The 144,179-nt window shown below is 37.3% G+C and overlaps 1 protein-coding gene across 5 annotated transcripts; it reads left to right on the forward strand.

Moving 5' to 3' along the window:
* Positions 1 to 17,944: 17,944 nt before the first annotated feature.
* Positions 17,945 to 72,620, forward strand: VGLL3 (vestigial like family member 3). Of its 5 annotated transcripts, none has more exons than XM_027584035.2 (4): positions 17,945 to 18,555; positions 31,783 to 32,065; positions 40,683 to 41,210; positions 59,984 to 66,163. In XM_027584035.2, the coding sequence occupies exons 1-4, from the start codon at positions 18,430 to 18,432 to the stop codon at positions 60,025 to 60,027; spliced, it is 981 nt and encodes a 326-aa protein (XP_027439836.1). In that variant the 5' UTR covers positions 17,945 to 18,429; the 3' UTR covers positions 60,028 to 66,163. The 5 variants fall into 5 exon arrangements, with proteins under 5 accessions (XP_027439836.1, XP_027439838.1, XP_027439837.1 ...); XM_027584037.2 differs by lacking the exon at positions 59,984 to 66,163 and adding an exon at positions 71,410 to 72,620 and having other exon boundaries at positions 18,406 to 18,555; XM_027584036.2 differs by having other exon boundaries at positions 18,406 to 18,555; positions 31,786 to 32,065.
* The last annotated feature ends 71,559 nt before the right edge of the window (positions 72,621 to 144,179 follow it).

Below are 144,179 nucleotides of genomic sequence, written 5' to 3' on the forward strand. Positions count from 1 at the left end.
CTCTCTCATAAATAAATACACACATTGTTTTTCTGCTCCTTTTTCTCTCATAATAGGACTATCAGACTCTTGGAGAAGAGTATAATCATCTGTTAGAACAGAGCCAAAATCCATTAGCATTAAAAACAATTATTTAGCTTGCCTTAAGGACAGACAGAACTTTGCCTTAAGAAACGTAAAGTTCATTCCTGGCCTAATTCCTATAACCGGGAAAGGGAGATGCTCCATTTTATCTGGGGAAGCAGGACCCCCAAAGGAGAGATTGAATGACTCCTGTCAATGTAATGCAATGTTCTGAATTTTCATATCAAAAACACAAGTTGAAGCTTTATATATTGTTACAAATTAAAGAAAGACTTAATTCACATTCCTTTTAAATTGTTTCATTCTGCTGTTTTCCTTTATTCCTCTTCTTTTCCCATCCTGTTGCATATTTATATTAAGTATATTCATGAAGCAGTTTAGAAAAAAATATTAAAATCCCAGGTCAAAAGGAAAAAATAAAGAAAGGCATTTACTGATTTCCTCTTCACTCCAAAAAGACGAAAGACTGTAGAATTTTTCAACAGCCACTATAAAATGTCCAATTGCTCACCCTGGTATGGAGGCAGCAAGCTAGGGCTGAAAGAATACTAGATTAGAAATATTGTACTATTTTTATGACTTGGTCAAGTTTCTCAGTTTCTTTGTTCTCAGGTCCTTCATCTGAAGATGAAAATGAAATAACTATACTGATGTTACAGTTATAACAATCTATGAACCTACGCCATTCCCAGCTTTTTCTTCCCCTTAAGCATTATAACAGTCTGACGATATATAAAAATCACTCCTATTTATTGACTTCAGACAACAAAAATGTTGTGCTAATGAGAGTTACACCTGTTCCCTTTACCCAGCCAACTACTCACATGCTTACACTTGGACAGAATTCTCTAATGTCAGGTAATCCCATACTAGGTACTTCACAGTAATGATGAAATAAGCAGTAACATACACACGCACACACACAGAAATTTACTTGCCTGCATTTTATGCATAGGATACAGTGTTTGCCGTTGGCCTCCTGCCACCTTCTTCTACCCTATCAAGGCTGCCTTCTTCTTATTTGTTCTTAAAAAGGTGTGGATGATTATAGATTTGCAGGATATTAGTATTATAGTGGTATGTGTATTTTAAAAGAGAACAAAGATGGAACTTTAACCTTGAAATGTCAACTATCAGCTACGGATAAAGGAGATTTCAGAAGCATCACTCTTTGCTACTTCTGAAGTCATTCAATGACAATTCTGTTGGCAGAAATATCAGTGTGTTAAATGTGACCCTTGCACAAAAAGAGAGCAGAACAGCGTCCAAAGGCAGCATGCAGAAGTCCAGGGGAACTATGTACTGAAAAAAAATATATATATATATATACTTCTACAAAATATGGAGGAAAAATTGATCCGTCAAAATTTTCATTATGGGGTTATTTGCTAAAAAACAAAAGAAGAGAAAAAAGAAACCAAGAAACTATAACAACCTCACAAAAATAGTTTGTCATTAGCTATTCAGGGAAGATAATTCAGTCCTTAAAGATTACGGTTATAAAAACCAAAGAGGAACATTTAAACATTTGTTTATATGTTTAAAAAGTAATTTTCAAAATCTGATCTATACCATCTAAAATAGCCCTTTCTAGAATGTGCAGAAGGAAGAGTTGTCTATTTCATTTTGTATACCCCAAATCCTTGGCATCTTAAACTGTATCTGGCACATAGTAGGTGCTCGATAAATATTGTGTGAATTAATTCATGAATACTTAAAGCAAATATTGGAAGAAAATATACCAATTAATGTGACAATGATTCTATGTTGTAATATTGAATTACAGGTACATTTTTCCTAATTTTCTGAACATTTTCCTCCCCTTTTCCACCATGCTATCCACATATGTATCCTATTGATATGCAGGAATACATATTTTTATTCTCTTTCTACCCCAGGACATGTCAATTTATGCTTACAGCTGGACAAAAGAGAGAACTCTATAAAGAAGAAGATTAGAAATAAACAGATTGCATTTTTTGAAAAACAAAATCAAGACATAATGTGGTATGTATTTTGTGTAGCTACAGTCCTGTCTACGTCCAGGGATAGCGACATAGCACAAAAATGACTTTTCTGCGTTTCAGTCATGAGCTAGTTTTTCCATTGTACATTTATTCCACAGCTAATAAAGCAGAGCAATTCTACTTGTTTTTAATGTTCTGCCAGTGAACATACTGCTAAGAACAATAAGTATGAAATAAATTCTCATATTTTTTCAGAGAGAATTAGTCTTTTACCATGAAGTTTCGCCAAGTCAGGCAAATGAAACCTAGACAATAAAGCTTCAATTAGACATGCTGCAGTACGGACTTACACACGGAGTCTCTGAGCAGATTACAGTTACAGAAATCAGCAGATACTATAACAATATGCATTAGCCTCTGATTTTAGTCTGGTTTTAGTAGTATGTGAGGTCCAGGACAGAACTGCACCGGGTTCAAACTCAAAATTGCAACCTGGTACGTAATTTGATGCATATATTTGCAGACGCTTTTCTATCCCAGACTTATTTATCCATCCATTCATTCAATCCACTACTTCAAGACATGCTTATTTAAGTTCCACCATTTATTAGTTGAGTTGCTTATTAGCTGAGTTAACTATTATTATTAGAATATCTTAAATGAGTTGCTAAATATTTTTGGCATCAGCCTCCTCATATGTAAAGTACAGATAATATTTGTAACTATCATACGGTAGTTGCTGGGATTAAGTTAACACATGCAGTGTTTGAAAAGTCCTGGCATATGATAAGACCTCAGTAAGTGATAGCTCCTTTTACTGAGTCTCATGCACTGTGCTAGAAATTGAAAGTATGGTGATGAAAAATTAGGATTAGTTCTGGTTCGTGGAAGCTTATAATCCAGTGGGTTTCATTACAAGACAATTCTATATGGACCTCTGGTGTTTCTGCATGTCTTGTGAGCAAAAGCACTGATAGCCTTTTGTTCTGATTCTATTTTCAAAGATGTTTATGTACAGAGCCACCTTGGAAGACAGAGATATGTCCCCGTCCAAAGCAGAGGGAGACGTTGTTGTCCATTATAAAAGAATTAATGCCTCTCTCTAGGACAAAGTGTGGGCAGGCTTGCTTGCAGCCAATTCTGAAAGACTGACATTTTCTAAATTTGGGATTCCTTTTCTGTAATGTAACCCATTACATGCGCATATGTCACCTGGACCTCATCATTCCTCCTTGTAGGAATTGAGACTCAGGCAAATGCTGATATTTTGGCTGCAGCTATTGCTGTGAATAATAAACTGTCCTTTGTTTCTGATCCAGGAGTCTTTTGCCTTCTGCTAGCATCCAAGCTAACTTGTTAACTTGCAAGTTGGATAAAATCTCAAATTCTTCACAATTCCTGACAATCATTAGGTGAATTATCAGAAATGTAAAGCATATCTGTCTAAACACAAAAATGCACATATACATATACAAACATATTCTTCTCATGTATATAGAAAAAATAAGGATAGCTAGATATTATAGCAACAGGAACATTATACCGTAGGATGTGGTGGTAGCAATATTCTACTCATTTATTAAATTGACACTAAAAACATTAGAATGGGAAGCAAACATGAGAATCACCTAATCAAAACTGCTGGCCAGTACTGAGAGGTCATGCTGATCTTGTCTACTACTTTTTCTCCAGGGCATGGTAGACTAAATGGGACAGTGTATGCACTCACCAAATATAAAGCTTAATAAGTGTATAAATAATTTATGAATACATTTGTTAATATATGTATATTCTTTACTGCTTGACAGTTTCTAAAATAGGATAGTACTTTTGCATAGGAAGTTCAGTCCTTTGCTAAACTCCTTTCTTTGGAAGTTCTTCCTTACTGTATTAATCAAGCTAGGAGAGAGTATGCTGTGATAACATAAAAACTACAAGGTATCTTTCAATATGGGTCAGGAAGCTTGCCTTCCTGGTGGCTTTCTCTTCTAAGTGATATCTCAGGAATGGGGGCTTTCCTATACTGTTACTCTATGCAGGAGTAAAATGAAAATGGCAGAATTGCCTCTGGTGTACTTAATTTGAACTAAAATTTGATTCTTTCAAAATTAATTCATTGATTCTAAGTCTTCCCTTAGAGCAAACCACAACAAATGTTTACTCTTTTCCACATGATATGATAGACATTCAAATATTTATTTCCCCTTAGTCTTTATTTTTCCTAGGCTAAATGGTCATAATTCCTATAATGAGGCCACACATGAAATCATTCTCAAATACCTTACCATGTTGATTATTTTCTATGATCAGCTCTTACATTGTCAATAACATTTAAAGAGAACCACTAAGAACTGAATATAGTACCTTCGATGTTGTCAGACAAACATAGATGAAGTGAGCCTAATTTCCCGTGATTTAAATTCTAGAGAGTCCAACACCTCTGGCCTTACATATTATCTCATGAGAATTATAGGACACCAGGAAGGACAATAGTTTTCAGTATTAACCAATGCTAGCCATACCTCATTCCATGTTAGCCTGTCACCTCTCCTCCAATTAGGCCAGTAGACTTCACACAGGCATTGCCTCAAGGGGGAGTGGCAACTATGGAAACTAGAGAAAAAATTCCTGGCTTTTAAGCTTTAAAAAAAAAAAAAAAAGCTGCACAAGAATACCTGAAGATCAAGTTTTTCCTGCCTTTGAAGAGATAATAATTCTCTGGGCTGGAAGAAATAGGCAAGAGTTACAGAGGAAGCTAGAGAGTTGGATACTGGGGGAGGCAGAGGAGAGCAGGTTTCTGTGCCCTGTCTTCTTCCTTCCACCCTCACCTTTCCAGTTGGTCCTGAAAAGGGAGGAGGAACAATAAAAGTCAGTCCTAAATGAAATTTGAAAGGATACAATACCTGTGTCTCTGCCCTTTGTCTGACATGCTGAGGGGCGGCAGCCTCCCAAGAATGTCACCATTGCATGGGAAATGGGTAGAGGCAGCTTTGTGGGGAGTCAAGACCAAGAACTGAAGAAACCATGGCCTCCCCTCCACAGCAGAGCCCCCTCTCCCCCCATAACCTCACACCATTTCGGGAGAAGGGGAAAATCTGAAATGTCCACTTTACCCTGAAATCATGAGTGTACCCAGAAAAAGTAGAGAAAACCTGTCAGTGACTGAGTTTACTGTATTTGACTGAGATTACCTTTTCTGCCTTTAGGAGGACTGAATGCTGTAACAGGGAATAAGTTGTGGCTTAGAAAAATACTATCAACTCTTTAGCATTTCCAAGGACACAACCTAAAAATATTCTGACAACTGCAGATGGTTTGCTTACCAATGGGAAAGGTACTGGATTTGGATTTGGAAGATCTAAGTGTAAATTGCCACCTCTATGTATTTGGCCCCTTTAGAGGTTCCCTCTTAGCAACAGTGTCATCATGAAAAAACACATTCTGACTTTCTCATAACAGAATGAGGATATTAAGTGAGCTAAATGCCTGCAAAATGGTTTTGTGATATTTAAATTGCCAAAAATATATCACCATTAGTCTATTTCTACCAGCTGGTTGTGGGTCTTAAAATTATGCTAGGTTAAATGTAAGTGGTTTGATGTAACATGTTGATATTGAGCATAGAGAGGCACTCTTGTTCAGTGCTCCTCAAATTTTAATGTGCGTAGGAATCACCTGGCAGATCTTATCAAAATATAGATTCAGATTCAGCCCCAGGTTTGGGCTGGGGCCTGAGATTTTCTACTTCTAACAAGCTTGTAGACAATTCCGCTGGACTATAGACCACACTTTGAGAAACAGTGCTGTAGTTAACGACCAGTTTTCCAACATTTCCCGAGCTCAAAACAACAATTAATATTCAATATTGCACCTCGCACTGCCTCAGAATAGCTCCCAGATTTCTTTATCTCTCCCATCTGTTCATATCAAGTTCTTCATATTCTCAGCATATCTGAAATTGATGATGTCATGACCTGATTATCAAATGCTCTGAAATTTCTTTTAGGTTTTTTTTTTTTTTTTTTTTTTTTTTTTTTTTTAGTATTTGTTATTATCCATAAAGAACATGGTGTGCTTCCAGGGAAAGTCTAAACAAATAGTTCAGTCCTTGAGAATTTATGAGATTTAATCCCACAAAGTTGGCAGCAGACATACCATTATTTCAGTTATTCACTTTTAAGAAATGAACAGAATTTATATTTGGATATTATAAGTAAGAAAATGAAACAAGTATTAATGCAATAAAGATACTGTTTTATTTTGTTTGCTTTTACTGTCTCTATCTTTTTGAGATTCCAGGAAGGTGGTGTATATGGGGGACAGGTTGTTGTCACCCATGCTTCTGTCCCTCTGGTGAACACCACTGCTGCTAGAGTACACAACATCATTGTAGACATTAGAAATGATATTATTTGTTCAACTGCTAAGAAAAAGTTGTAGACAAGAGACTGTGGCTTCCTAGGATAGAATAGGTAAAATCATCCAGAATTGCCAAAATTCCACTTTTTTCAACATCCCTTTTGAGATATGGTATGCACACTGGTTAAGAACTGGACTGTGGAACCAGATTACTTGGGTGAATAATGTTGAACAAATCACTGAACCACCTGATGCCTTGATTTCCTTTTTATTTTTTAAAGATTTTATTTATTTATTTGAGAGAGAGAGAATGAGAGACAGCACGAGAGGGAGGAAGGTCAGAGGGAGAAGCAGACCCCCCGCTGAGCAGGGAGCCTGATGCGGGACTCAATCCCAGGACTCCAGGACCATGACCTGAGCCGAAAGCAGTCGCTCAACCAACTGAGCCACCCAGGCGCCCTGATGCCTTGATTTCCTAATCTGTATAATAGAGATAATTATTGTATTTACCTCATGAAGCTTTTATGAGAATTAAATGAGTCAATATATATAAAGTGCCAGGCACATGGCAGGCACTATATAAAGGTTAACTATTGTTATCATTATTATTATCACTACTATTACTTTTGTTACTTTATTTCCTTATCCTGATCAAATTTCTGTTATGGTTGGATAACTTTAGGGATCCATCTCTACCCATACTACCAGGGTGGACTTGATTTTGTAATCTTTTTGGACACTAACCTATGAAGGATGAGTGGCTATAGTTTATTGTCCCTGGAGATGATATGAATCTCCTGAAATCTCAATGGATTTTGTGTTTTTCAGTTGTACTACAGTTATACTGTATTAAAGAAACTGCTCACATTAAAATCCTTAGAAAATTTTAAAAAAGTGTTTTCAAAACTATTGAAAATACTCATCACATCCAACATTTTGTCATTATTCGATAGGAAATAGAGACAGCATTTAAAGACATTATTGTCAAAGAAGGGACTGAAAATTAGGCTAGACAATAATTAAAGGTATATTTTCTGGGTAGAGTTCACATAAAATATTCTTAGCGCCCGTGTTCTTCCTATTTGGCATTGAAAGAGACCAAAACAAGAACATTATAGATTAACAATTCCACAACATTCATAGATCACAGAGTGAGTCGTTCAATTGAAATTAACTACTGCAGGCTTACACTGTACTTACTTTTGGTGCTGTGTGAGTCACCAAAGAAGTATCTAACTCTGCCATTTCCCCCATGGAATTTATTGTTTTATCTTTTCATAAGGGAGGCAATTATGGTAACTGAAATGATCAGGGCAAAATAAAGAATAACAATAATAATTACATACAATCAAGCCACAAAATATAAGTTGCAGATAGTACAAATTATAATGGTATAAAAGCAGTCAATTTTAAAATGTTAAGATATGCTTCCTAGAAGAGGTGCTACTTATAATGGGCCTTGGAAGTAAGTGGGATTTTGAATATACTCCAGGCATCTAAAGCCACCGAGATAATAATGTTAAGATAAGCTCTCCAATGATCTGTTTATATAATAAGGTTGAAATAGGCTGTTGGGATGCAAATAAATCACTTTCAGGATTTGGAGTAACATGCATACCTCATTTTTGCATCAAACACAGCGCATGAAAATTTGGCAAAACCAAACAAACAACAAAAAGTGGAGTAATTTTGTTTGTTTGTTTGTTTGTTTGTTTGTTTCATAAAGGTTATGGGCCTTCAAAGTGGTCCAAAAAGGTTTCCTTAAAGGCAATCTTTTGTGTTTATTAAACATAATTACTTACAAAACTTGTGATTTACTCTCAATGTGCCAGGTTGACACCTCTTGTACAAAGTGACAGCACAGCCTTGGTGCCATTGTGTGCCTGGTGATCATGTGAAGTTGTGTGGCATAGCTTTTCCCCTCTGCTTTCTCTCTTCAGAATGACAGCAACATGGGCCTTTGGCTTCATTAATCCTAAAATATTTAAATCAAATTATAAAACAATGTATTAAAAATGAGAAATAAATTCAAACCACATTGTTCTGACTGCTGTGATTTATTAGTCCAACTGGTCTTTGTCTGTGGCTAGTTAGCCCAGTGGGTTAGAACAGAGTGTTAATGATGCCAAGATCAAGGGTTTAATCCTCCATGGCTTACTTAGCTTTGTTCCTTCCATGGATAGAACTGTACCCACACCCAGGCCACACTTCATGGGATTGTATTCCACTTGTCAGAGGCTGACAGAGACAAGGTAGTTAAATTAGCCCAGATCTACCATGACTACCAGGAAAACCAGCAAAGAAACAGACAAAGAACTCAAGGTACACAATGAACTAACGGTCCGCCATTAGCTTCCATGAGGACAAATGATTCTATTTCATGATGCAATACGTACGCTTTGCTGATTTTTTAATACAGGCTAAAAAGTATCTTGATATCTCTTCATCTCTTCTCACTGTTTCCCAACTTAGATTCCTCAATTATTCAATCGCTATAAAATACACTAGATCAGGCGTACTCTGAAATCCTACAAGTCCAGGCAAAATTAATTAAAACAGAACAAAACAAACCTCTGCAAAGAGAGCATGTTGACTGTTTCAGGAATACGTTCTAAGTGGTATATAGAGGTACTAAGAGAGGGTCATGGCAAACCTCCCATGTCAGAACTTAGGAAGCAGGTGATGCCATTTGCTATGTGTCGCTGCCAGATCAACCGGAGATATTTAAAATCTCACTTTTTGTAAGCCAAACTATAAGGATTAGAAATAGCCTCATTATTAATTGCAAATAAGTGAAAATTTATCCTCAGAATCTTTTTTTTTAAGATTTTATTTATTTATTTGACAGAGATAGAGAGCACAAGTAGGCAGAGAGGCAGGCAGAGGGAGAGGGAGAAGCAGGCTCTCCACCGAGCAGGGAGCCCGATGCGGGACTCGATCCTGGGACTCCAGGATCATGACCTGAGCTGAAGGCAGTCGCTTAACCAACTGAGCCACCCAGGCACCCTATCCTCAGAATCTTTAAGTGAGGTCTTCAACCTATAACTAGCACTGTGTGCTCTAACCTAAAGATTATAAGATGAGTAAATACATCAGAGAACTTTACTAGATGTTGAAAACCATCAGGAAAAAAAAAAAAAGGTGCCACCTTGACTCAGATACAAATAATACCTGAGATACAAATAATACCTGTAAGAAGCACTAAGAAATTCTTACATAGATGTTTTTTAAAATACTCAACAAAGAGAACATGCTATTACGAGCTCACCCGTCAAATCTTACCAGGCTGAACGCAAATAAAATAATGCAAAACATAAGAGGCATGTGCCATGCATAACTTTCATGTGTCTTCTATCCTAGATTGTCCCTGAATTCACAGGACTGGATGGTTGTCTTGTGAGTGTTTAGATCAGAACTCTTAAAAAGACCCCCACATTATGGGTTTTTTTTTCTTAAGTTTTTAATTGTTCTATGATAGGTTTTGTTCTTGATTTTTGTCTGTTCTACAACTTGCCAAGGTAGCTTTGTGACAGGGAAAGTCATTAATATTTTGAAGTTCAGCATGGGTCAGGTTGTACCTTACAAGATTTATTTATTTATTTTTTATGATTTTATTTATTTACTTGAGAGAGAGAGAGAGACAGAGAGAGCACAAGCAGGGGGAGCAGCACAGGGAATGGGAGAAGCAGGCTCCCTGCTCAGGGATAGGGAGCCAGACACAGGGCTCGAACCCAGGACCCTGGGATCATGACCTGAGCTGAAGGCAGATGCTTAACTGACTGAGCCACCCAGGCAACCCCATATGAGTTTTATATACATTATTTATTCATCCTCAGAGAAGTCCTATGAATGTGGCTATCTTTACTAGATACGAGAAAACTGAAGTTCAGAGTTTTTTCTGAAGGCAATGTTTGTGCTCTTTTCAGTCTTCATGTGGATATCTGAGGGCCCAGTCGTGATCCTGAATTTTCTAGTCACTTCACAGCATGGCTAGCCTCTGCCCTCCTGGTAAGGAGGTCCTCTGCTGGTGACTTCTCCAATCCTCCTCTCCTACACAGCTCGCTGGCCTCTCTACCTGCCTACTCTGCTCACTCTACTCCATTGAAAGTCCTCATTTCCTGAAACCATGGCCATGTTTCTGGTAATTTCAAAAGCTATTCAATTTTTAATACATTATGAAGGAAGCAAAAAGAAAAAAAAATAACGAGAAAATTACTTTTGAGATAAAAGTTCTCAATTCTACCCAAAGAGAAAATTTGGAAGTTGCTCCTATAATCCCTTGAAATTAATTCTTCCATTGAACTTGGAAATTTTCAGGAGCTCCTTGTCCACTTCTTTCCAAACCAGTTCTTAAAGCTGGAAACCCAGGCTCAGCAGAAGTTTTAATTAAATTGACCCATTAGACAAATAATTGATCTAGGAAGTCTTCTCTGCGGCTTGTTAATTCTTTGGTGAACCAATCTTCTTAACTCCTTCACACATATATGTGAAGTTATATATATATAACTTAACTGTCCTGTCTACCTGCCAGTTATATATATATATGGTGTATATATATGTGTATATATATACACATATATATAATTATACATATATACATATACACATATGTTATATATACATACCTATATGTTATATATATGTATAACTGTTTAATTAGACTTAGTGTCCATTCATTATTAATTATTTTTTTTTGTAATGTTTTGGACTCAAACACTGCAGTCAAATCCTGGCTCAGCCACTCACAAACTAGGTGATATTTAAAATATTTAATTTTTCTGCTTTTCAGCTCTTCCATATCTAAAATGTTGATAAAAAACTACTGCATGGGATCATTGTGAGAATTAAATGAGTGAGTTAAAAGCAATTTTAACATACATGCCCAGCCCACTGCAGAGCCTCATAAGTGTGAGGTCCTTTTGTCACCATTTTCTCCATGGAAGTACAAAAGTCCTAAATACTTGATCTATATAAGCCTTTCCATTATCCTTCATCCTCTTATAAAAGCACATGCTTTAAATCATCTAACTAGTCTATAACCTACATTTCAAGTGATGAAAATTGACTTTTAAGCTAAGCCTATCCCTACACCTGTGACTATGTTGAACCCCAAAGGAAATTTTTATGAAATCATTACCTCATCCAATAAATATTTAATGAATAACTATTAGGTACTATGATGTAATAGTGAATAAAACATGTGTCTTATGCCTGTATGAATCATAATGGGGAGACAAGGGAAAAAATGTTGAGAAAAAGTCTATATTTCAAAAGGAAGGTGATAAACAAGCAGGTATTGGAGAGAACGGTGGGGATGGGATGGGGTGTACTTTAAATTGGGAAGTGTCTTTGAGAAAGCAAGTTTAAGCCAAGACCTAGATGGCAACTACACCAAGTGTAGGGGGAAAGAATTTTCCAAGTATATAGTGCATGCAAAGACAAAGGAGAGTTCATTGTACTGAAGCAAATGAATGGATGGCATGTGTTACAACGAAGTCTCAAAGTGGACAGGAGTAAACAGGTAGGAGGTTATATAGGTAAGTTGCCAGAAGAAGAGAGACAGGAGAAATGAGATAGAGAGAGACAGAGACAGAGAGACGGAGACAGAGAGAGGGAGGGAGATGGAGAGAATTTATATTAAAGAAGCACTATATTCATGATTCAACTGAGCGGACATTAATCTAGCCCAGAGTAAGATGGGGACACATGAATCTATTATTCCTTGAGTTGGTCTAAATTCTCACATGCCTCTCTCACATTATGTGTATATCTTGTGAATTTGAGTATGATTTTAGCATTTAAAAATTAGCATAATTCTTAAGAGACATGACTCCTTAAACATGGACCATACTTCATCTGGTGCTCAACCCAAGAAAAGTCTTTTCAGTGCGAGTTGAACTTACTGAGACTCAGTACATGTATAACCATTCTATTGTGGGATATTGAAGAAATTTTCAATAATAGTCTGGGCTGCATATGGTTTCATTTGCATTATTTATTGACTTTAGAGCTCCATATAAGACACATCTCCACTCCATTAGTCTTGGGTTCTGAGGAATGCTCTGGGTTGGAAGCTAATTTTTGTGAGTTATTTGCATATATAGGTGATTTGAAGATAGATGAGATCTCTCAAGATGAGAGGATAGAGTAAGATAAGAAAAAGGCCCAGGACAAAGCAAATATTGGTAGGGGAAACTGAGAAGGAACAGCCAAAGTGTAAGTAGACAGATTAAGACAGGGGGATGTCATGGAAGAATGTCAAGAGAAGAGAGAATTTTAAGGAGTAATTAATCCTTGATGTGAAAATTTATGAAGCATCAATTAAGATGCAGCTTAAAAATGAATTTTGAGCTTGTCAGCATGATCATTACTGGACTTTAATTAACTTTGGTGGGGTAATGAGATAGAAATCTGATTGCCAGTGGACTCAATAAGGGAACGGAAAGGGAGAACATGGAGAAAGTGAATTTGAGGGATTTGAGATTGGTGGAGGGGATAGGAGGTAAGAGTTGCAAGAGGACATGCGCAAGCATGCTAGAGGAACATGTAAAGTTGCTGGGCATCGAGGAAGGCCCATTTAAGGTAGGTGATCCTAAAGGACAACTGAATAAAGTGGCTTATTGCTTTACATGTGAGTTTTGACCTTCTGTTTTTATAACCATTCCCCTGGCATTACTGGCACCACCCTTAGACCCAGGGTACTCCCTATTGGCCCTCTTCCTAATTATGCCTCTCCTCATAGGAATCTGTAGGGCGAAGGTGACATGGTCACCAAAAGCCCTTCCTTCTGGTTCCTCCTTCCCCATTAAACTATTATATTAATTTCCAATTGCTGCTGTAACAAGTTGCCACAAACTCAGTGACTTAAAACTATGCAAATTTATTATCTTACAACTCTAGAAGTCAGAAGTCCAAAATGATGTCGGCAAGGCCGTGTTCCTTCTGGCAGTTTTAGGGCCCCTGTCTTGCCTTTTGCAGCTTCTAGAGGCTGCCTGTATTCCTTGGCTCATTACTCCCTTTCATTTTCACAGTTATCAATGGCCCATAGAATCTTTCTCACTTCAGATCCACGGGACACAGACTCTTCTGCCTTCTGACTCCTTCTTAAAAGGACCCTTGTGATTACACTGGGCCCACTCAGATAATCCAGGATAATTTTCCTGTCTTAAAATCTACTCATTGGTAGCCTTCATTCCATCAACAATCTTAGCTCCCTTTTGCTATGTGAAATAAGCATGTCCATAAATTCTAGGGATTAAAGTATAGCACCTCTGGGTGCTGGGGAAGGATTATTCTGCCTAGAACCACCCTGTTCCTGTACTTAACACCTGGGAAATCCTTGTGCAGATGACCCAAGCCTATTTCCTATGAGCCATGATTCCTAGAAGGGGATGCGTTATTTGGAGGCTCAGCTTAGGCCAGAGGGTGGGTTGAGAATCAGCTATTTGGTGGACGGAGAGGAGGGTTTAGATCCACAGGTTGAGGAATTCACGTGTGTGTTTTGCAGATTCTGTATGTTTTCTCGCCCTCGTTCCCCAAGTTAAAGACTAGTCTGGCTGTCATCACTCAAAAAAATAAAAGCTGCTTTCCTTTTTGCCTTATCTTATCCCAAGAGATATTGGGAAAAGCCACTTCATGTTACCCCTCTAAATAAAGCTGGTTTGGGGATTTCATGTCACCAAATTCCAGTTGTAAAATTGGGAACATTCTAGGAAATTTGGTGAGTGGGGCCAAAAATACAGTGACTATAAACCCCTGGCTCAGAAGCGTTGGGAACATTTAAGGTCATTTTGGTATTCTGTTGGAACTGCAGTGGCTGGAACAGAAAAGAGTAGGGGTTAAACACCGATGGGTCAGATCTAGTTCCACATCAGAACCGGACCAGAAGGGAAGCGGGACAGTTTGAGAGAAGGAAGAGAAAGGACAAAAGAGTAAAATTTCAGGAACTTTAGCTCGGAGTGCAAATAATCAAGTTCCATTTCATTACCATTTTATTCCAAGTAATTGTGAGACCTCCGCCTAATAGACGGGACAAGTACACCAGTGATCAGATCACATTCTCTGGTCTGTGTGACTCACTACTGTTAAATGCAATTGGCCTACATTTTTTCTTCCCCACCCCTTTCTGAAACTCCAAGATGACCAAAGGACGATCTAACCTGAAACCTCTTCTTTCTTTCACGTACGTATATGTTTAAAAGGATATATATGAATATGCATGCTTATATACACGTGCGTGTGTGTGTATAGAGAGGCCTGGATAGATACGGTACGTATACACGTAAATATACACGTGAGCTTGTTTATGTAGCCTTAGCGTGGGGTGATAGGGAGAGAATGGAACCAAGAATCGAGAGACTTGGGATTTTGGTTTTAGTGTGCCTCCAGTTCTGTAGGAGACATGAGTCAGACCACGTGTTTGCGTATCACGGAAAGATGTTTTAGACTAGATGATCTTTCTGATTCTTTTCTACTCTAAAACCCTGAACATCTACCTGGGAAGTCAGGTACGTTCCTGACAGGAATTATCTTATGTTCTATTAATGAGCAAACAAAGACTCCAGCCCTTGACAAGTTATCTTCCCTTTCTGTCCAGTCCATACTTCTTCTAGCTTCTAATTCTGGGCAGAATTTTTTCATTAGTCTCTCATTTTTTCCCCATCAGTACAATTTAGAAATGAAGGAAGGTATCAAAACAAAGATACTTCGTTATAGAAAGATTTTGCCAGCCACCTCCAGACTTTTGGGTCTGTGACTTATTAGTATCCAAGTACTACATGTTTGTCATATAATAAACATTTGCAACATACTAAAGGCCATATGGGGAACAAGGAAAATACAGAAATTGTAGGTATGGACATTTTGGATTTAGTTTTGGCTTTATTTTCTAAGTCAACCGATATAGACTGAACAGCTTCTAAATGTTAAATATACAAGATATAAATGCTCTCTGCAAGTCTAGTGCAGGAGATATATTGAACACATAATGATATTGAAAAAAAGAGCTACAGATACTTAAGTTATTTGAAGATACAGTTGGAAGTGTTAAGAGTTTAAAACAGGAGGCTTGCTCTAGAGGAAAGGGTGCCCTTGCAAACTAACTTTGTGGCCTAATGTAGGCACATTCCACTCCACATCTAAAAGTTTCTCATATCACAAGAGATCTTCTCATTCTAACATACAGTAGAGGGGCGCCTGGGTGGCTCAGTCATTAAGCGTCTGCCTTCGGCTCAGGTCATGATCCCAGGATCCTGGGATCGAGCCCCGCATCGGGCTCCTTGCTCCTCAGGAAGCCTGCTTCTCCCTTTCTCACTACCCCTGCTCGTGTTCCCTCTCTCTCTGTCTCTCTCTCTCTCTCTCTCTGTCAAATAAATAAATAAAATCTTTGGGGGAAAAAAATAACATACAGTAGAAATCCTGATATAGGATCTAAAACCATGTTCCATGTTCTAACCTTCACTGATGTGCTTGGACCCTCCATGAGTTTGTAAGCTCCTTGAAGAATTTTTTCTCCTTTTTAAAATACTTTATTCAATGAATGCTTATTAAGCCAGGCATTTATGAATGAGATTCACAGATAAAAAATCACAGTCCCTGTTCTCAAGTGGCCATGGTCATGTTGGGTCCTGTTGGGATCAAGTGGACTCAGGTTGGGGCTGTGGGAAAATATTAGTGCTATCATGACTGACGTCCCTATGGAACATCTATATGGAACCATCTAGATAGAGGTCCCTATGGAACATCTATATGGAACCATCTAGATAGAAGCCAAATAGGTGAATCTGGAACACAGGAAGGGATGACCAGAGGATGTCAGTGTGTGAAAAGACAATGATGACATTTCAAATAAGTTCATATATGTCTTATTGATAGGAATACTTCTTCATTACAAAAAACCCTTAATAAATATACTTTTAATATTCAATGGATGAAAGAATGAATGAGTGGATAGGAGTTGTTAGGAGTAGCAAAGAGTTCTTGTCAATATCTGTAGTTCATGTATTTGAGCGTATAAGTGTGTATATGTGTGAATATATATGTATTTATGTAAATGTGTCTGTTGTAGTTATATGCACACATACACATTCATATCAAGATTAGCATTATATTAATACTGTACATCTCTATGAGTCTGCTAGGGCTGCCATAACAAAACCACAGGACTGAGTGCCTTGAACAATAGAAATTTACTTTCTGACATCTTTGGAGGCTAAAAGTCCCATATGGGGTGCCTGGGTTGCTCAGATGGTTAAGCATCTGCCTTTGGCTCTGGTCACGATCCTGGGGTCCTGGGATTGAGCCCCACATGGGGATCCTTGCTCAGCGGAAAGCCTGCCTCTCCCCCTCCCCCTGCTTGTGCTCTCTGTCAAGTGAATGAATAAAATCTTAAAAAAATAAATAAATAAAAGTCCAATATCAGGTTGCCCTCAAGGTTAGTTTCTAGTTTCTTCCTGGCTTGCAGACTGCACTTTCTCACTGGCTGTCCCAAAGGCTTCCCTCTGTGCCAGCACAGACAGGGATCCCGTGTCACTTCCTCTTTTATAAGGACACCAGTCCTATATTAGGATCCCACTGTTAGGACCTCACTTAATCTTAATTCCCTCCTGATAGGCCCTGTCTCCAAACACAGTCACAGTGGGGGTTAGACTTCAAACATATGAATTTGGGGGGAACACAATTCAATCCATAACATCAGTGCATGTGACATCCAGATCGACTTTTCCTCAAAGGATAGTCTCTGTGAAAACAAAGAAACTGTTCTGTGTCATAAAAGAGAATCCCTAAACAGAAGGGGAGAGATATACTTGTTAAAGTTCAAAGAGTTTGCTTATTTATAAAGTAATTATAATTCTTTACTACTTTACCTGATTATACCAAAATACAGTTATATTCCTACAAAGAGGAGAGGATTATAAGCCACTTGCAAGTAGATAAACCTTTAATAGCTGAATAGGTTTAATCAGTTGTTATTGTCTATTACTCCATGGAAACCAGGCAAGAAGAGCCAGAAAAGGTTGACGTCCCACAACAATTTCATATCATGAAGGTGTAAACTTAAAGCGGAGATCACGGGTAGAAAACTGTGTTGCATTCTTGGCATGTGCGCACTTGTAATAAAGTTAACTTTCACTTATGGTTATATTTAACGTAAAGGCTAATCCCAGTTTATTTTGCTCCTGTTCTGTTTTACCTCTTTGCACACTTGGCCTTCGTTTAGCCCTGGCCTCTGCGTTGGTGTTCCCCCCCTAAAAGCTCCCTGGGGTTGGGCAGCCCCCGCCCTGACAGCCAGGTGACAGACGGGGTGGAAAGCCGGAGCTCCGAGGGCGCGGAGCCTCTCGCATACCGTTCCCCTCCCACCATCATCCCACTGCCGGAAGGCGGAGAGGGCTTCAAACTTCGCTCCAATCCGCAGCCGGCCCTCCCCGGGGTCCCCCGCTGGGCGACCCGCCCGCCGCGGATCGAGTTGGAGGAACTTTGCAGGAGCTCGGCGTCAGAGCCTGGAGCGGCGAAGTGCTCCCCCTCCTCCCCAGCACCCCCCTCCCTCTGCCCCCGCCTCCCGGTCCTCGCCCAGGCGCGAGCTCCGGTGATAGGACGAGCCCCGGGCGTGCATTGTGTATATGCAAACCAGAGCCCCGGCTCCCCAGGGCTGCCCAACCCGGCCGGGGCTGCGGCTGCGGCTGGCGCTGCGGTGGGCGCTGCTGTCCTCGCCGGAGCCGGGCACTGTCATGCCCCCGCCGCGCGGCGGGCCGCTGCGTCCCGGAGCCGCTATATAAGCGCAGGCAAGGGGACACTCGGAGGGGCTGAAGATGACGGTGCCCGCGCATGGGCCCCCACTGATTGCCAACCCCTCCCGAGCCCGCGCCTCGCGCGGAGCCCGCGGCCTCCGAGGACCCGCCTTCGCCGCAGTAGCAGCTGGAGCAGCGACAGAGGAGGCAGCTGCGGCGGTGGCGGCGGCGCCCGTCGCCCGAGCGCGTAGAGCGGCGGCGGCAGCTCGGGGGCCGCCGCTGCCCCGGCTGCCATGAGTTGTGCGGAGGTGATGTATCACCCCCAGCCGTATGGAGCGCCCCAGTATCTGCCCAACCCTGTGGCAGCTGCAACCTGCCCCACAGCCTACTACCACCCGGCGCCCCAACCTGGCCAGCAGGTGAGTCACCGACCGGGCAGCCCGCCGGGGGCGGGGGCGGGGGCGAGGGGCACCGAGAGTATCTGTCTGGGACTCGGGCGACGTCCCGCCGGGACGGGCGGCGCGGAGGATGCTCTGGGACCTGCGGGAGCGCCCTTGAGCAGAGAGGAGGAGAGGCTTCGGGAAGGGACAAGCAGCCTGGTGGACGGGTGGGGATTCGGTGTGAGGCATTACCTGGCTGGGGGCTTCATTGAGCTGTTGTCACCGGAGCTCAGAGCCTGCTTCTCATAGCCACCCTAGCTCTTTGGGCTCAGTTCTCTGACACTCACCAAGGGCATCTGTCTTAGGAGTATGTGAGTAAACTTCCTTTTAAATCAAATATTTTGTTTTCTTTGGAAAGGTGGAGTGTTTCAGGGTTCTCTTGATTAAGAGGATAAAATGTGTCACCGACATAGGGGAGGCTACCTGGACAGAGAGCTCATGGAATGACCTTTCTGGAACTTTTATGGAACAGAGGTGTAGTGTAACGTCTGTCAAATATTATTAGAACTTCTCTGTAGAGTCTGTCTTCTTATGACTGTGATTTAGAGGGCAGGAATTGATCCCAAACTTCCTCATTCATTTTTAATTCCATCAAAGCACAGAGATGTTATAGTTCAGCCTAGTGGAAGTGTTTCCCCGCTCAAGAGGTAACCTTGAATCACTGGATGTTGGGTCTTCATCAAGCTGAGAGTGACGGAGAATGCTGTGGATAAAAAGGGTTCTGGAACCAGGGAGATGATATAGTTCTTTTAGAAGGGAGAGTAGGGTGTGGGGAATTTGGCACTAGGTACCCCTGAACATTCCTCTCTGGACACCAGCAGAATGTGTGTCAGGCCTTAGTTAGTGCTACAGAGAACACATATATGAGTATGTGGCACTAACTTGTACCATATTTTATTGTGGTCTTAAGGGTTTGGCTCTCTATTATAATTTATATAATTAATTTTGATTTCTGTATTCCCTTTACCTGTTTCTTTGCTAGATTTGTAGGGCTACTCTTTGGAAAGAAATCGTAACTTCAGTTTAGAATTTAGGGACTGTAAAATTCAGCTGATTCTGGAGCACATGCCCCAGAGTTATCTGCAGAACAATATAAGCTTAACCAGACCAAGTAGGGCAAAGGAGAAAGGAACCCCATTTTATTGCTATCATTTAATTAATTAATTAATTTATTTATTCATTTAATATTCAGGAGCTTTAGCATTTGAAAACAAGATTACTTTTAGGAAAGAGAATGGGAAAGCATTTTGTAATTTGTGGTCAGTGGTGATAGATTTAAAACCTTTTGGTTATGCTGTTTGCTTTTCTGTGATTTTAAATATAAAAGATATAAGTAATGGAGAAAACCAATTGGTACAAATTAAGCAAGTGAGGCAAAGAGATACTGGATATCATTTTTATGTGTTTTATAAACACTCAGTCCCAGATGAACCACCCTATTTCCTCCCTTCCTTTCCTCCATCTCACAGATTGTGGAGGCTCTCAATTGTCAATTGGAATGTGGACAAGCAACAGACTCAGAATTACTAAGCATACAGGAAAGTATTTTTCCCCTTAAAAAATAACTTGAACTATAGATGTTATGAATAGGGTTTTGTTCTATAGAATTGTGAAAATAATTCCATTAATATATGAATCTGTGGTGGAGGTTAGGCTTATAATACTCTTGAACTAGAAAATAAAATTCAGTATCAGAAAAATTATAAATTACTGATCATAAAATTCAGTTTTCAGTAAGAAATAACTAGTACTCTAACTTGTGTGATAGTGCTGCAACTCAATCCCCAAATATCATTCTTTTGCTGAGACCATCAACAAACTGAAGAATGAGGTTTCTTTTTCACCTGAATTGTCCACATTGATGAGTTGCACATATTAGTAAATGTCACCTTCACTATACTATAGGGTTCCGTAGGTATCATTCAAGTAGATAATTGGCTGAGTGGACTTTAAGAACTTAGCTGAGAGGTGTGCTTGGAAATTTTCATGTTACTTTTACTAAAATGGCTTGTTGGAGGTTACTTTTTCTGCTGTTGTTAAGTAGGAAATTGACTATAACTGGCTAGCGAAATAAAGAGACTTGATAGTGTAACTACTGTTCTTTTACTGTCAGGAGTTTATTTTGATGACCTATATTTTCTATTGGAAAAAAGTAAATCAGGAAATTCTTATCAGGCTGACAGCATTTTTAGACTATGTGGTGCGTGGGTGAAGTGGGACTAATATTGACTTGGCTGGCCCTAATGCAGTCATCCGAGAATACATATTTTGGTTGTTTTTACATTCCATAAGGTTTTATCATTATTATCCATGAAGATTGTTTTCTCCATCCCTGGGAAGTGACCCCTAATAGCATCTTGCCTGGGATACAAAAATAAAGGCTACCACTCCTACTGCATTTGAAAAATTGATTTGTTGAGTAGAAAAAAAGAAATCAGAAAAAGTGATAGAGTTATAAAGTTACACGATCATTGATAAAATGTTAGGAAAATAAGTTTTTCAGCTTTGTATTGCTTCTGTAATCAGTTGTAGTGGGTATCTTTGAGCCCTCAAGTCCATATAGCTCAGAAGTCCTTGTAAGTTAGTATAGCATAATGGTCTATTATGATGGATTTTATCCAAAGGTGCATTTTTCCTCTTCATGTATGATCATACAGCTGAAAATTATTTTTGAAATAATAGAATATCAATCTCCAGGCATGTGTACTCTGCTTTATCCTTAAAAACACAGATGTGCACTTGAAATTTTAAGTTCAGATTTTCATCAAGCATATTATGCATTATACATGGGTAATAGGTTGGTGTCTTAAAAACGTAGTTAACTGCATATATATCGGGCGGCACTGTGGTGTGTTACGAATCAAAATAATTTGTAAATATGTCTGCAGAATAAATTTTATAATCCCTGACATTAATTCCTAGAAGTTGCTTAGCTGTGAGTAAATCTTCCAGTGTGCTTTGTCCAGCCAGGATTTGCTGGGAGATGCTAAGCTCCCTGGTCCTCATGCCCACGATCTCTTTAACATCTCCTCAAGAGAACTCTTGACTCAGTCTCTCAGCCCATGCTCCGGAGGCATGATGACACTGCAGAACGTGTCCAGAAAGGAATGTGCTTGCATTCTAACAGTGACAGTAGGAACTAAGAAAAACAAATTTCCAAATATGTGTCAGGAAAAATTGAGGGAAATGACATGAAATCATAGATTCCCTTCATACCTGGGGGACTTCTCATCTTCAATGTAGACAGTCTGTTATTGTCTAAATCTGCCTCCCCTCTCCATTTACTCATAATGTCAACACTAGAAAATTACGTAAAGCTTTCAGAATCGTGTCGTTTATAGATGAGGTGGTGAAAGCAGAAAAAAAAAAAAAAGATCTCCAGTTTTCTAATTGTGCATAGGGTCTTTTAACAATTACATTCCGGGTTTCATATAAGTTAGAGCATATTTACTCTGTCCTCTTCAAGGGGGACAGCTGGGTGAATCTGCCTGCATGCTTTCACCTAAAAGAATTAAGTGCTCCCAGGAGGCAGAACTCCAGTTATAAGTTTGTAAGGAGTTTGTTTGTTTGTTTTTTTCAAACTATTTCTCTGAACTTTGCCACCTTGGTTAGGTCATAAAACGCTCTCTAATAAACACCCTGAAAAAACATACTTCAACCCCTCCTTTTGCAATTGGGATAATGGATGCTCACAGGGCTGAAATGGCTAGCCAAAGATTTCAAAGCTAATTGGTGACAAAATTAGGACCACCAGAAGCCATGCTCCCCAACGTAGCATCTTTCCACCATGCCATGTAGTCTCCGAAGCTTTTTCCTTTTTTTTTTTCTTTTTGCTATTGCACAATAGGCTTATTTTTGTCTTTAGTGCTCCAAATCAACTTTTTGATAAAGAAGATTAATATGCAGTAGATTCTTTGGCCTTGGAGCTTGAAATTCTTTCCAAGTCCTTGGTAGTGTACTTTTTTAGTTTAGGCATTCCAAAGTCCTTTTGAAAGCATTTGTATTATGCTAATGACTTTTGCTATCCATTCTGCATCCTTCGTTGATGAGGCAGAATATCCACTTAGCAAATGAACGTTTATTTATTTTAAAATAATCTTCAGGAAGTGGTATTAACAGTCAGCTTTAAGTGCCTCATATATTACTGTTATTCCAATGTAAGTTTAGATTCATTAAACGGAAAGAACACAATTATATCTTAAATAGTCTCAATACACCGCCAACTTATTTAAGGTGGAGGATCCAATTTTCTTGCAACTGTAAGCCAGGACTTAAGTGGACTCATAAGAATTCATACAGGACTTCTTTGAGAAAGAACAGCCCCTATAATTCCACACTACACAAATTAACTTGACTGCAGAGACTTAGAAGCTTAAAGTGCCCCAGAGTTTTATGCTCCCAATAACTTTCCAGCCAGAAAATTCAAAGCTGAAGAAAAAAAAAATTAAACTTTAAAATAACTAAACTAAACTGTTGTCTCTGGCAGTCAACCAGAAGAGAGATTACAATAACGATAGAAAGGGAAGGCTTGGAATCAGTAAAATCATGCATGGTGGAGATATGTTCACCAGGAAACCAAATGCCAGGACAAGATGACATTCTTTGGAAAGGAAGGGGTGTTTTGGACAAATGCAAGGAAGTTCTAGTTCACCTCACACTTAATGAAGTCTCCCATCCCACGAAGTTGGGGATGGCAGGGACATATGCCACACCAAAGGAAATGAGGGTGTTCAGAGTGTTGAAGCTTGCCATTGTGCACAGTGACTCTTTGGGCTATTGCAACAAAGATGCTGAGCTAATCCCTTTGGATAGTATATATTTCTGTCTTGTTATCCTTCTGTGCAAAGGGTATGTTCAATGAGACTAAAAATATTATGCTCAGGATGCTCAGGGCAGATCCTAAAGCAAACTTGTGCATCAGACTTTCTGTCTGTCATTCTAAAACTTGGGTGGTGAAGTTGGATCCCATTCCCATAGGCCCTGTTTCCAGCTAGCTTTTTTTAAAAAAATCCCAAACTAATTCATCCGGTAATAGATAATAATTTAAGGTATTATCTCCAGAAAAATATTTTCATTTAAGAAACAAAAGCTGTCTGATACTTGAATTTCAGGTTCTGGCAGACACAGTGAAGGAAATAATTTTGGGCAAAACTCTGCCCCGAATCCTTCAAAAAGCACCTCTTTAAGCAGCTGGTTTTCTGCTTTAACTATTCATTTAGGAAGACCCGACAGTGCCTTGAACCAGTAGACCCAAACATCTGCTGCTAAAAATGAGTCATATATGCCATATTTATAGATACCTCAGTGGATACCAGATTTATGCCAGTAATTTAAAAGTGTGGTCTGACCTGGGGTAACCGAACTATTTTTCATTTGTCTTGTGCATTAGTAGAGGGGAAGAAAAAAGGAAGAAAAGAAAGGAAGAATGACCTAAAGTAAACAGGTGTCCTTTTCTCTTAGAACGCTAATGTTTTAGTCTGCCAAAACACTTGTCCTTGGCGGGTGGAGGGAAGGGCGGGGTGGTTGAAGGATGCATCCTTTCTTGTTACTATGAAGTTAGATAAAGGAGATACCAAAGGTAACTCTTAGGAATTGGGCTAGATGACCCGTGTCTAGGAATGAATTAGTCTTCGATGATCTGTAGGGTATTTTTGGCTGGTGTCCTGCAAAATCAGAAGAGGCGGCCAACGTAAGAAACAAAATTAAGTGTGAATTTGTCTAGCGCTCTAGCATGTTGCTTGTTAGGATATAGAGTTGGATGAGACCTCTGAGATAATCAAGTCTCAAAATTCCTCATTTTCAGAAGAGGAAGCTGAAGGCCAGATGGTTTGGTGACTTATGCAAACTCATGGACTCATTTTGGTCAAATCCTCATTCCTATTTCCATTCTCTTTCTATCGTGGTCCCTTCCCATCTGGATTTCTTTGGAAACAAGGAAACAATAATTTACCTAATGTTACCTTCTTGCTTTTCTTATTTTAAAATTTTTAAATATTAGCTCCTTGGAGAAATTGGACAATTAGCCCTATGGATAAACTGAGGTTCTCTTTATTTACCATTGCCCTTCCAACTAACTATGAGCAGCTTGAGTTTAACGATAGGCTATGACTTTCATCTTTGTGGCTCCATGTCTTTGCACAATTACTGATAGAAAAGAGGAATTAATTGGTGATTTGATGAATAACAGATGAATTTTTAAAAATGAAGTCATACCCTATGTCTAGTAATAGGATTATAAGGACATATCAGAAATTCACATCTTGGAAACTTGTTTCATTCAAAGTAGTCAGTTTGAGAGAGAACACATACCCTTATGATGTGATCATTGCTTAAAATATTTTGGGAATGCAAATTTTGAAATTCTCTCTAAGTATGTGGCACATTTTTTTGGAACATCTTCAAAACTGGAAAGTTTTCATCCTTGGAGGGGATGAGTTTGATTTTTGATAATGACCAGAATCATTGAGAGGCAAGTGTGCTCAAAAATAGCCGATTGAGTTAATATTATTTTTGGTTTGTTCCTCCCGACTGTTAAGAAAAATAAAAACAAAACAAAACAAACAAACACAGAATCTCAAGTTATGACTATGTCTCACAAAATTGGCTCTGCTCACATTTTCAAAATAGGATTTCCAGAAAAGTGGTAGGCGATTGTATTATGTATTTGACTTGCCAAGGGGACAATACCTTTTTAGATATAGACTTCAGTTTTATATACATGTATATCTACTTTAAAGAGCACTGCATGATTTAATAGCCGTAACTCTGATATATGTTTACATCTCTATTTTTTTAATGTTATAAGTAACTTTGACTCTCCTTAGTTATGGGATGCCATTTGATGCCTTGCTGATTGTGGGCTTCTTTTTATTTATTCAATTAAAATAAATATATAGAGACTCATTTCCTTTAGTCTGTTTTCTTGGCTCATGCTTTGTACTCAGACGGAAATAGGTTCTAATCCTGTCCCTGCCATTTACTAGTTCGATGATCCTAGCCAAGCAAATCAGTTTTTGCATATGTAAATTGGAAGCAATTATTTGGACAAAATGTTTGTGTGTGTGTGTTTGAGAGAGGGAAGCAAAATATGATATGTAAAAGGTCTGTGGCGTAGCTCTTCATCCTGACCCACCCTCCCTTAACCTGACTCCTCCTCCTTTTTCCAAACAAGCTAAGGATCAAAATTTCAAGTCTCTCTGAGATATTTTTAAAAATCTGTTACCAAGTAAATTCAGAAAAATATGACCAAGGAGCAGTCAGCTGCTCTTATGGACTTTACACTTTGAAACATAGGGAATTTGAAACATTTATTTACTCCAGGCTAGTGGTCCTTTCTTATAGGTGCCAACCATGTTTTTTGAACATAAAGGAATCATTGCGTTTAGAGAAGAGAGCCAGTAGAAATTGGGAAAAAGAAAAGAAAAAGAAAAAAGAACGAAAAAAAAAAAAGACAAAGCTATTTCCAAATATCCAATGTTTCATTAAAATACTTTTGTTTTTTTTAGGAAAAGAAGTTTCCACATATGCACAGTAATCATTTGGCATTTTGTAAGCTTAAGCCTTGGGGAGTTAGTGGTATTTGGCTCCTGACATGGAAGTCTCTCTTGTCAGACAAATCCTTTCCCCTGCACATTCCTGTGAGAGTTTGTTCCTGTCCTGCCTTGTGGCAGGCTGTGAGGTGGCTGGGTATGGTCTGCGTGCGCTGCCTGGGCCTACTCCTTCCTACGCTGCTTGAACCTCTTCTCGTGAGTTAGTTTTCACTTTGTGGCTACTAACTCAGTCATTGTTTCACCTAACACAGGGTCATTTCGCCTGGGGGAACATTGTCATTACTCTGAAATGGGGATGAGCAGGTTAATGGGCACTAAATAAACCCATTTGTAGGTGTTGAAGTCCCTTTTGATGATGTCTTTATTTTGGTTAACAATTCTTCAGTCTCCCAAGAAAAGCATGAACTTGTCTGAGATTTGGATATTTGTAGGAAGTGATTGTGCATCTTGAAAAAAAAATATGTTAACTAGATTGCCCTTTGACCTCAATTCAGGAAATCTAGGTTCTGATGATTTGAGATTTATTCTCAACATTTTGAATGTTATATATTATTCTCAAGAAAGAATGTAACACCAGGCAAGTTTTATTCCAAGGAGCAAACACCAAGTGAATACAGAATATGGCAAAAGTGCACAAGAATAATTTACTTAGTTAAAAATAGGCAAAGAATTGGGCACCTGGGTGGCTCAGTTGTTTAAGTGACTGCCTTCGGCTCAGGTCATGATCCTGGAGTCCTGGGATTGAGTCCCCCATCGAGTCCCGCATCGGGCTCCCTGCTCGGCGGGGAATCTGCTTCTTCTTCTGACCCTCCCCCCTCTCATGTTCTCTCTATTTCATTCTCTCTCTCAAATAAATAAATAAATAAATAAATCTTTAAAAAAAATAGGCAAAGAATTGATTTACACTTACCAAAGCACAGATATCGGAAAGTAGCTAAGGCTTAAGAATCTATGGAGGAGAATATTAAGATGGTGTGATTGTCAGTGTATGAATCAATTGCTGTTTAAATTCTGTTCCTGTTTTCTTTGTGCTCACACTTAATATTTTTTAAATGTATGCAAATTGTTCAACATCATTAGTCATTAGGGAAATGCAAATCAAAACCACAGTGAGGTACCACTTCATACCCACTAGAATGGCTATAGCTGTAATAATAATTCTTTTAAAATCCAGAAAATAATAAGTGTTATTTTTCTGCCAAGGGATGTGGACAAATTGGACACCAAGTACATTGCTGGTGGGAATCTAAAATGGTTCAGCTGCTGTGGAAACAGTTTGGCAGTTCCCTAATAAGTTAAGCTTAGTGTTACCATATGACCCAATGATCATACATGCCTACCCAAAAGATTTGAAAAGAGGTATGCAACCAAATGCATGTATACACATATTCATAACAGCACTATCTGCAGTAACCAGAAGGTGGATGTGAGTCAAATGTCCATCTGTGGATACATGGATAAACAAATTGTGGTATATACATATAATGGAATATTACTCAGCTATAAAAAGAACGAAGTATTGTTCAGTGTGAATGAACCTTGGAAACATGCTAAGAGAAAGAAGTCACATATGTATGATTCAATTTATAGGAAATATCCAGGATAGATAAATTCTTAGAGACAGAATGCGGATTGGTGGTTATCATGGACTGGTGGGGAGGAGTCAGAGAATAGGGAGTTAATACTTCATAGGTACAAAATTTCCCTTTGGGTTGACGAAATGTTTTGGACTAGATGGAGGTGGTACTTGCACAACATTCTCAATGTACTAAATGCCACAGAATCATTCACTTTCAAAAGGTTAATTTTATGTGAATTTCACCTCAATGAAAAAAAAGTTAAAAAAATTGGGATATCTATCAGGAGAGCAAAACTGAAAAAAGACATCCAGTACCAAGGCTTGAGAGGGATATGGAGCAACAGGAACTCTCGTAAACTGGCCGTCCATGTGTAAGTTGGTGAAAATTACTTGAGAAAACCGGCAATATCTGTTAGGACTGAACCACATCTGTACATACCCTATGACCCAGCAATCTTCTCTTCAATGTATACCCCAAAGAAATGCAGACGTATGTTCATTAAAAGACATACTCAATATTCATAGAAGTACTCTTTGTAATAACCCAAATCTGGAAACTGGCCAAATGCCTGTGAGTGGTAGAACAGATGAATGTAGTACTACACAGCAATGAGAAGGAACAGTCTAAAACTGCATGCGACAATATGCATGAATCTCATGAACACGATATTGAGTGAAAGAAGCCAGACACAAAAGGGTACATGCTGTAGGAGTCCATTTATATAAAGTACAAGATAGTTTTGGCTATCTACATTGATAGAAGTCTGGTTAGTGGTTGCTGTTGAGGAGGTAGTGGTCTTGAAGGAAGCAGTGAGGATATTCTAGTCCTTGGTCTGTTGCTAGTTTCATTGATGTACTCAGTTTATCAAGTTTATGAACTATACATTTATGATATGTAGCCTTTTCTGTTTATATTGTTCTTCAGTAAAAACATTAAAAATTAGGCAAATTCAATGCATTTTAGGAAGGTTTCAGGCCATCTGGATACCTTAGAATTCTTATTTTAACAAGTGGTATTGATGGTGAGGCTAATCGTGTGTGTTCACGCGTGCGCATGTGCATATGTGTGAGTGTGTGCATGTGTGTTCAATGTAAATATTTAAGTTGGTTCACTATAATTTGTGAAAATTGACTCACCTTTATCTGAAAAAAGTACAAGAGAATGATAGATATGCCTTATGTCCTGCCTATTGGTAGGTGTATCATAGGCTCTCTTTCCATTTTATTTATTTGATAGTCTCCAAGCAAATGTATAGAATTAATAGAAGACCTGTCTTAAAGAGCTGGGAGAGAAAAAACCAAAGCATATCTTATATTCATTCAAAAAGTTGTATTTAAATAGAGTCAATACATATATTTTTATAAAATCACCGGTGTTTGCCTATCAAAGGAAATAATATTATATATTTATGCATACACAGACATACATTACGTATGTATGAAATATAAAGGGTATAGGGAATAAATGCAACCATAAACAGAAGAATGATTTTTAGAAAATAGACTAATAAAAGGCATTTTGATACAATGGCAGATTTTGTTCACTTTTTCCCCATTTCATATAGAATTTTTCATTTGTAAATTTTAGATGATTTTTATCCAACCATTCAACACTTGGTAAAAAAGAGTAACATGAAATTTTACAGCATTTAGAAACTTGTGTGATCTTAAATAAATTGAAAATCTATAGGTTAAATTCAACTGCCGTTAATTAATAAATTAAGATATTTTAGTACTGCTATTATTGGTCCTAATGCTATCTTTATATTAGGATTTGCAGTTGTAAATCTTTTACATATATATAAAACTTTAAATTTATTTCATCTAACAATTATTTGCTAATTGGGATAAAATAAAACATTGCCTTTCTTTGGATAATTAGCACAGCCCAGGGCTCTTTCCTTTAAAGAATAAATGTTAAAATTAAACAAATGAAACAATTAGATGCTAAACCTGACTCTCACAAACTGATGCTGAACTAGACATTAACAGGAAAAAAAGATCAGTTTCAGAGATAGTAATGAACACCAGTGGACAGTGAAGTCACTCCCTAGATCAGTTTTAACAGCTTTCCTATATAAAAACAGTGCTTCTTTTTAATATACTGGAGTACTTGGCAGAGAGTGTGTGTGTGTATATGCTTCACGGCATAACTTCAGATAAATACACATGCACACAAAGAAATAGTACTGTGATTTGACTAATAAATTGTAATATTTGTTTATTTTTTAATGGCATTTAAAGTCAGGAGTAACTTTAGAGGCCATTTAGTTCAGTCCCCTTATTTTATACATAACCTTTGTTACCGTGGTGTTTTTACTATTGAAGTTAAATATAAACATGTTCAAACCTGTGCAAAACAGACTGTTAGAAATATAACCGCGCGGTCTTTACAATCGCCTATTCAGCTGCAAGGCATATTCACTCACAGGAATGAATTATCTACTCATCGGCAAGTGATAACCATATTGACACAGATTTTAAATATAAAGTAATACATATATTTATAAATAACAGCTCCTATATAATAACCAACAGCTCATAATATGCCTGAACATTTCAGGGCCCACCGCACTCAAGAACAATGTATTCATTGCTAGGGGGAAAATGTTCAATTTATTGAATGATGCATTTATAATTTAGGGCTATAGATTTTTGAAGCTAGTAATTGCATTAGAACCACGAGTTTGGGCTATGTGTTTTGATAACATTTGCAAAACTATGTGCTTACGAGTATTCTAGAATGATTTCTTTTTTTTGACTCACATTCATTTTCCAGCATGCATTTTTTTTCTGACATAAAAATGGCATACCAAAGAAACAGGTTTTGCAGGTATATGAATGAGAGAGCTCATTTCATCATTAGGATAATAAGTTTTACAACTATCTTTAGCATTATCTTATATATATAATTCACATTGAAGTTGTTGCTTACAAAAATCATATGTACTCAATGAAAAACATTTGGAAATATTGAAAAAGTGGGAATAACAACTACAAAACTTACCAGCCAGAAAACAATAACATACCATTTTGGTGATTCCCCCCCCCAACACTAGATACCCCTCCCCTGCCCTTCTACCACACACACATAAATATACCTGCATATTCTTACTATGCATTCTAGCTCCACCACTCTCATCCTCTGTGACCTTTGGCAAGTGACTTCACTTCTCTGTGCCTTTGTTTCTTCATCTTTAAAATATGGACCGTGATAATAACCATGATGTAGAATTATAACAACTAAGGGAGGTAATAAGTTCAGGTTTTATAAGAGTGCCTGGTGTAATATATATTGACCATTAAGCATATTGAGGATATGTTTTAAGCATATTTTAAAATTATCAAAACTCTCTTATCTTTATTTGCAAGCTGCCCTAGCCATTGGTAGCACCGGGTATTATTTTCAGTAAGCCAGAATATCATCTGTGCTCCCCCCCATGATAATGGGGGCAAGTGCAACATCTGCAAATATGTTCCATGCAAAATGGATCTTCACACAGACTTAGTTTGTCATTTTAGTTTGATTTTTGAGAAATGAGTTGGGCACATCTGCCAAATCCTTTTATAAGATGCTACGTTCCTGTTTTTATTTTAGTTTATTTCATTTAGGGAAAGCTCCTTTCTTCTCCACCCCTCCCCGTGGGCACCCCCTCCTGTCCCCCATTCCTCTGTGTCCCAAACTGTAATGTTGGCGTACATTGAAGCTTTAAAATAGAAAATTGGTGAAAAACCGGAAAGAATCTGTCCCGTTTTTAAAGCCATCCTCCTTTTGATATGTTTAGATTATGAAAAAGAGAAACCAAATAAACCTGTCTTTTACACTCTGAAAATATATTGTCTGGTAATGATAATTTACTTTTTTTTTTTTTTTTTGCCAAATTGGAAATAACAGACTTATTTTTTCAGGGTGGGGAGGAGAAGACTGGTTTGGGGAGGGGAAAGAGGGAGTACAGCAGACCAAGAATCAGTTTGCAAACATATGTTAATATTTAGATTTTTTTAAGTGAAAAGTTAAGTAGTGCATGCTTTCTTACAAACTGTCTTTGATACCGTGTTTTGTTTATTCCATCCCAGAAGAAGTTAGCGGTATACAGCAAGATGCAGGACTCTCTGGAAGTCACCCTTCCCAGCAAACAAGAGGAGGAGGAGGAGGAGGAGGAGGAGGAGGAGGAGGAGAAAGACCAGCCTGCCGAGATGGAGTACCTTAACTCTCGCTGTGTCCTTTTCACTTATTTCCAGGGAGACATTGGGTCAGTAGTGGATGAACACTTCTCAAGAGCTTTGGGCCAAGCCAGCACCCTCCATCCAGAATCTGCCATTTCAAAAAGCAAGATGGGGCTAACCCCCCTATGGCGAGGTAAGAATTCAAAAGCAGATGCTCTCCAGGGCACTGTCTCTGTTTCGCAACTGCCTGTACCAGGTTCCAGCTGGAGGCTTGCCCCCAGAGGACGGATATCCACTTGCTTTTTAATTTTTAAGGACAGCAAGGAATTTCTTTCAGACAAACAGCTGGATCAGTTTTGTCACATGTGGAATGCAGGGTTGGAAAGGATGCAGTCACACCCCTTAAATTCCTCATGGAAAGTAGTGATGCAACCGGCCTGAGTTTATAGTGGCAGGACCGAGCTGTGAAGCACCATTCCTTAAAGCCCCAGTGGCCCAATTTGGATCTTTAAATAGTAGGTGTGCCCGGGTCAGCTTTTAAAAATTAGCTCTTGCTCATTCCACTAGGTGCTATGTGGTGACATAGCAGAAATCTGAGTCTGACCCGGGAGTACAAACTTTGAAAGCCTTCCGTGTTCTCTTGATAGTTTTCTCGGTCCTGCTTTGTTGTGGTATGAACTCTTTCAGTTTACAATCCAGACATTATTGACTGTGTCTACATAGTTTAGACTATTGTTTTTACCTCGGTAAAAGTAAGGCAGTCGATTGGCCATCCACTTCTGTATTTCCTGCTCTATAGAGGTCACAGAGGTGTTTGAGTTTGATTCCTGGCTCACAGGAAATCACTGGGTGACATCTTAAATGGGCAAATTACAAGGTTAGGGGAAAATAAATATATCATTTCAATGATAGTTTTAGAGAATTGTGTTATGGGTGTTTCTTTTGAACTCAACTGGTTGGTTATAAGAAGCTTCTAGTAAAATCATTCTCAAAGTGTGGTTTCTGGTACCAGGAACAAGGGCATCACATGGAAGCTTGTTAGAAATGCAAATTCATGGGCCACGCCCCAGAACTACTGAATCAGAAACTTAAGGGTAGAGCAAATTGTCTTTTAACCAGCCCTCCCAGTGATTCAGATACAGGCTCAAGGTTGCCAGTCATTAATCTAGTGCTGTTAAAAGCAAAGATTGCAGGCGCCTAACTCGGACCCAGTAAATCAGAGTCTCCAAAGGGAAGCTCTGGGAATCACATCTTAACAAGTGCCCCAAGCAATCCTACGGTGAGGAAAGGCAGGCTACCTGTGGTAGGTCACCTATGGCACAGGGCAGGTAAGAGGTGATACATGGTCATTCCCTCCCAGTACCAGAGGAATGCTTCTGCTCTGTTGTGGGAGAGGTCATGGCTATATGAAATTGCTGGGCCTGACCTGATTGCCAGCCTGCCTTCCTGCCTTCCTTCTTTCTTCTTTTTAGTACATATGAACAACACTAAGACAGCAGTGACTCTAAAGAGGAAGATGGAATACAAACCCAAATGATGGAGACCTTGACAGAAATAATGGGGAAGCATAATTGCTTATTTGATTAGTAAACGTTACGGACTTCCCACAAAACTGAGAACTTAGTCCTTGGAAGCCTAAAATGATTGTGGAATCATTCTATTTGATAGCATGTGGTAAATACTTTTAATATGTGTTTAAGGTGAAAAATAGGAAAACTTCAGTATATTAGCTGGCTTTAATAAAGTAGTCTGATATATCAATAATAAATCATATCAAGATAATCTGTCCTAGGAGAGTATTAAATATAATGCCTACTTTTTTTTAGCATAGTGGCATATACAACCTAGTAATCATTTAATCTGGAATATAGAAACAAGAGCCCAAAATTATAGTTAGATGTGAGTGATTATCTATAGCATTATAACCAGGATAGCTGCAAGTGAGGTATTGTGTATATGCGAAAACTCTACAATCCAGCGTTTTTCCCTTTAACTGTGCAACTGAATAGAGATCTTTGGACTGATGTCCAGTGTCTGAGTAGAAAGGACAGATAATGGTAACGTTTTAGTAACTATTATTACAATTTTCTTGGGATTATCTGAAATTTGGCCTTCAAGTCTACCTCCTGTTTCATTCATAGACATAAGCAGCAAATATTAAGGTCCCACTATGTTCTAGGTAGTGGGACTATATCCGTGAACTTGAGAGTCTAAACCTCTACATTCATGAAACTTTTTAGTGGAAGAGACAGGTAAAAACTAAATAATGAAATGCTAGGTGTTGTTTTACTTTGGGTGATGATAGATGCTCTCTCTGAGTCTGTTACATGAGGCCACAGACCTGAAGGAAATAAGAGTGTTCCTCATCGTATGGACATCTAGGGGGAAGTTATTTGAGGCAGCGGGGACACCAAGTACAAAGGTCTTGTGGAAGGACTGAGCTTAGAGTGTTCAGTGAGAAGCAAGAGTAGTGCCATGAGCAGAATGAAAAGCAGAGTGCTAGGTAGAGACTAGGACTTTTAGCACTTTGTCAATTTAGTGTCTCAGGGTAATGCAGGCAAATGCAGCAGGCTCTTTAATTTTCATCTCTCCCTCTCTGACTAAGACTACATATATCGTATCTAGTTTTCTCACATCATTTTCCCTAATACTCAAGATAATGCATTTCTGTCTAGAAAATCAAGAATAAATATGAATTGAATGATGTGACTGAATTAGGTGAATCAAGTTCATACCATTCATTTATCCCAGATGAGAAAACAAAAAAGTTCTCAATATAGAATATATGAGCATTAACTGTGAAATCTTTGGTTATAGTTTCCTTATTTATAAAATAAGGGGGTTGAATTAAGTGACTGTTAAGATCTTTTCTCTGTAGAGTTCTGTGATTTCAAGTGTATTATTTACTTTCCATTTGTGATAAAACTTTGCCATAGTTGCGAATTAGTCGATTTTTGATAAACACACATAGCTTGGATGTGGTTGAAAGGAGATCTACCAAAATGTAATTAAAATTTTGGAAAATAACATCCTTAAGAGAGGTATAATAAATTGAGATTCCCATGTCTGGTGAAGAGAGTTACTGGTAATTTTGTATAATTGCCAAAGTAACGCAGATTTGGATAATGCAGTCATTGGATTCTGTTCATTTTAGGGTTCCAATATGGGCCTTACTATGTCTGACTACAACATGATCTTGGATTAAATGCTTAAATCTTTCTGAACTCATCTTCAACTATAATACGTGTTTATTGATATACACTTCCCAGGGTTATTGTAAAGATTCTGTGATAATGTGTATGAATGATTTGTGGCACAGGGCTTTATGCAAGGTGCTAAATGATCAGCTACATGCCTTCTCTCTCTTCCTTAAATAAGTTTCCACTCATTTGGCACATAGAAAACCAACCTTGGGTTTTTATCCAGAAACTTTGTTTTCTGGAAGTTTGTATATCTGGCAAAACCACAGTGTCTTGGACAAAGTAGCTACTCAATGATATTGACAATGTTGATGGCCATGGCAGTGATACTTTATGCAGGAGCTGCTAACCAGCTGTATTAAATAAAGGGTCTAATTTATGGCATGAAGTTTTTACAGGCTACACAAGTGCTACAGTGTTACAAAGGGATTTAAAACTGAGTTATGTTTGATTGCAGAATATATTTCCCCAGTAAATCTTTGGACAAAGATAGTGTGTCAGCTAATGATGGAATAGTGGTCATACTTTAAGTGTGTGTCTTGGTGGAGTTAGGAAAGTCCTCTTTAGGTGTTTGGCAGCTTTTAGGCAAACAATTGATAGGAAATATTTGTACTTTATTTGGCACAATATCACATCAATTACCTCTTGTCCCAGTATATATTCCTACAGGTATTGAATAGGGCTTCTCAGTTGAGAAAAAGTAATGAATCTGATTGCCCTCTTATAGAAACATTGGCTTCAAATAGAAACATTGGCTTCAAATAGGTCTATGCATTGATTTCAGTGCCCAAGTGTTATTACAAAAAGTGCGTGTGTGTGTGTGTGTGTGTGTGTGTGTGTGCACGTGTGTGTAGGGAAGTGGAGCAGTTGAGCTTTACCAAAATCAAAATATCACTAACTGAAAAACCTTGCTGAATGGTGAACTTGATATTTTGTTGTTGTTACAAAATAAGTAATTATTGCTTGATTTATTTATATAGTGTCTGCTTAGAGCAACTCATCCTCATTGCAAAGACCTCTCAAAATGAGCACTAACCTGAAACAATAAAAGAGGAGAAAGGGCGGGAGGGCCCGGCGCGAGAGCTGGGTGAGACTGGGAAGCACAGCTGTGCTGTATCCCCAGGAGGCACTGGAGGTCCTCGCTGCCGCTGCTGGCAAGTTCAGGACAAACACATGGAAGGAAACTGAGGCCTGACTTCTGTCATCATCCTGCCTCCTTGAAACTCCCATTTTAGTCACAGTGTCCATTGTGAGCAACTCTAGAACAAAGTAACTAGAGGACAAACTTTGGATATGATGGTAATGCCTGATTCCTAGGTGACAGAAAACATTGGAAACGTAGCCTTTCACCTCTGACCCAACAATTCGTTTTCATGGGAAACAGAATAAGAGGATGGGAATTAAATCACAGTAAGGACCCTTTGGGTTAAGAGTTGAGTTGCATTTTTTTTTCACTTAAGTTAATAAAAAGGCAAATGTTATTTTTTAATGTTGACGTGTTGTATCATTATTCTAAGAATATGTTTCCTGGAGATTTTAAAGATGACTGAAGATAGAGATTTTACAACATTCTATTGTACCATTTTCCTTTTAATATAGCTTTTATTTTTTTTCAAAATTAACTAGTAAAGTGTTTAATTTTTGAAATTAAATGTTAAATTTTCTCTGGCTTGAATTGTTTACCCTTAGAGGTTTTTTTTTCTTTTTTTTTTCAGAAATATTTAGAGCTAATACAAAAAGTATCCCATCTATTATGAAATTGAAAGACTAACTTGATGTTCCACGTTAAACTCTTCTGTGTCTTTAAAGTATATTTCTGTATAATTCACACAGCGAGATTACTGAGTATGCCTTGGGTGGATTGTATTAGGCAACATAACAATTTTGTCATTTTTGTTTTTTAGAAATAAGGATGTGTGTGTGTGTGTGTGTGTGTGTGTGTAACATTTTTTAATTCCCAAATGCAAATTGAACCAAAGTGTATTTAGATTTTTTGTATGTGTCATAGTGTCAGTGTTGGCTGACATCATCTGAATATTAAGTATCATTGAGTCCAAAGTCACCATGGAGTATTAACATCTGACAGTTCTGAATTGTCTCCACTAACCAGAAAAGTAATATTGCATGGAAATAGCTTGTGCACAAGTTTTTCATATGCTTTTTCATCAAACAAATGTGGCTGTGATTAAGTACTCGTAAGCAAAGAGTCATGTAATGAAAAAAATTTACATACATATGAAATAAGCACACTGATTCCCAGGCATGAAACAAAGTATATCATCTGTTTCTTTGTATTAAGATTTTTTTTTTTTAACAACCAAGATACCAAATAGTGGTTTTAAAGTGTAGACGGTCCCTAAACATATTTTCTCTTCAACATTGTTTCATTTACTTGTAAAATGCAACATTGTCTTTGAAAAGGGCTGCATAGATCTCTGCAGACTTTATATTAATCTCAGGAGACATAGGGACTGGGAAAATATTAAGTTGCTTCTAATTTTATTTTTCCCTGGGGCATTTTAAAGCTTTGTTCAGCCTTTATGGAGCACGTTTTTAAAAATAGATTTCCACTTTCATTGACAGTGTGTTCACTAATTACAATACAATAATTCATAAATAGGGTAATATTTTGGGTAAGGAATTTGTTCATTATTCACATTTGTGCATGCATATCCAAATGCCTAAGCATCTATAAAATAAAATTGGGTCCAAGTATGTATAAATGAAAGGAAGTAAAAAGAAAGCATCCGGGAAAATGATATAGACTCTCTAGTTTTGACATTTTAATGGGGAATTTTAATAAGGGGAACTCGGTATCTCTGGCTCGCACCTGTGGGTTGGGCTTAGCAGTTTTTATAACAGGATTCTGGCCCCTTCAGGAGAGGAAAGTTATGAGCAGAATGAAGGGTTTGGTACCAAAGATTGAATCTGTGGCAGCAAAGTGACAGATTCAGGGTGGCAAAGCTGCACCATATAAGGAGGCTCTGTAAACTTTTGCATGGGTTTTAATATTGACAGCTATCATTGTGGGTGTGACAGAATATTCTACAAATGGCCACCATTTAAGGCAAATTGAATTTTCTTCTCAGGGCTTACACAACTTTCTTTGCAGGTCATTAGCAGCCACTTTTCATATGTTAAGGGATACAATTCTGAAATAAAACAGACTGGCCCCAATGCCAGTAAGTTTGACTTTAAGTGTTATTTTCTGAGAGATGTGATGGTGACAAAGCAAAGTCATTCAATTAACAGTTTGCCCGGACTGTTTGAAGACTTGAAGAACAATGTGCGCTTCCATCCTTTGCCTCTTGGAGAATATCATTATTTTTTTTATTTCCCCAAGGGGTTTGAGAACCTTGGATATTCTGTGGGGTACAGACTTGAATGTGAGACACCAAATGGCTGTCTGTCCGCAGAATGAATGGGGTGAATGATGGTAGCCTTGGTGTAGGGCTGACAGGGAGGAGGGGGAGGGTCTGCAGTACTGGCGCAGCAGTCGTCTGGGAAGCTGGAGAAAGGAAACATTTGACCATGGTGATATCCTAATTATGTTAGTCAAATTACATATATGGTGGCTGGTTCAAGTTACAGAAGCTTTCCTCTGTGGTAAGAAAACTATGTCCTGGAAATTTATGAAGTGAGAACATAGATCTGTCAGATTTCTGAATACTTTTATTTCCGAGTACTTCTTGGGATATTCTTCATTCAATGAAAAGATCTAGCTAGGTTCCCCTGTATGAAAATAGTATCTTATTATCCATGCATGACTCATGGGCTAAGCAACCTTATCTTCATCTATAGATAGACATCATAGGCCACTTCACAGAATGATAGAAATATAGAGTCAGAAAATATTTGGAATTTTAATTCAGATACCTCATATGGTAGAAACTGAGCCATAGGGAGATCAACAGATCCATTTGAGGTCATGGAATCAGAGAAGGTAATTGGCAGGTGCTAGCTCTCTAGTTGAGCTCTCTAGACTCCCAGTCCTGAGCTTGCTCTTTTATAGCCCACAGTACACACAGGCCATAGCTGGAGTTGTGGATCTTTCCAGTCACAGATCTGACTATATCATTCCCTAGATTAAAACTCTTCAAAGCTCAGTGGCACCTCCTTAGGACAGTGCCCACATTCATTACATGGCTGGCCAGGCCCATTTCGGTCTTCCTTGGACCCAGTCTGAGTTTTTAGTCTAATTTTTTGCCACCTTCTGCCCACATAATTCTTTTTTGTTCCTCATATGCTACTTTGTGTGTGTGTGTGTGTGTGTGTGCGTGTGTGTGTAATTTTTGGCCTTTTTCACATACTTTTTTTATTTGCCTACACCACTCTTCCCAACCTCTTCACAAGGCTAGCCCTACCCAACTCTTGTAATTTATTTTTTTCTTAGGCTCCTTCTGTGCCCTCTCTCTGTGCTTCCCCTTATGGGAGCCCCTACCAGGTCACATTGCACATGTTTACTTATTTATCTGTCCCCTGCTAGACTGTGATGCCTTTGGTCATCCCTGACCTCCCTATCCTTGGCACATAGTAAGTCATCTGTAAATGTGTTATGATGATTGAGTGGAGAAATTTAACTGAACACAAGAGTTGGGGGGCTGGTTTCCCTCTTTATTTATCTATCTCTAAGTGTTATTTCTTTTATATTACCCTTCCGCCTAACCCCTCCTCACACCTATTACCCCTACTTGAATGTCCCCCACTCATGATCTCCACAGAATCCCCCTCGAGTTCTAGATGTTCTTGTCATGGTTGCAATTGTGCCCTCTTGTGGCACAGATATGAAGAGTGCCAGCCACTGAGGCAGGCTACCTGCTTTCAAAGCCCCATCTCCCACTTGCCAGCTGTGAAATCTTGGGCTTTTTCCCTGCCTCAATTTCCATATCTCTAGAATGGGGGTAATAACAATAACTACCTGAGTCGGCATGAGGATCCAATAAGGTCATCCATGAAAAGTCCCTGGACTAAGATTGGGCATTTTGTCACTGTTACTAAATATCAACACTTTTATTCTCAGTCCAGAGACTCCCAGACCTCTACAGAAAAAAAAAAAAAAATATATATATATATATATAAGCTTGAGCTATACTCTTCTTGATGGGAAGTGAGTGTTGATGAGCATAATTCACTGTGATCATATTTCCATTTATTACTTTCAGCATTAAAATTTTGTTTGAATGAAAATTGCATTTGCATTTATAAGAAGTTTGATAAACATCAGCATTTCCAACCTACCTGACTCACATCTAGGGCATAAGCTTTCTTTACCTGTGATGTATGTACCTGTGACCTCTGCTCAGACCTGATGGCAGCAAGCCACCCAGCAGGAAATGAAGCTTTTCAATCTCAGACTTGGCAAACCTCAGCCTAGACTGTGACTGCATAAGCTAAGCGAACGAGGGGTCGGGGGTGGGGGTGGGCACTCATTCAGCACCTTGAACCATGTGCATTGCCTTGGTATGGGATCTCAAAGACTTACCTGGAATCCATTTACCTCTGGGGAGGAAAGAGTGCATACTAATTAGCCTGCTTGTAAAATATGGGACAAGTAGAGGCAAGTCCATCCTAGAACTGAATCTTATGTAAATAATTTTTCTGTCTTCTCAGACAGCTCAGCTCTCTCAAGCCAGCGGAGTAGTTTCCCGACTTCCTTTTGGACCAGCTCTTACCAGCCCCCATCTGCACCCTGCTTGGGGGGTGTTCATCCTGACTTCCAGGTCACTGCACCCCCTGGCACCTTTCCCGGAGCCGACCCCAGCCCCTGGCCGGGACATGGACTGCATCAGACTGGCCCGGCCCCTCCCCCTCCCGCATCCGAGTCCTGGCACTACCCTTTGGCATCTCAGGTGAGCCCATCCTACAGCCACATGCATGACGTGTACATGCGGCACCACCACCCCCATGCCCACATGCACCACCGCCATCATCACCACCACCACCACCCTTCTGCTGGCTCTGCCCTGGATCCATCCTACGGGCCCCTGCTGATGCCGTCAGTGCGCACGGCCAGGATACCTGCTCCCCAGTGTGACATCACAAAGACAGATCCGACTACAGTCACCACTGCTACCTCAGCGTGGGCCGGAGCCTTTCATGGAACCGTGGACTTAGTGCCAAGTGTGGGGTTTGAAACAGGTGAGCTGGGAAATTTCCTCCTTTCCGTAAAAAGAAGGAAGAGTAAAGACATACATATAAAAATGCGGAGGATGTTTTTAAATACTTTGAAATATTTGTTCTTTTCTATGTAAAACTTAGCGTTGACAATACGTTTATAGAACTAAGCACTTTGCAATAATTCCGGCACTCCTACAGAAAATGGGTGACTAGCTTGAGGAAGGTGTCAGAACTTTTCTCCCATTTCTTAAACTAGTAATCTGTCCCTTTGAATGGGAATCTCTACCACCTCATGTTTACAAAGAATTAAACACATTCTTTAAATCTCCCCTGTCCCTGTGCTCTATACCATGTATAGCGCCGAATAGAATTCAGAAGTAGTGTGCTTCGGGAATTTTACCTTCTCTCCTTTTGTCAGGTCTTACTTAGGATTTATAAAACTTCTTTCTGGAATATAACCCATGGAATATAATCATGGTCTTTTGGAAAAGAATTAAGGAACATATTTTAAAGGAATAGATTTCCCTTGTCTTCCTTCCCTTCCCCTTCCCTTCCTTTACCTTCTCCCCCTCCCTCTCTTTCTCTCTCTCTCTGTTTTAAATGACATGAGACTTAAAAGACTACTCTAAAGTTTGTATTCAACAGATTTTGATAAAATTGGTAGGGTAAATGTTTCTTCACAGAGCATTCGGCTCCTCTCTGGAATTCACTAGTTCTGAAGGTCATGGTGTTAAATGTTTGATCTTGGTTTTTAGATCAGACTACTCATGTTAATAGTATTAATGGTTTGAGTTCACAAAAATCAGAGGCATCAGAGTCTCAAATACAAATCAAGTCATTGATTACATCCCCAGAGTTTACATGCCAAAGTCACCCACCTCCACCTCCAATCCCAGGTTCTTTTCCTGGAATACTTTGTGACATATTAGGGTTTTCTTCCCAGAAGTTTAAAGAAGCTCATTCTTTTCTTAATTTTTCTAGTTTTCCTTAGTTTTATTCTTAGTGTGCAAGGTCTTTCACCTGAATGCTCGTTCATAGTAGACGACTCCCCAGAGTAATCATTAGTTGCATTCACCCTGACATAAGTGAACATTCTTATTTTGGGTAATTGGTTCTCCGCTGAGCTTCCCAGTATTGCTTTTTGTTTAAACTCACCCGTTTCAGCATCTTATTAAGTCCCTGGGTTTAAGCTGCTTTTCTAAACAAACTATCGGGGTACTTGATTCTCTCTCTCTACGAGAAGAGAACATGATGGGGCTAATCACTACACACTTCCTTTCTTTGCCACATACTACGCATGATGAAGGCAGTTCTTACGTGGTTTGATGCCTGGGACCGGATGGGATTAGAGTCCCAGTTTGGTACCTGCCATCACGGGTGGCCAGTCTTTGGAAGCTCTTCCCTATCTCACTTCTGGGGTACCTGTGTGGCCAGAGCTAACAGCGCTCTTAGCAGGCTTAGGAAATATTCTCTCCTTTCTTAGTCAGTCAGGGCTAATATAACAGAATACCATACCCTGGGTGGCTTAAACGACACACATTTAGTTCTCACAGTGCTGGAGGCTGGAAAGTCCGAGAGCAAGGTGCCGACACATTCAGGGTCTGGTGAGGGTCAACTTGCTGCTTCATGGACACTGTCTTCTCAGTGTGTCCTCAGCTGGTGGAAGAGACAAGGGAATTCTCTGGGCTCTCTTTTATAAGGGCACTAATCCCACTGAAGAAGGCTCTGCTTTCATGACCTAATCACTTCCTTAAGCACGTCCTGCCTCCTCATACCATCACTTTGGAGGTTAACATTTAACATATGAACTTTGGGAGGGTCACAGACATTCGGTCTATATACTGTGCTTTCCGTAACGTAAAGGGGAAAAGGGACATGACTGCCTGTTGCTCTCTGCATCTACTTCTCTGTCATCTGCTACCTATTTTTGCACTCCTTCTTGTTTTTGGTGGGAGCTTTATTCACCTACTCATAGTTCAGAATTTTGACTTGAAATAATCTTCTCAGGAAGAAAAGGCATCCTGCTTTTTGGAAGTGGAGGAGAGAGGATTTTTGTTCTTTTTGAAAAACCTGCAGTGGACCCATGTGGGTCTAATATAAGTAGTTCTTAATACTCACTGAGCTGTGAATTAACATTTATTGAGTACCTACATATCAGGTATTGCCAGAGGCACTTTATTTATATTATTGCTTTTAATTCTTAAACTAAATCTGCGCTGGATGTACCTAGATTCATTAACAAGAAGGAAACAAAGCTCAGTTTTCCTATTTGAAAACTACTTTTTAAATCTAAAATGCCCAAGTTGGATTTGAACTAAAACCTACCCCAAATCTAAGAAGTTGCTGGGGTACCATCTCCCTGTAAATATAGGTAAATTTGACTATTAAGCCTATTAAATTAGACTGTTGATAATAAGGAATGAAGGTTTACCTATTGGAAATACATAGTGCTACTCTTTGTCAGTGTGGTTTAGGATGATGATAGATTCACCTCTGTCCCGTAGTTTTGATCCAACTGAGAAAACAAAGACTCAAGGAATAAAGCAGATAAAGCTCACATCATTGGCATAATCATTGATCAGGCTGAATTGGAGATCCTCGATTCGGTTTACTCCCACAATTGGACTTCTAGTATCTTCCCCTAAGGTTAGATTCTGGGAGATTCAACCCTAGAAGAAATCTAGCCTTCAGAGAAGATTTCCTTAGACCTCTTCCTTGTCACATAGTTTAAAGCCTCATTACTGTGAAAAGAGATTGATGGTTGCCCAGATTTGCCTTAAAAAGCACGGTCTGAGGCATGAACCTGGTGTGCCTACTTTGCAAAGGACAGAGGCAGGAGGAGCGTGCACCTCTCTGCATGGGTGCTGGCCCAAAAGAGAGACTGGGGGAGGGGCCGAGCCATATGTATTCCTTTTCTTCTCCTAAACTCAGAAGTCCTATCAAATGTCACATCTCTCTTTCTCTGGGAAGAGTTAGAGAGGAGTGTTTTAGGTCAGTTTCCCCCGGGAAACAGACTCTAAGATGCAGATTTGATTGTAGACAATTTATGGGGTAGAGTTCTCAGGGAAACATCTTTGCGCAATGAGAGAATTGGGCAAGAGAAGTCTCACTATGATTATGTTCAACTGAGCCTTAGTGGATTCTATAAGGAGCTCTGGAGTTGGGGTGGTACTTTTTAATTGTCCTACTTTAGGTCGCGGTGGATGGGCTTTTATACACCTGCATTGATCAGTTACTGGATGTGTTTCTCTGGAAAGGGGACTTGACATCAGGCAAGGTGACTTTATTCCGCTGAGGCAATTCCCAAGTCTCAACATGTAATGGGGAGGGATCTGATGGCCCACCGCAGTATCCACTGTAGGGAACTAAAAATAGTAGCTACCCTTCCACTTTTCTAACTACTTTAAAAGAACAGAAGTTTCTGTGTCATATGCTCAAGCCAGGAAGGTAGGATAGTTGAAAAGAATGTGAGCTGGGTTCCTCTGTATACAGGCTATGCAAAGTTGACAGACCAGGTAGTCCCAAAACAGTGGCTTAGCTCAGGACTCAGCATCAACACTGGTGGCTACTGAACAGTGGAGGGAAGAGCTTGTATTCAGGTGATACAGGTCTGAAACTGCTAGACGTGGAGATACCAAGGCCACCAAAATGTAGGTCATTTTCACATTCCATTAAGAGGCAAATAAATTAATCCAACCATGTTGAGAGCATTTTGGTGAAGGATATGACATTTTCATCAGTAGGGGAAAGGTTTAATAATTTTAGGTGCATTTTTTTCGCAGCCATGTAAAGAAATTAAGGAAATCTGGAAGGTTCAAAATGATATAATGCTTAGTGACAAAGAAAGTTTTAGAGTATCATGTATGGTATAATCCAAGAGTCAGCAAACGTTTTCTATAAAGGGCCTGATAGAAATATTCAGTGCTTTGCAGGATCACTATCTCTGTTGCCACTATTCAACTCTGCTTTTATAGAGTAGTGTTTATGGCCACAGACAAAACTTAGATAAATGAAGATGTCTGTGTCCCAATAAAACTTCACTGATGGACACTGAGATTTGAATTTTATTTATCATGAAATGCTTTTCATGTGTCATGAAATGCTACTCTTCTTTTTGTATTCCCTTCTTTCTCAGTCATGTAAAAATATAAATCCCATCCTTCTACTCTTAGCTCATGGGCTATATATAAACAAAAGTGAGCATGATTTGGCCTGTGGGCTAGAGTTTGCTGGCCTCTAGTACAGTTCCATATGTATCACTCTTATCTGTCTACACCCACACATATGCATGTGTGTGCCTGCACTCCCTCAATAAAAATTATCTGGAAGCGTATATCACAACTTTTAATGCAATGGTCATTGCTCCTGGCAATTAGTGTGTGGCCTGAGCTTTGAAGCCAGACTGCCTGGTTTTATAAGCCCTGCTCTATCACTTAGTAGCTGCAGGACATTGTGCAAATTACTTAACCCCCTTGGTGCCTCAAATTCCTTATCTTTAAAAGATGCTTCATTGGGTTGTATTGAGGATTAAATGAATTAATGAAGTAAAACATTTACCAATGTGCTCTGCATATAATAGGTACTCTATAAATTTTAGCTTTCAAGGGAAGGTGATCAGACCCCTACTTTTTGTAGCTTTAAAAATATATTATTGATGGGGCACCTGGCTGGCTCAGTCGGTGGAGCCTGTGACTGTTGATCTTGGGATTGTGAGTTTGAGCCCCATGTTGGGGGTAGAGATTACTTAAATTAAATCTTTAAAAAATATATTATTGAGGGGTACCAGGGTGGCTCAGTCAGTTAAGCCTCTGACTTTTAATTTTGGCTTGGGTCATAATCTCAGGGTTGTGGGATCGAGCCCTCCATTGGGCTCTGCTCTGGGCATGGAGTCTGCTTGGGATTCTCTCCCTCTGCCCCTGCCCACCGTGCTCTTTCTCTCTCTCAAATAAATAAGTAAATCTTTATATATATATATGTATACACACACACACACACACACACACACACACATACATATGAGCTATGTTTTACATATCGTATGCTTTACCATTTTAAAGTGTACCATTCAGTGGTTTTAGTACGTTCATGATGTTGTGCAGCCATCCCCACTAATTCCAGAACATTCCCATCACCTCAACAAGAAATCCTTATATCTTAGAAATATAAAATATATCCCCAATATATATTCCTTCTTCCTGTGCCCTGGCAACCATTAATCTACTTTCTGTCTCCATGGATTTTTCTACTTTGGACATTTCATATGAATGTAGTCATACAGTATGTGGCCTTTTATATCTTCTTTCTTTCACTTAGCCTGTGTTTTCTAGGTTAATCCATGTAGCATGTATCAGAACTTCATTCCTTTTTAGGAGTAGATACTATTCTATTGTATGAATATAGCACATTTTATTTTTCCATTCCTTGATTTGTTCCTACTTTCTGGCTAATACTAATGATGCTGTTATGAACACTCATGTACTGGTATTTCTGTGAACTGATGCTCTCAATTCTTTTGGGTATGTACCTAGGGGTGAAATTATGGGGTTGAGAGAGAACTTCACTTTTTATTTTATGTACTTCTATATTTCCTGATTTTATCTTATTATTAGATATGCACATATAAATAAGATCTATCTCTATTATGCTAAGATATTTTACAATGATATTAAGTAAATTCTGTTCTAGTATTCACCTTTCAGTGGCCATAACCATACAATTCATTTCACTGAAATGCTGTCATTCTTATTTCTTGTTATGGCCAATAATTTACTTAATGTAAAATATACAATGTAATTCATCCCAACCAGTTTGAATTAATTTTGCAAGTAAAGATTTGTTCATGAGGCCTTTTTACTGAAATACAAAGTTGATTTTATTTATAAGTTTCACTTCATCACTATATTTAAATTTACCAAAAGGAAAAAGGGTCATGCTTTGTGGTATGATTTCTTCTCTATAAACACAAGCTGCTCATGGCTTGAGATTGTTTTCATCAGCAGAGCCACAGATTTATTTTTCTTAGGATTTTTCGTGTTATTTTAGCTACAATTTTGTTACAAATTTATTTATCTATTTTTTTACTTTGAGGAATGCCATAATCACTCAACATAAAATATGCATAAATGGTTTCTTTTTGTGAACATTAAGTAGCCTAACATTAGAAAACATTAAGTAGCCTAACATTAGAAAACAAAACAAAACAGGGGCGCCTGGGTGGCTCAGATGGTTAAGCGTCTGCCTTCGGCTCAGGTCATGATCCCAGGGTCCTGGGATTGAGTCCTGCACTGGGCTCCCTGCTCCTTGGGAGCCTGCTTCTCCCTCTGCCTCTCTTTCTCTCTCTCTGTCTCTCATGAATAAATAAATAAAATCTTTAAAAACAAAACAAAACAACATTCTCTACTATAACACAGGTTTGGGAAATCTGGATCTAAAAGGGAATTAATATATGTTGATGTATCTTCTGGCTTCTTAAAAAATTTGTCATATAAGCATTAGCCATACATTTGCATAAGTAGTAGATTTGATAAGGAAATTATTATATGATTCTGCCCCAAACTATGATTATAGGTGGATATTAAACAGTATCTGGTTTATCTCTCAGTAATGAGCATATCTTCAGTTATTGAGTGAAATCAAGAATATGTATTACGGGATGGGACATTGACCCTTGTTAGGCAGAAAAGCAAAACTACAATAGCCACTAGATCTTAAAATAACTTGCTGGATACAGGCTGTGAAATTTTCCATAGGTACAAGAAACTACGTTTCTAGTATTCCCTCAGATGTTAAGGCATAAACGGAATTATTTCTGAAGGGACTTTCATAATAATGGCCTTGATTAACCGGTGAATAGAATTACTCTGTTAAGAAGTCTGGACAACATTCTTTGAGAACTTAAATTTTGATAATGGATACGGAGCACTGAGCACCAATGGGGAAGTTAGGAATAATCAAATGTCCTTTTTATCTATTTTTTTCTCTCCACAGACACTTGGTGTCTGATAATGTTATGAAAGAATCAACCTACATGTTTTTTTGAAATTTTGTATGGTATAAGGCCTATAAACTACATTTTACAAAATGTATTTAATTTGAATCCTCTAACCTGAATATTTTGTGAAAGGGACCTCATTCACAAAAGGCAAAATTGTATTTTAAAGCCATGTAAGGTATTATTGCTCAAAATTGTTATATAGTGTCCCCTTTGAAATAGGCTAATCAAATGACTTCAGTTGTTAAGAACAGGTGGTCAGTCTTGTTCAATACTATGTGGATGCTTTACGCTGCAGTCCATGAGGAGAAACATCTGTATCTCTATTTTATCAAACACAGGAAATAGAAATCAGGATGGAAAGTAGCTAGTGAACTAGAGCAGCAAATAGAGAGGCAGTTTCTCTCCATGAAAGAGAGATGGACATCAAGTTGCCACTTGCTTTTCCATTCAACCTGTAACTTTGCCATCTCTCTAGATCACATCTCAAGACCTGTGCTTTCTTGTAAGTGGTCTGGAGCTGACAAGCCTGGGCAACAAAGATTGTGATTGCATGAAAGTTCTCAAAAATAACCATGCTAAACTATTTTAACATCCCCTTGTAAAATGTTTCTAATTTTTGAATTTCACTGGGGATATCAAAGGGATACAAATCATTGAGCTTTATATCCATTGACCTCTTGGAAATCATTTCTCTCTCTAAACATACACATTTGCAAAAAACAGACCATAGGAAACTAATAGTTACCAACCCAGTGCACTTGTGTATTTGTTTGATTTCATAATGCTCCAGTTCTGGGCTTTACAATGAGCGAGAAATGTGGTAAGTTTGGACAGAAATCATCAGAAAGCTACAGTAATAATTGAAAGGATAGTATGATTTATATAAATTATTAAAGCACTAAGGTAGTTTTTATTCTAGAGAAGAAAGGACATCAAAGTAACACATATGGTTGGTGCTCAACTAAAAACAGTTTCTTTCCTTTTCTCTTCACGCCTTCTCATGGAGCATATATATTAGTTGTCTGAATTCTGGAGGCTGTGGTGTTAGGGACTTATCGAAGCCTTTCCTGACAGTGTTAGTAATTTTTGTAAGTGATGAGGGAATTTAGGAAATTTGCTGTAATCGTGTTTTAAAATAGGATAAACACAGAAGCTTACTTCTAATCATTTGATTTCAGCAGGTAGACATTTTAAATGGCATATGATATGGAAGCCAGCCCTGAGACTATGTGATTTTTCAGTGGTAATTATGCTATTCAATAAAAATTTACAGATTTCTGGATACTTACCTTGAGGACATCATCTAAATTAAGATAGTTAAGATGTCACAAAACAATAGTTGCAGATTTTAAAAAAATGTATATGTCAGGATGTTTTTTGAACTATACTTTCTCTAGACTTTTTTAGAGTTTATGATTTGGTAACAATAAAGACTCTAGTAATTAACAACTAATTGCTTAACACTTTCTGCAAACCTTTTTCTTTTTCTTTGGCATATGTCATAATCCTCTTTCCCACTGAGAGAAAAAAAAAAAGCCATCAAAGTTATGTTAAAATATTTACACACTCCTGAATGGTGTTAGTTGTATAGGGCACATGTCCAGAATGACAATTTTGTGACCAGAAGGGTAATGGAAACCATCTTTGAAATGCATGCAAAATGCCAGGAGATCCCAGCCAGAGAGTGAGATCTGCATGAAAAGTAACTGGATGGTGAATCAGAGAGAGAAATGCATTCCAGAGCACTGCTGTCAGTTTCAAGTATCCATGGCTGGATTCTGAGGAGCCTTAATGAATTTCCCCTGCTCTCCCAGAGCCATGTAGACCTTGTCCATGCTGTCTTCCAGGCCTTCCACCACTGAATGGTGCCATAATGTCACAATGCCCAAAGCATGGGGATTTGTCTCATAGATCCTCCTCCTACTTTATGAAGCAAGTGCAGGAGCCTTCTGAGAGGGTTCCAAATGTTTCAGGATCATTTGCATAAGAATACAAATAATGGTGTGTGTGTGAGTGTGTGTGTGTGTGTGTGTGTGTGTGTGTGTGTGTGTGTGTAAAAGAGAAAGAGGCAAGAAGAGATGAGAAAGATTGATCTTATTAATAATTTACTAACCCCTCCCCTCCAGTCACTTAGGGACTCATAAAAATGGTGGTCAGTCCAAAGAACTTTAATCTTTGCCGACAGGTAGAAATGTGTGTCTAGAGGTATGTATGGGAAAAGCAGAGGACCAAAAAATAAAGTCCAAGACCCACATCACCACTTAGCTGTATTTTGTTGAGCAAGTCTCATAACCTGTGCATTCCTCCTCTTCGTTAGATGCAGAATGGAGATGATACTTCTTACTCTCTTGCAACTGGGAGATTCCTTGGAACTACTGCACCTGGTTGTGTTTCCTAGATAGTGCACATGAGGGAGAACTAAAGCTCTCATTATTCTTATTAAATACATAGCATTTCAAGCAGAAAATGAAATTCACACTGGAGATGGGAGACATCATGAATAATTGAGATGCAAGCCTTGAATGCCTCTGTTACTCCCGACTCTACCTTAATTTGCTTCTGTTCTTGAAGAATAGCTGTGAGATGGGGTGCCTGGGGTGCACACTCCATTGAGCATCGGGCTCTTGATTTTGGCCCAGGTCTCATCTCGGGGTCATGTGATCGAGCCTTGCCTCAGGCTCCATGCTCAGTGTGTGGTCTGCTTGGGTTTCTGTCTCACTCTCCCTCTGCCCCTTCCCCCTGTTCTCTCTCTGTCTTTCTCTCTCTCTCTAAAATAAATAAATAAAATCTTTTTTTTTTTTAAAAGAATAGTTTTGATATTGGCTACAGGCAAATTTCCCAATACTGCTGTTTGCTGGCATAGGCCATACAGTGAAAAGTGGGTGCTTTTGTATTGGTTGGGCAGACAGGGGGAGAAGTATAATAAAGAATCAAAAAGAAAAGGATTTGAAAGAGTATCAGGATGTGCATCTTCAAGACATTTTTAAACAAGTTTTTTTGTTTTCCTGTCTATAACACTCTGCCTTGTGGAATGAGAGGGTACTAAAGAATTGATCCTATCCCCTTGGATTTAAGTATTGTTGAGATATTTGTTCTCATCACTCAGAAAGATCAAAGGAAATTTTAGGTGCAGAATGAGGCAATTAGACTACATATAATTAGACTCACCTAACTCCATTAATACATGCTAATCTTTAAAAGTTGTGAACTAAAAACTGATTCATTTTTCCACTGCAGTATTAATTTTGTAAACAAGTTTCTATTTATTGCTATATAAATTGGGTAGTATCTCTTGCTTTCTGAAATATTTTCCTCAGAACTGAAAGCAAAACTAGGCAATGCCATCATCTTTTGACTGTTTTCTTAATGGAGACCTCATCAACTAGTTATGGTTGGGAGTGGGGTACTTTTTCAAACTACACCATGTCTTCCCGAGAGAAACGTATGTGTTCGTCTGAGAGGGGAGATGTAGAGGTTGAAAAAAAAAAAAAAAAACTCCCAGGATATTCTAGTGTGACTCTGAATGGAGAACCACTCAAAGCATTAAAAGTCCTGTTTCAGGGTCAGTGTGTTTTATATTCACAAATTATCTTTTCAAGTAACGCTTTGCTCATATCATATCACATGTAGGGATACATCTAAAAGAAACAGCTCGAATGAAGAAATCTGTTTCAGACTCTAATTCCCAGACAGATTCACATCAGTTTTCAAATACGGTGCAAAGATTATATACAAAAATTCTATATGGCCTGCAGAATTTACAGATTCTTTTTATTCCCTTTGAGACTAACTCTTCTCTTATTGTTCTGTTTATCAACAATATAAGATTTCACAAACAGTTGTCTGTGGCCAACATGTTGTGAATTCCTTGGGAAAAAGATGACCAAAAAAAGTCTTATGAGAGACTGCTAGGGGCAAAATATGCCATTCTTTGTTTGCATACAGCCTGATATACTGTGTATTTACCTTCATAATTTTTGTCAACTATAAGCATGTGTTATAATGCTTATTTTCATGGTTGCTTTGCTTGAGCAGTGTCAGGTGATACTCGGCATCTTCAGAATCTTTGAGGCCTTGTTTATGTTTGCTTGGATTGGACAATCTCTTCTGGAAAATGTCAGAACAAGCTTGTGTTTATATCACATATAGGTAAGATGAGAAATTACTGACGTCAATGTAGAATTGATTGATATGCAACATATCTCATTCTTACCAAGTATTTTCCAATATGTTTTACTCTAATGGAGAGATTGGTTCCTTAAATCAAATGGGTAGAAAAATGCATTTGTATTTCTGCAGTTTTGAAGTAATTTTTAAAAAATTTGGAGACTTTAAATAACTCATCCTCCTAGGTACGGTGTTTCCTATGTTGGTGTTGTGTCCCTAATTATGTTTTTTATGGGTAAGCAATGAATCCAGATTAGCTCTTCCTCTGGTTGGATTATCTATTTTCTGGATCATAAAGCTGTCACTGCATAACCTAGAAACCTCTTTAAAGATGCATGTTTGGCTGCATTTGTTATCCAACAGATGTCTGGATAGTTAGAATCTCTTGAGAGTATTATAACTTGTGGTTTCAGTTACAATAAGTGATCCAAGCATTTTTTGGTCTTGCTCCTCTCTAGTTCTGGGAGAAAGTCTGTAGAAGAAATTACTGAGCGTATTTCATTTCACTCTTCCCCACTCCCCCTTTCCTTTATTCTTTGTCTCTGTCTTCAAAGTTTTGTTTTGTTGTCTATATCTGCTTTTGGAATTGGTGAGCAGTGTCTATATTACATACCCTACCTCCTGGTCCCCAGTTTCTCTCACCTAAGGGGTAATCGAATTGATATTCAAATTTTGAGCACAGCAAATTGCCACTATGATCCAAAACTACCCAACTCTTGTTATTTGTATTTTATATTTGTCCACAAAGTCCATTGTTAAATGACTGGTTCAGATTTGTAACTCCGTATCCTGAGGGTTTGAGTACTTGCCAGTTTCCCTTGCTAGCTGGCCATTTTAACCTGCACACGTCTGAGGAAGTGGACGTGGCCAAAGGCAATGGATGGCTATTGTACACACAGGAGGGTTTGTGGTTTCGGAGGGAGGAAGGCGGTGAGAGGGCAGGCAGGCTGCCAGGGGAGCTTGCTGTCTGGGGCTGGGAGAACAGGAGCAGCGGGAAACACCTGGCCACTGACCCGCTTGCCACCTGCAATGGTTGCCTCAGGTGTGCAGGTGCTGTGCTTCTGACAAAAACACAGTAAATTATGGTCTACGAGGTTCCGTGGGTTTTCCATTTCTACTCGTCTTTTGAATCTGAATTTAAAGATATTTTGGCCTGTTTGGACAGTTTTCACCTCATTGTTTCTGACAGTACTACTACACGGAAATTTTTAAGTCACTTCTAAATGTGCCTCGAGAAAACATCTTTATACACAGAAAGACATCCCTCTGCTAATAAATTATTTCACTGCCATAGTTAAGTATCTCTTACCATTGTTTTAGTGTGCAAGGGTTGTAATGATAAGAAGGTAATTGTAATTCAAGTGTCATAATAAATTTAATCTTTGGCCTGGTTCAAGAGTACATTTTGTTTGTGATGACTTTAAAAAGAATTATTGTCCAACACTGAAGTACTATGAAGATGCTTAGTGCTCATCGAACTGACTGAAATATTTGTAAAATATGAGAAAAATAATCTTTATGTACCTACTATACAAAAAGCACTTAGAAACTAATGAGGAAATTGCTCTCTTAAATGCACAGAAAATTGGCCAAAGATAAAACACAGAGGAAGAAATGCCATAATCACAGAATGTTTACCTTCACTAATATGAAAGGAAATGCAAATTGAATTAGATACTTTTAATCTATAATAAGTAATGAAAAATGATATGAATATATGTACAAACTTGCTGAAACATTTAGCACTCACAACGAAATATGCAAATGTAAGTGTACATATATGCTGAGGTTTAGCAATTATATAAACATATTTTCAGGAAATTGTCTTATGTATCAAAATGTTCATATAAGTAACAAGTATATTTGTACACATGTGTGTATCCAAATGATGTACATCTATAGAGAATGGGGTAATTTACACTGCAGGGTAGAATAAATATTCTACATCCTTCCAGAAGGGTTCATGTGCATGTACTGACATGGAATAAAAGGTTTTCCAAGATAATATTGCTGGTGAAACAAGCATGGTATAGCACAGTATAAATAGTGGTATGACTATGTATGTACATCTAAAGTATCCTCAGTGAGTTCTGTGGTGACAGGGGATGTTAGGTAGAACTTATACTTTCTAAATCCCTTGTAAATTGAAATTAAGCAAGAAATCTCTGATGTTTCAAAATTTGAAAAAAAAATATGTTTTTAAAAAAGAATGAAGGGAGGTATCCATGGGTGTCCATGGTGTTTAAACTGTTTTAAATATTTACCTAAAACGAAATCATAGTTCCTGAATTGGGTAGCTCTCACTCTTATTTTTTCCCCCACTTTGTGTTTCCTTCTTTTTTTGTTTCTCCTACTTAGTGTTAAGGTGCTATCCCCACGTAGATCTTATTTAGAAATTCTTAACTAGCATTTAAACTGATTGCCCTGGGGCTCAGACAAACAAATGCAGTTGTATGATCATTACCAATGATAATTTTATAAAGTAGGAGAAGATAATATAACTGTCTCTTGCATCACTTTGTGATCATTTGTCAATGTTTCAGTGCTAGATGTCAAATTGTTGGTTAAGGTTGGATATTTTGATATAGTATCCAACACAGTGTTGTATATACTTATACTTGTAATAAATATGACTTACCTTTATTAAAGCAGGGATGAAGGAGGGGATTCTTTTTTTTTTTTAATGTAGGAATAAGCTACCAGCTTCTTTTAGTCTAATGGCAAGAATTTTGATCCTAAAGAGTTTCTAGACTCTTAGTATCTATGAAATGAAGAATTTATATTTATGCATCTAAGTATTTCTTGACTTTCAGGTTGTAAAATATTCTACCCACACTTCAAGGTTTTATGTTCCTATGTTTTCTTCTTTTTTATCAGCAGCATGTTCCCCAGTGTATGGTTACCACATTACCTCTTTTATCTACAGCAATAAAATTAATTGGAAGCATGTTCAACTTACTTAAGAGCTATAGTCAGTGGTGTTGTCAAGTGATTATGCTGACTTAGAAGCAGGACATGCTTTCCTAATGGATATGACTCTGAAAATCAAACATTCCCTAAAACTCAGATGTGCCAGAGTGTAGTTTTTCAGTAACCTAAATTATTATTTATTTCTACCCAATAGTAGAAAACTTAACCTTGTTAATTCTGAGTACTCTTAGTCCAACTTAATGGTATCTCCATTGCTCTATTTAGTACAATGTCCAGTTTAGAGTTGAAACGTCTTCTCAGATTCCTTCCTCACCCTCTCCTTGGGTTTGCCTCTGTATTCCTAGAATCATTGTAGCACAGAAACTGTCGATTAAGAGGTTGCTCCTTGCTTCCTGATTTTGTCATTTCCTTCCTATCCTGGCCTTTCTTTTCAAACCTACCCCCCCTACTCTGTTACTCAGTGCATTCTCTGTAGAGTGCTCCCCCAAGTGATGACCCATTTAAGTCAGGTTCAGCCTCTAGCAATTGTGATCCCTCCAACATTCTCAGTTGGGGTGACTGGTGCCATTTCTTCTGCTGTGGGGTACCCACATCGTAGCCATTGGACATACGAGCAGGCCCGCCAACATTTTCTCTGAGCTCACTCTTGTATCTTTTTTGGGGGTCCCACGGAAACCTAAGATCTTTTTACAAGACACCTAAGAGTGGAGGGAAACAAGAGCAGGAAGTGTCCAGATCTTTCATCCTTAGATACACCCTGTTGCCATCTCTACTTCCTTATTCCCAGAGCCTTTTGTAAGAGATGAACCTCTGGGGCTCCTGGGTGGCGCAGTTGGTTGAGCGTCTGACTCTTGGTTTGGGCTCAGGTCCTGATCTCAGGGTTGTGGGATGGAGCCCTGCTCCTCTCTGAGTGCGGAGTTCGCTTGGGTTTCTTTCTCCCTCTGCCCCTCCCCGCCTCCAAATAAATAAATCTTTAAAAAAAAAAAAAAAGGTGAACCTCTGAAGCTGTTGCCCCCTAAAAATTTCAGCTAGAAAGTGAGAAAATGAGTTGTGATGTCTTGTTAGGGAATCAAATACTTCAAATTTTAAAGGATAATTCTCTTACAATCTTCGTCCCTCGACCAGGACTTCTCTCCTGCTTCTAATTAGTTTACACTTCTTTTCTGTGTTCATACTTCCTTTGCTCTCTTAAGTCTGGGTTTTGTTTTGTTTTGTTTTTTTTTCTTTTTCTTTTGGTGGTCAGGTGTTAGTGGTGTTGGAATTGAATTGAGGAACTGGATCTGTGGGCTTGCACTTCCATTTAAGCTTTTCTCCTAACTGAATCCCAGACTCTCAAACACTGAAGCCAACAGTCGGATGTCTTTGTTCTCTGGTCCCATTTCTGAAAACCACCTCATGATCCAAATGGCCACCCTGCGCCTTCAGTGTTCACACTGGGGAAGGGTTCTTTTTGTGGCAGTGGGGAGGGTTATATATCAAAAACATATCAGTCAACGTGGACTATCCTATTACACAACTAAAGCAGTCTTCATCTGAAGTATAATAAACTACTGTGTAATCAATTACTGCATCTTAGAAAAAAAATTACAGATATATAGTTTAAAAAGGTTACTAAAAAAGCCCTGTTGTTAACTCTGATACTCGTTCTGTTGTCAGGTGATTTCTAAACAGTGTAAAAAGGAATATAAAAAAATGTATTTTTTTCCTCAAATTGATTTAATGAAAAGATTTTGACTTGGGGAATTGTGGGTAGTATAGTTTAGTTACATAGTCTCTGACAAATATGGTCCAAATGGGGGCAAGCCATATACACTGTGGTTGAGACCTTTGACTCTGACATCAGACCACCTTGTTTTCAAGCCTAGCTCTACCACTTAATAGTTTCATAATTTCTCTTAGTCTCAATTTTCTCATTTGTAAAATAAATGTTATTGTAGCATGGTTGGAAACATTAAATGAAATATTTCATGAAAAGCACTTCACACAGTGCCTGTCATATTTAGCTGTAAGAAAATATTCGCTGCCATTTTTATGATGTTTATTTTCTCATCTACTAAAAATCTTACAAACTAAACAATAAAATTAAAACTTAGTTACTGATATCAAGAAGATAAACATGGGTGATTTCAGAGAGCCAGTGGGGAGATTTCAGCATATGTTATGAACCAATTTCCTAGAGGTTTGAGTTAGGAAATTGAGAGACAGAACGAGCCCGAATAGGAGCAATATAGCAGAGTAGATTTTGTGTTCTGGTAAGAGGAGCTAGGGAAACCCTAAATGTGTGTAGACCACATACAGATAAGAAGTCAATGATTTTGTCCTCTTTGATCCTTGCTGAGAAAACTAAATGTACCAGATGACTCTTAAATATCCTGATCTATCCTCATCAATTGTCTAACAAGAAAAATCCTAGCACCACTTCTCTGTTGCATCTTATTAGTAGTAGGGTATTTTGTTTGTGGTTGTTCATTTTCTTGTATTTTACTTACGTCTACTGAATTTTATGGATCTTTTGAAATACCTGGTAATTAAAGCGAAGGTTTGATAGAATGTACCATCACCAAGAAGCGGCTAAGCCACAAGGACCACAGTAGATATTTAATGCATTTGAGGCTGTAGGCGAGTTGATTTTTTAGGCCATAGATGAATTGCGTTACTCTAATGCAAAGACTTGGAAATAAAAACCATGAAGGAATGGAGTTATAAGGAGAGAATGCCCTCTGTTATTCTGGTTGGAAAATGTAGAGCTATGGTAAGTCATGCAATAGTTGTCTGCAGAAAAAGGCTAACATGATTTTGAAGGAGTCATATGTCTTTGCAAAGCAAACTAGGCATTGCCTTTATGTAAGAGGGGAAAAACAGGCACTCAAACCACTTGATGATTCCAACACTATTCATGACTTGCTGTGCTGACATTCTGTAGATTGATGGGGTCTTCAAGTGTGGAAATACTGAGTCATACAGAAGATGAGACGTTTCAATAGTGAAAAAAATATTTATGCCGTCAGCAGATTGTCAGTTAAGGTGGTTTAGATTATAAGAGTCACCAAACAGAGACTGTGTCAGGTTGCAAATTATTCTAACCACAAAATCATTTGAAAATGAGTAGAGCAAATTTAGAGTGAATGAGTACGCCCCCAATCCTTTTACGCCTTCCTGCCCCTCTTCCTCCTGTTCCTCCTCCTCCTCTTTTCTTGAAAGGAAAACTGTTGACTCTGTATCTAAACATAATACTAGTCTTATGAGAAAAAAAAATAAGATGGAACTAATCTTTTTTCAGAAAGTGTTGCTTTTTTCCCAGTATGCAAGTGCTGTAGGATATAGATAGTGACTTGTGGTTCTATGGGGTGCTTCTTTGTCTTTTTCTGTTTGTTCTCTCTCCCTTTATGTAGTCTTTTTGTAGATTGTCTTAACGTCTCCCATTAATGACTGACTAATTGTGTCTGTTTTGTAATGACGTCCATTGTTTTTAAAATTCTTTGACAAGTTGGAGGGACAAGAAATGAAATCACTGCAGCTGTTTTAGTAAAAATTATAATTTAAAACCCTACTGGCTCATTTAACCATTCCATTTCTGACATGCAGCCCAGACTTACAACAGTTTCAGATCAAGGATCAAGAAAACATCCTGTGATCTGAGCACCCGCACAGCGGCAATCACGCTGCCTTTCTACCCACTCATGCAGTAGCCTTCCTTCATGTTTTGGTGTTTGGTTTTAATCATTACCTTGTCTTTCTTCTTCCAAACGATTATGCCAAAAATAGAGGAAACTGAGGTAAGTGACTTCAAGTGGGGATAAGCTGAAGGTGCTATGCTAATTGTCCTCATCAGAAATCAGTCAACTGACTGTATTGGAACCAAATCAGAGTCATATTTTTCTGTTTCCTGTTTGATAAACTTCTTGATCACTTTAGTTTTGAGTTGGAACTCATACATGTTCACTTATTTTCCTTTGGTCACTATTTTTAAAGCCTTATCTGTAAATTTTATTTTCTTGCTATGAAGTATAGATTTTCATAAGCCATCTTAAATATTTTCTGGAGGAAGATGCGAAAAAATATGTACATTTATGAACGTAATATTTTGTGCTATTAGCTATGAACCGGCTATGTCTATCTTACTGACACTATCAGATCCAGTTTTTAAAACGTGTCTAATTGCTCACCGTATTGGATAGCAATACCACTATGGACTACATTTCAAAATAGCACCAGAAATTTACTCACTCTTTTAGTTCAAAAGTATCATTTTTATTGCGGAAAAGTATTAACTGAAGTGCCCCAAAGATCGGTTAACTTGTTTTCTCCAAATATCAGCTCCTTTTGGAATTAGAACTAAAAAGGTTCTGTATCTATTATTTTATTTTATTTATTATCACTCATACTCCAAGAAAATAAAAACTGCAGTAAGGAATTTCTACTGTACCAAAGAAGAAGAAGAAGAAGAAGAAGAAGAATTTCTACTGTACAAGTAGCACTGTGCTAGTCTAGCGTTTCTGTCAACTGCTGTGTTGGTTGGCTTTTTGAAAACTGTGAGCTCAAGCATGGAATTTTTTTAGAGATCAGGTCATCCTTAGGCCGTACCCCACCGTGGCCTAGATTGTCTTTTTGGCTTCTATATCCAATGCCTTGTAGATTATGCCCACTTTCGAATGCTTCCTGTATTAAAGCTTTTCGTTTTTCTCACTGTCACCTTTCCCAGGTCTACAGCATCAAGACAAGAGCAAGGAATCACCATGGTACTGAAACACAGTATTAGCAAGTCAGGTTGGAGTGTGACTCCGTGGGCCCACTGGGAAAGATGCTGCCAGGATTTTCCATTCTGCAGTGGGACACAATAGACATGCAAGGAGAAGAGGAAGTATCAGCCAGCTGACTTTGGTTGGGAGCCTTTTCTTGAGAAAGCCCAGTGGGTCCTAGACGTTGAAGAAAAGCATTTTTGTTTGTTTTTTCCCCATCTGAGCCTTTGCCAACTGTGCAACTCTCTTTTTTTGTCTTGCTTTTATGGATACATGGTTTAATTTTTGTTTCCTTTTGATTTTTCCCCCCTTTTTGAACCAACCACCTTGTCAGGAAAAGATGAACCACAAATGAAAATGCTCATTCTTTCAGGAATACAATTTTGTAGCTCTATGTGTCTCTATTTTTGTAGAAATACAGAAAGTTTGATTTAGCATTGATGGGCTATTTTTGAGGGATGTATTTTTTTTAATATTGTAAAAATTGTTAAGTTCTGTTTAAAGAACTTGCTCTCAGAGAAGCACTGGCAAAAATGTTGAAAAGGCTTGTCTTTCAGATGTCTGTGATATCCTCTGTGCTTTCTAGGTTACCTCAAGTGTTTGATAGTTTCTCCTTTTTTACAAAAGTAGCACCATAGCCAAGCCAATATAGTATTGTTTTACATTAAATCTCGGTGAAGATTTAATTCCATGCTAGCTCACCTAGCTTTGAGTTATATGCATAGCTTGAAAAGGAAGTTTTTTAATGACCACACTAAAGAAAGGATATTTCATTACTTCGATTTGTCCCAAAGAGTACTTGGAGGTTGACTAAGTTTTGCAGAAACTTTCAATCAGAGGGAGAGTTTGCCTAGCGTATGTAGTTGTCTTTCTAGCCCATCCAACTTTGACAAATGGAACCAGTTTATATCCAACTACTGGAAAAAAAAAGTGCATTTACCCATGCTACCTTTGATTGCCAGTGGCTTAGTTTCCTTGTTTCTAATTATGCAATCATGGCAATTTTTAAGGTCATATTTTAAGTGGATCGTTTTTTTTCCGAGAGATGGTTTGAAGGGATAATATCTGGGAAGGTACTAGACGTGTCACAAAGCCTTTAATTCAATGGCTATTTCTAATAATGTTACTCATCATTGTAAATTGAAAAATAATATATTATATATGTAATATTTCAAACATGGGGTTTTCAAGACTTTCTTGGTTGTTTAAATCTGGTCCTAGCTGATTGAACTCTTTTAAGAAAACTTTTTAGAGCAAAATGAAATTTAAATTGGAATTTTTGCCACAATTACTTAAATTGGGGTAATAGATTGACTATTTATTCTTTGAAATTTATCCTTGAATACTCAGGATTCAACTTGGCATGGCCCTCAGGATCTAAATAAGGTGAAGTTGGAATTATCATTAAGACCTTGTTAGGAAAAGATTACGGTTATGAAAGTAGCAGTTAATATCTTAAGGATTTTTGATGCAAAGTCCATTCTCATATAGCTGCTTCCAGAGATGGGTCACATTAAAAAGTTAGTGTTATATAGAAATTTTTGTTTGGTAAAAGTTTCTCAAATGTGCCCCCTCCTGGTCTTCACCCATATGAAATAGAGTGTTTCATGAAATACCACTTTCCATTTTAAACTGTGTATATCTTATGCATAAACATTTTAGCTATAAGAACAGCATAACCTCTGCTCAGCTAGGCAGGGTTCTTACAGATAATTTAAAATAGTTCTCTTATCTCTCTTTTTTGCATTAGTTTTCTTTCCTGGTGCCTCTGGTGAGTTATAAATCTATTATACACTCTCTTGTATTCTTATCATAAGTTGCTTCTTCTTAACCAGACTCTCCTTAACGCAATATGCATATTTTTACCTAATGTGAGGTCAAAACCTAAGGAATTTTCTACTTACAAATGATATGAACTTAGATTTCTAGGGAGTGGCTTGGTTAAATTATCTATATTTTGATCTATAATTTGACTTGTTACGGTTGTATGTACTTTGCCCAATCTGTGGAGCATGAAGTTAAATGACTCTATAAAATTGGTTTCCTCTTGTGTCCTCCTGAGTTTTCAAAGACAAGTATTCGGCAGTTCCCATGGGATGACTCACTGGGGATTATTTATTTTCCTCCTGTTCCCTTGGAACCTATTAACTTCCTTTGCAGTTTCTCTTAGAACAACGTTGTACTCCAACTCATTCAGATCATTCAATTGGATTTTCCCAATTAAGGGAGAAGAAAAGAATTCACTCTCTGCTCCTCTCCTTATTCTCCACTGAATTGAATTCAAGGAGAGAGAGACAACTGAATAGCTACACCCTGAATTTGGACTGTGTTCTGTGCCACTCCTGGTAACTATATATGAAAGGTTCCTTGGCTCTGGGGCCCAAGAAAAGCTGGGGGCCTGAATTCTGCTGTATCCAGGAAAGATTTGTAAGTGAGGTCTCCTGTTGAGAAAAGGCATTGTTGACATACTACAAGGGTTAGATCCTTGCACAGACAAGGAATGGATCAAAGTCTAAGTAAAAAGAGAGTACATGTCTCTATAATTGTCTGGCATCCCCTTGGTTTTGTTTTGTTTTGTTGTGTTTTTTGCCTGGTATCCCCTTGTTATGATCATATTACCTTCACCACCAGAAGTTATAAAAGAGGATGAGTTGTAATTTAGCATGATATTCTGAATTTATTTTAAGTTGAAAATGCTATCACTCTCTGGGTCTGCTCTTCTCACATCAAAATGATGCTATTGAACTTAGAGGCTTCTAACCTGCTTTACAGAGGCCTACCAACTTCCTCCCGCATTCATTTGGAACCATTCCACCTTTGACTATTTTAAAAATTAGACTTCCTTCAAGGTTTCTAATGAGCTAGACCCTATTAAATCATCTCATTTATTTGACATTTAATCTAGGCTTCGACCACTGAACTAACATGAGTTAAGGAACAACATAATAGTGATAAGTAAGATCTCAACAGGCTATTTTGTCTCTCACTGTTTATTTGAAAAGAACCTCTAAATATTTTAAAAAACAATGTTTCTTCTTAAGAAGGTTAACTGTCCCCTCCTAAGTTTCATCTGTATTTTTTTTTCTTTCTCTGTCCTCTTAAAATTATTTACATTATTATTTTAAGCAAAAATGGCCAGGGTTGCTCTACATTTTGCAAATGAGAACCAGTGGGTTGCAAATAATTTAAGGAATTAATTCTTTTAACTTTATAAAAACTTAAAAAAAAAACACAAATTCTAGGCACTGGCATAAAACATGCCCTTGAAGAGCTCATTATTTATTTTGCAAATCATATTTCCTATTCCTATTCTAGGACCTGCAGAATAGGGTAGGATCTATCTAGTTTTTGCATTTGCTATCTAGTTTAATGTTCTATTTGTCATTTAAAGTTGCAGTCAGAAACTATATTTCAAGAAACTAAATTCTGTTTCTTACTGAGTGTCCCTTTGTTACATAATATTTGCCAAATTAAGTCAATGGGGCAGTGGCGTTAAGTGGTGGAAAAGGAAAGTTTATATATCGGAGTGTTGACTGAGGGATGAATAGAGAAGCAGAATGAATTAATGGAAAAGAGTATTGACTTGTGCATTAGGTCATTGTCTGAATTCTGGCTTGGCCACAATTAGATATGTGTGATTTGAGGTTTATTTATCTTATGAGTAAAACGAGATAATAGTACCTAACCGGCAGGCTGTGAAGTGTGGAAATCGTATCTATCTATCTATCATCAATCATATCTGTCGCATAGTAGATGTTCAATAAATAAGAGGTACCGCTGTCAATTAAGTAAGTAGGTCATAAAATTGAGCTCCAGATGTCCCTTATTTAAACTTTCCATATCCATTTTTGCAGCAATCAAATAGATATATGACTGCTTTTTCATAACAAATTGTTGCAAGAGAATCTTGTCCACTATTTGTTGAAGACAAAATGTAAATTTCTTAATTATATCTGTTACTTTAGTGTGTCATTTATGAGGGAAAATAAATTAACCTTTTAGTGGTATGTAGGTCCAACTGTGAGTTTTCTTACATTTCCAAAATTTTCTTCACCCACGATCCTATGTATTATTTTCTCCCAAATTAAGGCAACATCTTTACTAAATCACCAAAGTTTATATTTTTTCAGTTCTATTTTGGGCTTCCTTAGCACCTGGAATAAAAATCTCTCTTTTGAAGTTATTCATTTTATTTTACTTGCCTTGAGGAAAAATTGCAAAATATGGTGGAAAAAAAATCGTTTGCATGAAAAGGGGAGGGAAAAAAATCCCTTTACAATCTCAGCAGATTTACTCTGCTTGAGAAAAAAAGAAACAATTTTATTGGAAGCAGATGTTGACGCTGTGTCAGTTATTGAAGATGGAAAGAGTTCACTTGAACCATTGCAGTTACAAAGGAGTATTGATGGCAGTTAGAATCCCTGTGATTGATCACCTTCATAGCAGACATAAGGACAGCAGAAAAGCAGAAACTGTATGAGACCAAGACTGAAATCAGCCTGCTGATTTTCATGTACAGGATCTTTAGGACCCAGTTTCAATTCGTTTTGTGTTTTCTTCCTCCAGGGTAAAAGACACATCTTTCAGAAAGTTTAAGGCTTTTTGAGAAATTAAAATTTATTCTGCAAAAACAGGGCCTAAGAGCTCTTTAACTCTTTTGTTGAAGTATTAAAACTCTTATTAAAGTCATTTTAGAAAAATCAGGTTATACTTTTAGTTTATAAATGTATGTGGAAGACAAATAGATAAACTACACAAAAGTGGATAATTGAAGTTTGGGGTATGGTGGGCTCTGCAGGGAAACCTCAGTTTCAAGAGCTTTAAAATGTTAATTACCTTGGTAACTTGGTCATGGACATTGGGCACAGAACAGACTTTCAGAATTTTTCAGCAGGCTTTTTTCTTTTAGTGCTCTCTGGGAATTTCATCCTATACACTTTTCCAAAATATAGAAATAGCCATTATTATTAAAATATCTTGATTTTCTTATTTCCTTTATTGTCCATTATGCTTTTTTTGTTTGTTTGAAAAATATTTGTATAGTTTCAAATAATTAATCAAACTAGTGTTCACTTGAAATTGCAAATTAATTAGATCCAATAAATTTATCTGAATCTCCTTTTAAAGAAATACTAATTGAATTAAGTGTAATTTACCAATTCCATTATATAAGTAAACGATACCTTCCAGAAAAGGTCAGGTTCCTGTCAATTAGCTTCCTTTTTAACAATTTCTGGACTACTAAATTTTGACATAAGAATAACTCCTTTAGAATATAAGATTCTTTAGGGGTTTCTTTGGTGTATGCATAAGATGTGAACTTTTCTAATGATATCTCTTTATACTAATAAAGATGTACATTTTTTTATGCTGTGGCTAGGGCAAAAAATAATGATTATTTACACACATGATTTAATTTCTTAGGATATTTACAATCTTGGATATTATATATGATTTAAAAAGACTATTCCATACATTTTTCTGGATATACAGTATAGGGAAGTGTTTTCATGTGAATTCTTTGTACCATTTTAAAGTGCATATATTGAAAGGGAAAACATGGATTAATTTGTTTTTATCATATAAATCTAGGTAAGGTGAAATACTTTTATAAAACATAGTGTGGAAGACTTTATATTTGTCACTTGATTAGGTAAACTGAAAACTATTAATAGAAATATTATCCTACAACATTGAAATACAATAAAATTCCAGACTTACTAGTTTTATGAGCAATTTTATGCTATCTTAATTTTACATTTCCAGAGACAAATTAATTAATCTTGCCTATGTTGTCAGTCTTAATTTACGAAATTCATAAAACTTTTGGCTTTACAAGCTAAATATAAAATCTTAATTTTTTTTCTGTTTTTCTTGGGGTTCGGGAGAGAGACATTTTCATATTTCTGTTCACTCTTCAAATACAGGTCGCATAACTATGTGTCAGTGATAAAAGATGGTGGAGGACTTTGTAGTACAAACAATGTTATCTTCAATTTGTTCAATAAATAATTTAATGTGAATTTAATGTTTATATTTTTAATGTAGCATTTTGGTTTGGTCTGCATTTCTTGACAATTAGCTAAAGCTCTGTTTTCTTCTTATCCAATTAAGCAATTTATAAATATCTTTGGAAATTAAAACATCTTAGTGTTTTGTTTGTTTGTTTGTTTTTATGAGGTTAATTTCTAAGGCCAAGGAATTTAGTTGTTACAGTGAGGAGTGGGTTATAAAACAAGTGTTTATAATGGAAGAGCAAGTGAAATAGGCTCTGTTAATTATATAACAGCAGGAAGCTTGAGAATGAATTTTTTAGTACAATGCTTCTAAAATTATCATCTGACTCTTTATGAGAAGTGCATTTTGTTGCTTTGTTTTTACACTTGTTGAATACAGAACTTGCTATAACTATTATGGAAAAAAAAAACAACAACAGAGAAACCCTTTCCTAACAATTCACTGAAGAACTGCACCTGGAAAGGAAAATTTCAAAACCTTCTATTTTTGAAGGAAGCTAGAGTTTTCCTACAATGGACTCTACTTTCTTCTTAAATGAATCATTTAGAAGTGCTAAAGTCTAGAAATAAGTGTTTAAATCAGTAGGCCTTCCAACATATCAGGTGAAATAATTTGGCATTCTTAACTGTTTGCTATATTTAAACTAGACTAGTGTTACGACTTTTCTATGGCTGCTGTAAAAATTACCACAAACTTAATGGCTTCAAACAACACAAATGTATTATCTTAACCACCCTGTAGGTCAGACATTCGGCACTGCTCTCAGGCTACAATCAAAGTGTCAGCTGCATTCCTTCTGGATGCTCTAAGGGAGAATCTCTTTCCTTCCTGTTGCAAGCATCTAGAGTCCTTGACTAATGGCCTCCTTCCTCTATCTTCTAAGCCATTTAGCCACTGGTCAAGTCTTTCTCACATAGCATGACTCTGACCCTCTCTTTTGCGCCTCTCTCACATGTTTAAAGACCTTTGTAATTACATTGAGCCTGCTGCATAGTCTCCTCATCTCAAGGTTCTTAATTTAATTACATCTGCAAAATACTTCAACGTAAGGTAACATATTCACAGGTTCTAGAGATTAGAATGTGAGTATTTTTTTGAGGGGGGCATTATTCTACCACCACGATTAGTAGATTTCAACCTATTCTTTCATAAGCCCTGTAACCTGGGAGTATTTAATGTAGCAAGGCTTATTGCATGTTTACAATGGTCATTTGTGGAGGACTCATCTTCCTTCACTTAAATAATTGCATACGAAGGGAATTTCTGTTGTTATTTCAAACATTTCACGTGGTTATTATAGTGCCTTGGAATCTAAAGGGCTATGTAGTATTTATGTCAGACAAGCACTCGGGGGTGGAGAGCAGGACATCTGGTGCAGATTCTTCCTAGCTGAAGTGTGTTTTCTCTGGGGCTAATCAACTACCATTTAATTGTTTTGCTTCCTTTTTTGGGAACGTATGATGATCCTGAGATGTCCTAAGTCTCCAAGAATCTCATTTGACCTGCTGATACACATGTGACAAAATATCTATATATGACCACATTGACATGGTAAAGCTTTTACGTTTTTGTCCAAATTGAATCATTACATCTGTTATCAGTTAAGCAGAGGAATGACTATGATGGAAAGCAAACATGTTTAGATGCATTTAATGTGTAAAGTAGGTACCTATACTTTGGAATGCTGTTGATCAATAAATGAGCTAGACTGTCTTCAAAACAACACTCAAGTACAACTGTTTTACTTTCCACACCAAGTTTGGCTGTGGCTGAATGAAGAACACCAGCATTGATCTTTGCTTTGCACTTGTAAAAGAGACTATTTGCAGGGAGCCAAATATAGCAACAGAGGATTTATTATCTTGCCAAAAAATACAAAATCTGTTCCCCTTTAAACACGACACTCTATCCTTTTCTTGTGGATCTTGCTAAAAGGAAAATATAGCTTTAAACTACCCCATTCCTTCTGCTGGAAGTTCCCTAATTTTTTTCAAATGGGTTATGTGTGGTTTTGTGTTCTATATTTCCTAAAGAAAATGGCTATATGAGAAATCCAGCCAGTATTAAGCATTCTTATTACCAAAACAAACAAACAAACCCAAAAAACAAAACATTTCTAAATCAGAGGTAAGAGTCAATAGCAATTAAGAAAATCACACTTTGGTGGCTTCAAGACTGAGTACTGCTGTGTGATGTTCTGTGTTTCATTTTGTATTGAACCAAAAAAAATCATTTAAAAAAATTGTCTTCAACCAACCAGGTGCTTTCTTTGCCTTAGAACATGGGTGTTTTGTTCTGAATGTGGTCTGATGAGTCGATGGACTAGTCTAGATTATAAAGCTGGTAATGACAGTTAACTCTTCTGCTTGGTTTTTGATGTATATACAGAATTTTGAAAACAGTTTTGCAAACATCAACCAAGAAAATAAGCTTTCCAGTGACAGCTTTACCAGACATCTTCGTGTGGGATTTTAAAACAAACACAAGGCTGTTTGGAAATACTTGGTATATGTAAATATGCAAAATATGCCGACCAGTGCTAACAGCTGTAGGGTGTACTCCCTCATCCTGGAGCAGAATATTTTGGTGGCAGTGGTGGTTGTTTTTCCATCTTTGCTTCTCATCTCCCTCACCACCACCCCCTTGCCGTCTCCACCCACCCACCCATCTACAGACAAAAGCACATTTTTAACACCCTTCCCCCCCATTTCCATGCTGTTTCCAAGAGAATCATTTCAACAGATTCCCCCTGGAAAAGGTGGGTGGTGCCTTGAAGGACTGTTTGAATTACACGATGTCATAAAGGCTGAGCTTCTAGAACTTGCTTGCACTTGCTCTGACACCAGCCTCGCACACAGCCCAGACACTCCGCAGGCCAGATTCCATTAAGGCTTGTCATTGCAAGGGGAGGGAACGTCTGGTTGAACGTGGCCTTCCTGCTATGATGTTCCCAAAGAACACAGAGTAATCATTTTAAATGTGTGCTATCAGGTTCTGTAACATCAAGGCACTCATTCATTTATAAAAAAAATAAATAAATAAGCATATGCCTTTCTGCCTACAGCCTAAAAGAGGAAGGGAGGACCCAAGGGAAGTTAAAAATGAAAGCCTCTTCTTACGGCATTTTGACAGGTTTGGAGACGATCGGTTGGCAAATGTGAAGTGCGAAATCCTGAGTCCTAGGACCAGATCCACTCATAATTTGTTGATATCATTTAGTCAGTGTCCTTATCGGTAGCATAAAGATCAGATGAAATAAATGTAAGCTTTTTTGAGAAAACTAAAAGTACTGTACAGATACAAAGAGAGGGAACTGGTATTTATTAAAACTCCTATATATCATGAGCATTGCATGAGTGTATATTAAGGAATTCTCACAAATAGCAATATGTAGACAGCATTATTTGTGAGGCAGTTAGCAATATAGAGACCATGAGGATTTCATTTTTAGTGATGCTACTTAGAAGCTGGATGTCCTTGGACAATTTCCTCAGCCTCTTTAAGTCTCAATGTGTTCACCTGTCAAATGAAGATATTAAAAGAAACTACTCCAAACAATTGTTACAGGAATTAAATAACGTATATAAAGTATTTAGTTTATTACTTAGTAATCATTACCACTAAATAAATACCATGGTTTCTCTTCTTATTAACCTTATTTTTTAGTAATTTAGGAAATCAGTTAAGCCCTTGCCCAAGGGCACCTGACTACCAGTGACAGAGCTGGATTCAAACCCAGATTTAACCAAAAAAAGAATCAGACCACCACATTACCCTCTAAAGTTTTTGCCATTGTCAAATCTGAAGGTATTTGCTGTGAGCATATTTTAATAATTTCCTAGCCAAGTGGAATAATTCCCATTTTCTTCTTCCTCCAAATCCTATGAAAATGGAGCAGTAGAAATCTCTCTGCTCCTGGATCCCCAGAACTTAATGTGAGTGTGTGTGTGTGTAACATATTTTTTTTCTATTGTTTTTCTACAGAGTCATCTATATTATGCTAATAACATTCATACAAGCAAAATGAAGTAATGATTCCAATCCCTGAGAACCATAGTCTTGAAATCATATGGATGTTAAATTCTTTAGCCTAGACAGTTGACAGTGGATATAGTGTCTGTATGGACCATTTGAGATAAGCCAAACCACCTTCTTATTAGGGAGTAGCCATTCATAAAAACAAGTCTTTAAAAAAGCCAGCTTTTTCAAGGAAATATTTTTAAAGATGCAACCACTGCTTCTTGCTCTCTGCTATATGTCTGGGCCTGCGAAGCTTCTGAACTTGTCTATTTCCTAGCCCCATTATGATGTCCTTAGACTTATCAATAGAATTCAACTGCTTTGATGTTGATCTTTTCATTGTGCTTCCCAGAAGTTTTTACCTGTTTTTACTTCTTTGGTTGCTCATAATAGGGTCTTTCCTGCCCCAGCCCTGCTGGATTCTAGCTCCTGGAGTGAGCCAGGATCTGGCTATCCTGAAGGCAGAAAGGATTAACTTTGGCAAGTTGATCACCCAAGGGCTGATCTAGGATCTGAAACCCATAAAAGTTGTGCAGAGGGGAGCTCTTTCAGAAGATACAAAAGTATACTAAATTATGAAAGTAAGAATTTAAAGTACGTATGAGAAATCACAACAAATTTTGGAAAGTTGTTGAATACTATGAACACAAAATTCAGAAAAATACAAATTGGTCTTCACTACCTGCTTAAGCTATATGTATAACATAACATACTACTCTTCCAACAACTAACACATTTATCTTTGTTTTATCTTTAGTGCATTTCAAACATGTTTCTTTTTTTTCTCAGATTTGGTGGTAGAACAGGTAGGTTCTGTTCATAGAGTAATATGTTCTCAGCCCCTCTTGAAACAACGTAGTGAGGGGTTGCGGTATTCCTAGGCACCATTTGTTCACTAGGACATGATTACTTAATTATATCTGGAGGTGTTTGAGAATTATATCTGGAGGTGTTGGAATATAAATATATCTGGCTAAATCCAAATCCAAACTGTATGTATCTGGTAGATAGCTTGATCCTTACCACCTCATAAAGGAAAGTGTGGTGCAGGGGAGATCTGAATGAAAAAGAGAGTGTTTTTATATGATTGTAGTTAAAATAGCTTATCTTATAAAATTTGCAAAAATGTATGTCAAGATGAATGCTAGGATTCATCTCAGAGCTTTGGAAGATGGCCTGTGCAAATAAGGGGCCCAGAAGCTTTATCCTCATTAGCTTAGGGCAAATCATGCCTCTTAACCATGTCTCCCATGGTAAAAAAAAAAAAAAAAAAAAAAAAAAGAAGTCCTACTTACAAGAACATTGATATGTGGCTTCACAGTTTTAATTTTCTGGTTCCTGTCTGTTACAGTACATTAACCTACAAATCCAAAGATGATAAGAGTTCCATGCTGAATAACCAAGATTAAAAAAGGCTTCAGTTTGAGAGAGGGAGACAGAAGAAAAAGCTGAAATTTTTTGGAATGAATTCAACATAGACAAAAGGAGAAAATAGTTTGTGAGATGGCTGAACTGAAGAATTTATGTGCAAATAACCTGAAGCTGAGAACAGTAAGGAATGAGTTACCTCCTGGAAAAAGCAGTCTTCTTTTTCTTAAGGATAAAAAAGACTATATGATGCTTGCAACTACTCATGACCATGAGCCAGAACTATATAATATGTTAAAAAAAATGAAGTCTTACTGTATATTGAAGCAAAGAATGCTTTCTTAGATTATCTGAAAAGAAATGGATTTCTGACCTAGTTCTGTCATTAACAACCCATGTGCTTCTAGAAAAAACACTAAATGTCCTTGGTGTGTGTTCTCGTCTGTAAAATAATAACATTAAAATTAGACAATCTTTAAGGCTTCTAGTTCTAAAAGTTCTGTGATTCTACATGTATTTTCTTTAAACAAAATATGTTAACCTACTTAGACATCAGAATTAAAATTTTCCTGGAGCTAAAATACTTTGGAGAGAATAACCTAAATGTAAAAGATTATTTGACAACTTCTTCAGATGTCAATGTAAGTCTGAGCTATTAAAAAATTCAATCATGACAATGTTGTACAGAGTGGAACAAAGAAAAATTCCAAAGAATCTCTTTGTAACAAATGCCATTGGTATTTATATAATCGGAAGTTAAAAAAAAAAAAAGCAAGAGAGAGACACAAGTCCCTTAAAAATTAGACCTTCTGGAATTTGTATTTCTAACAGTTTATCCCTCAAGGAGTCAATATTCAAACCTGTGTATAATTTAGACTTTTTTGCTCATCCCATGTGTTCCACGTGCTGGTTTGAATTAGTCAGTTGTGGAAAATAGAAATGTACAAATCAAAAAAAATTTGCTTACAGCATTCTTATTACTAATTATGTCCAACACAGTAGACAAAGTTACAGACATATATCATTAAAGAAATAACAAGTTATCTAGCCTTACCTCCTACTCACTTAGCCCTGACTGGTTTAAAAAACAAACTTGTAATGTGTCCAGCTTAATTTTAACAAACTGTGTTGGCTTCTGTGATTTCCACTGGAAAACTAATCATTGAATACATTTCAATATCAATAAACATTTGTTGACTGAATCTCCTTGTGTCTAAATTTCATGTAATTACCTACAGCCATTCACACTTCATCAGGAAGAACAATTTATCACCATAATCTGAAATCATTTACCATCTCCTCATGATGCCATATCTCATGTTATGATAAAATGAGTTACATGGACACAGTCCTTGTGCCCTAAGAATATTTTCAACCGCCTTGATCTAGAAGTAGCATTTGTTTGGATCTCAATCACATTGTGTTCTACCAGTAATTTAATTATTTTGCCAAATTAATCTTATTTTATTTCCTTCATTTCTATAAGTAAATGTTTATCCTCAATTTCTTTCCCCTCATAAATATCCTAATGCATCGTTGGTCAGTTTTCACCCTCCTAATAGCTTTATTGTAGGTAGATTGCACACATGGAGCCTGATACACTCCTCACTGGACAGTGGTTTTTGCTCTGTGTGGACAGAGCCCTGAGTCTATTCTGAGGTGGTAGAACAGTTTCTCCTCTTGAGCAAAGCACTCAGTTCTAGAAAGGGCAACCACATTTGGTTTTTTGCATGTCTGTTTGCTCTCTTCCTAGACTTTCTGATGTTCCACTCAATATCACAGGAGTATTGACACCCAGCACTGGCCGGAGATTAAAGCATGGAACCAGGAGGTAGGGAGCAGCCAGCATATTTTGGTGCCCGCTGCCCTCTGTGCAATTCGGACAGCATCTCTGGCTGCAGCTATGTCTCCAGCGATGACTATGGCTCCTCTATGGCCTCAGCCCCTCCCACCCTCCCAGCTCCTGCCAGGTACCCTGGCCCCAGGCTCCCCTTAATATTGCTTTTCTTTTTTGCCTCTATACATGGGAGTGACTTCCTGATATTACTCTTCTCTGGTCTGCTTCACCATCTCCTTAGCTCTTCTATTACCATGTAACCATGTTCCTAAGTTCAATTTGCTATTTTAAGTACTCAGAGTGGTTTTTATTTGCCTAGTTGGAATGTGGCAGGAACACTTTTGCCTATAAGGAATGGTCCCAGGAAACAAATTTTCAAGAAAGGTTTGTGTCATAGAGTTTACATGTTAGAGCATGAGTATAGGAATGACCCCCATGCTGGCAGAAAGAGGGATTTTAGTAATCCATGGTATGCAGTGGCATCACAACCACCTGAAGTATCAGGAGTCTAAGAAATTAAGTCTGCTGAACTTGGCTGCTATGGCAGTGACAGTGGTTGCAAGTATTGCAGAGGTTAGTATTTGAGACTACACTGAAGACCTTCCAAAGGAATGTAAGGAAAGAAAGAAGGAAGAAGAAAGAAAGAAAGAGAGAAAGAAAGAAAGAAAGAAAAGAAAGAAAGAAAGAGAGAGAGAGAGAGAGAGAGAGAGAGAAAGAAAGAAAGAAAGAAAGAAAAAGAAAGAAAGAAAAAGAAAAGAAAGAAAGAAAGAAAGAAAAGAAAGAAAGAAAGAAAGAAAGAAAGAAAGAAAGAAAGAAAGAAAGAAAGAAAGAAAGAAAGAAAGAAAGAAAAAGAAAGAAAGAGAAAGAAACTAGGGACAATAACTCAAGGTTTTGAGCTATTAGATCAAAACACAAGTAGAAAACCAGAAAACTTCATGACATCTTTAAATGAATGTTTTTATTCAATATAGACACAAGGGGAAGCATGGCTGATGATCCGGACTAAAATCTTATGGTACAGTTTGGAGAATTATGAAGGAGAATGGTCAAATAACTTTGACAAATGTGTTCCATTAACCGTAGGGGATTTAGTGAGGAAGGAATGATTCCCTTAGATGTCAGCAGAAACATTTAGTTGTTCTCAGATGAAGCTGGAAATTCTAGACTCCCATAATTAAATAAATTCCATAACTGAATTCCAAAATTCATTTGCTACTTGAAACAACTCCCTTCTTCTTTCTGAGGATACTAGCCTTCTTGCATGATCTACCCATATCACACCTCATTGCCTCTAGACACAAAACGGAGTCAGATTCAATTAAGACCCAGGGGAGAATCGCTAGTTATCTTGGGGAAAGAGGGCCTACACATCACAAAGATTGAAAGAATTTGCTCATGTTTACCATTTGGAAACAGAAGCATGCACATGAGTGGATCTTGAGCATGTTAGACCAAGAAGATGGAATAGAAAGTTAGGTTGGCCAAATCTGTTGGATCCCGGATTGAATATACTAATTTTACTGGTGGGAAACGGCTGTAACAATTTGCTTGGTTGACTGACTAAGGCATGGATGCCACAAGGGCCTAGGTTTAATGAGGTCAAGATGCCAGAACTCCCCTGCCATTATTTAAAGGAAAGAATCCAACAGAATTACAAATCTGATGTTAGAAACATGCAACTTACTTTCTCTCCTTCTGACAATGTTGCCTAAAAGTTACAGAAAACACTCTTATCCCTGGGGCACTGAGAAATGTGTTATGAGAGAAATAGCAGAATCCTTGAAAACTTGGTGCTGGCTGTCATCCGTAGATTGGGGATGATGGTAGGAGTTGTCACCCTTGACATAGTCTACATGATTTTAATGGGAATTGTGGGATCCCATAGCAACAGAGGCCAGGTGGCAGTACTTAACCATCAGAGATAAGGACAGCTCAATTACCATAACTGGCTGTAAGGATGGACATCCATTCAAGAGTGTTTTAACCTCTAGGGATCTGGGGCATGGCTAAAAGATTACAGAGTCCCAGGAACAAAATAAATAATCATAAAATACAACTTGATCTATATTACGGGAAATTTGTGGAGTAGAAATCTTACGTGAGTCACTGCCTCAAGTCATGGCCTCTTACACAATTCTTCTACCCAAGCTAGTCTGTAAACCTGAACCCCTTGATTGAAGGAAAGACCAGGTCCCCCTTGAGAATGGCCTCGGGACACTGTCACATGAACAGACTTTAAACGTCTCTCTAAGTATCCCCTGATATGGTATATAGCTATTTTTCCTGTCACTCTGCACTAGAGAAAGGGAAAAATCCCAGACACTGACCCTGAGTTGACCTTAATCCCTGTGGACCTGAAATGCCACTATGGTTCACTGAAGCTTATAGAAGTTGGCTGGTGAATGGTTCTGGCCTCAGTCTCTCAAAGTGGGCCTATGGAATCCTTGGGCCCATCCTTTGGTTATTGTCCCAGGTCCGGATCACATAGTTGGCTAAAGTAGATGAAGAAAATGACAGAATCCCCTCAGTGGCCATTATGACAAGGAGGGCCAATGTTAGCTCCCGGAAGTGTCCGTCCATACTTAAACAGTAAACCAGAAGCAAAACCCTAACTCTGGAGGAACTATATATATCAGCTTTCTCTCCAAAGAACTAAAGGATGAAGGAATAGCAATTCCCAGGACCTCCACATTTAACTCGTCCACAAAAAGCAGGAGGGGCCTTGGAGCACAACTATAGACCGTCATAAACTTAATCAGGTGATAGCTCCAATCATAACTACTTTTCCAGGTGTGTATCCTGAGTACAAGAAATCAAAGCAGTCTTTGGAACTCAGTACACAATTATTGATCTGGCTGGCAAAGAGCTTTCATTCTTTTTCTTCTCCATAATAATTTGCAAGGATTAAGAGAATTTCACCTATCAGGGACATCAATATACTGAATATATACATATATGATATAAGGTATAGATACTACTATATCTTAGGGCTTTTTAATTTTCCTGGTTTCTGTGTATGATAAAGTCCTCAAGACCTTGATCAGGATATTCCTCAGCACATTCCACTATTCCATGACACTGACGCTGATTGAGTCTGGTAAGGAAAGAATAGCAAGAATAACCTAAAGATCTAGGAAATTATTTGTGTGTAGGGAGCAGGAAATAAAATCAATGAAAATCCTATCTTCTGCCTTGTCAGCAACATTTCTAAAAGCATGTGGGAAAATTCTCTCTAGGGTGAAAGGCAGGTTGCTGTAAATTGCACAGTGTATCTCTAAGAAGAAGAAATGCCTTTTGGGGAGCAAAATTTATTTTCATAAAAATGGATACGTATTTCACAAGTGGACTAAGCCTAGCTGTGCACCTTGCTTCTTCCTCCCACACCAACATCCATACAATGACGGCCTCACGGTCATGGTACCCCACAGCTCATGGCTTCTTTTTATTTATTTATTTATTTATTGAATTTATTTATTTGAGAGAGAGAGAGAGAGAGCATGAGGGACAAGCAGGCTTCCCGCCGAACAGGGATCCTGATGCGGTGCTCGATCCCAGGACCCTGAGATCATGACCTGAGCCAAAGGCAGCTGCTTAACCAACTGAGCCACCCAGGCGCCCCAGCTCACGACTTCTAACTGAGAAACCCATTTCACAGCCAGAAAACAGAGCAGTCCACATCCATCAAATGCACTTAACTCATGTACTGACTGATCTGGGAGGAGAGTGGAAGGGCTAAAGGTTCCATTTGGGGGTCACCTGGACAACATGCTCCAAGGTTGGTTTTGCTGTCACAAAGTTTCCTAAACTCGCTTTGAAACTGTAACTAATATGTGGTGCTATCTTTTCCACAATCTCAAGACTCTAGTGTGGGAACTGAGGGAAGTAGGAGTAATCCTCTCAGTAGTACACTTATAAACCTAAGAGACAAATCTAGATGGACCAGAGGCTCCTTTTTGCTCCCTTTTCGGTATCTTAGCAGAAGAGTTTGCTTGGTAGGAGTAAGAGCCTACAGAGAAACAGAGGGCTTTAATTTATGTATGCGTTCCGGGCATACAAGACTTTCTCAGGGTACTCACTATGTGGCCCTGAGTCATTTTTAATGCATCCTCTGTAGCATTGTACTTGGGCCCAGAGATAACTTGATATATTTCTCTTTTCTTAGTCTAGTTAGGTTTTTCCTATCTCTTCTTAGGCTCACCTATAAATGTGCAATGCATTGTGGACTTGAGATTCATTGGCTTTCTTGGCATGATCTCAGTTGCTCTTCCAGCCTTCTATCCTGGGAGGTCCCCTTTGGGGGAACAGTAATCAGGGTCCATCCAGGCCATCTCTACCTAAGCTGTGGAGTTCAGGAGAATATATGTATATCATATATGAGATATATATATATACATAATATATATATATATTCACACACACATATATAAATGCTTTTCTAATAGCAATCTACACATTCAATGCAATCCCCATCAAAATACCATCCACTTTTTTCAAAGAAATGGAACAAATAATCCTAAAATTTGTATGGAACCAGAAGAGACCCAGAATAGCCAGAGGAATACTGAAAAAGAAAAGCAAAGCTGGCGGCATCACAATTCCGGACTTCCAGCTCTATTACAAAGCTGTCATCATCAAGACAGTATGGTACTGGCACAAAAACAGACACATAGATCAATGGAACAGAATAGAGAGCCCAGAAATGGACCCTCAACTCTATGGTCAACTTATTTTTGACAAAGCAGGAAAGAATGTCCAATGGCAAAAAGACAGTCTCTTCAACAAATGGTGTTGGGAAAATTGGACAGCCACATGCAGAAGAATGAAACTGGACCATTTCCTTACACCACACACAAAAATAGACTCCAAATGGTTGAAAGACCTAAACGTGAGACAGGAGTCCATCCAAATCCTAAAGGAGAACACAGGTAGCAACCTTTTCGACCTTAGCCGCAGCAACTTCTTCCTAGAAACATCGCCAAAGGCACGGGAAGCCAGGGCAAAAATGAACTCTTGGGATTTCATCAAGATAAAAAGCTTTTGCACAGCAAAAGAAACAGTCCACAAAACCAAAAGACAACCGACAGAATGGGAGAAAATATTTGCAAATGACATATCAGATAAAGGGCTAATATCCAAAATCTATAAAGAACTTATCAAACTCAACGCCCAAAGAACAAATAATCCAATCAAGAAATGGGCAGAAGACATGAACAGACATTTCTCCAAAGAAGACATCCAAATGGCCAACAGGCACATGAAAAAGTGCTCAACATTGCTCGGCATCAGGGAAATCCAAATCAAAACCTCAATGAGATTCCACCTCACACCCGTCAGAATGGCTAAAATTAAGAAGTCAGGGAACGACAGATGTTGGCGGGGATGTGGAGAAAGGGGAACCCTCCTACACTGTTGGTGGGAATGCAAGCTGGTGCAACCCCTCTGGAAAACAGTATGGAGGTTCCTCAAACAGTTGAAATTAGAGCTACCATTCGATCCAGCAATTGCACTACTGGGTATTTACCCCAAAGATACAAATGTAGGGACCCGAAGGGGTACGTGCACCCCAATGTTTATAGCAGCAATGTCCACAATAGCCAAACTGTGGAAAGAGCCAAGATGTCCATCGACAGATGAATGGATAAAGAAGAAGTGGTATATATACACAATGGAATATTATGCAGCCATCAAAAGGATTGAGATCTTGCCATTTGCAACGACGTGGATAGAACTGGAGGGTGTTATGCTGAGTGAAATAAGTCAATCAGAGAAAGACATGTATCACATGACCTCACTGATATGAGGAATTCTTAATCTCAGGAAACAAAATGAGTATTACTGGAGTGGTTGGGGGTGGGAGGGATGGGGTGGTTGGGTGATAGACATTGGGGAGGGTATGTGCTACGGTGAGCGCTGTGAATTGTGCAAGACTGTTGAATCATAGATCTGTACTTCTGAAACAAATAACGCAACATATTTTAAGAAAAAAGAAAAAGAAGAAGATAACAGGAGAGGAAGAAAAGGGGAGTATGTCAGAGGGGGAGACGAACCATGAGAGATGATGGACTCTGAAAAACAAACTGAGGGTTCTAGAGGGGAGGGGGATGGGGGGATGGGTTAGCCTGGCGATGGGTATTGAGGAGGGCATGTTCTGCATGGAGCACTGGGTGTTATGAACAAACAATGAATCATGGAACACTGCATCAAAAACTAATGATGTAATATATGGTGATGAACATAACAATAAAAAAAATTAAAAAAAAATAAATAAACTCTCTATATACACTATAAGCACATGTGTTCCTCATGGTGCATATTTGCGACTCCTTTGCAACAGACAATTCACTTTGCAAGTTTTTGCTTTACCTTCCTGCAGATTTGAGTGCTGCTTTGCTGTGATCTCAGTCCCTAATGAAGGAACAGTTTTACCAGAGGATACGACAATTGTTTTACTAAACTGGGAGTGGAAACCAACACCTGGTTATTTTGAGCTCCTCATGGTACTGAACCAATGGGTATGGAGGAAGCTTATAAAACTAAGGGGGAAAACAGATTGCCAATAATTTGTGGTGAGAAGAAATATGTATGGAATTCAGGGGATTCTCAGGATATATCTTATTACTTCCATATTTCATCGTAAGATCAATGAAAGATAACATAAAACCTATAAAGGCAGGGCCCAGAAACTCAGATCCTTCAGAAATGTAGGTTTGATCACCCCAGTAGGTGATAAACCTGACCATCTGCGGTACGGGCTGAGGGCAAGAGTAACATAGTTATAAGGGTTAAATAACACAGCCCTCGAGCACCAAAGACACAGCACCTTTAGCGCTTGTTATGGGGGGTAGTCTGTAGAGTTACAGCAAATTCAGCTCTTTGTTGGTCCTTGAGCTCAGGTCCCAGGAGAGAAAAATGATTCAGACATGCGTTCATCTCAGAGGAGCTCAGAATCTGTAAAATAAGAAAGAATATTTAATTTTCTGCTTTCTTATCTGTCAGATTGAGAGGGGCAAAGTGGTCATTTTGGCTCAGGCCTTGAAGCAGCTGCGATTTTTGTACACCATGTAAGAGGTCTTAGTACTTTTATTACTACCATCCTGAAGGAATGGGCCCTGCATAGAAAGTTCACTTCTTCTCCTGATTTTCTAGATAATTAGCTATGTAGGTCTGACTCCATTTCATGACTTTGATTTAGCACATGTCATTTTTCCCTATTATAACTTGATTTTTTTTTTAAGATTTTATTTATTTGACAGAGAGAGACACAGCGAGAGAGGGAACACAAGCAGGGGGAGTGGGAGAGGGAGAAGCAGGCTTCCCACGGAGCAGGGAGCCCAATGCGGGGCTCGATGCCAGGACCCTGGGATCATGACCTGAGCCGAAGGCAGACGCTTAACGACTGAGCCACCCAGGTGCCCCTGATTTTTTTTTTTTTTTTTTTTTTTTTTTTTTTTAGCATTTATCCTCCTCATTTAGGCAAAACCTTTCTTGTTTCTCTGGACCAGATTTCCCTACCAACACTTGTGCCACGAACAGGACTTGAGCATAAATGAAATTCTCATTTTATTCCCTCAAATAATTTCACACTTTGTTTAAAACAAACAGACATCCTGAATCCAGGTAAGCTATAGCTTTCAGCATATACGTACACAGTTTAAAGTAGACACATTCTTATTTTCATATATGTCTTATCTTACTTTCTTATTATTAGTTCTTTAAGAACAGAGCCACATGTAATTGCGTTTTAAGATCTTTGTGCATTGAATACTTTGCCTTCATGACTTACTGGTTGTGCATGCTTAATACATTTCTCCTAATTAAAAAGGAACTTATGTCCCACATTTTGGAGACACTAAAATGTTATGCACATGTAAACTATTATTTTTTCTGTGGGTAGCATCTTCAAACTGTCCCCCAGTTAATGAAGGTACCCTGTCTAGAGCTAACCACCTACATTGCTTACACAAATCATCCTAGCTTTTGATTTCTGACTTTAAAATCTGACTTTTTGCTAGTTTTTTTTTCTAACTTACAGAACCTAACTTACAGTCACAGATATTTTATATATGGAAACTCCTTACAGGTCTTTTTTTTTTTTTGAGATTTTATTTTTTTATTAGAGAGAGAGAGAGAGAACACAAGCAGAGGGAGGGGCAGAGGGAGAGGGACAAGCAAACTCCCCACCTCGTGGAGAGCCTGATATGGGTGGGGCTTGATCCCAGGACCCTGAGATCATGACTTGAGTCAAAGTCAGATGCTTAACCAACTGAACCACCCAGGTGCCCCACAAGTCTTCTCTGAAAATAATTTTGGTATTGTTATCTCAAAGAATTTTTTTTTCACATGTCTTTGTTTAATTTAGCTTTGCATGTTCAATTAGAGTTAAGATTGTATTTGTGTGGGGAATTTTATAAAAGGAACATTTCACCTTTTTAAATTGAACATTTCTTGATTGCAAATGACATTTCCAGTGTCATTATTAATATAGATAATTTTTTTAAAACAACTATCTGTGACCAGCTGGATTATTACAAAGCAAGTTTAAATTACTTGGAATGCTTTTTTTTTTTTCTTTAAATCTAGAATGACTATTATTGGAAATTTAGATAAGCATTACAACTTCTAGAAAGTATAAGGGATTAATGTATTTCTGGATTTTTTTTTCCTTAGGTCCAAGGTACTTTAAACTTTTAAAGTGGTCTACTTTTTGGAGTTTAAAATGATTTATGCTTTTGATGAGAACATGAGGCTCCCATGGTTTGAGATATTAAACATTATAAAGATTATGCCAATGATCTAGCATTCTAAGATGTCCCAGTCATAGTTCTTTATATCACTAGTATTAGAGTTATAGAAATTTTCCTACTGGTACTAGATCAGCTCTTCTAAGTTTCACCAGGGATGACTGAAACTATTGTTTCAAATTCATTCTAGAACCATTTAAATATCTAAACATTCTAATAATTGAAGGATATTGTTCTTCAGCTTCTGACACAATCTCAACTCTGCAATGATATTTGAGTAACAGCAGAAATGGTATTTCAACTTTCTGAACCTAAATTTATGAATTTGTACAGATAAAAGGGTTTATCTTAAACATTAAAATGTGCTTGTAATTAAAAATGCCAAACCCATTTAATACATGTTAGTCTCCCTAAAATTAATTGAACCTACTGTAAAGAGTTTCAGAATAAGTTTTATTTGAAGTGAAGAGTATACAGATTCCTTGAACATCAAACTTTAAACACAAATGTATAAGCAAACACAATGTTAAAAAGAAAACACTCTTTCCAATCTGAGTCATCTCATTATTTTGTCTTCTCAGCACATATTATGTAGATAATTCATTGTTTTACTCAATGTAATGTTTGTTTGGAGTCTCCAGTTATTTGGAATTGTGTCTGATTATTCTTATTGAAGGGTAAGCATTGCACATCCCTGTTTTAGACAGGACAGGAACATTAGGCTGAAAGTATAATTATAGGACCTCAAAGGCTTAATGTAAGAAACATTTATTCTATACTCGGTATAGAAGTTGACAGGAATATTTACCCACTCTAGAACCCAGAATAAGGAAGGTTTTGCATCTTGAAATTCCAATACCTGGAACCTTCAGTCTTTTCTCTTTCTACTTTTTATTTTTTTGTAATGGGTCCATTTTGGAAATTAAACATGTTCCTCCTTCTGTTCATATTTAATTGGCTCAAACTATTCACATGGTCCTATCCAGCTACATGAACATGGGAAAAGCTGGGCAAGAAATGCTTGGTGAACATTTATTCTGCTGTGCCACCAACAGTAACAAATATTTATTGAGTACCCATAAATATGTAAATCACTGAGCAAAATCCTGAGCACAGAGTAAGATACTGATCCCCAACTGTCCTCAGGAAATCTATAAGCTAACCATGGAAGTATTTCTTCAATAATACAATCATCCAACTGAAATGATACAACTTCTTCCAAGGATTCCAAAAATTAAGTATTCATTCACATTTGGAAGAAAGAGAATACCCAGTAAAAATAATAAAATACTGTAGAATATTTTTCCTATGGATATGAACACAGTTATATATTATTATCATTATTATTATTATATACATATATATGTATTATTATGTAGGTAATTTTAACATCAATTACAATTTAAAAATAATGATTCAGAGAGCTTAAATGCCTTACTCAAGACATACAGCCAATAAGTACTGAGACAAGGTGTAATTCATCTCATTCAGGTAAAAATTACCCTGCCTTAAGGGTACAACCTAGCAGTTCTCTACCTGCAAGAGAATATTCCAACTGCTGGAATCCAAGGCAATAGTCAGATGGTCACAGACAGTGATAGATCTCTCTTGATCTCCGTGCCACTCTTGTTTTTCTGTTGAACCACTGAGATGAATCTTCCTTTGAGCAGCCCATTTTTATGATACTTTATTAAATTTGTAGGTTGATGGTGTATTATTGGTCAGGGTTCACCAGAGAAACAAAAGCAATAGGATGTGTGTGTGTGTGTGTGTGTGTGTGTGTGTGTGTGTGAATATTTTATTTACTTATTTATTCATTTATTTGCTTGTTCATTTGTTCATTTTTTCATTCATTGGGCAAGTTTCAAATTGGCAGGGTAGGCTTTTAGGCAGGAAACCGGGGAAGAGTTGATGTTGCAGTTAGAATCAGAAGGCAGACTGCGGTCAGAATTCCCTCTTCCTTGGGGGATGTCAGTTTTTGTTGTTGTTGTTTTGTTTTTGTTTTTGTTTTCTCTTTTAAAATGTATCTTAGCCAGAATAGGAAAGTAATGCTAGGATTACAATCACCAAACTTCAGGTGCTTAATGCAAGAAACATTTGTTTCAACTCGTTGCATAAGACCCACTAAAATTATGGAGGGTAATTTGCTTTACTCAGTCTACTGATTTGAATGTTAATCTCATCTGAAAAATATCTTCACAGCAATATCTAGACTTGTGTTTGACCATTTATCTGGATTCTGTGGCCTAACAAAGTTGACATATAAAATTCACCATCACAGGTCAGAAAGTTACTGGTAAAATACTTAGAAAATTATTTAAAGAAAGATTTTTTTTCTCCCATACTAATATAATCCATATTTTTATCATTAAGTTTATAGAATGAATCATAACACCCAAATGTCTTTCCAGACTTATTTTACATTTAAATATGCTTAAAAGGCACACATTTGGGGTACATGGGTGGTGCAGTCAGTTGAGCGACTGACTCTTGATTTTGGCTGAGGTCATGATCTCAGGGTCCTAAGGCTGAGCTCCATGTTGGGCTCTAGGTTCAGCACAGAGTCTTCTTGACATTCTCTCTCCCTCTGCTTCTGCCCCTTCCATTCGTGATCTCTCTCTAAAATAAATAAATCTTTTTAAAAAATTAAAATACATAAAAAGCACAAAATTAAGCCCAAGTCTATAGAATTTTTACTGAAAATTAGTAGGTGACACTGTTGATTTCATCCTTCCTCTTCCTAGAGAGAAGCTCTTCTCCAAGTAAATATAGCTCAGTGACTTAATAAGTATTCACACCACACCTGTTGAAAGCCAGTGAGCAGCCCTATTCTCTCCTGTATCTACTGTGTCATTCATTTCCCATCATATACATCCTTACAGTCTTAATTCTATTTTCACATGCATTGGCCTTGATTCCCCAAGATTATTTCCCTAGAGAATAATATGCTTCTTTACATAAGGGATTGTGTCTCTTATTTGTAAGCTCTACAGCACTGTACACAAAGCAAGTGTTTTAAAATATTGCTTTGATATGTTACAAATGAAATTTCTTTTATTTCAGAGATTTTTATTTAGAGAGGAATGAAATCCTTATAAAAACTTGACTTATTCAAGAAGAATGACTTATGCATGACTTAGGTGTCAAAAGTACATCTTCGGAAAAATTCAGTATGAGAAGTATTGAATCAGGCATCAGGAGGACTGGCATCTCCTTCTGGCTCCGTGGCAAACTAACGAGTGATTCAGGGCAGTTCAACCCTTTCTGTACTTGAGACCCCCACCTAGCAAAAGAGAGACCTGGACCAGAAAGCTTTAAGGCCTTAAAGTTTCTAAGGTTCTATAATTCTTTGAAATATTCTAGGATTTTATTCACATTTTTATTTCTCCTAAATTATCTTGGTTACATTATCTTATTCACATAAGATAATCCCCTTAAAGTATGATGAACATTGAAATAATACCTTAAAATTGTTTTGCAATTTTCAGAAGAAAAATTTTGTAGAAAGAATTATATAATTAATAAAGGAAATCCAGATGGCACATGATAAACAGAAACAGTCTGGTGTATCATCCTGTTGTAGTTGAAAGATATTTTGAAAAAGAAAAATAAAAAAGCAATGAATAATTTTGAAAGGATTGACTTCCTTCAGCATGATGGTTGACATTTCTGATTATTTTCTATGTTGTTATGATTGACAGTTTGAATACATCTAAATGAAATATTAGCAATCCAGGCCCAAATTGTGTAAAAAATCTCCTTGTCCAGAATGAGTGTCAAACTCCCAATATAATCCAGTTACAAGACTCCTGCAAATCACAATCCTGTCATTTTTTTAAATGGGAAATATACAAGCATAGTAATTGCTTCTTGGTAGGATACTTTTTTTTTTTGAGGGGTCAAATTTAAAACATCTGCAGACAGATGGAAGGGAAACTAGAATTAGGGCTGTTACCAAAATCTCCTGCAGCTGTCAGGGTGTGTTTGAGGCCGTCCTAAGCGTTCATTAGCAACAGGCAATACTACATCCTGGGAGAAAGAAACAGGACCTGGTGGGAGAGGGATGTCCTTCTCCTGGCTAATTGTTTTGGCTAATGTGAGTGAGGGATGATTAGATTCATCCTTGCAGAATACTGTTCCCCCTGGGCCTGGACTCAAGCTTCTACTTGAAATTTTTGGTGTACTTTCCGGTCATCGGACCACGTGGTAACTTCCAGTCATTCCAGGGTGAACCAACTCACGCCCCAGGCGCCAATTCCTCACACCTCCCACACCCACATTCTTCCTGTTATGATCCTCACCCAATTTCTTGTGCTTATTTTAACCTTTGAAGAGAAGGAGAAAAAGAGCAAGTTCAGCACACTGCAGAACTTGACCACATTGTGAGATACAACAAAACTAGCCTGTACTGTAGAAGCAGGGACCTTCTGGAGACATTGGACCCATTTCATGCTGTGTATACCATCTGGGCTCTCCTATCTTCTTCAGGTGATAATCATTCTAGATTTTTTTGTTTTTTTTATTTTCTATGTCTTTGTTTCATGAAAACAAACTCAAGATGCTCTTGCTTGGTGTCATATAACTTGACCAAATCCAGTGGATTCTTTGCCATCAAAAAGGAAGGGAAAGGAGAAGAGACATGCAAAGGAAATATTTGCTTACAGCAAGAAGAATATTCACCCAACAGCTATCATGCATATTGTATTTTTATTGATGGTTGGGGGTTCTTTTCCTTTTCTCTTATGTAGTTTTTACTAAATAGGAAGGTGACTCCATATTGAAATTCTTCACAGTGACCAAACAGTTCTATTGTTTCTCAGGCATGTCACATGATTTCCAGACTCTGCAATGTGTGCTCACTACATCTCTTCTGTCAAGAATGCTCTGATATACTTATTTCCTTTGTCTCAATATTACTCATCTTTTAAGACCCTTCAAAGCCATTTTATACTCTGTATGTGACACATACTATCTGCTACAATTATAGGCCACATGGTAAATCCTGTCTGGGACCATAATCTTTCTTTGCTTATATGATTTCCCCAAATAGATTCTAAACCTCTCAGTGGCCAAGATCTGTGATACACTTCTTCATGTTAGCATTATCCTTAAAACATCTTACACAGAGTAGGAGTTCATGGGATGATGATAATGGTAATAACCTGAGGTTCTATTTGGAATGGAAAGTGGTTTAAACAAATACTTGTGGAGATAATTGCATCATATATTTTCAAGATGTCATAACAAAAATATGTTCAAAGATAAATGTTCTGTGGGCTGAAGTTTCACCATTTATCATGACTCAGTAGTATTCAAGTTTGCCTTTTATTTAAGGGCAAGCCCCTTTCCAATAAGAGGGTGGAGTGCAATGCAGTTCTCGTAGCAAGAGTGAGAAAGTAGTTTAACTCTTACAACCTTGAGAATTAAACAAGAATTGTTACTGGAAATGTAGGTAGAAAGAAAATGGAAGTCCAAATATGAAATGAAGAGCCTGCAAGTAGAAAACATGTGGTTGGCCTCAAATCAGCTCTTGGGCCATCAGGTCCAGATCTACTTCTGTACTAAGGAAGCTGTAGCAGAAGGGGCTAAGTAGGGCCTTTTCCACGGGGTCATTTGAGTTGGGAATGAGTTGGCAATGTTGTTGGCTGTCCAAGAACATCACGGATATACTTCAAGCATCAGTCAGCCTCATGACTACTAAAACAAAAAGCAGACTAACTATTGATCAGTATACTGATTGGTTCACCCTTCATTTATTCCTGGAAGGAAGGGAGACAAGAAACCGCAGGTAATAATACTTACATTCTTTCAGTGCCTGGTTATCTTGGCACTTTTTTATAACTTTGCATATATTGACCCTCTTAATTCTCACAATAGTCTTAAGAAGTATGTGCTGTTATTATCTTGATTTTTCAAAAGGAAAATGGAGGCATAAAAGGTTAAGCAACATGTTCAAGCTCACGCATGGCTAGTGAGTGGAGGAAATGGAATTCAAACACACGTAGTCTAGATGCAAGGGACGGGCCCACACTAAACCATGTCATTAGATATTTCATGTTGTTGTGTGGCAAGGTTTGGGCAAGGATGGGGCAGATTCTAAGTTTATAGTTGGTAACCTGAATAGAATAATTGGACTTTGAAAGCAGTTGATGAAGGCAGGCAATCAGTACGTTTATTACCCAAGGGTTTCCCTCTGGTCCTGAATGAGGGTGACTCGTGTGGGTAAATTTTGATACGTCCCTAGAGTCCTTGCTTGGTAATATGTGAAGTCCTTGGCCATCAGCACACTGAGTGCTGGCAGTCATGCTTGCCCAGGAACAATCCAGAGGGCCATAGTATCTTCCATATCTATGGCTTTAGCACAGCTGTGCTTCTGATGCTGACATGAGGTCCTGTTCTGTGTGGTTCCCTCTTCATTTTTTTTAAGATTTTATTTATTTATTTTTGACAGAGAGAGAGACAGCGAGAGAGGGATCACAAGCAGGGGGAGTGGGAGAGGGAGAAGCAGGCTTCCTGCTGAGCAGAGAGCCCGACGCGGGGCTCGATCCCAGGACCCTGGGATCATGACCTGAGCCGAAGTCAGACGCTTAACCAACTGAGTCACCCAGGTGCCCCAGTGTTTCCCTCTTTAAAGCTGGAGTTGCTACATGTTGTCAATAAAGATACCCTGGAGTTTGTCTGCAGTTAATGTCACCTGGTTGGCTCTTATAGAGTAAATAGAGCACTGAGTGCAGGTCAAGTCACATCCCCAGTCTAACAAATTCCATACCTACAATTTTACCAAACACCACACTACTTATGTTTATTAGACGGTAACAATACCCACGATATTCATGCATCACATCTTAGTATTTTGTTGAATGTTTAACACAGAACATGAACTATTACATAATTCAAACCAATTTATTTGGACTAAAATTTATATCCTTAAATACTCTTCAGCACTTCAAAATACTAAAAGCCTCAATATAAACCACTGCAGCTCCCATCCAAGCCTGTGCTTGAAATTTATTTCCTCATTTAGCACTTAGATCAAAAGGGACTCTAGTCCTTCATGCAGTGCCTTATGTATATACCATCCTTTTGTGAAGAGGTCAGTTTAACTTTCATCTCAAGTGTAATTACTTTCTTTCAAATATTAAAGATTTCTGTCTACTCACTACTAGGATGCCTCTCTCTACAACTTTTTTCTTTTCTTTTTCTTTTTCTTCTTTTTATTTTTTGCCCGTCACTGCTGTTCATCTGCCTTTCCAGTTGCCTCTATTTCTTTTCCTAGTGATGGTTTTCTTTAGGTTTTCTTATTTCCTCCATCTGTCACAGAGGATCTTTTATTATTTGTAAAACATTGTGAAACTAAATTTCAGGTTTATAGAGCTTCTACTTCAAGTTGTTACACAGGCCACATGTATTTATTTCACTTCCTGAGAATTCAGTGATATGACAATACAGAAGTAGAGATGACAAAAAAAAGATTGCTGAGTGACATGAGGCTAGCATTAGAACAAACATTCAATTAATTTCTAAATAATGAAATTCAGATGGAATTACTCAAAATATACATCAGATGAAGGGTACTCAAGTTAAACCCATTACAAAAGAAAACTTCACAAAATAAAAATGAGCTGCTGTGTATGAAATAAACAAACAAACCCACAATTACTAACATAAAATGTTAGACCTGAAAAGAATGTCTTGGAAATTGCCAGAATATGTACAGAAAGAGAAAGAGACCAAAATGTAAGAAAACAGTATTAGAGATAAATGATAATTCTAGGAAGGTCAGCATCAGAGTTCTTTAAAGCCGGAACGGGGCACCTGGGTGGCTCAGTTGGTTAAGTGACTGCCTTTGGCTCAGGTCATGATCCTGGAGTCCCGGGATCGAGTCCCACATTGGGCTCCCTGCTCAGCAGGGAGTCTGCTTCTCCCTCTGACCCTCTTCCCTCTCGTGCTCTCTATCTCTCATTCTCTCTCTCTCAAATAAATAAATAAAATCTTTAAAAAAATAAAAAATAAAAAAAAAAATAAAGGCAGAATGAAGAAAATGGAGGCTATGGTAGAGAAAATGGTGGCTCCCAAAGATGTCTCTGTCTTCATTGCCAGACCCTGTGAATATGCTAGCTGACATGACTGAGCAGCATCTACAGGTGTGATTAAGTTAAGTCTCTTAAGATGGGGAGAGTACCCTGAGTTATCCAGGTGAACCCAATGTAATCACAAGGGTCTTTATAAGAGAAAGGGAGGGCAGAGTCAGAGAGTGTGATGAGGGAAGCTTAAGTCTCAATGATTCCGGCACCTGGGTGGCTCAGATGGTTAAGCGTCTGCCTTCGGCTCAGTTCATGATCCCAGAGTCCTGGGATCGAGTCCCGCATCAGGCTCCCTGCTCCTTGGGAGCCTGCTTCTCCCTCTGCCTCTCTCTCTCTCTCTCATGAATAAATAAATAAAAAGTTTTAAAAAAAAAGTCTCAATGATTCGAGGAAGGGCCTGGCAGGCAGACAAGGCAATGGATGCTCCTTTAGAACATCCAGAATTAATGCAGCGGGGCTGACACCTTGATTTCAGGACTTCTGATCTCCAGAACTGTAAGATAATGACTCTCGTGTTTTAAGCTATTAGGGTTGTGGTGATTTGTTACAGTAGCAGTGAGAAATTAATAAAGAGAGGATGAAATAATCAAGGGGAAAATAGAATGGGATTTCTGAAAAGAAACAAAACAAAACAAAAAAACAGTGTTTTTGAGAGTGAATGAATCTAAGTACAAAACAACATTCCGTGGTGGGGGTGGGGAGGGGACTGCAGCTAGTACATCATGAAACTTAGAATAAGAGAAGATTTTTAAAATTTGTTGCAGAAGAATTCAAAATAAAACTGAAAGCTAAACTAAACAGCTGTCTGCCAAGGATCAATTTTAAGATGGGCATCATAGTTCTCATAAGCATCATTGGACACTAGGTGATAGAATATGTCTTCAAATGTTTAGGATAAATGGTTTTAAAAATTGATATCTATCCTCAGGCAAAATATTAAAGTGAGAAGCAAAGGCATTCTGGAAATGTAAAAACTCAGTTTACTACCTGTAAATTCTTCCTTAAAAAATATGTAACATGGGGCGCTCAGTCGTTAAGCGTCTGCCTTCGGCTCAGGTCATGATCCCAGGGTCCTGGCATCGAGCCCCGCATCGGGCTCCCAGCTCCGCAGGAAGCCTGCTTCTCCCTCTCACACTTCCTCTGCTTGTGTTCCCCCTCTCACTGTCTCTCTCTGTCAAGTAAATAAATAAAATCTTAAAAAAATATATGTAACATGTACTCTGGCAAAATGAAGCATGGATCTGAAAAAAAGAAAAATAGGAAATCCAAGAACACATGTACCAGATTCAGAGAAGTAAAGAATAGAGATTTCTGAATAATTGCTAAGTAGCAGTGTAGAAACTAAGTGATTCAACTTAAAAAAAGGAAGTCAGTGAGTTTTGAGAACTTGTTCAAGAAGAAAATGAACACCTTGGGGCTGACGATACAAGGAGGAAGCTGGGTGGTTTGGAGATAAGGTAAATGCATATTAAATCATAAAATTTTATTAAAAAGTACACTGTGCCCTCACAATTCTACCAGTCTTCACTATTTCTTTGCTATTTGACATTTTCTATTCTTGTGCATTTGAAGAACTCATAAAAAATTCTGGTTTTGGAGTGCCTGGGTGGCTCGGTTGTTAAGCATCTGCCTTCAGCTCAGGTCATGATCCCGGGGTCCTGGGATTGAGTCCTGGGAGCGAGCCCCGCATAGGACAACCTGCTCCGCGGGAAGCCTGCTTCTCCCTCTCCCAATCCCCCTGCTTGTATTCCCTCTCTCGCTGTGTCTCTCTCTTTCAAATAAATAAATAAAATCTTAAAAAAAAAAAAAAAATTCTGGTTTGGTCCCAACAGGAAGCATCAATTAATTGAAAAAACAGTTTTATTTTTTATATAAAAAAAATAAAGTGGATGTGAGTTTGAATCCAGGCTCTGATTTTTAGTGAATATTGAATCCGATACTGTCCTTACTGAGTTTAGGTTTTATCATCTCTAAGCTGGACAAAGAGTTCCAATTTATATAAGTTAAAGAATTTATATGAGGTAACCTGTAAAAACCTCCATCATCATGCAAGCATTTATTATGTTTTTGCCTTCATATGTTACCTTTGGAAGCATAAATTTCAGCTCTTTTACTATTCACTCTCCTTAATAAGATCTTGAGGTCTCATAGTTTACAAGTTTCTACTCCCTTCAATTTAGGGCTAACATTCTCTTCAAAGTCTCTTCAGAAGTTGTTCTTTTAGGGCATCTGGCTGCCTTAGTCGGTGGAGTGGGTGACTTTTGATCATCGCAGTTGTGAATTCAAGCCCTGTGTTGGGTGTGGAGATTACTTAAAAATAAAATCTTAGAAAAAGATGTTTATTTTTTTTATTTTTTATTTTTAGGAATCTACATACAACCAAAGTCTAAATTTCAAAAGGGAGCACTGATGAGAGGATTTTTCATGTTTTCAAGTAAGAGCATTTCTTTTCCTTATAATGGCAGTTAAATACTTGTTTAGTGAACGGGGAGGAGAATTTTAAATTCGTTTACAGGCTTGTTCCTTTTTACACCTACTCCTACTACTTATTGCCCAGGGAGTTTAAAAGAACATGCCTGATAGCATAGTTGCAAAATCTGTAGCAGTCGAAATGGTCCAACCATTTTTATAAACTTTTGGCTTTCAGTTCAGACTTTTGGAAATTTCAACATTATTTGCAGTTCCTGGAAATATTTTTTCAGAGCAAAACAAAGGAACTGAATTCCTAGCAACCAATGATTTTTCAGCCTACTCTTGTTTAACTATTGGGCGGCTTTGTAGCCTCCCATTATTTGACCCCTGAGCAATATACATTTTTTTTTTTTTTTGTACTTTCTCCATCTTAAGTGCCCGATATAGATTTTTGCAACATGTTTCCTCCATAGGACTTGTATCTAATGTGATGCCTCGAGTCCTCACAATATCAAAGGGATTTTTGTGATCATAGTTCTATCAGATTTTATTAGTATATGTATTTCAAATAGACATTTATTTCCAAACAACCCCTGGGATATATATATTTTTTATACTCTCAGCACTTTGATCTGGTGCTGTGTCTGTGAGAGCTTATGAATAGGCAATGAGGTCAGCATCAACTCTACTGCAATTTTCTGGTGGTCCTCCCCTAAAGTTTCTTCCTCTTTACATTGCTGGACGACCAGAAGTCTGCAACATGGGGGAAGGAGTGCCTCTCTTGCTTCCTTTGCCAATTCCCAGCCAGAGGGCCCTCTTGAATGCAATAATATTCAAATTCTAATTTTGAAGAGCCTGAAAAAGGCTTTGCTGTTGTGATTTTTTTTTTCCTTTCATCCTCAAGCATGCACGCACATATATACTGACTCTTCTCTCCTGAGGCGGATGGCACGCGGAAAGAGAGCGTGGATGGACTTCGTTTCCAGTTCGACATGTAAGAGGATTAGAAATCACTACTCCATCCTAACAAGTAAAAAACTGAGCAGACCGAAAAATCTACAACTGACTTAAGTCCCTCAGAGCAAAGAACCCAGGGCAAACTGCTGCCCCCAAGATAGGAGGAACAGGTGAACAAAGGGAATCCCGGCTGAGGAAGCAGAAACCCACCATCTGCTTCCGCTGCAGGAAGCAGTGCTGGGGTAGGAAAACCTGAACTGCAATTGCTAGATTTCTGGAGGCTCTGTGTGGTGGGAAGGTCCCGGAGTTCAAAACTCTAGGAGTATTCAGTGGGAGATGGGCCCTCAAGAGATTGTGAGGTTTACGTCCAGAGCTTGACAAGATTGCCACAGGAACTATCTAGAGAGAAATCCCCTCAGGCTTCCAGCAGTGGGAGGGGGGGAAAAGAGGCATTTGAAATAAACCACAGCACTCTGTTTTTCTTAACAAGTCCTGCCCTCAGGGGAAACGCGGTAACCGAGTCCTAACCCACCCATGGGGTATTATGAAAGCCTAGCTGACCTGGGGAGGAGGGATAGCCAGCTCCAGCCCCTATAATTTCATGTGGGAGAAGGAAAATACTTACCTCCAGCCCTGTCTAGTTACCCTGTTCCACCTAGCTGAGGAAGGAAAGCCGGAGAAACTCTTAGTGAAGTTCACAGCCCAGAGGCATTGCCTCAATAAAAGATTAAGATCCAATCCCAGGAATGTAGAGTTTCCCCTTGCCCTACACTTCACCAGCACATTACTAAAGGCTGACTTACAGCAGTTCCTTTTCCTTGACGCGTGCTGTCCTGCTCTCAAGAAAAATTACAATCCTATCGAAGGCAGAAAACCCAATTTGAAGAGGCAGATTAAGCATCAAGACCAGACATGGTAAGGATGTTGGAATGATCAGACCAGGAATTTAAAACAACTGTGATTCATATGCTAAGGGCTCTAATAGGTAAGGTGGACAACATGCAAGACCAGATGGGCAGTGTAAGCAAAGAAATGGAAATCCTAAAAAAGAACCAAGAAGAAATGCTAGAGATCAAAAACACTGTAATAATGAAAATAAGCCTTTAATGAACTTATTAGCAGACTGGATACAGCTGAGGAAAGAATCTCTGACCTAAAAGATATATCAACAGAATCCTCAAACAGATAAGAGAGCAAAAACTGAGAAAAACAGAACAAAATGTCTAAGGACCATGGGAAAAAACTGAAAAAAAGGTGTACATGTACTGGGAGTATCAGAAAGAAGAAAAAGAGTGAAGAACAGAAGAAATATTTGAAACAATAATGACTGAGAATTTCCCAAAATTAATGTCAGATGTCTGACACCAAACCACAGATCCAGGAAGCTCAGAAAGCACAAAGCAAGATAAATACAAAAAAAAATTACACCTTGGCATATTATTTTCTAATAGGCCTTTATCTTTGATTTTCTAAAAGGGGTGGGTGGGTGGGGGGACAGAAAGAGGGGGAGATTTGCAGGTTGAGGGGTGGGAAACACATTTAATTATAGAGGAACAGACGAGATTACATCACACTTGTTCCCAGAAACCATGCAAACAAGAAGAGAAGTAAATGAAATATTTAAAGTGTTGAGAGGAAAAAAAACACACACCAAAGTAGAATTCTGTACCCTATGAAAATATCCTTCAAAAGTGAATAAGAAATAATGACTTTCTTAACTGGCCAAAAATTGAGGAAATTTGTTGCTAATAGACCTTCTCAAGGAATGTAAAAACAAAATTATTGAGAAAAGGAAAATCCTATAGGTCAGAAACTCAGACCTAAATAAAGAGAAGAGCATTGAAGAAGGAATAAATGAAGGTAAAAACTCTCATTTTTCTCATTCTTCTTTGCTCTAACAGATAACAGGGTTTTTTTTCCCTCAAATCAATAGAAAAAATTTTCAGTTATGTATGTTTATTTATGTATCATACACATTTATTATGCAGGCTTACATGTAAGTGAAATGAATGACAATGATACAAGGGATGGAAAGAAGGAATTAGGGTTATTTTGTTTTAAGGTACACTACTCGTGAAGTAATATAGTGTTATTTAAAAAAAAAGATTTGAATTACTTGTGAATGTATGTTGCAAACTCTAGGGCAACCACTAAAAAGTTAAAAAAATATAACAAATGCTAAGAAAGGAGAGAAAATGGAATCATATAAAATGTTCAATTAAAACTACAAAAGGCAGAAAAAGAGTGAAAGACAAAAATAGGAACAAAGAACAATGACAACAAATAGAAAGTAGGTTCAGTTATTCTCCTACTTCACTTGCTAGAAAATTGGGTTTTCAAAATAAAAGAAGGAAGGTGTCACGATGGCCCAGTGGTCTAAGGTGCCAGACTCAAAGTGCTCAAAATAGAAGAAGGACATATCCTTCACATACCTTCTTCATGGTGGCTCTTAATTTTGTCTTATTTTGGTTTGGCCTCCTCTGTCCTCCTCTATTTCTTGCATATGCCTTACTTTTTTGTTTTTTGTTTTTTGTTTTTTTGTTTTCTGTCAATCTTGTCCACATCATAGTTGGGCCTTCTACGTTCTTTGAAAACCAAAGTTTGAGATTCTGAACTTTGGCTGTGACAGTCCTTCCGGAGCATAGATATCTCCCACCTGGTTAATTAAGCTTACCGTCACTTTTAGCTGGCTAAGACATAGACTTCTTGTCCATGCATCTTCCCGGCTTTGACACAACTTATCCCACTAGAGTAAGGATGCTCATAGACCTGGTGTCTTCCAGTGTGGTCTCCCCACTATGGAACTATGGCAGGACCAAGAGAGTGTTAATCATGTTTCTCTCTTACCATGCTCTTCCATTGTCTTTACTTCATGTTAGCAGAGTTTACAGAGCATAGTGGTTCCACTCAAATGATCTCAACTGAAGGAATGAGTCACAGTCCCTGAATTTGGTACTCTTTCAATTATCTAATAGACTTTCCTCATCCTCAGGTCAAACTCAGAGGAAATACTGAGACACAAGTCAATTTCCCTTTCTCCCTTCCTCCAGTCTCTGATCAACCTTCAGGATCAGAGCAAAGTGTTCTTTCTTTTACCATGGTCCTTCCTGTACTAACCTTGGGAAAACATGGTTGCTTTCTCCAGTTATTGTAAAATACCTAGTTTAGCCCTATATATTTTAACGAAAACTCAAGAAATCAAACCAATCCTATTTTTCTCTGCGATGACAAAATTTATGATCACAGTCTTGTAAAATGTTACTGATAGGGTAACTATTATCATCCTCTTTCTCTTTACATTTCTTCGGAAGCACACTCTCATGTTCTTATCCTCCAGTGATTCCTACAGCCTTGGACCTCAGGTCAATCAGCATGATGCTTATATATGCAGAAAAGCTCAATTGAGAATGGTATATTAATACTTTCCCAATCATTACCTGCATTGCCATTCTCATCTATCTTCTCTTCTGAATTCAGATGCTTATTTCAATTACCCTTTTAAAAACTTCTGGGAAATCCAGTAATTGATGCAAAAATCTTTATGTAAACTTGAATTCTTTATGTCCTTCTCTACCCCTCAAACTCTCTTGTAAATCTCATTTAATGGTATCATTTCTTACTTGATGCCCTACTACAGAAACTACAATTACTCTTGACTTTATCATTTCCTCCATCTTACCCTCCCCTCCAATTAAGTATGTCTCAGGTGCACTGGCTCCTGAGTAATCTTTGCAAAATTTTTAGGAAAGTGATTGATCTCTCTAAATGTAAGCTGCTTTTTTAATTGTTTTGTACAAACAAGGTATGATTATATGGATCACAGATTTAGGGAGAATTAAGGGAGATAATGAATGGATGTAAATTTCTTGGTAAACAGTTGCAATTACTCTTGTTTCTCCCCTCCTAAGCTTCCATAAGCTTCTCTTTTCCTACTGGGTCCTTCTGTATTATGTTCCAACTGTTAGCAAAATATTCAAGTTTCTTCTTCCCTTGCCACCATCTTTAACACCTGGAGCACTCCGTGCCAGAGGCACTCTGAATTTTTTTCTCATTCAGGTCATGCCTTGCAATTTCATAATCAGGTGTGCCCTTTACTGTTTGTCTCAGTGTTTCAAATGCATTTCTGCTGTGCTCACTTTGCAATTCTGCCATTTATTCTTCCAGTGACCTTGAGAAAATGTTATTATCTCTCTGGGCCTCAGTTTCCTAAATTCAGGGTTAGAGATAAAAATGAAATTGAATTCTTGGAAAACAGTGTGGAGGTGCCTCAAAAAATTAAAAATAGAGCTACCCTATGACCCAGCAATTGCACTACTGGGTATTTACCCCAAAGACACAGATGTAGTGAAAAGAAGGGCCATATGCACCCCAATGTTCATAGCAGCAATGTCCACAATAGCCAAACTGTGGAAAGAGCTGAGATGCCCTTCAACAGATGAATGGATAAAGAAGATGTGGTCCATATATACAATGGAATATTACTCAGCTATCAGAAAGGATGAATACCCAACTTTTACATCAACATGGATGGGACTGTATGAGATTATGCCAAGTGAAAATAGTCAAGCAGAGAAAGTCACTTATCATATGGTTTCACTTATTTGTGGAACATAAGGAACAGCACGGAGGACATTAGGAGAAGGAAGGGAAAAATGAAGGGGGGGGATCGGAGGGGGAGATGAACCATGAAAGATGATGACTCTGAAAAACAAACTGAGGGTTTTAGAGGGGAGGGGGGTGGGGGATGGGTTAGCCCAGTGATGAGTATTAAGGAGGGCAGGTACTGCATGGAGCATTGGGTATTATATGAAACCAATGAATCGTGGATCACTACATCAAAAAACTAATGATGTATTGCATGGTGACTAACGTAACATAATAAAATAAAATTAAAAAAAATGAAACTGAATTCACAGGATCTTTCTGATGATTAAACAAAATAATACATATTGATATTATAAATTGGCCTATTGTAAGGACCCAGTGAATGTTAGCAACTAACTAAAGATTTCATTATTAATTACTATTTCTTATTGTCATCATCAGCAGCAGCAGCAGCAACTTTCCAGAGAGCTCTTACTTAACTTTCAAGAGCTAGTTAAAATATCTTCTCATCTGTAGAGAGGAAATCTGTTCATTCTGTTCATTGCACTATTGTCCTGTGCAATCCTGTGTTCATCTCCTCCTAGCTTCTCAGCATCTTGAAAGCAAACACCGTGATAGTCATCTTTATATTTTCAGTACCTGATCAATGACTGAATCCAGTGGGTACTCAATAAGCAGTTGCTGAAGGAAGAAAAACAAAAATAATAAAACTTATTGTGCTCTTAATGTGTGGTACATTCTTCTAAGATCTCCTATGTATTAAGTCACTCAGGTTTCCAATAGCCCTGTAACTGGCTACCCCTATGGTCACCCCCATTGCACAGGTGAGAAACTGGTGGATGGAGAAGTTGGGTAACTTGGTCACAGCCAGGATTGGAACCTGGGTGGTTTGCCTCCCAATTCTAGGTTTAACCTTAATGCTGAATTGTTTTTCCTGAGCCAAAAGGATGACAAAGCAACAGAGGATGGGATTAGACCTACTCTATGGGACTTTCTGTTTAACATTCTACAATCCTAGGACTTCTTTTACAATCTTTAGTCTAATATATGCAGAAATAACATATTTAAAAATGTATTATTTCTCTGGAAGTTTTAGAAAAGGTTCTAACTGTTCATATTTATTCACTGGGCATATCTAGTCTGATAAAATGATTATGTTTCATATCAATTAATCACAGCATGCCTACTCATACTCTTACCTACTTAGGATTTTATTCAACTTCATTTTCTTGAGATAAGTGGTTCTGTTTTAAATAGAATCAATTAGGAGTTACCTTGAATCTGGAATTTTATAATTCCCAAAGTTTAAGCTCTAACCACCTTCATCTCAAACAAAAGTTTTACTCCAGGTTTGACTATGCTAGGTTTACACATTTAAAAACATATTACATTCAGGTAGGTGCTCCTGGGAAGAATCTGGTGTATAGCAGGGGGCAAACATTTCTCTGAAGGTTTAACCAGCTGCCTGTGTCTCTGAGAAGGGACCTAGGGACCCTCCATGTTTGACACAGCTATTGAAGTAGTGAGAGTAGACAGACTGTATGAAAAAGTAAGCTGAATGAGATAGGGCAGGAAGAGATGCCAATAAAGAGTGAGTTACCACTGTGGTCAACTAAAGCTCAGTCCAGCTGGAGACACTTAGAATTGTTCTCTGAAGGTTAGGGAGCTGGGGTCCTTATCACAACTCTTGTTTGTTGTTGAGGGTTCTGTCTCAGGGGCATTAGTTATCTCACACATCCTAGCCTTCCTGTGTGCAGTGAACAATCTTCTTATAACTTCCACAAAAGCAAGACAAGAGAAGCAGGCCCTTGAGGTGGGATGCTGCCAGAATGACGGAGTTCCACAAGTGCAGCTGAATTGCAGTTCGGTTCAGGGAACCTTAACACAGAGCCTCCTGTTGTCTGCTACAGCCTCCCTAGTCACTGCTCAGAAAAGTTACTACCTTACACTAAGTTCACGCTTTTTGATAACTCATAAAAATTATGGCTGGCCATGAACTATTGAAATAAAGAATATGAAACTGGTTCCTGCTACCGTGATGGGTAGCAAATCTGTTATTGATACTCATTCTCTTCCTTCACTCCCATCCATTCTAGAATCCCCTCATGCTTAGCCAGTTCTCCGATTGGCATATGAGCTGTTTACCTGATAAAGGGTACGTGCACCCCAATGTTTATAGCAGCAATGTCCACAATAGCCAAACTGTGGAAAGAGCCAAGATGTCCATCGACAGATGAATGGGTAAAAAAGATGTGGTATATATATACAATGGAATATTATGCAGCCATCAAAAAACATGAAATCTTGCCATTTGCAACAATGTGGATGGAACTAGACGGTATTATGCTAAGTGAAATAAATCAATCAGAGAAAGACATGTATCATATGATCTCACTGATATGAGGAATTCTTAATGTCAGGAAACAAACTGAGGGTTGCTGGAGTGGGGGGTGGGTGGGAGGGATGGGGTGGCTGGGTGATAGACATTGCAGAGGGTATGTGCTATGGTGAGCGCTGTGAATTGTGTAAGACTGTTGAATCACAGATCTGTACCTCTGAAACAAATAATACATTATATGTTACCAAAGATAAAAAAAGGTAGCAGGAAGGAAAAAATGAAGGGGGGGAAATCGGAGGGGGAGACGAACCATGAGAGACTATGGACCCTGAGAAACAAACTGAGGGTTCTAGAGGGGAGGGGGGTGGGGGGATGGGTTGGCCTGGCGATGGGTATTAAAGAGGGCACGTATTGAATGGAGCACTGGGTGTTATACGCATACAATGAATCATGGAACACTACATCAAAAACTAATGTAATGTATGGTGATTAACATAACATAATAAAATAAAATTTAAAAAAAAATTAGACAAAAATAAACTGAAAAGTGTGAGCAAAAACAAACAAAAAAACCTAGACCTTCGTCCCTTAGGTGTCTGGGTCTTTGGTTACAGGGCCCCTTATCAGGCAATTGTTGCTACAAATTTTTTTCTCCTTTCTGTTATTACTGAGCATAAAGACATAATCCTCCACAAGGTCCAGTACATTTCTCTATGCCTTTATTATGTGGCAGGACATTAGAAATTCATGATAGTCGAGTCAGTGACGCTGTCGATTTACTAATTCCTTTACTTATTTGCTGGTCTAAAGCCATGAGGAACCAAAAATGACTAGGCAAAAGTTAAAGCTTTAGCTTTGGAGGAATCCTCAATATGTCCCCTTGGAAGAAACATTTTCCAACTGGGGTTGAAGACCTTGAATTTTGCAGAGTCTAGCATTGCAGGAGTGAGCAGCACAAGCTCCCCAATGGGTTACTTGCGGGAGAAGGTGATCGTTGTCAATCCCCTCAATATTCGTTTTCTGCATCTGTGTATTTTAGTACTGGTGTCCTTCTCCTTTTTGGTTAGCCATCTCCTAATTTCAAGTGACTTCCACAAGTTCTGTAGAACCATTTAAAATTGTCCTTGCTATAATGTACAGATTAGTGTCACTTTAATTTCAGCATTAAGTAAGACTCAGTTTTCAACATCTCTTGAAAGATCTTGGATGTTCTCTTTTCTCAATACACAATTACTCTGGCACAGGGCCAGAGGTCTTTAAGGAGAGTTTAGCATAACATTTATTGTATATGCTTTTGGTAGCATAACACAGTCTTTCCTCAAGAGTATAATCTCCATTTTGGTCACAGAATCCTGTATCTGAGGCTAGCTCAGGTTTGGAAACTGAGAAAAGGATGGTGATTTTTTTGTTGTATAGGCTAAGAGAAGCCTTGAGATTTCTCTGCAAATCAAGCAACACCCTTATTTATTGCTCATTTATTTCACTGGTAGACACACCCCAGTCTCTTAGCCATCAGAACAGAGCACTGCAGGTGAAAGACCCCTTTTGTGCCATTTTAGTATTGCTGTGCTTTATTGTAATTATGTTTACTTCATTTCTGATGGGTAGAAGCCTGGCTTTTGCTGGTCTGGAACTGTCCTCTTCACTGACACTAGGAGCCTCTCTCTCATGGAATCATCATCTCTTGTGATTTTGGTTCTACAGAGGACAGTCACACTGAGTTCTTCAAAGATGGTAGTGTTCTCCACACTAACACACACCCTCTTGGGTACACCAAGTATTGCCAGATCCCACATTCTTATATATTCAATATCTTGGCCATATTTTAGCATAAAGACCCACTAAGGCCAAACACTTTCTTCCTGCAGTTTTTCTACCTTTACTATTAAATCCTAGGATGGAATTTCAGCAGTGTCTACCCCCAGCTGTAGGAAATGAAGATCTTTAAAAAATGTCCGTGAGGGTCTTCTGTCTTTCCCAGCATTCTCTATTTTATAGGTAGAATATAAATTCTACCTATTTAGAATAGGCTGGCATTTTATTTCTCCAAAGTTTCCAGTGCAAATAAAAAGTAAGTTATTTCCATGATTTTCAAAATTGTCCTTATATTGACATTTTCAAAATTAGAGCTACTCCTTAAGTCAAAGTTGTCTCTCTCTTCCACCTCAATCCCATTCCAAAGAAGGTAAGACTACTAATGAATGTGATGCCAAAAGCAGAGCTTGAGACAAGGACTTATTGAAATGTAGTTTATTTGGAAGGTGATTCCTAGAGACAGAAATGAAGGGATGAGGAAAATGACAGAGGAAAAGGAAAAAAAAAAAAGCTTATTCCCACTGAGAACAACTGAGACTCAATCCCACTGAAAGTAACTAGGACTCATTCCCCTGTGAGCCTCAATCTCTTTAAGAACTGTGTTGAATGCACCTCTGAATGAAGAACAAGAACTTGGGCCTTCATCACCAACTCCTGAGTTCCACTGATGGAAGGATTTGTCCATGGACATTAACGCATTCCTGGGCTGCTTTGCTGGTATTGTCTGAGTGTGATCTGCTCTGTCTATGACAAATGCAGCTTAGAATGGGCCAAGGGTGTGTGGCATAGGGCACAAAAAGAAGCATTTCCCTTCTATACATGATCTCATTTATACTTACAATGTCCATTTTACAGATGAGAAAATTGAATGCTGATAGTTATAAATCAAACAAGAAGGTTCTATACATAATAACAAGTGCTCCAAAAGGTATATTATTCTTTTCAATCAAACCAAAGGTATATTGCTCCTTTCAGTCGAACAAAGAGATTAATTTTTTTCCAAATCTTAATTAAAATATTTTTCTATGAGGGATTCATTGTTTTTTTAAAGAAGTTTTGTGGATTGGGGTTGAGAAAGGAAGTGATATAAACAGTGTGTTATTGTCATAGATATGCAATGCCAATCAGAGGCAAAGAGGCAATGATACACATGCATGAAACTCAAGGAAAGCATTTTTGAGAGTATATTAGTTTTGTTTTTTTGATTTTGTTTTTGTTTTTGTTTTGCTGCTGTAACAATGAAAATCTTCGCTTAAAACAACACAAATTTATTATCTTACAATGATTCCAACTTGGCCAATTTCTTTCCTCTGGGGTCCGACAATTTCAGAAGGCTAAAATAAAGATGTTGGCCAACTTGGCTTTTATCATGAGTTCCTGGGAAGAATCTACAGATCTTCAAATTATGATGGGGTTATGTCAAATAAATCCATTGTAACTTGAAAATATTATAAGTCAGAAATGCATCACTACACCCAATGTACTGAAATTAGAACTTAGCCTAGCCTCCTACCTTAAACATGCTCAGAACACTTGCATTAGCCTACGGTTGGGCAAATCATCTAACACAAAGCCTATATTAAAATAAAGTAATGAGTATCTCATGTAATTAATTGAATACTGTCTGAAAGTGAAAAACAGAATGATTCTAAGTATATCAGTTGTTTACTCTTGTGATCATATGGCTGACTGGGAACTGCTGCTCATAGCCACTGCTATGGTACTCAGGAGAGAGTATCGCACTGCATATCGCTTGCCCAGGAACAGATCAAAATTTAAAATTCGAAGTACAGTTTCTGCTTCATGTGAATCACTTTTGAACCATGGTAAAATAGGAAAATTGTAAGTCAGATCATCATAAATTTGGGACCATCTGTATTTCCAAACACACAGGTTTTTGGAAAAATCCATTCCTTGTAGTTGTAGAATTGAGGTTCCCATTTCCTTGCTGGCTGTGTGACTGGGGCTGCTTGTGGCCTCGCCAGGTCCTTCCATCTCAGAGCCAGTAAGGGCTCATCAAATATGCTTATGTTTAGAATCTCTCTGACTTTCCCTTCTGCCACATATCCCTTACTTTGCATTCTCCCCTTTCTTTCTGCTTCTAGCCAGGGAAGGTTCTCTGCTTTTAAGGGCTGCCATGATTAGATTGAACATACTTGGATAATCCAGGTTATCTTTTGTATCTTTGAATCTGTGATCTTAATTACATCAGCAAAGTCTCTTTTGCCATGTAACATAACATATTCATGGATTCCCAGGATTAGGGGTTGGACATCTTGGGAGAACCATTCTGTCTACCAGAGACTTAGTGTGCTTCAAAAAGAAGCAGAAGTGGTTTGGAGATAGGTTTTAGAGGGCTGTGAATGAGACTATATTCATTCTTTCAACAAATATTTGAGTAAATCCTGTTTCTACCATTCTGGTTTAGAATTTTTGCTCTTGAGCAATAGGATATTCTTGAAGATTATTGAACAGAAAAGTAGTAGAATAAAAAAATTCTGCTTTAGAAATATATCCTTGTCAATAGGCTATGGGGACATACTTGAAGCAGAATAGAGACTGATGATTTCTCCATTTTTATAACTGCATTTTAAGCGGAGAGTGATAAGGGCCATTTTGGAAGCAGGTAATGGAAAAATAAAAAAAGGATGTCTTTGAGGAAAGGTGCAGAGTAATCACTGACAAGACTTCATGCTTGGTATAAAAAGGATGAAGAAGATAAGGACCATGAATGATGACTGGGTAATTTGAGCAATAGCAAAATGTCCATTACGATAATTCTGGTTCAAGAAGAACAAAGCAACAACCCCAAATCATTGAAATGCTATGCTTAAACAGAGGCACCAGGTGAGCCAGCAGCAAACAATGAAAATAAAAGCACTTATTTTTGCATTCTCACTTCATTATTCTTTCCACTGTTGCTGCAGGCTGTCAAGATGGATGTTGTCTGTCCTGATGTGTGTTCTATCACTTTGACTCACCCACCAGTAAAGCTCAACCCAGCTATTCAAGTTTCATTCTTGCCTATTTACAGGAACAAAATGTCATCTCAGTAAGTGTCTTTGCAACAAATACATAGGAGAGATTGGAACAAAGCACAGGCTAAAAGTATTAAAAAATGACTCAAATTGAGAATACATTTGAACCAATTGAAGATCACAAGTTATGGTTAAGTTAATCCTACCACTAGGGGAGGGTTGACATTTTTCTTACACATATTCAGATGTTGTCTCCTCTACTACGTGAACCAGAAACATTATGAAGAAATAATGGAATAGACACAGAGTATGACACATATGGTGGGCATTTGTTTGAGCATCTCTGGATAGAAGACTATTAAAAAAAAAACAACTCAGCAGAACTTTTAAGAAATTATTCATTTAAATCTATAGCTTGGCAAATATTTTACTGCTTCAGTTCTCCTACTTAAAAATAGTGTTTATTTTTAGATTAATTTAACAGATATAAACACAACAATGTTGAAGGTCATACTACAATCTGAAACGGTCTTGAATGTTTTTGGTTTGGCTTCATGAAAAATGCATTGTGCCAAACACTTTTTCTCCTTAATTTTTAAGCCCTTGTGTATTTTTAAAGAAAATGCAATCCACATGTTTCTTATGCATTTGTACTTAACTCATCAAATTCCTCTTGTATAAGAGCGACTGGGAGACCAAAAAGACTTTGGAATTTATTTATTTTCCTTTGAAGCTCTTTTTATTAGGAAAGGAATAGCATATTCTTGGGGATAATTCTTTTTAGATGCCCAGGTATTCAGTTTTTCAAGTATATAAATAACATAATCTAAAAGATCTATATTTGTCCTCCTATCTTATTTCCCCTCATCTATTAATATAACGGTAATCTTCATCCTTTTCATTACAATCAGTTGTGATGATATTATTATGGTATGATTTACCATTATTGTTGTTATAAACTTAATAGGAACATTAGTGTTAATGGGGTTATAAAAAATATTTTTATGATCTCTTCATTTACAAAGTGTTTTAACCTCCTATTAATTGAATACTCAAGTGGAAAAAGATTTCCAGGCTTTGTAGTGTACTCACCTATTTCGTTTTCTGATAGACTGTCAGAGAGACAGAATTTGCCAATTGCTTTATGTCCCCCCAAAAGCTTTCAGTTTATCCATCTTATTTCCATTTTTATGATTCTAAGTGTGCTATTCATCTCCCTTAACTATTGTAGGCCTTCTCTATTAAAATTCTTGTACAAAGGTCTGTCTTTGAAAGCTGAATTAAATCTCACTTCCCTTAAACCGTTTAATTGTGGAGCTGAGGGTGCCTGGGTGGCTCAGTTGGTTAACTGACTGCCTTCGGCTCAGGTCATGATCCTGGAGTCCCGGGATCGAGTCCAGCATCGGGCTCCCTGCTTGGCGGGGAGTCTGCTTCTCCCTCTGACCCTCTCCCCTCTTGTGCTATCTCTCATTCTCTCTCTCTCAAATAAATAAATAAAATCTTTAGAAAAAAAAAATTGTGGAGCTGAGTCTGTCCTGCTCATTCCATTTATGGCCTCTTTTTACCTGTGGATACTACATTGTTTTAATTTGCTTATTCTTTGAATTATAGCCTGTTATAGGACTTTAGGTATTCCTAAATAATCATGTAGATGTGTGTTCTGAAACCAAAGAGAGATCCAAGATCTTTTAAAGTAAGGTCTGTGTCTTTTTTTTTTCCTTCACATCTTCTCATTGTACTTAGTTCTGATTGCCACAATTTATGATCTCAGAAATATGGCTGATTGGTTGTTAATTTGCACTGTTTTTAGGTAGCATGTGCTACTTGTTTGCTTTATGGAAAAAAAACACAGCAAAATACTAGATAAAAGTGGATTTTGACTCAGTTTCTTTTTAAAATTAGATTATATGTTTGTAATTTATTGTAAAGTGAGGTTTGGCTCTTAAGATATTAACTAGGGCCTTGAAAACATATTGCGTACAAAAAGAATAAGTGGTGAACAAGACCTTAATAAAAACTGCCAGTTATAAAATACTTTTCATTTGCAAAACAGATACTCATTGACCACAAGCTGCAAGGCATTGCTTAGGCTTTAAGCTAGCTGCTGGGGTGAAGAGAGGAACAATGACCTTTCCTCTCAGACAACTGTCTGTTTTGAGAGTCACAAATGTAGACAGTATCAACCCTGTGTGAAAAGTGATAGGACCAAGGGAGAAGAGTAGAAGCAAGCATCTTCTAATTCCAGAAGAAACACTTTTGGAGAGATCTCAAAGTTAAGCTGGCTGAATAAACTAAGCAATATAACAAGCAAAATAAAAGCCTTTATTTAATAGACACATAGCTCTTGCTTGTGCTGGTTACTATTTTAAGTATGTCACAAACGTTAACTCCTTCAATCTTCGTAACTATCCCATGGATAAGCACTGTTGTGATCCTAATTTTATATGTGAAATACACAAAAAAGTTAAGTGAATTGCCCAAAGTCAGCTGTGCCCAAAGTCAGTGGGCACAGCCAGAACTTAAATATAGGCAGTGTGCCTCCAGAGCCCCAGTTCTTAGTCCCTATGGGAGCCTTCCAATATGGAATTTACATACTCATGAAAGAGCAACACACAGAGCAAGTGGTTTGGCATTGCCTGAGGGCAACTTGAAGCCAAAGAAGTAAATGCGAACAATGTCACATTGAAAAACCAGGATTTTATCTTAAATGAATCATTGTAAACATGGGAATGATAGGGTTTTATTTCAACAATAGAAAGAACACTCTCCAGCCTCGTGGAGTATGGGATATGAAATGACTGGATTGGACATAGAAAGAGCAAGTGGAAGGTATTTGCAATAACATGAGTGAGAAAAACAGTGGAAATAGTGTTGGAGGAAAGCTGAGGCTCATGAGGGTTATTTTAAGGTGGACATTTGAGGGCTGGTAAGCTGTTGGTGTTGGATAAAAGAAAGTCATGCCTGGAGTGATTCCTCTGTTCCTGATGAGGACAACAAAGTAGATAGTGGTGTTGATTGAGATAGGGAAGAAAAAAAAATAACGTTAGAAAATACTCATAATACAATGTAAAAAAAAAAAGTAGAGCTCAGAAGTATATATTCTTAATTGTCCTTTAAAAATATGTGTAAAATATACACATAAAAGCTCTGGTGAAAAGGGGAACAATTATTCATTATAAATGATATACTTTTTAGTAGATTTAAAAATTTTTCTCCTGTATTTTCAAAAGTTTTTGCAATGAACATGAATTATAGTTCCATTAAACTAAAAATAAATGTTACTGGAAATATTTTATTTACTTTTTAAATTTTAACCCCTCCCCAGTGGTTAGGGCTCAAACTCACACCCCGAGATCGGGAATCATATGCTCCATCGACTCAGCCAGTGGGGCACCCCTGTTACTGGAAGGAAATATTTTAAACAGTGATCTTATTTAATGTTAATTGGTACAATCTTCCTGGAAAGTAAAATAAAATACTTACCAAAGGTAGCTCTATTTATTAACCTTGGATCAGGAATTCCCCTCTTAAGAAGCTATTTTAAAATAATACATAATTCTCACGTTTATCTATAATTATATTTATTGTAATGCCATTTATGATACCAAAAACTTGGCATCGATAGTAAGAGTTGTTGAAATGAATTATAGTACAAATGTGTGAATGCATATTACACACTCATTAGAACGGTTACAACAATATTTAATCACCAGGGAAAATACTTAGGATATATGAAAATCGTAGGGTATGAGTTTTTTGTTGCTATTCACATAAGATATTTCTGAGTGGAAAGGGATACTGATTTTCTTCTTTAACTTTTGTATTTTTCAAAATCTGTACAATGTGCCTACATATTTACTTAAAATAATAAAAGTGTTTAGTTTATAGCCTGAATACTCTTACTGATCATTTAATCAGTAATGGGCTGATTCAAATTTCAAATGGGCTAACATTTGGATTTTAAGTACATAACCAAAAAGCAGTGGAAAAGTCACCTGGATTATAAGGCTGGCTATATCAGGGGAGGCAGTTGGTCAAAATCAGGATTGCATAGGAGAATAAGTATGGAGACCCAATGATTATATTAAAAAGTATGGTTTTCAGGAGTATTTGAACATAATAAGAGGGATCATAGCTTTGAACTCAAACACTAAAATTCGGAATTTCAGGTATTGAGAAGATAAAAGGATATTTGTTGGGGCATTATCATTTTGGGATTTGTGGAAAACAATGTTCAGGGTGCACACAAAGATGGCTGCCTCTTCTGCTTGTGTTTTAGGCAGGCTCTGCTTGTGTTACTATGCTTGCTTGCTTGGATAAATTGACTAATATTGAGAAATGGTAGTAATAGGATTTGACTTGTATGGAAAAAGTGAATCTTGAAGTGGCTATGTTTCTCCTATGCCCCATGAAAAGTGACAGAAGCTGTAGAAAATTCTTTATCTTCATGTAACTTTTCCCAGTTTTTGAGGGGAACATAAATATTTTAATTTCACAAAGCTAAAAATCATGGGGTGTTAAAGTAATTGAAATGATGGTATCCATAGGTAAATATCCTTAATGGAATAAAACCTGAGTACTTTTATACTAACCTTTAATATTAATAAAGGTGATATTTATTGAATGGATACTACGTGCAAGTACTTTCAATACATTATTATATTTAATTCTCAGAAGAGACAATACTTAGAGCTCAGAAACAGGGCTGGGAGTGTTTACATTGATTTTGTTATGGGGTTGCCTGGTTAGTAAGCAACAGACTTAATTAGAGAAGTAGGTAGTATTATTTACACTTGATAAATGAGGGAATTAAGTCTTAGAAAGTGTAAATAATTACCCCCAAGTCACATTGCTGGAGTCAAGTTTTGGCATCAAGATTCAAATAGGATTTGGTTTGTGCCCACAATGTTTCCAGTATTCTTGGAAAATAGTATAGCGCTCCTATCCTTTAAGGACACTCCTGAGAATTTGACATGTTAGTGCTGAATCTTTCTCTATACAGATACCTGTTAAATATTTCTTGTGCTGCTTGTTTGTTCCTTTTGTGGTCATACCTCATATATACAGCTGTTAACAATTTAATTTTTATAGTAACTTATCACATGACCTGTATATCTTTGTACTACCATGATTCTCTTCTAGAATGAAAAGACTTCTCCTTTCTTCCCCACATCTTTTCCTTCTTTCTTTCTTCCATCTGTTTCTATCCCTACCTTTCTTCTTTACTATCTTTTTAAAGAAATTTATCTATAGATTTAAACCTTCCAGGATTGGGACGAGGGGAGATTTGATATGGGGGTGGGTGTGAATTTTCATTCTGTGGTTCTTTATTTTACCAAGGGCAGACAAATAATGGAAGCAATTTTTTACTTCAATGACTTTAACAAAATATTTATGTTGGAACTCATTGTTCCTCAGTTTTGCTTGTTCTTATGAAGTAAGAATCATTATCCTCATTTTGCAGATGAGTAAACTAAAACTCAGATTAAATGATGCATCTAAAACCATTCAGGAAGGAAGTATTCTGAATGAGGATTTCTACCCAGAGCTGCTCCGTGTCAATGCTCATGATTTCTTTTCTATTCACATACTATCTTCCTTTATTCCAAAGCATGGGATTATAAGATATCAGGGATGAAAGAACACTTGAGGTTACTTATTCCAATTTATGTTTTAGGAAACTGTTGCTCAGAAGAATTAGACCACTTATTTATTTAAAATCGTGTAACCAACTACTACAGTACCATATAATGACTGTGGTGGTTTTCTCTATTTCAGGAATTGAAAAATTGGCCCAAATTCTTTGGCTTACTAGGTTTGAATGAAAAGATAGACTCCTGAAGTGGGATGATGAATTAGAAGAGGATGAACCATCTGGACCGATGAATATTTGTGCAGGAAAAACTGTACTCTGGCTTCAATGTCAAGCATCAGGGCATAAAGATTAGAGGAGGACTTTAACTCCCCCTATCTATTTCAGCTAGACACTTTTGGGCTGTGTACAAATTCATAGACCTTTTGCAATAGATCTTCACAGAGATGGGGCTCTTCAAAGACCTTTCTTTGGTCTCCCATGGTATCCTTTAGCATGTGACACATGGTGTTGCCCCACTGCTCTAATCTCCATTTGGGGTGTGTTCTTGATATGTTACTACAACCAGGGCACTGATTGCTGCTCTAAATTTGTTCTTAGAAGCAGCTTGGTCTTATGCCAATATTAACAGTGCTTTCATCTTTAGGGCTCTACGGCACTCCAATATACAGTCATATGAACTGCCAGCTCCATTGTGATAAGTCTTTTCTCAATAGGTCCTTTGGGGTTATATTCAATTATACTTTCACTCATAGGATTTTAACATTGTAGGTCAAAATTAGACATCTTGTTTGACTAATTATAAACAATATATTGCTTAGCTTATGTCATGCCTTGTATAAAGCTTTGTGTTCATGGTTGTCTCCCACTGTAGTAGATTACAAGGCTTACTTGCAGTGACAGCTTTATGTCTTTTGTACTATTCAACTGTTTGGTCTTGGTTTTCCTCTGTTTTAAAAAAAAATATTATTTGAGAGAGAGAGAGAGTGGAGGGAGGACAGAGGGAGAAAGAGAGAGAGATAATCTCAAGCAGACTCCCTGCTGAGCACAGAGCCCAACGTGGGGCTTGATGTCAGGACCCCGAGATCATGACCTGAGTGGAAATCAAGAGCTGGAGGTTTAACCACCTGAACCACCCCAGTGCCCCAGTTTCCTTCTGTTTTTAATGGATGTAATGCTTTGTCTCCCATAAGATACCTTATGAGATTATTTCCAAAATTAAAAGGTCTATTGAATGTGAAGTGGATAATAAATAATAGCTAATTTTATTAGTAAGTACTATATAAGTGTTTGTTGAACCAAATGAGATTTTCAGGCTCTTAGATTCACATATAGAGGTCAATATCCTTGCTGTCACTAATTAAAAAAAAAAAAAGGAAGAAAGAAAAAGGAAGAAACTGTGAAGAATCTGTAGAGAAACTCTTTTTCTCTTAGTAAAGAAAACATAGGTCTTTGTTACTACGTTTACAATATAATTTCAATATTAAATCTGTTTAAGGCAGGGTCACTAACATGGTGGGTTTTTTTTTTTTTACACATATAATTTTTTTTTAGATGTGTTGAAGATCAGGAGACTATCTAAATGAAGAATTTGGAATCTCTAAAAATTGGCCTTCACTCCTCAAAGATGGCTCAAAAGCAAAGTGTTTCTTGTGTTAGATGTTGGTTTTCCTTAAACATATTTAAGTGCAGTTAATTACAAAAGTTATTAGGTCTCTTATTATAGAAAAAGATGGATCCAAAGACTTGGATCAAGATACAGGCTGGATACAGTTAAGAATACTGGTTCAGTGAAGGAAGACCCGGTGGTGGGTACACATTGGACATGGATGTGTTAATACAAATGAAATATCCCAAGAAATCCCAAGCATATCCCAAGCATACTTTCTTAATTTAATGTATAGGGCTAATATTCTCTAAAACAGTAAAAGTGTTGATACAAAAGAATTGATATTCTATAAGATGTTGCAGGATAATATGAACACTTATTCATTATTCAATACATATGTAGGAAATGCTTATTTCATATTATTTACTTGTCTAAAAAACCTGAACACCATGCCAAAGGAAGATGATGATGATGATGGCAACAATTATATTAATAATAATGCCATTTATTCTGCTTTTTCCACTTTCTAGGCTCTACGCCAAAAACTTCACAAACAATAAAATTGATCTTTGCTTAATTCTGTATACAATAGGAAAAAGAAATTGATTATTCCTGATGATTTAGAGATGAGGAAACTGATGCTCAGGAAAAGTAAGTGATTAACCAGAAATCACACATGGAGTGTGTGTTTGGTCAGATTTCAAACTGAAGGATGGCAGACTTTGAAGTCTGTCAAGTGTTTGAACCACTTTGGAGTGAGAAGCAATAAAAATAACATGACCAAAGTTATTTGCCTGAAGGCAGATTTAGGGGATGCAACTCAGAATTTTTCTTCTTTATAAAAGTTTGGGGCTTTAATGAACAGTGAAATCCACTTTGGTGTAGAGGTTTAGCATGTAGACTTCAAGGCCTTCCTGCTTCTGATTTTGAACCCTGCCTCCACAACTTGTGTGCTGTTTGATCATAAAAAACTATTAGATACTTGGTGCTGATTTCCTATTTTTGACATTGAGTTAACAGTATTTGCCACATAAGGAATTGTGGTAAAGATATTCTCTCTCTCTGTTTCTGTTTCTTTCTCTTTCTCTGTGTTTACATCTGCATATATACATCTCTACATATATACATGTGTCATATATCATGTATCTATCTATCATCTGTCTATTCTCTATGTATCTTAGAACAATTCCAGGTAATAGTTAAGTACTGTGTACGTGCTAGATATATCATCAACATCATCATCAATGTATCTGAGTTTCACTGCATCTGTTGCTTATACCAGTGAAGTCCTTCTGTACTCTAGCTCAACATTATTTAAACTACAGCGGTGAGACAGAAATAAAATTGCTTGAGCCTTGTAGGAAAAAAGACAATATTTCTAAATATTTCAGTGCAGGGTGATTTTTTTCTTTTCTTTTCTCCCAAAACCTTCTGAATTTTCAAATTTCTACATGAACTAAGTCATTAACAGCCTAGGGCCTGATTCAAAGTGCTCACTGAAAAATTATTATAAAAGTTGAACTTTATTACCCCCAAATGTACTTTTTCCTACATTGCTAACCTAAAACAGCTCCCCCCTGCCTCCCGCCCCCATCCTGATATCAACTAGTCCAAAGGCAAAAGCAAACTCTCTCTCATAGCATTGGTTATGTGCCACTAAATTTGACTTTCTCTTCTCCAAATAGCATGTATAACTTAGAGAACTTTGAAGGCATGCTGAAAAAATAATGACGTGATGGAGATCATACCAAATGCTTTTATTGGTTTCATAGTAAAAGTCATTATTTGCCAAGTTTATAGAAGAAAATACTGCAACATAATTTTTGGCCAATTTCTCATATGTAAGTTTTACTTCTTTGTTCCTAGCATCAGAGAATAATATATATCAGAGGTTTTAGAATATGGGCTTACTGCTCAGTTATCATATTGTTTATTCTGTTGTGGTTTATTTTTAAAGGAGACACTATAATCCCTTGGTTAAGTGTGCTGATTTTTAGTCAAAACTCCAAAAGGAAAATACATAGGTGTATTTGAACCTGAACAATAGGTTAATACTAAAATCAATTTACATCAGTTTACCCCCAAAAATATCTTTTTCTGAAAAAAAAATTAGACTAAGTTGCTTTCCTTTTCAAAGCAAATGTGCTCATTTTGAGTATCTTGACCACTGGGTAGTTAAATAGGCACAAAAGTTTTGTAACATTCCAACATAGTTACGTAGCTGATTATAATAATGCATCACTCCCACTGAAGCCCCTTACTACTTAAAAATTGCCATTCTTCATTTTCATAGTAGGAAAAAAAAGTATCTATGTGATGATCAGAAATTAGTTTCTTGCCATTTATATTGTTAAATTTTATTTTATTTTTCAAGATTGACTACTTTGCAACAAAATAGTGTATTTTCTCTTGGTTAACTACCAGAAAGCAAAGTTATTTTTTCTTGAATATCACATTTTTTTCTTTCTTGAATATCACAATATTTGTTTAAAGATATTTAGTTTTTTTTTTTTGAAAGTGTTGTTACTCTAGCATGAAAATAGGTTTATGGTATCTCTGCAGCTGAAATATCAACTTGAGACTAAGTTGAAGTATGTGAAATTCCTCTAGTCTTTCTTGTGTAATCCTCAAATTCCTTGGCGTACTTCACATTGTAACAAAAAATGCATGCTGTCCTTTAAATGCTACTGTCCCATTTGTCTAATTGGTCCCAATAATGTAGCTATCAGATATGCTTTCTTTTACTGCCATCTGATCCCATTTATGAACAGTATCCATCATTTCTACATGATAACATGAAACATATCTTTTTAAGACTGGTTCTTTCAAACAAGCCAGCTATTTCTTCTGTATAATGTCTTCCTGTTCTGCTGTTCTGTGGGAAACATAAATCTATTTTCTTTGTGTGAGGAGTTTCCTCTGAGACATAGAGTATTAACTTCCTATATGCAGTGGATTCTTCAGGAGGTGAAAATTTGTGTATTTTGTTGAAGGGATGATAAACATTTATCATAAAGACAAAAACACAGAAAATACGCACACAAACACATAAGAATGCATGCACGTACACATGCATATATACATATAAGACCACTGATGTTGGTTTGGGTACATGAGACCATAAGACAATCTGGAATGATGGCTACAGTTAGTCATCTGATCTAATGACAGGTGCACACTTTCCTTGTTTATCTCTATGATCTATAGACTCAACAAGGAAATTTACCACTTACTATTCTTGGGATAGACGTGGAAAATTCCAAAGATTTAAAAAGGAACAAGCTACTGGGAGTAGAGATTCCATCTAAATAAGGCAAGCTCCAGACAATTTTCAACTGTATATTAATAAGGAAAATCTATTAGCAAGGCTTTTTACAATTTACATTTTTTTGTTTGTTTTTTGTTTTGTCCGATAGGTTGTATCTTTGGACAGTCACTACAGAATTATGAGTCAAGGAAAGTTGTGGTGGTCTCCATGAATAAATTGGGACCCAGTGTGGTTAAATAAATGGCAACAGATCACATAGCATTACATGGCAGAACCAATAAGCATCTAGGCCTTTGCCTCCCAAATCACTAATCTTCAAATTGTACCATTTAAACAAATCCATAATTTTAGAAAGGAAAGGTTTTCTTTCTCTTACTACTTATAATATTCAAATGAGCATCCATGGTCTCTCACTTTGGCCTCACTGCCTCACTGGTTTGATTTTACTCACCAACAGCTGAGATAGGCTTAGTTCACTCATTTATTCAACAAATATGTAACTGGACTGAGATAGGAATTGATTCCCTGTATATACAATCGGGGAAGTCTTTTCATCTAAATTTATACATTTTTATTGACATAAACAAGTTGCATATTAAAGTGGTCAATTTATTTGTCCATTTAGACAGCCTACAGCAAGAATATGGTTACTAAGAGTATTATAAAATAGAACTGGAATTTTATATTGACCCCATTGAATCAGTTGTTACATTACCATATTAATCAAAATAACTTTTAAATTAGATAGTTATTTCTATTGCTTTGGACATACTAATCGCCCTGATGAATGTTGAACTTTGAAAATGGAAGCAACTTATAAAAACAAGAATAATGCAAAAATATAAACATGGCAGTACTTTGCCTCTCTTTGTACAGAGAACTGTTACAGTGTTGCTGCTTTTGGCAAGAAACAGTCTGTTCTATGGCCATGATGTGGCTCACTGATACAAAAGCAGCTAAGAGCATCCAAATGACATAATAGGAATACAATTATGGCTCTCAGAGAGTCTGGTCCATTGCTAGTCATATCTGAATTGTACGGATTGAAGAAGTAATATGAGCACTTTTTTGGGTAATTTAAATATGTGTGTTTTCTACTCATTTCTGGATAATAATGGTTTCAGATTTGTTCCTTAATTAGTCTTATAGAAATTTTAGTGGTATATTGGCTTACATTAATAAAAGAACAGTCTGAAAAAAAAAATAAAAGAAACTGTGTTTGCCTGAAAAACACTAGACTATCACAAACAAGTAAATCTGTGTCCAGGCACAGCTAGGTATGCATTTCGGGAAGTGGGAAAACAAATCACAATATTTACCTTAGGAAAAACAAATCTGGTGCTTAAAAATAAGCAAGTTTTGTCTTTATTCTTCAGGCTTTTATATCTCTGCGTAGAAGTCCTTAAGAATATGAAAAAGTGAAAGAAATTCTATATATTTTAAAACATTAAAAATGAGTTATATTGTTATTATATAATACTTTGAAACATAACATTTCCAGCCATGTAGTTTCGGTTCTAGACATAAAGGAATTCATTTGCTGAAGCAAAAACTCTAAATTGATTACATATATTTTAGGATTAGGTTAAGTACATATTCATGTATACACGCTAAAGCAGTGTATATGGTACATCTTATTATGCCAACAGAAATAGCTTTGTTAAAGACCATAGTATAGTGGCAACTATTTAGAATCTGTCACCTCTGACCCTGTTACTAGTGGAATAATATTCTTTAACATACTTAGGCCCAACTTAGTAATCATAATTATAATACCTATATCTTAGAGTTTCTGTGAGGCTCAGGGTATAATAAAGTAATTGTTACATGGTATTTAATAGGGGAGAGTTGTTTTAAGAAAAACTGCTTTTAACTATAAGCCATCATGCATAAAAACCATTAATGATATTCCTTAAAATGGAAAATCCAACATGAAAATTAACATTTCCATAAATAGAACAAATCAAAGTACAAACTTAAGTTCTTTAGGATTTAACCAAAGACTTTCATCATGCTTGCATTAAAAAGAAAACAGTGATTCGAGCTTTTGGCACACTGGGGAGCTAACATACCTATCAAAACTCCTTGGAGATTTGTGAAAGGAAAATATTTTCTGCTGTTTTCAATGAGTATATTCGTCACTCCAACAGTTTTAAAAATAGCCTCTAAATGCTAAGCAGGAACAGTTAAGTACATCCAGCCATTCAGTCAGTTTTCCATTCAACAAATATTTTTTAAGTGCCTACTATGTGTCAGAAATTGTGCTAGACTCAAGATGAATAACAGATGGTCCCAGCCTCGGAGAACATATAATGTTTTCGGGAAGAACTGCCAAGATCGTGTCCCCGAAATGCTGTTCTTTTACATCCACACCTAGCATCAGATCTTTTAAGATATCCATCGAGGTTACAACTTTTCTATTTATTGATTCACCGACCAGATGCTAAAGCTAAGTAATGTCTGGAAAAAACTGTGTTTCTGAAGAGATCATAAGGAAGACCTATTTGGGGATCTAGTTATAATGTTTTTCAAATAGAAATTTCTTTGATTTGTACTATAATGAGCCCATACCTTGCATAAAGCAGAAAAAGCATGCTGTGTAATAGCAATTTAAATAAAATTTGCTAGTCATTTCACACACACTACAAGTTAGCAAGACTATTTGCCGATGTGTTCAATTTCTGATTCCACAAGAAAGACTCTGTTTTAACAAGTTATAAAGAAAAAAACAGCTATTTTGAAAAGTTTTATCTTGATATTTCTGTCTTGTATTTAAGAAATATTTCCATGGCTCATAAATGCTAATGTAAAAATATTCTTACACCTTTAAATAATTTTTAAAATTATCTTGGAAATTTCCTAAAGTGAATTTTGCTAACCCCAATAGATATTTTTCCTAAAACTATGTCAATTCTATATGTTAGTATATATTTATATACTAGTATTCATGAGGTCAAAACTTACTTAAGTACTATGACCAGTTGTATATATAAGACTTACATACAATAAGCAATTATTGTTTTGACATCAAATTTTTACTTTTCTTAGCAATCTTTCACTTAACAGTCCATATTGTTGAACATCAAAATACATGAAACGCTTTTGCTTTTTAAAGATGTCCCCTTCCCAACCCTCCATTCCCCCACCTCCCCCTTTTGGAATATCTTCATGAGGTCACTGAGGGTAGAACACTAATTTTTTAATTTATTTTTATGTATTTTAATGTTTTCAAAGATTTTATCTATTTATTTGACAGAGTGAGAGAGAGCGAGCACAAGCAGGGGGAGTGGCAGGCGGGGGGGGGTAGAGGGAGAAGGAGGCTCCCCACAGAGTAGGGGGAGCCCAATGCGGGCTCAGTAACAGGACCCTGGGATCATGACTTGACCCAAAGGCAGTCACTTAACCAACTGAGCGACCCAGGTGCCCATTTTTATTTATTTATTTATTTTTTGTGGTGATGGATGTTAACTAAATTTATTGAGGTAATTATTTTGCAATATATGCAAATGTCAAATCATTATGGTGTACAATGGTGTACACCTGAAACTGATATAATACATGGCAATTATTTCTTAAAAGAAAAAAAAATCTTCCCTTAGAGATGTCTATTAAACATACTGTATCATTAATTAATTGTGGTTCAAGAGAGAAAATTTCCAAGAGAGAGGTTTTCTTTTCTTCTTTTAACTCAAGAAAGTATTTTAGGATAGGACTTCAAAGAATCTTACAGGGAAAAAAAATCCCACAACTCATAGATTATAAAGAAAAAGGAAGGATTTGTCTTTATTTGTTTTTAAAGATTTATTTATTTATTTCAGGGACTGAGAGAACGCACATACAGTAGCACAAGTGGGGAGGGGAAGTGGAAGAGGGAGGGAGAGAAACCCAAGCAGACTCCCTGCTGAGCGTGGAGCCCAAGACTGGCTCCCAGGACCGGCATGACCTGAACAAAATCACGAGTCAAGTGCTTAACCTACTGAGGCACCCAGGTGCCCCAAGAAGGAGTTTCTTTAAAACAGTATCTTATGCAATTTGGAGCCAAGTCAATGTAATTACCTTGTGAATGATTCAGAGAGGCAAATTAATTTTAATAGGATAACTTTTGCTCTATCTTCAAATTTTAGTTCTCTATCCATGCAACTCAAATGCTATGTAGAAATTAAAAAAAAAAAAAAAAAAAGGAAATGGGGAACTGATCTCTATCTGGGGATAGCAACATTCATTGACCAAGCTACCTTACTAAAGTGTGTGGACCAGAAGGAAGCGAGGGAGATAGAAATTTCTTTGAGGGGCACCTGGGTTGAGCAGTCTGTTAAGCAACCGACAGTTGATTTCAGCCCAGGTTGTGCATGGTCTCAGGGTGGTGAGATTGAGCTGGTATGGGGCTCCGTGATCAGCAGCAAGTCTGCTTAAGATTCTCTCTCCCTCTGCCCCTGCCCCGCCCCTCCTCTCTGAGCTCACTCTCTCTCAAATAAATAAATCCTTTTTAAAAATTTTTTATTTTTAATTTTTTTAATTTTAATTCAATTAATTAATGTGCCCTCCTTAATGTCCATTATCCAATTACCCCATCCCTTACCCCCATCCCCTCCAGCAACCCTCAGTTTTTTTCCTATGATTAAGAGTCTCTTATGGTTTGTCTCCCTCTCTGATTTTGTCTTGTTTTATTTTTCCCTCCCTTCCCCTATGATCCTCTGTTTTGTTTCTTAAATTCACATATAAGTGAGATCATATGATAATTATCTTTCTCTGATTTACTTTGCTTAGCATAATACCTTATAGTAAAACATTAATTAGAAAAAAATTCCAAATGTAATTTGGACTGGTTTGTTTCTACCTTCTAGACACACCTTAGAGCAAGGTGAACTTAGAAGGAAAATTCTATTCTAAAATATAAAATAGTAAAATTTCCATATATGCAACATGTACACATTTTTGTCCAGAAATTCTGGATAATTCTGGACAGAAATATGTGTGTGTGTGTGTATACATATATATGTGTATATATATGTATACACACATACATATAGAAATACCTATATAAGAAATACATATACAGAAATACATATACATATACAAGTACAATATATCCAAATGATAATCATATAGTATACATGGAAAATGATGACAAGGAGTGTCCTTCACCAAAAGAGGTTATGCTTAGATATCCTATGTGGTCTAAGGTGTGCTAAGTTTAGCTTAAATAAAGTTCATAGACCTAAAGCCTTGAAAACTATATGCTTCACACCAAGAAATTTTGAATGTATTGGTTCTGTTATGACTTATCTGAAGCCATTGAATTTTTGTTTTTTTATTATGTTATGTTGGTCACCATAGAGTACATCATTAGTTTTTGCTGTAGTGGTCAATGATTCTGAAGCCACTGAATTTTTACAAATAGTTTCTCCCTAAATCAGATGTAGAAAGAAAGAGGGGCGCCTGGGTGGCTCAGTCATTAAGCGTCTGCCTTCGGCTCAGGTCATGATTCCAGGGTCCTGGGATCGAGCCCCGCATCGGGCTCCCTGCTCTGCAGGAAGCCTGCTTCTCCCTCTCTTACTCCCCCTGCTTGTGTTCCCTCTCTCGCTGTCTCTCTCTGTCTCTCTGTCAAATAAATAAATAAAAATCTTAAAAAAAATCTATAATATAGAAAGAAAGAACAATATAGCAAATAAGGACCACACAGGCTAAACAACCCGACTTCAAAACCCAGTTCTACCATTTATTACCTTTGTGAACTTCCGTGGGTCAGACTCCCCATCTATAACTAGGGATGACCCCTTCTTCCTTTCCAAAAAAGTATCTTCCTTATAGGGTTATCATGAAGATTAAATGAGTTAATACACAAAGAAACACTTGGAGTAACACCTTAGTAAGAGTTAGCTCTTATTATCAATGCTCATGAATCCACAACTCCTAAAAAGCACTTTTGGCTTCTAGAAAATAAAATTTGTAAATCCGGTAAGGCACTCAGTGCTATGAGTGCTTCCTATAAAAAGTTATTTGTTATCAAATCATCTCTAGTTAGGCTTATTTAATGCTAAAAGCCCAGAGAAAGGAGAAATAATCTGAAAGAAAAAAGCACGTTAGTTACTAGGCTTTCAAATATTCCCAAATATCTAAACTAGATATTGTTGTGACAGTGAAATCTAGCCAGACAGATATTATTCTCATTTCCAGGTGATTATATGGCTAGACATTTAAATGGTGAGATACCATTTTTTTATGCCTTTCAAGAAAGGAATTAAAGTGGTTGTTAATTTGTTGCGTGACTAATTGGAGACCTTGAATGCCCAAAGAGAAATTGGCCAGCAGATCCACCCAATTCAAAGAGAACAGATTGCGACTATGTTCTCTTGCCTTCCTGGCTAAGGTCAAACTTTAGAGACATATTTTAAAAAGAGTGAATGAGAGAGACTATTCCACGAGACCAGCACAAAAAGAATGGAATGTAGTTTCCTTTTTAAATTTATTTCAACTGGCAGTGTCTTGAGCCAGTTTCTGAGTAACTTTTGTATGTTTAATGAGCAAAAATTGAAGGGGAAATTTTTGATTCCCAAGTCAGCCAGCCATAGATCTTCCAGAAGCGTTACCATAAAAATAAATTACCAGAAGTTAGGTCTTGAAGGAGCCTATCTAATTATAAAAGCTCTCGTTACACCTAATGTGAAAGGGATTTTAAATGGACAGCATGAAAGGAATCTCTGAAGAAAGTATGGTGCATCCAGGTGAATAATGCACCTAGACCTCCTCAGACTTGCCTGAATAGACAGACAAAAGAATCCCTGTTAAATCTCCCGTCCAAGCACTAACCAGGCCCGACCCTGCTTAGCTTCCGAGATCAGACGAGATCGGGCGCGTTCAGGGTGGTATGGCCCTAGACTCCCTGTTAAATCTCAAGGGGATTCAAGAAAAGTATAAATTTTGCTGTCCACACAAACCAAAATTTGGATAAATCAGAGAGCTAATATAATGGAGCCAAAACTGTTCTAAAATTTTACATGTTCTTATTTAAGATATCTGTCAAGAGTTTAATGAAGCGGCTCCATGGTATTGCTGCCCCCACGGGCATTTTGTTTGGCCAGGCAGACTACAGGACCTCAAGCTGACACGAGCCTCTCACGCAAGTGCGTGCCATGGACAGTGGCCCTCAGAGGCACAAGCAAATATAAGTTTCTAATGTGACCTCCCCAACTGCCACTGTGATCAACAGTCTCCCTTGCCTCTCAGGGCCTATCCTTTATACTCAACTTATATAAGATCCCATGGAGGTTACCCAAACCCCACTCTTTTGGTTTGAATTGACCGATCCCACGTTAGCCCAGGAACTCCAAAGCACTCCATCCAAGAGCCCTAATAGAGGCATGTGATCCAGGTCCTGCCTCTCTCTTGGCCTGCACCCTGCCTTGACCTCTCCATGTGACCCCTGAAGGCACGCTGTGTACTTCCCCTTGGATCTATGGGGAATAGATTTCCTTATTTCATTTCATTTTTCAGTTTGTAGCTGAACCATGGCTCACCATCCAGTACCCTGTGCTCGACTTAATAAATCTTAATTTAACAAAGTCATACCAATATCATAGTAAACATTTGGCAATTTAAATATCATAGTCAAAAATCTTTTACATAGAAAATAAAGTTAATAATATAACTAACAGCTACCATTAGATCCCAATTATAAGTCCTTCAAGGTTCCCCAAATTAAGGATTTCTATGACTATAGCAGATGTTCTAAGTGATCTTACGTGTCCTATTAAAGTAGACCTAGTGGATGAAAGTGAATAAAAAAAATGTACCATTGTTAGAGAATTAGGATAATGTTATTGCTACTGTAGGTAAAACCGGTTGAGTGATTTGCTTGGAATTTAAGAGTTATCTGTCCAACAAGACTTCAGAAGCAAAGACCACAGTGATTAGACTAACAGCTCAGAGTGACCAAAAGAATGGTTTGCAAGTTTATTCTGGAGCAAATACAATGCAGCTTTTAAGTTAAATAGGGACATCATAATTTTGACATTGTATAGATATTTTTATTTTATTATTATTATTTTCAGTGGGATATTAAATATAAAGGACATCGTTATATAAGAATTAACAGGATAAAGTCAATATTGAGATGAAAATAGACTATGAAACTTGTTCTGTAAGAAAAATAGCCATAGTGCATTAGCTTTTGCTGCACTTCACAGAATCATGTTGCCACTTTCAATATGTGAGTAAATAATAAACATTATTGACTGGATTTTAATGTATGAGTTCCAGAATACCTAATGGGAAAATGCCACGTTCTCAGGATACCTACATCATTTTAGGTTTGATCCAAATACTAAACACACGCGCGCGCGCGCACACACACACACACACACACACACACACACACACAGCAAATCCTATAGAATGATCCAAACACTTTAGGTGAATTTGCTTTTGGTCATTGTATTTGAGTAAATTTTGTAATTTTTTTAATGGATAGTGGGCAGATTCAAGATAGCCGCACACTCTAACGCTACCCCCATGAAGAAGTGGAGAATCTGGGTGAGGGCTGTGACTGCTTTGGGCAATAACATGCAGCCACAATAACCCTGTGGACAGGGGCTGGGTCTGGACCTTGAGAGGCTAGGAGCATCTACTTCCTGTTTCTTGGAACACTCTCTCAGGCAGCCCTGAGCCACCGCATAAGAATTCTGATTACCTGACACTGCTGTGCTGACGGACACGTTCGGCATCCTCCTTGACAGCCCCTGACCAAGCTCAGCCTTTGGTCATCCCCACTAAAGCCCCACCTGTATGAATGAAACCACTTTGGACCTTCCAGACCAGCCCTGCCACTGAATACCAGCATGGCCTTTGCCAAAACCACATGGAACAGAAGAGCCCACCTGAGCTCTGCCTGAATTATTAACCCAAAAGATCATGAAATACATCTAAAGATAGGTTCTACATATCTTCCAGTGTTTTATTTTTATTTTTTTTAAAGGACTTTATTTATTTATTTGAGAGAGAGAGTGAGTGAGAGAAAGCACTGGGAGGGGGAGGGGAGAGATGAGCAGAAGAAGAGGGAGAAACAGACTTCCCCCCTGAGCAGGGGACCTGATGCAGGACTCGATCTCAGGACCCCAGGATCATGACCTGAGCCAAAGGCAGCTGCTTAAGGGACTAGAGCCACCCAGGCGCCCTCACCCAGTGCTTTATTTAAATCATATTTTTTATTTGAGTGAAGCCAATAAAAACATTTTTGTCAATAACAACTGTATATAGCTGAGGGAACTTACTCGGTTTCCTGTGATAAATAGAACAGAATTCTTGCATATAGATCTTACAATTTTGTCTCCTTAAATTCAGAATAAATATATTAAAGAATTCTAAAAACAAAAAGAAAAACAAAAAATAAAAGATGGAACCCTGCTTAAATTTCACCTCCTTGGAGGGGCCTTCCCTAACCAACCTATTTGTGCATCTGTCATTGATCTCCTTACTCTGCTTATTTTTGCCTCATTACAGCCATCACGACTGACATATCCCATATCACTTCCCTGAGTGTACTCTATCTTGTTTACTGCATAGAAGTGACTGGCACATTTTAGCCTCAACAAATATTTGCTATAGAAGTAAAACTTTGTCTTCTTACCTGAAAATTATAAACTTGGTTTTAATAAGTAAAAATACAAGTCACCCCAATATTCTTAAAGAGAAAGGTAGTCTGACCTTGTCTAAAGATAGAAATTTTTATTTTTTAAGAAATGATTAACATATATTTAATAATGCCTTTATTTTTAGGGACATATAGTTACTTGATATTCATTTATATAGCCAAATCTATTTAAGGATTAGCTTACTATTAAGTATACTATTAAAACTTACAGTTCTCTCTGGAGTTAATTGACTAACAATTTTTCTTTGTCTTCCCTTGATTTGTGTTTAATTTACATGACAGTAAATTGTATATGAATGAAATACTGGCCCCAGTATTTCATGTGATTATCTATATAATTCACGTTCACGAGGGTGTCAAGACATTTATTTTAGCACATGAGAGTTTACAATGGCATTGAAAGGTCATGTTGATAAAATTAATTGTCCTGTTTGACAAAGGGTGGAAAAAAATCTAGAAGGCCTTTAAGTAAAAAGTGAAATTAACTTTAAAATGGCAAAACATACATGGCTCCCCATTCGGTTTAAATGAACACACTATTATCAATCTTTTCATAAAATCTCAGTGTGGTACCATTTCCCTATTAAATCTTTCTGCAAAGAGAGTGGAGCTATTTTGTATGCCTATCCTTTGTTCTTCTACCACTTTCTGTTTCCCATGTTTACATTACAAGGGGGAAGTTAAGAAAATAATAGAGGAAGCCAACTGAGAAAGGCCAAATAGAAGATTTGAAGCTTCAGGAGTAAGAGCAAGGAGAACAAATCCTCAAGGCATGTTGCTTGCATGGCTAACAATACACTTCACTTTAAAATTCAGTTAAACCGCATGAGAAGCTACATCATTATTTTCCTGAATTAATTTCTCTCTCCTATGCAACAATGACTGTTCTTCTTATCAACCACTCTCATAATGGGGAGTAAACAACCAACCACCTCAGCAACATGTATTATTAAGATTCTTCCTTTCTCAGGCCAGCTGTCTCTGCAATTATATTTTACAAATACAATTCTACACAGCTCCTCTCAGTTGAACACAATAATGTAATTTTACTGAATGACTCTGCAGAAGGCCTAATTATTTCTTGAAGCAGGGCTCCTGATGTTATTTTGCATTTAATTCATGACCACATGCTGAAGGTTATTATCTGTGCAGCAACCAATTGAAATGTTTTCTAAAAAGTATTTCACATACTTTTTAACCTGTGACTTTTAAAAACAATTGTACTTTGCTTTGTTTCTTGAACACACCTGAAGGGCTCAGATATAATAGAGAATTAAATTATAAACCATATATATTGAATTAAATCCATTTTAATTCAAAAATACATATTAATTCTAGTATTACTGAAAGTACGCCAGTGTCATCCAATCAATTACCCATATAGTTTATTTTAATAAAATAAACTTGCAGATCTGTGTCAGTGACTATTCATTCATGGAGTATTTCCTGAAAACATCAATTAAAAATGATCTCCTCTTCTTGAAATATCTAGATCTTATTCAAATTTCCTTGTGGCATCCACTATATACTATTCATCACATATTGCCCTAAACTGTAGTAGTTTTTTTTACAATGACACACATAGTTGTCTGCATATACTTATCTTCCATTTGAAATTATATTGATATGAAAATAAACACAATAGAAGTAATAGTTAACATACAACAAGTGCTTACTTTGTACCAGGAATACATCACCCTTTAGATATGTTATCTCCCTAAATCTTCACTATGGTCCTGGGTAAAAAAATCTCATTTAACAGATAAGAATTTCAAAACTTGGAAAGATTTAGTAGCTTGCAGTAAATGGAGAACACAGGATTCTAGTCAAGAGGTCTGCTATCACTGATCTAGTTCATAACAGTCTACATGCTGACATATTTGGGTTAAGTTTTCAATTACTGAGATATTACTTGTGTGTGTGAGAGAGAGTGTGTGTGAGATCTTCTGCAAGATGTGTGTTTGTGTGTGTGTGTGTATTTAATATATACATACTGAAATCATTATAGGGGTAACATCAAAATTTCCCATATAGATGTTGCGTCTTTAGAAACAGGCAAACCCAGCAGTAATAATATTAACAAAGTTCATTTGTACATTCTAGGATAGATTCTGTAATAAAATTTATCTTTCCTATAAGATTTCTTTACCTGGGGAAATTAAGTGTTGTGCATTATTATTTTCCCATAGATGGCAATAAAAGTGATTCACTCTCTGATATAGTCCTTTGCTACATTTGAGGGACAAAACTATGCTGTTCAAGATTGAAAATAAAAATTATATTTAGAACAAGAAAACAAGAAAAAAATAAAGCTACAAAAAGTAGAACAGTAGTAAACTTAAAATATAAACATGTTTTATAGAAAAAAGAGTATCTTGTTTGGAACTCCAGCAGACCATTTCCATAATCTAGGCTTATTCTTTGGGTATGGAGATACATTTGTTGAAATGGCATTAAAATATACGTATAAACCTCACAAATTCTACCACAGAGGCTTGTCTATAAAAATAATTAGCTATTAGTCAGCTCTGACTGCAAAAATATATTTATTTATATCACCTAGGAAGCATTTAATTCACACAGAATTTGCTCATGTTATGACAAGGGTAATTCCAAACCAAGACAGACAAATATCTATGTTAAGCAGTTCACAAAGAAAATATTTTTCTGTTCCATGGAAATATTGTAAGAGTCATTTCCTTAGTATGCAAATGATGAAAGTCAAGTAGTTGTGGCTTTTGTGATGTTACATACAGATATGTCTTTGAAAGGTTTTAACTTATCAATAATAACTCTAGAAAACATTATTAATTAGTGGTTGCTGTTTTAAAATATTAACTGAACTAAATAATACTTTTTAATAAAATTAAAATAACAGTGTAAAAATAAATCCTGAGATCTATTTTGCAAAATTATAACAAAAGAAGGGATATGGGATTTCAGTAAATACCCTTAGGCTACAATGCTATTAACCATGTGACTAATATTTCTCTGCTTTATATCCAGGTGGATGAAATGATTAGTACAATTGATAAAGTCATAAAAAACATGAAATTTAAGATAAACTTTATCACAAGAGACTTACTGTACTGTTAAACTTGAGACACTATGACTGTAGGAAGAAGCATCCTGTGAATAAAATGGTAACTGTCTTTTTAGGCCTTAATACATTTGAAAAATATTTTTAAAGTATTTTTAAGTATTGGAGAAGATAAATAAAATTCAGATATATGACTTTGAACACCCAGAAACAATATATAATTTAGGATTAGGGAACAGAATGATTCTAGATGTAAGAGGCTAATGGCCAGTCTATATCGTAATAATAATGAAATAATAGAATAGCCTTTTAAGTTATTTGTCTGGCTTGAAAATGAATGGATTATTTATATTGTGTTTTGACAAATACAATTGTTGTATAGTGGTAGACTATTAATGTGAATGGAAATACTGTATTTCTATAAAAGAGATGATGCTGCAAAATGGTTTCAGCTATGAATGTGGTGCAATAATTTTGTTACATACTAAAAACATTAGTCAGTCAAGTAACTGGTATAATATACTTGGAATAAAATAAAATATTTGAGTGACTAATCATTAGGCTACATTAAAGGGGAAACATTGAACCTTGCTACCAAAACTGAGAATATGACTTTATGTTAAGAGTTCATGAAAAATTCTCCAAAAAGAGTGAATTTAGATCATGTTACAAAGAAAACCTCAATGTATTTCTCAAAGAAGAAGTTTGAGTTCCCGTTCTTTAGTAAAATCAACAAAATTAGAAATCCAAAAAAAAAAAAAAAACTCAACAAGTCAAAAATAAACACAGAAAATGAACAAAGCACAGCAAATCTGGGCTAAAAAGTACTGTATAAAACAGAAAACAAATTACGATGGCTGATTATTTGGCAACCAACATCATTGTAAAACACATGTGTCCAAAACTATATCAGAGGCACAGGCACAGTTTCACATATTTTAACAATTATAAATAAAGAATGAAACGAATTTAAGTAGTTAATAGTCCATAACAAGAACAACAATGTATGCCTTCAAGAGGTAGGAAAGCGATTCCAAAAAACTGAGGCAAAAATTATTTTTTTAAAGTAGATTTAGTTTTAAAAAGATATTTGGAAAATAATGGAATAAATGAGAACTCTTCCAATCTAATCTAAATTCATATCCATCATGAAATATTGATTTCTAAGATATGTTATAATCTTTCAAGTATCACCAATCTGCTCCTAGGGCCAACCAGCAGCAATAGTCATGTGAGTGACCTCCATATTGGAAGTAATTTTTCTAGTCAAGTTGCTTTAGCTGATACATTCTGAAGGAGACACAATTTATTCCCACCATGTAATACTTAAATTGCATAAATGGGAGCAAATAAATGGCTCTTGTTTTTGAAGCCACTGAATTTTGGGAGTGAACTGTTATCCAGCAATAGATCTTTACTAAAACAGTTTATTCCTTTGGAATCCCTTTGCAATTTCTCATGTTTTTTCAGACTCCTTTCTTCTTGCAATTGGTTCTTGATTTTGACTCTCAAATTCTATAATTATTGAAAGAACAAACAAATTTAAAAATAGGGAAATATTTCAATATATGATTGCATGTATTTATTTACAAGCACTAAAATCATGTTTAAAGGATATTCGATAACACAGGAAAGAAACTCATCAGTTAATATGAAATGAGAAAAACTTGATGAAAATCTTTATTTTGCTTTCTTGGCCACGCCATGGCCCAGCCAATACCATCTAAATCCAAATCAGCATCTGATAGCTGAACATGAGTGGGGAACATACCACCCTGATTGTTCTCACTATTAATTCATGAAATTATCCTTGACCATTCATGTCTACCCTCTCCCATCTCTAGTCCATTCAGTCAGTCGTCGAAAGGCATCATTTCAGACCATGGGGACTACCTACCTATCTTCACCTGCCCTCGCCTCCTCCCTCCTGCCTACTCCTGGAGCTCACCCTCTCCCGCGTCTGAGGAAAGCACTCCCATTCCCTTTCTTGCTCCTGGGCATTACAGTTCTCCCACCTTGCTTACACCACCAGATTTTTGCTCCCTTAAATGCCTTTAATTAGCATTCAAACCAGATATTATTTTTTAAAAGAAGAATTGATACCTTATTTTGGCCCCACTTTCCATCTCTTTCTGAAAGACCACTCCACTTTTTTTTTTTTTTTTTTTTGGTCTTCTTTCAGCAAAACTTCAAGAAAGAGTGACCCACACATGCTCACTCTAATTCTTCTTGTCCCACTCTCCCTTCACTCCACTCTGCCTGGTTTTCTTCCCTTATGCTTCATGGAAACAGCTCTCATTGAGGTCACTGATGCCCTCCTCATTTTAAGTCCAACAGTCAGTTCCTATTTATTATCACATTGGATCGAACAGCACAATTTAACAGAGTTGAAACTCTCCCCTATTTCAATGGATAAACTTGTTTTTCCTCTTCTCTCACTGGTTCCTGGTTCCTCCTTCTCTGTGGCATTTGCTGGTTCATTCTCTTCTTCTCACCCCTTTAATATTGAAGAACTTCAGGGCTCAGTCCTTGGCGTCTTCTCTTCTCTCCCCACACTCTACATCTTTGCAGCTTTCTATGGCCTTCTGGGTTTAAATAACTTCTACTCCCAGATGGTCCATATCCAGACCAGACTTTTCTTCTGGACCCAACCCCATGCTCAACTTTTCCATTTGAGGGTTTAATGCACATCTCAAACTCAACATGTCCAAATCCACTTCCTGGTCTTTATATCCATCCATGGATTTCTCTACCTTAGAATACATAGTCGTCACTCCTATATTCTGTTGCTCTGGTACAGAATAGTTGTGCAATCCATATTTGTTAAACTAAATAATAAATGAATGCATGAATCAAATTTTCAGGGCACAAACACGTATATACAAATACCAAACTAAAATGCAGTATATCAAATCAATATCTGAGTAGTACCAATCCATAAAAGTGAAGGGAATACAAGTGCTAGTATTTGTTTTATTAAAATTTTCCACAGTTGTTATATACTGCTCTTACAACAGGAGAAAACATTTAAAGTACAATCCTTCTCGGGGCGCCTGGGTGGCTCAGTTGGTTAAGCGACTGCCTTCGGCTCAGGTCATGATCCTGGAGTCCCGGGATGGAGTCCCACATCGGGCTCCCTGCTCAGCAGGGAGTCTGCTTCTCCCTCTGACCCTCTTCCCTCTCGTGCTCTCTATCTCTCATTCTCTCTCTCTCTCAAATAAATAAATAAAATCTTAAAAAAAATAAAGTACAATCCTTTAGATTTTAGGACACATAAAGGATAAGATTTGATAAGTAAGCTAATGTTAGACGAATTAAATATTAGAATTTATGATTATGTTTATAGGATCATCAGGTAAAGTTTCCTTTTGTTCCATCAAAAACAAAAGAGCATTTCAACAAAAAGTAATTATATTAAATAAATTTTTGTAGGTATTTTTCTCATTTATGAAAAATACAAAAAGGGTTTTTGCCTTTTACTGCTCTACCTGAAATCTAGGGCAGTGACTGGCACCTGGTAATAAGTTTTCTCATTACTAACCATGCTATTTTAATCTTTTTAGATACATTTATTTATAAGTAACTGATATTCAATATTGTATCAATTTCTTATTTTATATCCGTTTTGTATCAATTTCTTATTTTATATCTGTTAGGGCATCTCCATATCAATATTTAACAGGAATTTAAATTATCAAGCCAAGTTTCTATTAAGATAATATATAATTCAGATATTTGACCTATTCAAATCCTTCCGCCAAATTACTTTAGCAAAAGGAAATACAATTTTTCAAGTTGAAAATATGAGCATTTTAACCACGGGTCAGACAAGGTAGTCAGCTTTTATTTCCTTCCGAGTTCTATCTGCTTTGTGTTTGTGCTCATGGAATTAATCAATGCGTACATGGAACAGATAGGGCTAAGGGACTCTATTTATTTATTTATTTTTTAAGATTTTATTTATTTATTGATGAGAGACAGAGGGAGAGAGAGAGGGAGAGAGAGAGAGAGAGAAGCAGAGGGAGAAGCAGACTCCCAAGGAGCAGGGAGCCCGATGCGGGACTCGATCCCAGGACCCCGGGATCATGACCTGAGCCGAAGGCAGACGCTTAACCATCTGAGCCACCTAGGCGCCCAGGGCTAAGGGACTCTAAAATTATAGTCTAGGCTACACTAAAAACAACTCTTAGTGTTCTAAAAACTGTGTGTGTCATCTACATTCCTCATGAAAATGAGCCTTGAAAAGTTCTTGTAAAAATAGATCTGATAACATGTACTCATGTATGCCCAAATTAGGTTTAAAGTCTATATGGCTTTTCCTTCTTTCTTAACAAAGGCTGTGGGGTTTCATGCTTTTTAATGAATAAGGATGTACAATTTGTACGACATGCCCATAAAACTGAATGTTTACTTATTTATTTTTAATTTTGCTCTTTCTCTTGGAGCATAATGGTCATGAGCTTAGACTCCAGTTTTGGGCTGTGTGACCTTAGGTTATTAAAAACTTCTGTAATTTAGTTTCCTCATTGTAAGATGGACATTAAGATAGCACTTAATCCATTATCACTATTTTGAGGATTAAATGAAATAATACATGTAGTTTTTGGAACATTTCATGAGGCATGTTCCTAACAACTATGACATGTAGCATTAGACATTTTGCCTATGTTGGGGCAATTTGCTATTTCTTTCTCTTTTTTTAAGATTTTATTTATTTATTTGAGAGCGAGACAGAGATAGTGAGAGAGAGCACGAGCGGGGAGGAGAAAGAGAAGCGGACTCCCCACCAAGCAGGGAACCCGATGCATGCCCTGATCCTAGGGCGCTGGGATCATGACATGAGCCAAAGGCAGACAGACTCTTAAACGACTGAGCCACCTAGGAGTCTCAATTTGCTATTTCTTCATATGCGTATTGTATTAATTTGCCAAGGCTGCCACAATAAAATATTAGGCAACAGAAATGTATTTTTTCATGGTTCTCCCTGCTGGAAGTCCAATACTGAGATATCAGCAGAATGCGTTCTCCTGAATCCTCTCTCCTTGGCCTACAGATGGCTGCCATCTTGCTGTGTCTTCATATGGTCTTTCTTCTGTGTGCAAGCAGCCCTTGTCTCTTTTTTGAGTGCCCAAATTTTCTCTTTCTATGGCACAAGTCAAATGAGATCAAGGTCCACCTAAATGCTTCATTTTTATTTAATTTCTTATTTAAAGGTCCATCTTCAAATGCAGTCATGTTCTAATTTCTAACTAGAAATTAGAGCTCCAATATATGAATTTGTGGGGTGACACAATTCAGCCCATAACACATGGACAAGTATGACAAAATTCTCTAGACATTGTCTCCCTGGTGTGAAGCTCTTTATAATCTCTATACTATTTAATTATTACAATAGTCCTAATAAAGGGTGTATCATTTATTTATTTACATATTTATTTATGAGGATTCCAAGGCTGAGATACAGGTTACTTTATTTAAAGGGATTAAAAAGATGATAAGGGGTATCTGGCTGGCTAGTCAGTGGAGCATGCAACTCTTGATCCTGGGGTTGTGGGTTCGAGCCCCACATTGGGTGTAGATATTACTTAAAAAAATAAAATCTTAAAAAGAAAATTAAAAAAAATATATAAGTTTAGAGTCCAGGTTTTGAACCACTTCTATCGGACTCAAAAGCCAGGTCTTTCCTAAGATTGATGGCTTATCCTAAATTGCTTATACTAAATTGATCAATTGTTTTTTATTGGTCAGTTCACTCGCCAGATAAGTAACAACCATGTTTTTGTAGATGTTTTTCATTTTTGTTTGCTTTTTAATTGTCCCCATTGGCCAATCTCTTTTATCAATTTGTATATAGATATAACTTTGTGGAATTTTATTTTCATTTTACTGGAGTGATTAACTTTTTAAATTTACCAATGATTACCAAAATAAGAATCAATTAAGCTTTCTTACAACATTTGCTATTTCTTCACTAGACCCACTGGAGCCAGGCCTGGGTCATTTTTGCCTAGGTAGCCATTTTGGATGATGGGGAAATGAGATTAAGGTTGTCAGGAGTTTCTGACAAATGAGAATAACTCATACAAGTTTATGGAAGATAACACTGAATCAGGCAGAGAGTTTTGGATTCCACTGCCCTGTCTTTATTATTACTATCTTCTCCTATTTATCTACACTCCTAGCATAGACTAATTTACAAATAGAATCAACGTTATGGCCCCTGCCTTTTTTAGAAGCATTTGTTTTGGGGATGAAAATAGGACTAATAAATTAGCCCCTCTTTTTTTTTGTTAATAGATTGTAAAGGCAGCACTGATTTTCAAAACAACATTGATTTCAACAAATAAATGTCATCTCAAGTGATTCATTTGGTGGGAACTAGTTTATATGCCAATCTCTAGTCTGATCTAAATGGAAAGTCTCATAAATACATAAATTTTAAAATTTTCTTTTCACGCTATTAAGCATTTTTCCTCCCCTGTGACAATATCCATTGAGCACAGTGAAAAACATAATGATCACAATAAAAACAGTTTTTATTTTTTTATTAAAGATTTTATTTATTTATTTGAGAGAGAGAGAGAATGAGAGATAGAGAGCACAAGGGGAAGAGGGTCAGAGGGAGAAGCAGACTCCCTGCCGAGCAGGGAGCCCGATGTGGGACTCGATCCCAGGACTCCAGGATCATGACCTGAGCCGAAGGCAGTCGCTTAACCAACAGAGCCACCCAGGCGCCCTAAAAACAGTTTTTAAAGAGAAGGTACAAAAAACTCCTTTTCCTTCCCCACCATTTTTTTTCTCTTTTTGTTAAGATTTCCTCTTTATAGACAATTTTCCCAATGAAAATAGAATAGTCTCTTTGCTATATCTCTTTACCAGCAAGTTACTCCAAGTTTCTAAGCTGTAGCAGTTTGCAAATTTGATAATATATGACTTTATATTAGTATGCAACCAGGTACAAATTACTTAAAACAGTGAGAGAAAGCCCAGCTGACTACTCAGCCTATCTTAGCAAATATCATTTTTATTTAAATTGTATCATTTACGATTTGCTATAGTGGTGGTATTTGGGAATTTAGGAAATCATAATGATTTTTCATGTCTGAGCTATAATGTATTACAGAGAAAAGTAATATTATGCCCATAGCACTATATCATTCTCATATAAGAATATAGTGAGAATTAATTAATGTACATATACATATATACAGAAGACTTAGATTAGTGCCAAGTCCATAGTAAGTACTATTTATATGAAGATAGTTATTATTATTAGTGTGGGAAGGTGATCCCTTTAGAGTTTTTGAATTTTTGCCTTGTGAAGGCTTTATTTTATCATTTATCAGAGAAAAAAGTAAACATAAAATCTTGTATATTTAGACTCAGTAATAACTTTTAAAAAGGTTTAGGATGCTTATTATTTATAAATTGAATACTTTTTAAAAGGGGGATGAATCCAAATAGTACTTGAAAAAATAAAGACCATTTTACCTAGTTTTATGTAGTTTTATACATTTATACATAATTTTAACCATGAGAACATTTTCATATCAAAATGACAAAATATATCAATCATTAATCCAATTTAGGAATATATATAACTCTAAAAAGTATAATTGAATTTCATTTCTGAGATTTAACATTGAATTTGAGGTGGATTAAAATTCAGATACCACAAAACTAACTTTTCTATAAGAGATATAGTAAATTATTTTTGGAGAAGTAAATGAGTTTTAATAACACTGATGTTCCTTAACATTTTTTGGCAAAATATACATTTTGATATTAATAACAACATTAATGATTTAAAATATATTTATTTATTAGAGAGAGAGAGAGCATGCGTGGCAGGGGAAGAGGGAGAGAGAATCTCAAGGGACTCTTCACTGAGTATGGAGCCCAACTTGGGGCTTGATCTCATTCCTGAGATCATGACCTGAACTGAAACTGAGAGTCAGAGACTTAATTGACCACACCACATAGGTGCCCCAATATTTATGATTTTTGAAATTAAAGTATCACAACATTTCTCAGTATTCTCTCTTTTCCATCAACCATCATGGTTAAAATACTTTAAAGGCAATCTTTCTTTCATTGACTACATCCCTTTAAGAAACAAAACAAAAACAAACTTTTGAAAATGAATTGGAAATGTACGTTTAGTAAATCTAGGTTTACATTTTACATTGCGTTACAACATGGAGTTTGTAATTAGGTGTATTTTATAAAATAGTGATACTCCTTGATTGTGATGTTCAAATAGGATTATCCAAGCAAATGCAATAACGTTTTGAACTTTATCAATCTGAGTTCCCAAAGCAAGCCAATAAAAAGGCTCCCAAGTAAAAGACTTTCTAAAGTACGTACAGTGCCTCAATTCTCATAAGTTTTCCTGAATTGGATGTAAGGGGTAATTAATTGAAGTGCTGATTATAAAATGATTTGCAGGGTACACAAGTAGATCCAGTCATCTACTTAAGTCTATGAGTACTTTCCCAATGTACAATAGCCATGGGTACAAATTGTCCCCTGAAACCAAGGCAATTCATTTCTACTTTGAAAAATTAATGTGTTTGAGGGGAAAAAAATTACTAGTACTGCATTATTTCTATTTCCAAAAATTCATGTTGAAGTCATAACTAGCACCCGAATTTCATAGACACCCTCCCCCATCTTCTTCCTCTTCTTCTTCTTCTGCTTCTTCTTCTGAAGATTGATTCTTACTGATTGATTCTTCTACTGATACTGATTAATATATACAAACCTATTACATACTAGACTTTTGTTATCTATGGCATTGAGATTTCTCAGATCGAAGCCGATTTCACAGATCTGAATTAATATTAGAATTTAGCATGCTTATTACAAAACTTTCCTCTAGATCAAAAGACAGAGAACTTCCCGGTAGTTATCCAAACTGTTATGTCTTCAGTCAAAAAATAGACTTTCTAACAGGTCTTTGAAAGCCATTCCATTTCCATTGTATTCAATTTTGTCTTTGAACAACATTCTATTAATGTTAAAATGAAATGGGCAAGTACTTGAATTTATGTAGGTTGCATCTCTGGGCAGTTATCTATATAGTTAAAATTATTATCTTTAGAATTAGGCAAAATCGGAAAGCTTGCTTCTCATACTTTGCAACTAATATAAATTTGTGTTAAATTTCTAAATAAAATGCATTTTTGAGGCAAAATTCAAACTTTTATAAAACAAGAATGTAGTGCTTCTTTTATAAAAGGTCTACCTACATTTGCAAATCTCATCACATCAAGAAAAGGAATGAACCAGAAGTTAAGCAAAAGTAACATGGGTATAACTTCTTTAAAAAAAAAAAGGAAGAGCGAGGAATGCACCCCTCACTCTTATTAGAAGGCACATATACTCTAAGGCAGCCATATTATGCACAGCTGTTAGCCACCATGCTTAAATTGGCTGTAAATATCTGAAATAGTTTTCCATGGTGATAGGAAATTCACGGTTATTTTACACCTTTAAAGAAGCTTTAGTTTCAGTCTATCAAAGCTCATTCTTTCCTGGAGGAAGCTCAGAATTACACAGTTTCCACATCTGCAGATCATGGTGTGCTTCTCAATCATCTGACTGCACTAAGATGGGCACAAGAAGATCACTGTTTTCAGACATTTTCTGAAGCCATGTTTGTTTTCAGCAGGACAGGGGCGGGGAGGGTGGGAGTAACAAAGTACGCCCCACAGTCACTGGATCACAGTCTGGTTTCAGCCCACGTCAAACTCTTAGTGGAACCACGAACAAAAAAGTTTCCTTTGACTCTCCTACCCAGCTTGACCTACTAGAAAAGGAAATTCTCTGCAGTTTCCTATCATCAAGATCTTCTTGGTGTTTTTTATCATTACAACTTCTTTTAGATCTTGGTAGAGGGAAATATTATTCAGTGATAGCATGGGATCCTGGTTTTATTATAAAATACTAACATTAGTCACATTTTACCAAGAAGCTTTCTTAGAAAAAAAAACTTTCATTAGTTTAATGATATCTTCTTTTCTTATTTGAATGTTTTTAATCTCAAAATGTTAGAAAACAATAAATGTTACTTAAGAGATTTTGCAGGATTCCTGAGAATACCTGAGTATCAGACATAAAAGCTATTATATGAGAAAAATCACTAAAAGCCATTTTAAAAGTATCTTAAAAAATAATGGTTTATTCTAAGTTTGGAGATTTTTTTGTTACAATTTCTACAATGAGTTTTCATCTGTTTATGATTAGAAAACCTAATGAAAAGAACATACAAGATCGGGCGCCTGGGTGGCTCAGTTGGTTAAGCGACTGCCTTCGGCTCAGGTCATGATCCTGGAGTCCCGGGATCGAGTTCCACATCGGGCTCCCTGCTCGGCAGGGAGTCTGCTTCTCCCTCTGGCCCTCTTCCCTCTCGTGCTCTCTATCTCTCATTCTCTCTCTCTCTAAAAAAATAAAATCTTTAAAAAAAAAAAAGAACATACAAGATCTAGGTTCAGGTACAATAAACACTGACTATTCTCCCAACCAAACTTTTCAGAGGCAATAATCTTTTACTTCAGTAGTCATTGAAATTTTCTCTAGAAGACCAAATTCCTCTTTGGTTAATTGGACTTCATCAACTGGAGTGGGCAGGAAGAAACTGAAGGTATATTCGCTATTTTTGACATACCTATCACCAGCTCTATATGCTACTGGATCAGGATATACTGGCAGTTGGATGGACATGACTAACTCACATTTTATAAGACTTATTGAATCTGGGTTGAAAAAAAATGACCTTTGAAAACCAACCACAAGTTTGACCAAAAAGGTTTCCTATCCATCAAAACTTGTTCTCTAAGCATGTTTTATGAGATATGCAGCATCAGCTCATTTGTCTTTAATATGAATTTTTGAACACGTTGGATAAATCAAACTCAGGAATACAACAGAGAAGAAAATATAGAGAAATTTACAGTGAAGCAAAAAGACAACTGTGAGTAAAATTTATGCTATAAGTTACAAGTGCACAATTCTTACTTAATAAATTGCTGGCAAATTATCATTTATCTAATAAAAGTAGTTCATCTTTTTTTGGATTGTGTCTACATGATAACTTCACCAGAAGGGAAGGGGGCAGGAATGTCTTTTGGTGGTGACTTAGTGATTATTAAAAAAACAAACGAACAAACAAAGAAACCTCAAAACAATTTCATCAAAATCAGAATCTTCCTGTGTTAAGACAGGGAATTCCACTGTTTACCATTTCTCTAAGAACTTCAGGGGACATAAGTTCAGTGATGGCAAAAAGATAAATGTGCCAAACTGGATGTAAAGAGCACTTTTTCGCCTTGGCAGGCTCCTTTCGGTGACAATCGTATGCAGTTATAGTTAGGGTTCTGGACCTTCTTGTCTCTAGATACTGATTTTTTAATTTTTTAAAATGTTTTATTTATTTATTCATGAGAGTCAGAGAGAGAGAGAAAGAGAGGCAGAGGAAGAAGCAGACTCCCCGCCTAGCAGGGAGCCCGATGCGGGACTCGATCCCAGGAGCCTGGGATCGTGACCCGTGCCGAAGGCAGACGCTTAACCATCTGAGCCACCCAGGCACCCTAGATACTGATTTTAAACCTATATATACTTTTATTTCTTCTTTGAGCTCATCTTGTAATTCCTTTTATGATTTTACTGATTAGTGTTTGGTTGTCCCGTGACAGTTTTATATGGAGTAATTTTGACCCTTTACCCTTACCTCCAAACTAGACAATATCTTTGTGGAAGGTAAGAATCATTTTATAATAGCTCAGGATTGGGCATCAACTGGCTGGGGCTCATAATTTTTACCTGGTTTGCTGAACTTTAACTTTAGTTTGTCTAATTGGCTCTGATATCTTGTGTTTCTCCCAATTTCTTCCCCTGTTCCTCTCCTCTTTTTCCCTTGAATATGAATCTCCATGTTTTCAGCCCTAGGTTTATAAATTTAGCTCTACTGCTGAGCACTCTGTTGGTTCACTGTCTGACCCAAAGGAATGGACCCCTTAGCAATTGGTTTCTGTGACTTTTATGTCTTAGGAGAACCATTCCTAGTCCTCTGCCCAGTTTCCTGTCTTACGTAGGCTTTTGCATTTGCTTCCATCTTATTAAGAAAGTATTTGTTAAGATAATCAATGGAAGTAAACATTAAGAAATATTCAATAAACTATAAATATAAATATAAACTATAAATTAACCTTAAAAAAACAAGTAGTAGGCTATTTGAAGTTGGGGGGGTGGGAAGTATTTTTAAAAATTCTCTCCCAAGTACCTTTTCTTGTCCTGGAAACTGTTTGGTTGCTGCAATACGGATGAAAAATCCCCAAGATTTTGGAGAAAATGGTTAGTGTTTGAAGCTCAAGTTATCCAAATCATTCATATGTTAAATATCCTGTTTCAAACATACTACTTAATGTCAGGCAGTTTAAACAAAATCTGTATTAAACTTGCCATTCAATTAAAAAAAAAAGGCTTTCAGACATCCACTAGAGAGCTGGGCAAATTACCATGATGCTTGCATACATCACACATTTAAAGGAGCAAGGGGGGGGGCACCTGGGTGGCTCTGTAAGTTAAGCATCTGCCTCTGGCTTGGGTCAGGTCAGGATTGCGGAGTTCGGAGTTTCGCGATTGAGCCCGCCTCAGCCTCCCCGCTTAACAGGAAGTCGGCTTCTCCTTCTGCCCCTCACCCTGCTTGTGCTCTCTTGCTCTCTCTCAAATAAATAAAATCTTAAAAATAAATAAGTAAGTAAGTAAGTAAGTAAGTAAATAAATAAAGGAGCAAGAGGTCAGGTATTTTACAAATCTAAATCACTCCCCCCACCCATGATAGGACTAATGACACAACATGTCACATAGATCTGCCACATAGTTCAACAAGTTGCATTTATTAACCACTTAGTACAACCCGCCACATAGAACAACTGTTATGCAATGCAACCTGTTACATAGAAAAACCTGCTACACAAACAACCAAGAAAACCATTGTTAGATTCTAAGGATATTATAATCTTGTTCAACAGAAAAAGTTGCTTTTTTTCCTATAATGCCGCCATTTGAATAACTGTTTATGTTAGTCCGTTTGGGTTGCTGTAACAAAATACCATAGAACAGGTAGATTATAAACAGCAGAAATTAATTCCTCAGAGTTCTGGAGGCTAGAAATTATAGGATCAAGGTGCTGACAGATGTAGTGTTTGCTATCCCGACAGCCACCTATTCAATGCAATCTAACATGGCAGAAAGGGTTAGAGAGCTCTCTGGGGCTTCTATTATGAGGGCACTATCCCATTAATAAAGGCTCCACTCTCATGACCTCATCACTTCCCAAGGCCCCACCTCGAAATACCATCCCATTGGGGATTAAGTTTCAAATATGAATTTTAGGGGGACACAAACATTCAGTTCGTAGCACTGTTCCTTTCCTTTCAAAAACTATTATATGTTTGTCTAGCATGTACCAGGCACTGCACTAGATGCTGGTGGATGTAAGAGAAAATAAGATGCTATTTCTGATCTCCAGACCTCATAGATTTGTAGGCAAGATACATATGAAAAATAATTTATCTTTGTGTTACAGAGGTATTTCTCTAATACAGTTCCTCAGTATACAGAGATATTCAGTATTAATGGAATTATTTTCAATAATAGAAGTAAATCCAGAGTTGGCTCATTAACCTGGATGCCTGAAAAGTGATCTTTTCAGTGTTCCAGAAATGATCCTTTAGGGTTTCCAACTTTGAAAATATTCACAAAAGACTGGTGTATAAAACGAATATGTATGAATTTATTAATTTACAGTAAGAGATAAAATTGTAGGAAGAATAGACGTTTATATTAATTCTCCAGGCATATTCTTTCCTTTCAGGCAAGCTGTATTAAAAGACAAATTATTACACTATGGCTTTGTGCACAGAGTATCAGAGCAAGGGACTCTTGCTGCTTGATCCTCACGCATGTGAGTCTATTTTGTCCATTTCCACAAAACCTGGTGGATGACTTGCTGATGTAATTCCTGCAGCATTCATCTTGCATAAGCCCTTATCGCTCAGCAAACACCATCCCCAAGCAGGTTGGAACACGTCCTCTGCCTATTGGTTCAGTATTCACTCATGTCCAAGAGATCATCGGGACTAAATTTAAACAAGAGTCACAGATTATATACCAGCTACTTCTCCTACATTTCTTTTAGCTGAAACCTAGATCTTCCTTGAGGATACCACTTTATTTGCATCTTTCAGTCTTGAACGACTCACTTTCCTGATGGTTGGAAAATAAGATTGTGTCTTTTATTCTCTCCATTGCAGCTCCATGATGATTATTACACAGCTTTTTAGTGAAATGTCCTCCTCCATTTAGATTCACACCATTGTGTTTGTGTTCAATTATCTTTTGCCTTACCTCTTTCGTCTCTTTTCCTGATCTCTAGGTCAATCCTCTTCATTCACTGAAGAATTTGGCAAAGAGTGAATCACATTCCTTTGCACTTGAATTCCATCCTCACTACTCCCACTCTGAACTAGTATCAACAATTCTATTAGTGTGGAATTTCCATAGTCCAGAAGTTACTCTGACAATTGTGACTGTGTATATTTCTGTAGCAATTCATTAAACATTCATGTTGTAGTTTAAATCTTTTAGTGAAATCTTATTTTCATTATATCCAGGTTCTTAGAGTTATTCTTCAATCTCCTTTATGTACTGCCTGTAGATGTTAGCTGAAGAGTTGGCAGGAAGTGAGACCAAGGTTTTCTGGTTAGAGAAGTAATAGAAGAGTTAGAGAAGCCTTTATGAGAGCTCAGTTTTAAAAGATCAGTAGGAATTCACCATGCTGGCTGGAGGGCAAAGGCTTTCCAAGGGGGAGGCACATCAACAAAGACATAAAGTCATAAAATAGCATGCTAGATCATGAAGTCATTATGAAGAGTGCTTGGAAATAAGGCTGGACATCTAACCAGAGATTCCTGATTGCTGTCATCTACCCACCTGTGTATGTAGAATAATCCTTTTGGCCTTTATTAGTAACCCATTTATAGCCATCTTGCACTTCATCTGTGTTCTTGAACTTCACTCAATTCTGTCCCTTAGACCATCCATCTTTTTTTTTTCCTGTCACAAAGTCAACACAGGTGCCACACTTCAGGCAGGTGTTGGGCCAGAATAAGGCAGTTGCCAGAAAATGGAGAGCCTAGTACAAGCAGATTTTGCTTTATCATTTTGGCCAACAAGAAATCATTGATGTGACCGGAAATCCAACACATGTTTCTAAGAGGAACTGGGTGGCTTGCGTGACAGAAAGGATGGGCTGCCATTAACTTTGCCATACGCCTTTAGCAACATTAAAAACATAGTTACCTTTAACTCCACATGATTCTAATTGCAAGTTGAAAAATTCTTAAGGTAAAGCTATTCTGAAAGCATAAACAATAGTAAGGATAAGAGAAAACTGCTTTCATAGACTCTTGCCATTCAAACGGCCAACAAGAGAAAATACTCCTTCTTCAGCTGAAAGGAATTTCTGCAAGAAGGTTTAGGCTTCTTCAGCTGAAGTCGTGACATATCATATGTTTATTTTTTTAATGTACTTGAATATTATACCCCTTAAGGAGTCTGTACCAAAAACATGAGCCTTTTTTCCTAATTCCTGATCAGCTGTGTAGGGATTAGATTTCATCTTTAGTATCTGACCTATTTCTTGACTATAAATGATAGAGACTGACTCATTCATAGCTTGGCAGATATAGAAAAATAATGATCCATTTGTTACTTAAAGAAGAAAGATTTATGATTTTTCCTACTGAAAACTTTGTAGGGGA

This window comes from Zalophus californianus, chromosome 1, assembly GCF_009762305.2.
Source record: "Zalophus californianus isolate mZalCal1 chromosome 1, mZalCal1.pri.v2, whole genome shotgun sequence".
NCBI lineage: Eukaryota > Metazoa > Chordata > Mammalia > Carnivora > Otariidae > Zalophus > Zalophus californianus.

Coding starts and splice junctions, on each gene's coding strand:
- VGLL3 (XM_027584035.2), top strand. CDS start 18,430: ATGAGTTGTGCGGAGGTGATGTATCACCCCCAGCCGTATGGAGCGCCC. Junction 32,066..40,682: donor GCTAACCCCCCTATGGCGAG/GTAAGAATTCAA, acceptor CTGTCTTCTCAG/ACAGCTCAGCTCTCTCAAGC. Junction 41,211..59,983: donor AAGTGTGGGGTTTGAAACAG/GTGAGCTGGGAA, acceptor CACCTTTCCCAG/GTCTACAGCATCAAGACAAG.